Source organism: Astyanax mexicanus, chromosome 3 (assembly GCF_023375975.1).
Source record: "Astyanax mexicanus isolate ESR-SI-001 chromosome 3, AstMex3_surface, whole genome shotgun sequence".
Taxonomy (NCBI): Eukaryota; Metazoa; Chordata; class Actinopteri; order Characiformes; family Acestrorhamphidae; genus Astyanax; species Astyanax mexicanus.
In genome coordinates, this window is record NC_064410.1 from 42,964,893 (window position 1) to 43,109,071 (window position 144,179).

Consider the following 144,179-nt stretch of genomic DNA (forward strand, 5'->3'; position numbering starts at 1 on the left):
CGTGTGTGTGTGTGTGTGTGTGTGCATTATAAGAGGTTGTTTGGGAGGCAAATGCAAATACATGAGGCTGCTCTCTTGGATGGTGGGATGAAACACCTGTGCAAACTGCTGCGTCACCAGTGCAGTGTGTGGACTGGAGCTAGACAGTGGGCACACACACCCACACACACACTCACAAAGCACACTCACACACACAGATCAAACCCATCTACATTCTGTCTATATTCGTCTACACACAAAGCCTGGACCGAATGCCACCTGCTGTTTAAAGTTTCAGCCAGTCATATTTCATTGTTCCGGCTTGAAATCAGCACAACATATGCGGTTAACCCATACCTGTCAAGTTTTAGATTTAAAAATAAGGGATATTTTCCTCCGTCCGCTTAAAGTCGTCCCACCAGCCCAACGAAGGTTCAGTATCTCTTACATTTTAAGGCAGGTTTACAAAAAATCTAAAATAACCACATGTGAACCACTTACACACTACAATTAGATTATCAGAATCTGAAATGTTGTGGACATTCCTACATATGTCATTCTTTTAATACAGCCAAATTAAAAACCCTTTTCTAGATATTAAAAAAAAGTTAAGATTTCATGTCTTTTTTGCCTTTAAATGCACTCTTTTATATGATATATTTTTTTATTTATTTAATAGATTTAAAATTGAACAAAGGGTGCACAAATTCTGCAAAATGACTGTAGGTGACCTAAAAATAGTATTATGAGCTTTTACTAAAAGGCAATGGACCACACATATTCCATCAGTAAAAATTAGTCCTAAGTGGCCTACACAATTAATACTTTTTAAATAATACTTTTTTCTTTTGAACACTACTGATCAGTTCAGTTAATTTCGGTCCTCTCCACATTTCTAGTTAAACTGAGTCACAAGCTGTAATTTATTTATTTTAAAAGGTTTAATCTGTGTGTTTTATTTCGGAGACGAGTATTTTTAAGCAGCTATCAGAAAAATCTCATCACAGTTTATATGATTAGCCTACAATTACCTTTCTTTAAGAAAAATCGCTGTATATCCAGATCTGTTTTAACATCAGCTGCTCCGACTAGCTGCCTGAACTCACAGCGACGGGGGGCTTCCCCACGCTGACCCTCCTTTGCAAGCTGATTGGCTGTTTCTCCTGAAAGGCGGGACTTTCTCCTTGAACCGGCTCCACGATTGGTTAAGAGACACAGAGCGGTCAGTGCCCTGTCTCCTCAATAATATATATTTTTTAATCTTAATATTATACGGGAAATTTACGGGAAAATACTAATACGGGAGGACGGCGGGAAAGAGGAGTAAAATACGGTAGTTTCCCGGCCAAAACGGGAGACTTGACAGGTATGGGTTAACCCCTAGGATTCAAGGTGTTTTATTCCAGATATTGATGTAAAAGAAGATGAATTATTATGGTACAAGTGTGAAACTGGTGTAGGGGTAAAATGATCACTGGAAACGTACTGATAAATCTCTGATAAATTTACGATAATTAAATAAACTTATGTAAGTATGTAAGTATAGATGCATTTCACTGAAAAATCTACCATAAGATTTTTTTTTGTGAACAACTTTTTGTTTATTGAAAAGATGAGCAGCAGGACAGGTCAGTACAGTGGATAATGTGACACACACATATAGACCATATACAGTTGCAAGGAAAAGTATATGAACCCTTTTGAATTACATGGATTTCTGCATAAATTGGTTCTGCATTAAATGTTTTCATGTTAATGTTTGCATGGTTTTATTGAACACAACATGTTAATGATTTAATAACTGGTTGATGCCCCTTTGGCAGCAAAAACCACAACAAAACATTTCCTGTAGTTGCAGATCAGACCTGCACAACACTCCGGATCAATTTTGGATCATTTCTCTTCACAAAGCTTTTTCAGTTCAGCAATATTCGTGGGATATCTGGTGTGAATCGCTCTCTTGAGGTCATGATGCCACAGCATCTCAATTGGGTTGAGGTCAGGACTGGACCACTCCTGGTGGTAGACTATCTATCTATTTTCACATCTTCCACCTGCATCATTTAAATGGCAAATGTGCTTGTGAATATATCTATGCCGATGGGTGTGGTGGTCTGGAAGTGAGGTGTGTTCAGGTAAATTTCTGTCGTATTGCTATCTTGGCAACAGAAAACACAGGTGCACCACTGACTGAAATCAACGTTCATAGCTATCTTACCAGTGAATTTGCAACACAGCCACATGCCCAATGCATGTACACTGCCGCTTGTTATCCACACAAAGTCATACAGCAGTGGTAGCTATGCAAACTTTTACATCAGCAATAAACTGAATACAAAATAAAAAAGCATTATTCTACATTAACACAAGAATTCTACGTCAAAACTAAATATAGGCCATTGTTATATCACTTATAAGCAGTTTCCCCTGCTGAAAAGCGTCAGACACATCCAGATACTGTAGCTGCACCCCTAAAATAGCAATGCATAAAATAGCAAAGTTAGAGTGCTCCTGGCTCTTAAAGAGAATGGCAAGTGACACGCTCATTGTTTTATTGCATGTTCCGCACAAAACACACCCATGATTATTTAAGAGTTTTATTACTTAGTACAAGGTGTACTTTACCCGTTGTTACGATAGCAAAGACACACTGACACCCTCTAAATCAAGCTTTGATTGAAGATTGAAGGCTCACCTAAAGATCGCTAAAATAGAGCACTTTAATTTACAATTCTGTTCTTTCTCACATTGTTAACTCAAACAATGTCAACAAATTCAATATTTTATCATTTAAATGTCAGTTAAATGTATTTAAAGCATGTTCTTATTGAAAAAAAAAAAACTACAAATGTTTGTATGTTGCCTTATCCAGGTCCAGACCCAGATGCTATCCTGTTTGATCCTATTAATGATAATAATACCTATTTAAGAACTATTACATTTTGATTTAATGTTTTACTTTTCTAGCTCTCATGTTTCAGGTTTTGTGCTTCAGGAAGCTCACAGACAAGACTAAAGGGAAAGAATGAGAAACAGAGGACAGAGAAGAAAGTGAGTCAGAGGAAAGTTAACTCACATGGCATGTTTTAAAAAGATTAAAATTCACCACAATTGAACAAACAAGCTTTTAATCAAGAATGGACAGAATGTACATGTTTATTCTTCCCACGGGCAGCACTAAACCAGCACGTCTCATTCGCTTTGAGACCGTAGTGATTATTAAAAGCAGTAATGTCAAGCTCTGCTACAAGACGCAGGGCTCTCAAGTGAGATACACAAATTTTGAGCAATTTACACGCCACACCTTGTATCTCTTGCACAAACATTTCTCGGACAACATCCACCAGTGTGCATTGCTGTTTTTTAACTGTGAACGAAGAGCAGAATCAAGCTGTTTCCCACAGAGTTCTGAATAAGCTCGCCACACACCAGCCAATAAAATCGTAGCTGAAATGTAGCTAGACAACATCCATTAAAATATGTTGTATCAGGGCAGAATTTATGTGCTCCAAAGGAGACGATGAAGACCATCAGACAAATCATCTCATTGTTTTATTTTGTTTTTTGTCTTTTTCGGATTGAAATTAGTACTTGCATCATAAAAATAATAACATACTCACTCTACAGTTCATTGAAGCTCAGCTGTACTTGGAACGTTGATTTGTATGTCAGATTCCTTAGATGAATGAGCTAAGTGATTAGCATGCTGGCCAATTCGTTACAATAACTTTAATAGACATACAGGGGTTGGATAATCCGGGTTAGCACCTGAACATCCCTTTCAGACAGCTTCCTCTTGAGTCCACAGTTAATCCTGTTGGATGTGGTTCGTCCTTCTTGGTGGTATGCTGACATTACCCTGGATACCGTGGCTCTTGATACATCACAAAGACTTGCTGTTTTGGTCACAGATGCGGCAGCAATACATGCACCAACAATTTGTCCTCTTTTGAACTCTGGTATGTCACCCATAATGTTGTGTGCATTGCAATATTTTAAGTAAAACTGTGCTCTTACTCTGCTAATTGAACCTTCACACTCTGCTCTTACTGGTGCAATAATGTGCAATTAATGAAGATTGGCCACCAGGCTGCTCCAATTTAGCCATGAAAAGTTGAAAAATTGATGCAAAACTGGATTAAAATAAATCTTGTTACATTGCAGAAGCTTATTAGAACAATGCCACAGCTTATGCGTGCCACAATCAAAGCTAAAGGCGGTCCAACCAAATATAAGAGTGTGTGACCTTTTTTTCAGGTGATGACTTTTCTTTTGGCCAGGCAGTGTCTTGTGTTTTAACCTATTTTGTTCCCATGTGCTCCTGAGTCTTTGCATTTCCAGCCATGTGTGCTTTAAGCACATGGCCTTGTTTTATTATTATCCTGTCTGCGCCCTAGCCCCACCTGTCTCATTTGTAACCCCGCCTCCTCATTCCTTTCCCCAGGTGCCCCTTGTCTGTGCCTGTGCATAAACACCCCATGTGCTCCTTTGTTCTCTGTTGTGTATATTCTTTGACCCTGTCCTGTTAGACCCTGTCTGGATGTTTTTTTTTATCACTGTTTGTTGAGCCACTAACGTGCTGGGTTTTGGTTTGTTTTCTTTAGATTGCTTAGTTGATTGTTCATTTCACTTCTTTGTTTTTTAAGATTTGTTTAAAACCAACTTGCATTTGCATCCTGCCTCCAACATGTTACACAGTTTATTATCGCTTACAAAAAAAATCACAAAGAGAAATCTAGTGTAACAGTGGCTCAATTGGGTAAAAATAGAAAAAAAAGTTAAGTTAATTCAGTACTACAATTACTATGATTAAAAAATAAGCATAAAATGAAAATACAAAATTTGATTTGATTAAAAAAGCAAGTATTCGACTACTACGAGTAGCCCTAATTAACCCCCTTAGGGTTTAAGCTGTTCTAAAGTCGAAACTGATAAGATCAGAAGCATCAAGTTGACAATATAAGCAAATGTTGCACTACAGAGGGTCACAGAGTGATGACCTCAGAGCCGGACACTACAATTCCAACTGCTGCTCTCTATTCAGACCTGCGTCCTCTTTACATGAGCCTAATGAAAGGGTCCTCTCATACACACCCACACACAGCCTGCCTCTGTACATTACTGCCTTGACCTACACAGCTAGAATGACCAGTGAGAAGAAAAGAGCGGCAGAGAGCGGCAGGATGAAAAGCGCTCCTTTTATTCTTTGAATGTCCTTGAGAGAATATCTGTCCCTTTGACCTCCTCTGACCCGGGGGGCTCGCTGCTGGACCTGCTGAGACAGTGGCGTCTGTGTGCGAGAGCGCCGGTCACTCTCTCGTTCTCGCTTGGGCCTCGAGGGGATGGCAGGGGACGTGTTTAGCTCCATCAATTACACACTCCACTCTCGTCATGGGGCAGTGGCTTGCTTTCATGATGAGGGTCGTTCTCATGCCCCCCGCTCCTTTCTGCCTCTCTCCCCAGAGTCCACACAGAGCCCCCACTGTTAATGGACAAGAAGCACCCCTATAACCCAGGTGGAATGGACCTGTAGCTTCAGGGCAGAAGAGGGGAAACAGAGCGGATGGACACAGATCAGATCCTGCTGAAATCACATGCTGCTGAAATATATGACATATTGTTACATATTCTCAGAGTATATGTAAAAAAAACGATAGAGGATATAAAGCAAATTATATGAGAAGATAAAGCAAACACTTAGAGAGGTGGGCAGAATGAAGGTGATAGGTGATGTCCGTCCGAGTGTCTTGTGATAACCTTCTGTCCTCCCTCCATCCATCTCTGTCTCTCAGCACTGTTACCAAAATGATAAAAAAAACCCACTGATATTCCAGCAGCATTAACCAGAGGTTCTCAACCAGTCCTGCAAAGTTAAATTTACCCAGTTTAACTAGCAAGAACATGTTAATTTGCTTGGTAGCTTTGTAGCACAAAGATGAATCAAAGATAATTGAGGTATTAGGAGAAGCATTTAATTGTTTTTTAAAACACTTCAGTTAACAAAGAAAAGCCTTATAAGAAACTTCAGCATCATTTAAAAGGATTTTAGGAATATACAAACACTAACATCAAGGAAACAGTGAGGAAACGCTTAAAAAAATAAATAAATAAAATAAAATACAATATTCTAAAATACAGTCTGAGTGTAATGCATAAATTTAACCTAATTTTAAAATTTCTTCCTGACCTAACCTTTAACCACAGTAAAATGAAGAATCCTCTGCATCTTATCTTTATTTATAAACTTCAAAAAATTAAGCTTAAGAAAACAGTAGGAGTAAGTAGATTTCCTCAACATTGTCCCCCAGGACTGTTTTAATATTAATCCCAAATATTTTGTTTATTTTTTTTTTAAGTATTTTTTTTTCAACAGCACTCCAATAATAAAAGACCAAATGGATGAAATGTCATATTTTTGGAGGGGAATCTACCTTTTTATGTAGGCCTTCCTGTTCAAGCACGACAGACACTCGCAGATACCAAACACACAGTTTAGTAACAAAGCGGCTAGGCTTACAGGAGTAGTTTGGGCAGGCAGGGTCAGCAACATTATGGCAAGAAATATATAAACAACATACCAGAGCGTAATCAGGCAAAAAACGGATCATACAAGGTAAAATCAGCAAAAAAAGGCAAAAGAGTAGTCAAAAAATACAAAATATGGTTCGGCAATGGAAAAAAAAACAATATAGATGGCAAGGCAAAAATTTAAACAAAAACAGGTCGGTAACAAAAGGCAATAAACAAAGGAAACACGTTGTAGAAGAGCTACAAAATTAGATTTAATACTTGGCCAGGAACAAGGCAAAATTAGTGGTATTTATACGAGTAAGGAGAGGTGGAACCATTTAGTATCTGGGAGAGCAGAGCAGTCCAGAGCAGGCAGACTGACAGCATCAGGACTGATTCTGATAGTTTCTATGTAAGATCATATTAAAACATTGATACAGCTGATATATAATCACATTGAAGCATACCATTTTATGTATTTGACAAATATTTTCTAAGTAAAACATAGAAAAACTTATTTTATTTTTTCTGGTCTTAAAAAAAACAATTAAAATAACTTTCATTTTAATTTTGTGATTCAGAAAGTTTTCAATTCATGTTTAGGGAAGTGTTCCCATAGAATCTCAGACAGGTCTACACGCTCTCAGAGACTAAACACATGAGCATCAGTGCCAGAAAAAAAAAAAAAAAGTTTCCATCTTAAAACAAAACCTGCTTGGAAAAACCCAGAGCTGTGGATCCGGAAGGGCCTAAAATGTTCGGACTACCACTGAGTGAAAAACAGTAGGTAATCCAGCCTGTGATTTTCTGTAGAAAAGATGGAAAAGAACTCATGAGACATGAGGGATCCAGACTAACATAAATTCACTGAGGAGTTCCAGTGAAAGAGAGAATTACCCCATGACCCTGTGTAAATTTCAATTACAGTCCTGTCCGAACAGAGCTTAAGATGCTTTAGAGAAACTGGGACTTGAACAGTTGGATCAGGTGGGTCAGTGCTGGAAAATATTAGCAGTAATATTAAACCTGTTGAATCCATTAGAAAACACTAACTGATCATGTCAATGTCAGAACATTTTATGACAAAGAGACGAATAGAAAAAGGATTCTAGTCATTGTAAAGTAATTTAGAAGAGGGTATTTTACACCAAACCACATCAGTTGAGTTTGTTTACTGTTTTAACCATTTTACTCAATGTTCCTGGAGGCACCCTGTCCTGCATGATTTAGTGGTTTCGTGGTATTAACACCAAGAAACTGACCCTCTGAAAAAGCTTATTAAAGAGCTGATTAGTAAAATCAAGTGTGTTGAGAGAAGGACAAGCTAAAATTGTGAAGTTCAGGGTTCCTCCAGTACCAAGATTGTGAACACTTCCATATGCTTTCACTTCTACTGGGTAGGTCCTTTCTTCCTTCTAGATGATTTTTCAGGTGCACTTTTTGCAAATCTCAAAAGTGCTCTATTGGATTCAAAATCCATTGGGAAGGCCACTGACAAACACTGACTCATCATTTGCAACATGTGTGACATTGCCATGCGTTGTCATGCCGAATGTAGGCTTTTTAAAATGGTTAAATTTTAAAACAAGTTGGATGTATGGACTTAAACTGTGCCAAGCTCTCACCCTACCATCTGTGATTCACAAGACAAAGATCTACTGTGTGTTTATCCAGTCTTTAGCTGTACATATTTGTTGAGCCTCAGCTTTCTGTTCTTGGCTGAAAGAAGTGTAACCTGACACGGTCCTGTTAAACACGATTGCCTCAGGCTTTGAGTGGTCCAGCAGGCTAAGCACTGCCGCTATGATCAGGAGATCGCTGGTTCGAATCCTGTTCATGTAGCTTGCCATCGGCTACCGGAGCTCTGAGAGAGCACAATTTGTCTTGTTCTTTCTGGGTGGGTACATGGCGCTCTCTCCCCACATCACTCCAAAGGGTGATGTCGATCAGCACAAGGCGTCTGTGAGCTGATGTATCGGAACCGAGTCGTTGCGCTTTTCTCCGAGTGTGCTTTGATGCTGCATCAGCAGCAGTTGGAAAAGAGGTGGTGGCTGACTTCACATGTGTTGGAGGAGGCATGTGTTAGTCTTTACCCTCCAGGTGTTGGGGCATTACTAGTGATCGAAGTGGGTTGGGTAATTGGCTGTGTAAATTAGGGATAAAATCAGTGGATTTTGCGTTCTTAGATACTTTTCTGAGCAGCACAACTGTAAAAAGTGGTTATATGAGTTACCATACCTCTGTTTTCTGCTCCTTTTTTAGGGTTATTGTCGAGTGCTCAGGATATGAGCTGCCCCTGATCCACAGAGCAGAGTCTGGCTCTGTTTGTTTAGGGCAGTGTTACATGTCTGTGTCTTCTCCTCCTGAGGGCTAACTTCTGTCCTGACAGTTCATGTCTGAGTGCAGTGCTCTGTGGAGCATCATCATCACACACACACACACACACACACACACACACACACACACACTCGCACACACTGCATTCCTTTCAGAGTTTTATCTCTGCCCATGTCTCTGGCACTGTGCAGAAACACTGTTCAGCATGGCTCACACACTTTCCCCACAGCAGCACTGGGCTGGTGTCTGTCAGAGACAGTAGTGGTGGGTGGGTAATGTATGTATGTGTGTGTATACATTGTGTTGTGAGTTTGTGTGTGTGGATTTATATGGAATCCTGGCCTGTGTGTGTGTGTGTGTGTGTGTGTGTGTATGTGATCTGAGAATATCTGGGCATTGTATTTCTACAGTCATATGAAAAAGTTTGGGCACCCCTATTAATCTTAATCATTTTAGTTCTACATATTTGGGTGTTTGCAACAGCCATTTCAGTTTGATATATCTAATAACTGATGTAATATTTCATTATATGAGGAAATGTGCAATATGCATTAAACCAAAATTTGACCGGTGCAAAAGTATGGGCACCCTTATCATTTTATTGATTTGAATACTCCTAACTACTTTTTACTGACTTACTGAGGCACAAAATTGGTTTGGTAAGCTCATTGAGCTTTGAACTTCATAGCCAGGTGTATCCAATCATGAGAAAAGGTATTTAAGGTGGCCAATTGCAAGTTGTTCTCCTATTTGAATCTCCTCTGAAGAGTGGCATTATGGGCTCATCAAAACAACTCTCAAATGATCTAAAAACAAAGATTGTTCAACATAGTTGTTCAGGGGAAGGATACAAAACATTGTCTCAGAGATTTAACCTGTCAGTTTCCACTGTGAGGAACATAGTAAGGAAATAGAAGACCACAGGGACAGTTCTTGTTAAGTGTGTAATAACGAATGTATTGTTGTATACTGTATATGTTGGTAATCATATGTATTCTGTACCCACCTCTGAGGAGGCTCTGATTCATGGTATAGCAACCTAAATATATCCAGGGATACACCTGTGTTACTAATTTTGCGCTTAGTGATGCTGAAGAGCAAAGATTGCCGCCTAACCAGTAAATGCTGTTACATTCTGCAACATTTCTTGCTGTTATTGATTCATTTTTATTTCCAACACATTCTGGAAAATCTGGAAAAGCTGAAAATTTAGGCTATAACACAAAAAAAAATTGGCCCACATCTGATTTTCTGACCAAATCGGATATTTAGCTTAGGCCATTTTTAAAATCATTTTAAGGTGACCCAAATCTGACATCTACCTGAATGTTTAGCACTTTGTAAGTGTCACACATGTGCAACAGAGCAATGCTTCACATTAAGTTTCACTTTAATCCTTGTCAGAATCTCAAGAGCTATGAATAAGTTTGGCTACTTTCAGTTTTTTTTGTTTGTTTGTTTGTTTTTTCCTTTGATGCGGCAGCTACAATCTTTTAGGTCAGCCTGCTGAAGCAAACCCAGGTAACCCACTTCCCTGGAACATTGCATGAGTCTCCCAGTTCCATAGATTTCAGCTTTTCGCAAGCCAATTATACCAAAACATTGTACAATATGCCAAATATTGGAAGATTGTATACTGGGCTGACTCACACATTATTATTTTTTTTTGCATAAACAATGTCTGCAAACTGTTGATGAGTGCATCTAAAATCTTTAATGAAATACAATATGCTTACCTCGATATTGCCTGATTTGCTAGCCATATGAATCCATAAATGGATTTACCCAACAAATGAAAGACAAATCAAGTGAAATCAAGGAAAGAACATGGCTTTATAGTGCATAGAAATTATTATTTGTATAAATAAATGGAAAGTGTTTAAAAACAAGTAATGTGTTTTAAAAAAAAAAAGGTTTCAAAAAGGTTTCCTACTGAACTAAAACTGGGGCACAATAATGCTGGTCTTACTGTACTTGCATATGTATTAATATTGGCTTATATATAGATTTAACTACCTATTATAAATCATTACAATCATCATATCATTATAAATGTGTAGTGTTAAGTGGCATGTAGATAATATATCTATAAGAGTCCATCATGTCCATCTATGCAGGCAGTACTAGACCTGTGTGTGTGGAGTGTGGGTGTGTGTACAGTATTTTTGTGAGTGCTTTTGGTTTTGAGTTCAGGTGTCAGTGTCTGTGCGGTGTGTGTTTTTGTGTGCACTGGTGTGTGTTTTATAGAGAGGGAGCGAGAGAGAGAAAGTGTGTGTGTGTGTGGTGTGTGTGTGTGTGTGTGTGTGTGGTTCCTGGTCTGGACAGGAACTGGCAGTGTGCCATTATCTGACAGCCAGCAGACCCAGGTGCGCAGAGCCCAGGTGTGCGTCTATGAATAACACAATGAGCTAGTGCAAACAGATAGTGAGCGAGAGAGAGAGAGAACACAAATGCAAATGGAGCAGGCCTGGTGTCATGGCTCACCTGTTGAACACCTGCAATATTCAGCCGAGCACAAAACACAATGCACAGCCCCTAATCAAGCCTTTAAGGAGCGTGAACCCTTCGCTGTTTTCCCCTCCCTGTTTACATCCCATTTCACATTCACTGGAGCTCGCAGCGGAAACCAAAGGCCGCCCTTAAACAAACTTGCAGAAAGTTTTCTTCCGCTCGTATTAATCATCATGTATCACCGCGCGTCCTTTCTCTGGAGTGTTCCATCTCCATTTCACCTTCCAACCATTAAAAACACATCAGGGATTAAGGAGGCAATCAGAGTCTGTTATAGAGAGTGAAATCCTTTAAGTCAGGCATTACCACACACCTCACAAAGCACAGAGGTGTTCTAATCCACACACACACGCCAATCCTGCTAATGCATTCACAGCATATTCAAACGCGCCGCACACTCTCAGCTCGCATTTATATTCCAGATACTGAGGCAAGTTTTAATATTCCATAGGAAGCCTCGGTGGTTTGTTCCCTCCGAATAGCCTCATGCACACTCTCTGGGCTGTTGCTCGTGCGGGGTGCTATACTGAATGCTGTAGGTGTCTAATGCACCATCTATAATCCAATTTATCGCTAATTAAACACACTTATTTTTTTATTATTATAAATTCAGCTGTATATCCCCCATCACTAGTGATGCCACAACACAAGGGGAATAAAAGGTAAAGAAAACGCACATGCCTCCTCCAACACAAGTAAAGTCAGCCTCCACCTCTTTTCAAACTGCTGCTGCCGAGTAGCATCACAGGCACTTTTAATCAGTTCAGATACACTCAAAATAATCTTCATAATGGTGCATTAATAGGTTTTTGAGCACTGCAACAGAAGAACCACCCAAAAAGGTGTCATACAATTGTAATATATATATATATACAATTAAAAGAATATCTCATAGTTATGCAGAAACAGAAGGAATTTCAAAGTCTTTAATGACACAGATGCCTTGTTCTGACCGACATGAACTTAGGAGTGATGAGGGAAAAGAGCGTCATCCACCCACCTAAAGAGAGCAAGGCCTCAAGGCAATTTTTTTTTCTTTCAGGGCTCCGGCAGATGATGGCAAGCTGCATGACAGGGATTCGAACCAGCAATCTCCCACTCATAGTGGCAGCGCTTTAGACTGCTGGACCCTTCGGTGCCCCATCAAACACGTTTATATTATTCTGGGTCTAAACAGATTAGTCAGAGTAAACCTTAACATTTTTACATATACAACTAAAAGAATACTTCAGGAAAGTTGTAAAGTCCACTGGTATTACTGTTCTGCCAAATACACACAACCTGTCTGCCATGTACTGGAAGAAGAATTGAGAAAACACTGTCTCTACAGCTACATTCAAGCTACTTTTCTCAGTTATGACGCTTATAAAACATAATTAATGGACACAAAATCATGCAGGAGTAGTGCAAATTTTAAAGTCTACTATGGTTAGGTATTAGGTTAGGCTTAGGCTAATTTTTAAATTAGGTTTCAGTGTCTTGGTTGCACAAATCAATAATGAAAAAGTTTTTTAATCACTTACAGTATGTACAAATTCATCTTGAGACCATCATTTGATGTTTGTTTTATTTGTTTGTTTGTTTTTTTGCTTATTTAAAGGTTCTTCATATTTGCACGTCTCTAACATACACATTTTAAACACTCTCTTTATTAAACTAAAAATTGGCTCTTGTTTGACATCACTCAAAGAACCATTTGAAGCACATTTATAATTAACAGTGTAGTTTAAGGCAAAGCTTAAATAATCTCCCCTTAAAATAGATTGAGACACTGAAGAATCGCTGTACACCAACATGTAATATAGTACAAGGCCTTCCCAGAGTAGAGACTGTCACTGCAGCAAATGTGGATCAAACTCCCTCTTAATAGCCTTGATTCCAGAAGAAATGTTGGATGAGCTTGAATCGATAAGATTTCAGTAGTAGAGTGAATATGGCTTCAGCTGTCTTCACCTGTCATTAAATATGACCCTTTTAGATCACATTACACACGGAGAATGAATTCTATAGAAATCTGAGGTGATGAGACTGTACTCGTCATGTGCATTGAGGACCTGAGAGCTTTCGTACGCACCATTCCGCCAAAACGAGCTTTAATGATAATTGCTAATTGTGTACTATATGATGCATGGCTTCTTTTGATATGCAAATGATCTCCAGGCAGTGAGCCAGGATATTGTGTCATTCATAAGAATAAACTACAAAAGGAACATGGAACAAGAGAGGAATGGAAAGAGAGAGAGAGAGTGAGAGAGAGAGAGAGAGAGAGACAGTGGAAGAGTGCAACCTGAGTGGGCAGTGTAGCGTGAATCACCACCAGTTGTACAGCAGAGCTTTATACCTTTAATGACTGGGTTATACACTACTGTTACTGGCAAGCATATAGAGGATGTGTTATATAGAGGTCAGCTCTTATATCTCACACTGAAATAAGTCAGTCTATGGAGGGGAATACTGTAAAGATTGAAGAGAGATAGGAAGGTCCTTAGGAGAGATTGTGCATTTAGAAAATTGATGTAGATAGAAGGCAAAAGGGAAAGATCCAAAAAAAGGTCACTTTTCCAGTGACTTGTTGGGTTTTTCCTGAATATTGTAGCTCCCTGATGCCCGCAAATCCTATATAATATCTCTAAAATCAGGACATTGTGTACTGGGCTCCCTTACTCACATTTTGGAGTGATCAAGTGAAGAAATAACCAAGTAAGTGAGTCACTAATGTAGCAAGAATATAACACAGGACCAAACAGTAACACAGAAAAAAAAAGAGACGACTTAATGATGGTGTTTTTCCTTGATTTTACCAAATTGAAAACCTCTGGAATATAATCAAGAGGAAGATGGATGATCAAAAGCCATCAAACCAAACTGAACTGCTTGAATTTTTGCACCAGGAGTGGCATAAACTTATCCAAAAGCAGTGTGTAAAACTTTACAATATGAACTTGTTTTCTTTGCATTATTTAAGGTCTGAAAGCTCTGCATTCTTTCTGTTAATTCTCATTTTCTGCAAATAAATGCTCTAAATTACAATATTTTTATTTGGAATTTGGGAGACATGTTGCCTGTAGTTTACAGAATAAAACAACAACATTCATTTAACTCAAACATTTACCTAGACATTGCAAAATTTCTGCTCTATTGATTCAAATCTGTCGAAATACTGCAGTAGAGAGTGCTGTAACTGAGTCAACAAAGACATTTTCCTCAAATTCATTTTCTTATTTTGTTCATTTTCTTAAAAAACCCTGGTAGTTTATTGCTTATCTACGTAGGCATTCGAAGTCACTGTACCATTTTAGCTCATTATTAACACTTAAATTGCTTAAAAGCTAATAACAAATGTTGACAGTGTTTGACTGGTAGTATATGTATATGTAATATTGCAACTAAACTATTGTTTTTCTAGTTGATTTAGGACAAATGGGAATATGTGAAGACCTCATATACATTAACCAGTGTGATAAGGTGGTATGACTGGGATGGAGCATCTCTGGATCTTGATCAGCAGTGATGATTATACCATATACACTGGCTTAAGGGAGGGCCAAACCACAAATCAGCAACAAAGTATTGGAAACCAAGTCTTGCTGAAGTATCATGTGTGGTTGGAACCGACAGAATGGCTACTGTGGAAAAAGTCTAATAGATCTGTTTTGGTGCAGGTCAGTCAGATGTTCATGCTTACTCCTGTCCATTGTCAAAAGTTCTATATATGTTCTATATATGCTAGAACTTCAACCTTGTTCAACACAGTAAGTCCTGTTTTATTTTACGTAGAGTGGATGGGCAGGTCCATGTGTGCCATTTACTTGTGGTATTTGCTGGAACAACCAGTATTTATACCAGAAGAAAGGATGCACATGTTTTAAAATGGATCTAAATTGCTACAAAATAATAATGAAATGATCAATGTCTTTGTGGCAGATATCACAGGACCCCTTCCGAGGCATAATGTGGATGACATGCATATTTAGTGGCAGGTCAAAATGTGAGAGAGAGAAATAGAGAGAGTGAAAAAGAGAGAGAGAAGGAGGGAAGGTTGAGAGATAGATGGATAAAAATTGAAATTCGTAAATGAGCCTCTCCTGAGATTGAGCCCTGCTTCATCTCTCCTGCCAGTCAATGCTGCAGGTGCCTGTACACACATTTGGGGGAGAGTGTGCTTCACCGGAGCATGCAGTCGACACTCATTCTGAATACTGAACACACACTCACACACACCTAAACCATGCACTGAAAGCTTAAGAGCCCTTGGTCAGGCCTCTAACACTCCAATTCTAACCAGACTCTTCAATTCTCCTGTTTCCATCTTCAAATCTTCCTCCATAAATGATCATCTACTGACACAGGCTGGAAAAACCTATATCCAAAAGTCACGAGCTCTCAAAGAATAAAGAAGATGCTACAAACTGTATTAACCTACCAACCCACTCTGCTGTAATGGCGAACACAAAAGAAGAATATCGACCAGGGCTGTTTTTTTGGAGGCAGGAGAGAACAGAAAAACTGCAGGTGGCAGTAGCTGGTTGTTAGCACACTCTTGGAGCGAGCACCATGGAGAGTTCAAAGCCAGAGCCAAAACAGAACAAACAGTGCTTTTGTCCATAGGCTCTGAAACCCAGTGTACTGCAGAACCGCAGGCTCATGTATAAATGATATATAAGCAGATCAATATGCTGAAGCTGAAATTTCTTCAAAAATTCATCAAGATTAGACTCATATTCAGGGTGTTGAAGGAAACATTGTGTGCTTATGATTTCTGAATGTTTATGGGTTCACTTATGGTGCAACGAAAATAAATTAGAAATGCTTTGTATTTTTTTGAGAGGAGAGCTTTCTATATTTTTCTCATGCCAGGACACCAAGAGTGTTGCAACGTTTTCTCAAGTTACAATAGCAGCAGTATATTATGGTTTAAATCCATACATTATTAGATACTTAGTAAGGTTGTGGAATATACCCAGCTCTGTAAAAAAAAATTAGGAGATCACTTCAGTTTCTGAGTTTCTGAATCAGTTCCTTCAGTAGATTTTGCAATGTATAGGTATATGTTTGAGTAAAATGAATATTGTTGTTTTATTCTATAAACTATAAACAACATTTCTCCCAAATTCCAAATAAAATATTGTCATTTAGAGCATTTATTTGCAGAAAATGAGAAATGTTGAAATAAAAAAGATACAGAGCTTTCAGACCTCAAATAACGCAAAGAAAACAGGTTCATATTTATAAAGTTTTAAGATTTCAGAAACCAATATTTGATGGAATAACCCTGGTTTTTAATCACATTTTCATGCATCTTGGCATGTTCTGCTCCACCAGTCTTACACACTGCTTTTGGATAACTTTATACATTTACTCCTGCTGCAAAAATCTAAGCAGTTCAGTTTGGATTGATGGCTTGTGATCATCCATCTTCCTCTTGATTATATTCCAGAGGATTTCAATTTGGTAAAATCAAAGAAACTCGTAATTTTAAGTGGTCTCTTATTTTTTCCCAGAGTTTTTAACTGACTTCTATTAGTAAACCCTACCTAGCTTGTCTTTGTAGATGTAAAGCCAGAGAAGCTCTAAATCTGTTTCAGCACAATTTGTGTTGGTCATGCTCCTGTCCTTCCTCAGTGCTCACAGACAGCAGTGCACACATTGTACCTCCAAAACTGCATCTTAACAAAAGACGGGGAAAAAAAACTTTTGAATATTCATTGTTAGATTATTTTATTTGCCTTTAATTTATTCATTTCTATTTGACACAAAAACATTGAATGTCAGATTATTAGTAGTTATTGATATTTTAATGGATCAGCTTTATTATCATTGCTGTCCAATGAAAAACAAGTATCTCCAAAACAGCAACTTTACAGGAGCCTTTTTTTAACCTTTAATGGAAGTGAATGTAAAATGAGTTTATTACAGGTCATTTGAAGTATTTCTATTGGTCTATTCAATTTAATATAAAAATAATTTTGGCACAGTGTGAGGGACAGTTAGTGGGTTGGAATTATGTAGTAACTAAACTAAAACTAAAGTTTAGTTACTAAATAAGTAACTAAAAATCGACAAAAATGGAGATACTTGTTTTTCATTGGACAGCGATGTTATACACTGGTTATGTCGGCCACTGCACATGTACAGAATGTTATAAACTGCTTTGTATGTGTCTGTTTTGCAATATTTTCCATTTTTTATATTTTATGCCTTTTTAGTTACATGCAAATAAGTTATAAATTACTCATTTATAACTTATTTTAAGTTTGAATGCAATGCTGCGTTTAATCACAACTTTTTGGACATTGCCTATTATCTAATTATAAAAAAAAAAATGATAATCTATATTGTTAGCTAGTTTGGGAAGCTACAGCTCCATCACTTGTCCCAGCACTTATTTAAGTCAGGGGGTGCGTCCCTGTGTTTGGCGAGACGCTGGGGGCTGGCAGGGAGTAATGATATAATAAGTGGCCACCAAGGGCTCATTAAACCTGAGGTGTCTTCAGCGCAAAACAAAGAGCAAATGTACAGTCTCTTTTCCACTGAAATAATTATGTGCTGTCAATGGCACTGTTTCAGATACTTACTTCCTGCTAGACAGATAGAATTATTGGCAAGAGCTAGAATATCTAATGAATAAAATGCTGCCTATAGCAAAAACAGAACGCTCATTAACCTTTGGAATAACAGTGGATTGGAGTATTTGAGGGTTAGATGTGATAGAGATCAACTTTCTGGCTGAATATTTTGCTGTGTGCTGATTCAAATATAAGACATTTTTAAATGAGACAAACTCGTGTTATGGTAACAAACCTAAAAGAGAAGCAACTACAAATGTCCTCAGAGCTTTTTGTGTTCATTATGTAAATTATCATTTTAAAGACTTCCTTTTCCAGCAATTTTAGACCACAAAGTTTAGATCACTTTTTGTTCACACAAGTTATATATATATATAACTTACACCTCAGATATGTGGCTTTAAGCAATAATACAGCTATCCTTTCCTGTGCAAAACCCAGTAGACTTGACACCATCCCTTTAAGAGACTTTTACACTAAGCGCAAGCGCACTTACGTAGCTACGCTGAGAGTGTAGAGAACTAGAGCTTGTGTTGTACTGTACCAAGGAGACTGCTGGACTGAGCTCCTTGCTTTATTTATTTTATTTCTATTAGTAACACAATAAAAATGCTTTGGTGCTGAATTACTTCATGTATGGCTTAATAAGTAAGCAAGTGGAATTCTGCCAGAATGAGGGTGGGTGTCCTATCTGCTCCATGTGCTTCATGTTTCACCTGCCCCAAAGCTCTCTATCTGAACCAAGACCAGCTCCAGAGCATTACAACTGGTGATCCCTTGTAAAATAAAAGTATACTTAAGAACATTAAAAGTACGTTCAAATTATGTAAAGAAAACTGAAAGTGCATTTTCGATTTGATATACTCAATGAAAATACACATTAAAATGAATTATATATTGTGTTGGTTGAATAGAGTGGCATTAAATAGTGCACTTTAGTGTGTTTTTTTTTTCCAATAGCATTAATGTGTACACAATATGTGCATCAATATGCAAAGTAGTACATTTACAAAATACTTCAATTGTACTAAAAATGGTGTTTAAAATACATACTTTAATCGACAATCAGGTTCTCAGAAAAAAACACTCAAAAGCACAATCTAATGCTTTTATGTTGTGTTTAAATATAGCTTAATTACAAGTGAAATATAGTATCATACGTTGTCATAAGTTGTTCCAAAATAGTATGTAGTATGAATTTAACTACATATTTCAATTTTAAATAGTATTTACTTTTCCATGTCAAGTATACTTTAAAAAAATATACTTAAATGCACTTTTCTTTTACAAGGGATGTCTCCTCTGTGTTAATACTTTAACATTGCCAGCCTTGGTATTTATGTATTTTTGTTGAATTCACTTTACATTTACATGGCATTGCAGAACCATCCTTTTTTATTTTTTATTTCTTATTATTTGCTGACATTTAACATGATCCTTTTTTCCAGATATCTAAAAGTGCTATCGTTTCTTTGCCTGAGATCCCACAATTCCATGCACAGTCATTCCTCTCACATTGTTTTAATCCATAATAATTGTAGCTGTTTTTTTATTCTTCACTGATCTATGCACAAATAACATGGACAATGAAACAAACTACAGTTTTGGGGCCTATTTGGCTACATTCACACATCAGTTAAGGTGGCTCAAATTAAATTTTCTCTTAGGTTTTAGCCTGTCCAAATGATATTTTAAATGTGACCCATATCTGAGACATTTGTACATTTGAACAGATGCACTGGGCATCTGATGTGCATCAGTTTAATATGCATTGCTTCGTGTTAAGTTTCGGTTTCATCCTCACCAGAATCAAGGTATGAGATATGAAGGAGCACAGACTGACAGCTGTGGTTTTCATAGAGAATGTGATCAGGCCTGCTGTAAAATAGGGCAGTTTATTCAGACACTTGTAAATAGATACAATTTACACATGCATGATGTATTAGACATAATGTATCATTCAGTGTATGGATAGTCAGTGCAGTAGTTGGTGAGGTTGCTGTGTAATGTCATAAAGTTCAAATTACTGCACATCAGATCATCAATAACAGTGTTATCAGTAAGAAGAAATCTTACAAAAACACTAAGCCTATTTACTGTGCATTATGTGCTCTTATTTTAAAGCCTGACACCGTCATCTAAATCCTGTTAGTAGATAAGAGGAAGCTACTAGCCGTCTCCACACTGTAAATCTCCCCCATTTACAACCAATGCTAGAGTATGATTATGATTCATGGCTAGACAAACACTGGAGCATTTTTGTGGGAGGTGCATGGCTCCATGTGTGTGGGAAGGCCTCTCAGCGACACGGAGAGGAAGGTGGACCCAAGAAGGAGTAATTACTCTGCCTGACATACTTCACATGACTAATGAGACAATCGCAGGCCGCCACAACCGGTCCATTTGTCACCCAAAAGCTCGGGCGCCGTGCGACGTATCTCCTAGCGGTGCAGCTAAGGTTAAGCTAAACACTGCCTCGGTAGCAGCTGATTAATTCCCACGTAATAGACGTGGGAATAAAATTCAATAGATCATTTGCAATTAGCCGAGATCTCCAGTACAGAGCGGCCGCCAAGGTCACCCAACCTTTTGTAAGTTGCATTAATTACTGCACGCTGCTCAGGCGGCCTAGCAAAGAGCTGGATCTAATGGCGGGCAGGGTCGGTGAAATCGATTTCAGAGCTGCATTAAAGGTAGCATAGATCACTGGCTAAGTCAGCTGCTGTGCAGGCCTCATCAAGCAGCATCACAAAGGAGACAGAGGAGACGGAGTGAAGCTGAAAGGGTGAAGGTAGACAGTACATTAAAGATATCAGTTATATGGAGGGACACTAATGGAAATAAAATACAGTTACACAGTTTCTCACTTGAACCTAGACGTGTGTTTTGTAGGCACATGTTGCACAGGTTTAACATAAAATAGGCTCAAACTGTGCTGTCATTAGAGCAATATTTGATTGATATCAACAGACCCAAGGAACCTGGCCAAAAATCCTTAATTGTAAAACCCAAAACAACCTCCTTTACGTAGGTTGAGTCCATCAATGCATGCTGTTGCCACCAAATTCTGACTCAGTTGTTCCAGTCTCCAGCTCTCCAGTTATGGTGAGTCCACTGTGTTTACTGCAGCCTCAGCTTTCTGTTCTCTGTGGAACAAATTGGATCCCAGTTTGCTGTTCTGCTGTTCTGCTGCATTGTGAGACAATAGAAACCTGAAATTAGCTTTTATTTTATTTTTCTGTTCCATAAAAATAAATACTGCACTGTCTGCCACCTATTGCGCCATTTAAGGTGGAATGGGAAAGTTAGCTAGCTAGCTATATACTGAGACAAACTACTAGCAATTTTATTATATACAGATTGCCATAAAACAAAGAAACTGCACAGTAAACTATTGTAATATAGTGAGGAAAATATTAGAAATTGTAGGTTCCTTTGGTTGATTGTGCCATTCTCTTACCAGTGATATGTGCAAAACAGAGGGAAAGGGATACGTGGTAGAGCAAAGGGGTGAGATGATGAATAATGGTCAGATCAAGACAGGTGTAATATAGACCAATAACTTCATATTTTTCACATAGTACTGCATATTTAATGACCAACTGGTCAACTGAATGTTCATGGTTTTTAGACCAGTGCAGTGTCAGTGGCTTCATTTAGAAATGAAGAAACAAAATCCCAGATACTAATTAGTTACATTGTAATACAATATATAGCCACTGTCCAATTTGTATATTTGCCTCCACAGTGATAAATGAGTCATGTTATTTTTTTATATTGTTTTCTATAGATTGTAATAAATGTTTCCTGGGTTAATATTTGCAGATAATGCAGCACATGAACATGGCACATGTCCAGCTTGGCTACAACCTTCAACCTGTCAAGAAGTCTCTTTTTTAACCCTTTGAGTCTGGAAGGTTGTTTATGGACTGAGTGACATATCTGACATATCTCATTAACTGCAGTTATGCTGAATTTTGGGATACAGGTAATAGTTTAGATTAAAATTGACAACATGGCCATGCAAAACACAAACGTAGGCAAAACCAAAAGGTGATTTAAAGGTGAATTTCAGTGATAATTGGTGGCTGAATGTGAATTGTGCTCAGTAGTGGGTACATTACACAAACCATGTACTCGAACTGAAGTATAGATACTTTAAATAACAATCAAACAACAGTAAATCTTCTATTTTAGATCTACACTTCATGAAACAATGAAATACATGGGTTTGCATTTAATATCTTTTATTGACTTCACAACTGTCCACAACTGACCTTATTTAGTACTATTTATAAAAAAGGACTGTAAAAGAGGATGTTTAACAATAGTGAAACCCTATTTGCTGATAAATATACACACTATATAAACAAACATATTGAGATACTTGCTCGTTGGCTGTTCTTTCTGAAATCAGTCTTTTAAAAATAAAAGTTTATCCTACTTTTGTTGTCTCTACTGTCCAGGGAAGGTTTTCTACTAGATGTTGGAGCATTGTTCTGAGAATTTGATTGTATTCAGCAACAGAACCTCTCACCCAACTTCCCAACTCATCCCAAAATTATGGGATGGAGCACCATCATTACAGAGAACACAGTTCCACTGCTCCACAGAGTCTTTATACTGCTCTGACCCATAGTGTATAACTACAGTACAAAATAATGCTTTGAGCAAATAAAGAAACATTTATGCTTCCACTTGTTTTAAAATATGTAGAATCAATGGCTTTAGTAAAAAAACCCTTCAATTTTTTTTAATGTGTTGGACAGAAAAGCTTCTTGGCTATATTTTACAGTAAATGCCTTTGGTCAAGTGTGTACACTTGTTTCAGTGTTTAGCATGAGCTTATTTGTGTGAAGACTGTTATTACCGGCTTGTTCTTTTGAATAGAGCAGTTCTTAAGTTAACATTTCTGAAATCTTCCTGGAACAGCAAATGAACGTGGCCAGATTGGCCAAACCCTTCGCCATTGAGGGACTCAACAAGTCAATACGGCATTAATATTCAAGGAGCGACCTCAGTGCCATTGTGAGCGCAGCTCCAGCAAACCTCCTGACAAAGGCAGCATATTCATAAATGCATGCGCTGGCTTTAGCAGCTATAGAGATGATTAGCAATGGCGTGCCGCTTTCTTCTGATAAGTTCGGCTCCTACTGATTGCCCACTATTGGCCACCTGTTGTTCCTAATGAGCGTGGTGAGGTGTGAATTTGAATCATTCCCAGCTGTAGAGCCGGGTTCGTGAACTAACACGGCCCCGCTGGCTGGAGCTGACAGCAGTGGCTTGTGGGCATGGGCAGGCCAGGCTACCGCACTTTAGCTGCCAGAGGCCTAATGACCGAAGCTGACCGAAGCTTTTCCAGCACAGACGGTCCCTCACCCAGCTCACGCTAGCACAGGTGTCCTCCCGGGAGCTCTCCCACAGCCAGGCGACCACAGCAGCAGCTGAGTCTATAATACACACACACACACACAAACACACACTCACACAAACACAATACACAGCTCACATATACCTGTTAACTGAAGAAGGTAAACAGTCACAACATGAAGAAGCTGCAAGAAGACACACATGCACTGAGATACTGCCAATTTGGCCAATTACATAATTAGTAGACGGACTACGATCATTTTACACAGTCATTAGCTTTCATAATTAACTGTTTACATCGTTACAAACAGGGTGCAAATTAGCCATTTTGTCTCTCAGATTGAAACAAATAAACTATCTGAACAAAAGGAGCTTTGCTGTGTAATCTTTTTTTACTGTATATTGATACACAGTTGTATATGGCAACTACTGGCAAATATATATATATATATATATATATATATATATATATATATATATATATATATATATATATATATATATATATTTTTTTTTTTTTTTTTTTTTTTTATAGCTACAATACAGTTACTGCCAGAACAAAAGCCTCTCCAATCTCTAAACTTATCCAAACCATTAAAGACAAAATAAATTGAATGTACATATACAGCTCTGGAAAAAAAAATAAATCAAGAGACACTTCAGTTTCTGAATCAGTTTCTCTGATTTTGCTATTTATAGGTTTATGTTTGAGTAAAATGAACATTGTTGTTTTATTCAATAAACTACAGACAACATTCCTCTAAAATCCAAATAAAATTATTGTCATTTAGAGGATTTATTTGCAGAAAATAAGAAATGGCTGAAATAACAACAACAACAAAAGAAATGCAGGGCTTTCAGCTCTCAAATAATGCAAAGAAAACAAGTTCATATTTATAAAGTTTAAAAAAGAGTTTAGAAATCAATATTTGGTAGAATAACCCTGGTTTTAAATCACAGTTTTCATGCATCTTGGCGTGTTCTCCTCCACCAGTCTTACACACTGCTTTTGGATAACTTTATGCCACTCCTGGTGCAAAAATCCAAGCAGTTCAGCTTGGTTTGATGGCTTGTTATCAACCATCTTCCTCTTGATTATATTCCAGAGGATTTCAATTTGGTAAAAAAAAAAAAAATCATCCAGAGCTGCATTTTACTAATAATTAACACAGAAATCCAGGTATTTATATGTATATATAACAAAAGGTTCACTTACTGTTTCTTCAAAGGTTAGCTGTGAAGCTGTGATGTTTTACAGGACAAAACGTAGACAAAAGTCTTCATGCATAACAGTATGTTGTAAATAGGTATTTTTATACCTAGACCTGAATCCCATAGGCTGAATACAGTTGAGCATTCACTTACTTTTTCTATCCTGCACAGATGTTTACCCAAAGGTACTCAATAATAATGTGCTCAGTGTCCTCAATTCTAGAGTTTTTAAAGGGTTCACTGAGAGTGTCTTGAAACTATAGCTGTGAAATTGTTATATTTTACAGATCAATTCTGGACACAACTGGTCTTCATGCATAAGGATGTGTTGTAATTAGGTATTTTCAGAGCCATAAGTAAAAAAACAAATACAAAACAATTAGTCATAAAGCCATATACAAGGTTTTATTTTGATTGAACACAGTCTTGCCACAAAAGAAGATTTTGCCTTCATACCAGAAACAAAGTAGAAAAATGTTTTGTTCAATTGATTCTTCAATTAATGATAACAGAGGCCCTTCCTAGGAAAACAAGCATTAAGCAGCGAGGCACTAATCCTGAGCAGAGACGTGCACGTCATGCAGGGAATAATAAACCAACTCCCACTCTCTCTGGAATGAAATGAGTCGGTTCGGGATGTTTGCACGAGTTTTAATACACAATACAAAAAGGAGCGTAAATTAATCTTGAATGTCATCAACCTTCACACATTCCTCCCCCCCCCCCTTCGCTTTCTCTCTCTCTGTCTGATACGTATAAGGGAAGCGCTGCAGGTCAGCGAGCGGCGGAGGGCCGTGTTTTTCATCTTGTTCAGACTCCTCAAATGACACACGCACACACATTAGCGGAGAGCACGTCAAGGTCTTCATGACAAAGGGCTTTTATTGCTACTCATTCATAGAGGCTGACGGTATTTAAGATGCTAATAAGATGGGCTCTGACAGAGTGTGTGACAGAAAGAGCACTTCAGTATTCCGCACACACACACTCAATCAGCGGCTGGCTCTCCGTCTTTAATCTCCAGAGTTGAGATCCATAGATCCGCGGGCAGAAGATTTGTGGAGAGGAATGCGCATGCATGACTGCACTGAGAAACACACAGAAAAAAATTAAAAATAAAAATAACACGGTGAAAGCGTTCCATAATTCTTTCTGAAGATGGAATGCCACAGTAATGAGCCTTAAAGAATGTGAAGTGCACCTTGATACTGGCCATAAAGTACCAGGAGAACTAGGAGAGACACATGAGAGCCAGCTGGGGTTATAAAACAGGTGAAGGGAAAGATTTTATAACAATTTAATCTCAAAAGGACATAGAAAAGTAGGAAAATGAAAAAAAAAAACCAAGGGTTCACTCTTTGTATAACCTTTTGTTTGAAAGGACATTCCAGCATCTTACAAAATAAAAAAAGAGTGACCTTGGCACTTCCGCGTTCCGTTCTGTCACATGCACTGTATTGCCTTTGTTTGGTCTTTTCTTAAGCCTCCGCAGTCACAAAGGCCACTGAGATGTTCAGATGTAGTTTAGATGTAGAGAGTAGAGAGTCTTGTTCAGCCTCTGTAAACGAGGCAGGCTATGAAAAGGTTGCTGCTCCCAGCCTCCAAGAGTCCCCCACAGTGTCATTAAGTGCAGGTGATTAGTCCACTTCATTGTCCAGGTTAAGCTCTGTGCTCAGGTTGAGGTAGAAGAAAGCGTAAACACACAGGAGAAAGACCAGCACGGCCAAAACCACCAGGATGGTGTCCTAGAAGAGCGAAGAAAGAGGAAAAACAAACCAAAAGTCAATTAAAAATGCTGCAAATATGGTTAAAAGTAGAACTAGTTGGGTTCCAGATGGGCAACAAATGTACAACATTGTTATAGCCCACCTTAATGTTTTAACCCCTCCTGGTCCCATCATTGACCTCCATATTTGTGACCCACATGAAAAAAAAAACGTGCACAAAACATTCTGGTTCTCAATTACGATACCCATACAGGCCACACATGGGCGTGTTATCTGGGCAGCAGCTTCTCTGGACTGAATTTTTTTTTCTTACAACTAAATTCCTAAAATGTGCATTTTCTCACTTCCGACAACCCTGAAATGGTCATTAAGCTATATGTGCTAATGTTAGCATGCTATACATTTGTGGTAAACCAGCATAAAAGTTGGTATAGGGTACTGGGTAACAAAAGCAGCTTTTCTATTGCAAAACAAAAGTTTAATTCCTTGATAAGAAAAGAGTCCTTGGGTTTGATTTATATTCTTACATCATAACTTGCACACAAATCATGCTTCACAGAATATTTGATCTTGAGATGGTTTATATAAAACAGAGACAGTCATCCTGTCAAATGAGGAGCAATGGAGACGCGGAAGCAGACTCAATTGCGAATATTTATTTGAAAAACACAAGGAAATAAAACCAACAAACAATAAACTAAAGCAATAAGAAGTTAAGCAGTACATAGAGGAAAAAAAACAAAGAAGTAGGTAACCTGACTTGATGTAAAACACACAAGTACCGACAAGGGACACTAAAACCAAGGGATTATATACACACAAGAGAGGACAGGAAACAGGAAACATCTGGGAACAGGTAACGAGGGGGCGGAGCTACACATAAACATAGGTATGCGCACTGTAGACAGAGGCAGAGACACGGGAGGAACACACAGGGCCACGTGCAGGGGAAATGTAAATAAAAAATAAAATAAAAAAAACAGGAGGGAGGGAAAAACACAGAGACAAACAGAAGAGACACAGAACAGGACGAGAACATGATACATCAAACATCAGTAAAATGTTTGTTTTGTTTATTCATGACTGGAATTGTTTGTATTTACGTTCCTTTGATCACAATAACTAAAGTAAAGCAGCAGAACACCTCCACGAAACAACGCTCGCTCTCCCGCCACGGCATTTCACAGCAGGGGTGCCAAAGCCAAAACGCAATATAGACTAGACTACTGGTAGCAACACCTTGCAAAATCTGGACACTATTATTTTACTGTAACACTAGAGCATTAATAAGAATAAGCAGCAGGTTATAAATGTAACTAACTGATGGTTATCACAGCAGCCCTGTAACAGATCATGAGTGCACAATGCTCCTTTCCCTCTGAGCTTCTTAAACTAGCAGCCCAAGTAATCAATCTACTTTTTCCTTTTAAATCACAACTTTATTCTAGTGACTTTTCCTGGTAGGCTACTGTTTTTTTTTTGTTTTTTTTTTTAAACAGCCATGTCGCAGCACTGTTCACGTTACGTAACATTATTTGTGTACGCAGCTTATTTAATTAAACGTGCAGCTTATAATCACAAGTGGCTTATAGTCAGATATGTTTTAAAATAAGTGCGGCTTACATTCAGATGCGCTCAATAATCTGGAAGTTACGGTAGTTTGTGTAACTTGGTTCAAATGCAAGTTGAATGCTATGGTTAAAGGAGTCAGCAAAATGCCATAAATGTAAAAATATCATAATTTAAAGCATTTTTTAAAATAATAACATAGTTGGCTTCCTCTTTACTTGAAGGTCAAACTGCAGTGGGTTGGGCAAACTCACATCGTGACAAGAACGCACAGCAGGCTAGCTTACATTATTTACGTCATAAAACCGTCTCGCAGATCGGACAAAACTGGCTATTTGCTTGTAAAGCCGGATGAAAAAAAGCAGTGCAGTCATAACAAAATGAGTCTGAAAGAGCAAGTCCTGTTGATAAAATTCTTAAATTACCTAAAACACTCCAACCTGAACTATAGCCATTCAGAAGCTGTCAAAAACTTCTCCTTTATCCCTAAAGTAGGTTTGAGATGACAAACATGGGAGCCTTAAGTGCAACTAATGTGTTTTTAAAATGTGCTTCAGCAGATGCAGGTGTGTCATATGCCAAAATATAAATGCTTTTTGCACGAAGACCTCTGTGGCTTTTCACTGTTAACTGCACAGTTCAGCAAAGTTTACATCAAACACCAAACACTTTCCCTCACAGACTTTCACTGCTTTTAAAAAGCAGCAAAACTGATGTAGCTCAAGCAAAGGGCTTGTACAGTTCAAACTGAAGCATCGCCATTACTGATCTCCACAATGATTGCTAAAACTGCATGTGTAAAATGTTCAAATCTCAGGCATCCTAACTGTGCTCATCATTTGATCTTGCCTAAAAGGCAAATACACGCACAAAAAGCATCCAGTGAACACGTTAACTGAGTCATACACTCTACTCGTGGACACAATGGCCTTGAGAAAAGTTAATCTCCCAGAAATGTCTTTACTCTAATTAAGACTTCTACTTAATAGCAAAGTTAAACGGAAGATAGCTGCAGGACTGGAGCTCAAATCCGAGTTAAATTGTAAAAGTTAATCATTACATTTTGTGCTAAATTACAATCCTCATCAACCACTCTTTCATTAAGTGCAATTGTGCATTTAGCAAAGCAATTGTTCCTCATCGCGATAACTTATTATCAAACTTTCTAATCAAATCTTAAGTACTTTCGGAGACTTTCCCTCGGTGCAGCACTACGGGCAATGAGACGAGATTGCGCAGATATGCCGAACAATGAAAGAAAATTACACGACTGCACTCAATGAAAGACCCGGTGGCTTTTTGAGTGCATAAGCGCGTTCGCTCACTTTGACTGGGTTGATTTTGAACTGCTGGCGCTGCAGCTTTTATAGCATACGGTTGGATTTATAGTGCAACGTGACATTTGACGTCAAAACAATGCTACACTAAAAGCAACAACGTGAAGCATCAGTGATCTTCTTGTTGCTAGGTATTGCTTCTCAACGTTGAACATGTTGATCTGAGACTAGAGGGTTGTTTATACAAAGAATCTGTAATGATTATAAATAAATAAATAAATAAATAAATAAATAAATAATAATAAATGAGGCTTAACAATAAGCCAGATTAAGAAGAAAGGGAAACACTATAATGTAAAATAACTTTTACCTCCAAACTACGCCATTTTCACACCTGATCATAGGTGTGAAAGAGCACAATCTGAAGCATGGTTCATGTGTTTGATAGTGCATAGTGCTGAATACTGAATGGTCTGGTTAGTTTTAGTAGGTTTCACTCTATATATTAATTGAGTGCACTGATATATTTTGCTATATCATCACCAGTATACTTCACATTGCTTAGTGTGTAGAGGGCATGCATCTAACTTTGGCATGTTGCCAATTTAGCAAGTTAGCTTTTTATTAGGCGTTTTGTTAAATTTGCTTCAATACTTTGAGTGCACACACATCTTTCAGCAAAATAAATGTAACATTACTTTCTGTTTCCTTTTATTTCTGTTTATAAATAAGAATATTCATTCACAGTTACAGTAGATACAAGAATCATGAGCAAAATCTGTTGCACCCATACAGCTCAGTGACGCACATGCACACAGTTGGATTTTGGACCGAAACTGGTTTTCATTTTCTTTTGTTCAATGGGTGATAACAGTGTGCCTCAGCTTCCTGTAATTAATTCAGAAAGTCCAAACTATCTAAAAAAAAGTGTTTTTACACTGCAAACACACTGAGACTTTGGCACCTTTCCCACCTTCTATTTGGGTTTGGATATTTGGGTTGGTAGGTACTGTAAGTGCCTTACAGCCTTGTGTGATGTAATTTATTGATCCCTATACATGGTGTGTATATATATATATGTTCTGACCAACCAGCATTTAGCTATTCTGAACTTTAAAAAAATATATAATTAGTTGATAATTTAATTAAAGCATGACATATGTGAAATATGTGTAAAATAATAAAGTAATAATAGTAAATCATGGAGAATTTCAGTGCCCTGTGTTGCTTTGCTGGCAAACAAACCTCACCAAAAAAAAAAAAAAAAAAAAAAAAAAGGTTTTCAAAATGGAGAGAACTGATATAAAGAGGATGAAATTAGCTCTTCTAAAGTAAATATGACATAAATTAGCTAAATACATTAATTGAGAGATTCAGTAAAGTAAACATTTGGGTAAAGCTAAAAAAAATATAATACTGTTCAACTACAGCTAACAATGCCTTCAATATAACACAGGAAGTGACTGATATTTCTTTGTAATGAACTCAGTGAATACAGTAAACTATTCTCACAGCAGCAGATCATTACAAGACAAAATAAAACATCTGTTTATGAGTTTGTTACTTTACTATAAGCAAGCATGCCATATATGAAATGCTAACACCATCACCCTCTTAGACAGGACGTTTTATGATATGATGACAGGTTCACACAAAATTTTACTCATCTATAACACGTAGAATTGGTAGCGCACTTGGGGAACGTAATTAAATGAAAAAAGTCTTTCTTTTTAAAATAATTTTGTTCTAACCAATTTAGAAAAGCTATGTTGGCAATGTAATGCAAGAACGACACACACACATGCACACACACACTGCAGAGCAACACACAATTCCTCACAGAGACAAAGATAAGTCCTCCACCAAACAGACGGCTAATAATAATTCTACCAGATAAACTGAAGGACGGTTATTAAAAGTGGCCACAATGGCCATGACTATCTGTGTACAAGCTGCAGCAGCTGCCGTGGGTGTGTACGTCCTCATTAGCTCTCACTGGCCACTGCATTTATCTCATTCCAGCCAGACTCCAAACAGCTTAAGTCGTCCCTAATTGGAAAACTTTTAAATTTCATGCACTTTAGTTTCATTTATTACACTCGTGTTGATTCAGTTCTCAATTTAACTGGCTTGCGCCGAGGCATAATTGCTATCGCATCAAAGGGGGCTGTTTGGACTGTCTCATGTCTCTCTCTTGTGAAATGTTTCAGCAATATTTTCTTCACCTCCACACAAGCGTGGAATAGACGAGTGTGCCTGCGCACTGCTGCTTCTTAAACCTCTGAAATCTAATCAGGTTTAAGCCTTTAGCAAGATGACTAGGACTGTCATCATAACTCAATTTAAACTAAAGTTAAACACACAGACTTAAAAAAATATTAATCAAAAAGTGTGATTTTTCTTCTTGACTAGTGAGCAGTGATTCATTCACAATTTGTATGATAATGCAAATGATCATTTACTTACTAGTTTCTTATAGAACCTATTTACAGAATTTACTGTCAAAAGTTTAGACCACATGTTGTTGGTGTTCTAAACAACAGTGCATGAACACATCTTTTACAAACAACATACCATCATATATGATGAATATAAAAAAAAAATGATTTGACCAGAAATATATATACTTATCTGAAAGGGGTTCACCAAAAATTTTACCTATCTCTTAAAAGTAAGGTTACACTTGGGCAATACTTGGATGGTCCATGGTGGATGCCTTGTAGATGCTTAACTTACATTCAATTAAACATCTATTAAATTCAACTGAATTTTTTTGTTGAATTGATTAATTCTTTATTAAATGTAACCCTACACTAGCACAAACCCCAAACCTGGACCTTAATCTTAATCTTGTGGCTTTGAATTCAAATTTATTTTGAGGATCATTTACAAGGATCATTTACAATTAGCTAAGAGTTTATTTGCATTTAATAGATATTCAGTTAAACATCAGTTGAATGTTAGGTGAGCAGCTACTGTATAAAGCATCCACAGTGAACCATCCAAGTAAAAGTGATACCAAAAATAATAATAAAGATAAAAAATAGAGTACTTACGACATAATGTCCCAATTATTAATTGACCTGGTTAAGACACAATTAATCATTGTTCTTTTTTTTGCTAATGTTTCTTGACTTATTATTAGCAAATAGCAAATAGCATTCTTGAGCATTATAATTTAGTAATGTTTAATAATCTTAACTAGTCTTAACTAGTGTCAGTTAATAGTTATTTAAGACAATATTTAGTCATAAGTACTGTTATTTGTGACCTATATTTTACGTAAAGTGTTGCCAATGATTCCTTTTATTTTAATACAGTACAGTATGTTTAATGTGTTAACCTCTTGAGACCCTGCATCCTCCTATGGGGACAGATCATTTCTGCTGACCTACTTACTTTTTGTTTCAAATTAAATCTTTGACCTTTTGGCCTCATATGGAAACACTACCCATATTATTTAGTGGTCACATGACAACATTACACTCAATCGATTGGAAACAAGATGGTGGGAATCCCAGTCAAAAGTTTCTACAGCCAGTCATATAGAGAAATGTGGCCAAGGTAAACCTTTTTACTAAAAATTGTACTAATCCCAATATATATATATATATATATATATATATATATATATATATATATATATATATATATATATATATATATATATTTTTTTTTTTTTTTTTTTTTTTTTTTTTTAAATGTACACTATACAAAAGTCTGAGTCTCAGAAGGCTTTATAGGCTAATGACTGGTTATTATAGATTGATTATCATAGTTTGGCCTGTTTTTTAAAAACTGATAACTTCATTAAACAACAACAATAATTGGTGAACAACAAGGAAACTAATAGTTTCTACTAATGCTTAATTACAGTGTCTCAAATAATCAAATGATTTTCATAGCTAGTGTACAGCAGCTATTAGGACACTCCATAAACGACTGTATATTAATGCACAAGGGTTTCTCTGTTCTGTGTGAGATTATCGAGAACAGGATGGAAAACTCTGGGAAAAGACCAACAGCATCATGTGACAACCCTGCAACAGCTGTGGCCTGCTCACTGTGTCTTCCCAGGCATATGGCAACAGGCCACAAACTCTCCAATCGTTCCACTCTAACACACACACACACACACACACAGTGTACACACAGAGTACACACAGTACACAGATTTCCACATCTTTCCTCACTTTAGTTCTCATGGTCTCCCTATTTCACTGCACTTCCTCAAATGTCCTCGTATGACACTTCTCATGAAGCTCCTCCGTCCATAAACACACACGTTATCAGGAGTTCAGCTGCGCCGCTGTGAGCAGCTATAAAGCCCAGGCTGCCAAATGCCACTGGCCAACAGAAACAATGGATATAGGATTTATTCTCCTGTTAAGTGGCTGCCTACATCCCACAGCAAGCACTATTTGCCAGGCCCAGGTGTGTTGTATACTCAACCCCCCCTGCCCCCCACCCCACCCTTCTCCGCGAACAGTCGCTGGCAGGCGGGCTACAGTTTGCGAGTGTTTGTGTCTGTATGTGTGTGTGTGTATGTGTGTGTGTGTGTGCGAGTGCAGCATAACAGTGAGTTTCCACATACACAGCCTGTCAGCGCTCATAAAACACAGAGGTGTGAACAAGCCTCATAAACACAGTTCAGATAAGCGCTCCAACACCAGCAAGCAATACCGGTGCAGCTCTAGCGCCGGAAATGCCCTCCGTTTTACACCGGCGAAGCTGTACGAGGTGTTGATCCACCTCCACTTCAATCCTGTAAATACACTAGAAAGCGCCTATTCTGTAATGAGCTATCAGTTCATGATTATGTCAGAACTGGCACGTTTTGCTCTGTTGCTGCATTGTGATGACACAGTTACATAATGCAGTATACTGGAAAAGTGGAATAACTTACTAAAACAAAGACAGCACAAGTTTACTTGTTGTGTTGAATCTCTGCTGTGTTTCCTCTATTGGCTTAATTTAAAACGTGAAACATCCACGCAAAAGGTATCCATAGGTCTGCTCTTATCATTTTGTGGAAAGGCAACCAACACTAGAACATCCTTATGCAGAGAAATGGCTTAGTTATGGTGCTAAATGGTGCTTATGAGGCTCTTTCCATCCCGATAGCATCACAAGCACCAGACTCACACAATTCACAGAGCTCCAGGACAGAGCTGCTTCTTAACCCACAGGTTTACTCAGAGACTGTAAAAAAAGATGGACGCCGTGTCGCCGTTCCCATTCATTCAATTAAAAAAGAAAATGAAGCCAAAATCTTCCGCCATGTTGGCGATCCTGATACCCGATTCCCAGTCTGCGCAGTAAAGACCAGAGGAGGGAGAAAGACTGTGGAGAGACAGCCTACTCATTTAAATAACCCCGCCCCTGAGAGCTGCCTCGAGGTCACAGGCTGCAGAGTGGAGCTGACGATCTGTTATTGATCCCGCCCATAGCTAGCTCTTTTACAATAACCACACCTTTTTTTGAATAGAGCTGAATAACGTTTTAAAAAATGAATTCTGTGGGGATACAAAAATTTGACAATATAAGCAGAGGTTACACTAGCTGTTACATTTAAATAATGTTAGAATAAGAGTTAGAATTACAGTATATTAGAAAAAAACGTGATTGAGAGTTGTCTGTTTTGCCATTGAAACCTATGGGGATGGGTGGGGTTACACAGCTTTCTGCAACCGAACAGCAGGGGGTGCCCGACCTGTGGTGGCTTTACTTTTAAGAGACGATGTTCTGTCCAGCTACACACAGTCTATGGGTTTACTCCATGATGCTGGCCCACCCTTTGTATCTAAAACAACTTTAGCTCTTCTGGAAAGCTTTCCACAAGGTTTAGGAGCGTATTTATATAGGATTTATTTCATCATACTTATATAATTGCACATGTGAGGTCAGACACTGATGCTGGATAAGAAGTACTGACTCTTCATTCGAATTCACCCCAAAATTGCACTCTGTGCAAGCCAGTCAAGTTCTTCCACATCAAACTTGCTCATCTATGTCTTTATGGGTCTTGCTTTGTGCACGGGTGTGCATTCATGTTGGAACAGGAATGGACCATCCCTAAAGTGTTCCTGAGACGTTGGAAGCATGAAATAGTCCAAAATTTGACTGGAACTAAGGGGTTGAGCCCAACCGCTTGAAAACAACCCCACAACACAATCCCACATACACCAAACTTTACACTTGGTGCAATGCAGTTGCTCCAATGCACCATCAATGGGCCTATATTAAGGCCGATAGAGCCAAAACCTGTTGACAATAAACTCAAACCTGATTCTTACCAAGAGCTCTTTGAGTATAATAGGCTTGACCTACTATAGATTAAGAAGCATCACACACACACATGCTGTATGAACAGCTATGGCGTCTTTAAAAGCTGATAAACACAGATAATCTGATTTTACATTATAAACATTATACAGGTCCTTTATGTGACTTCTACAAAGCTGCATATCTTTGTCAGTAATACGTGTATTGGAATGTGAAGCCGGAGAGTGAAACAGTTAAAAACCACGGGCCTGTAGATGTTTAGTATTCAGTGCCAGGGGCAGTGTGCTGGCATCCCGTATTCCAGGCCAGTCGGTCTATGCTGAGGAGGCAGCCAGCTCCTCTCCTCTCTGCCAGGCTGTGCCATCCGCTGTGCCTGGCACCAGGGGGGCGAGTGGTGCCCACAGCAGGCGGCCTGGCGCCCGATGCCTCCCCACGCCGACAGGCAACATCCCAGCACACCAACTGGTCAGTGCATGGAGAACAGCAGCTCACAAAGGCTGCCAACACACTGTGGCCTGACACACACACACACACACACCCCTTCAGCCTGCATCACAGAGAAAACACAGCTGGAGAAAGAGAGAGACAGCAGCAGAGAGAGAAAAATGGAGGGACATTTAGAAATAGAGACAGAAAAAAAAGAGAAAAAGACATGTGAAAAGCACAAGATACATTTTATAAAAAAACAGAGAAAGAGAAAGAAGCGAAGGAATGAAATAAAGATGTAGAGACTAGTATGAGCAGAAACTGGAGAAACAGAAACCAAAGTAAAGAACAAAAAAAGCAAAGATCTACGAAAAATAATAAGAAGAGAGGGTCATAAGGGGAGAGACACAAATAAAGACAGAAAACATAGAGAGAACAAAGTACGCAAAGAAACAGAATCAGAGTAAAATGCAAAAATATGAGCGAGAAAGAGAAAGATGAAAGAGAAAGACACAAAAACATTATTTGACTGCAATAAAACAAAACAGAATATGAAAAAGAAAAAAGAGCTAGACAGCAAGAAAGAGCAGAAAAAGAATACAGGAGAAATAGATAATAAAAACAGAAAGAGTAATAAATACATAAATAAATAAATAAATAAATAAATAGACAGATAGAGTGTAAAAAAATCAATTGATTGAGAAAGCAAGAGAGAAACAGTGTGAGTGAGACAGACTTTGGAAGAAAAAGAGTGAGAATGAAAGAAGCAACAAAGTAGAAAGAGAGACTGAGAGGTATGAACAAAAGAAAATAGAGAGAGCAGTGAAAAATAAGAAACAAGAAAACAAGACAAAAAGAGAGGGGGGGGGGTAAATAAATTAAACAAATTAAATAAATGAATCAAATAAATAGAGAAAGGAAAAATGGGAAAATAAACATCTAGCCAATCAGAACAGCAATCAGAATGCAAGAGAAAGAGCAAGCAAGTGAGAGAGAGCTAGAATGATAGAGAGACAGAGTTAGTGAGAGAGTGAGAAAGAGAGAGAGAGAGAGCTAGAGTAAGAAAGAGAGAGACAGAGTTAGTGAGAGAAAGAGAGAGAGAGTGAAAAAGAGTGTAAAAGCGAGCAAGAGAGAGAGAGTTAATGAGAAATAAAGTGAGAGAGAGATAACTAGTGGGAGAGTGAGAAAGAGTGTGAGAGTATAAAAAGAAAGAGAGAGAGAGAGAGAGAGAGCTGCTGCACAGGCTGTGTCGGTGTGTTCCTCCAGCTTGACTGAGGAATGGTCGTGGATGAAGAGCCACCTGCCAAGCATGCATGACCAGAGGGAACGGCCAGTGGAAAAACATGCGGGGTAAAGTCTGAGTCAAGCGCTCGAGAGAGAGAGAAGCCAAGAGAGACATACCACAGCTCCCAGTACAGCTCACAGGTCCGGCCAACACACAACAAACCGTGCGGAGCTGAGAAGTCCTTTACTCAGCGCTACGGCCAATACAAACACGCTGCGGTCCATGTTCCTCCACCACTCTCCAACACAATGACCAACAGCTGACACTCACACGCAGTAAACAAACCCACTGACACACGTCCAGCCCAAACAAAAACAAATCACTCCATCTCCAACATTAATACAGTCTTGACTGCACACCGAGCTCATGATCCAGCGCTTTACAACCCCATCCCTACTGTACGCTTACGCCAGAGCCACCGTACGTGATTTTAAAAATCACATAGAGTAAGAGAGGCCTAATTCAGACCTTTTCTAGAATGCTGTTATAGAATACTAGAACTAGAACTGAATTAGGGTATGGTATTCTAAAACAGTGAACAGTGTGAAAGAGGGACTACCCTCTACACAAATCTGAAAGGGAAGATAACCTTCTAGAACACTGTTTCTTTTGTTGTTACTGTTCTAGAATGCATGTTTGGGTCCATTCTAGAACAGTGTGGATAACCTTCTGGATCAGCATTTTTGTTTTAACCGAACAGATTAAACATTCTACAACAAAAATGCTGTTCCAGAATATTCTCTCAAATCACACTGTTCTACAATGCATCCAAAATAAAAAATACTACAACTAGAACTGAATTAGGGTATGGTATTCTAGAACAGTGAACAATGTGAAAGGGGGACTGCCCTCTACACAATTTTGATCTAAAATGAAAATCTAGAACACTGGAATTAAAGGTAACATTCTAGAACAGCAAGTGTTGGTGTGTACATTCTAAAACAAATAACGATTTGGTGGAAACATTCTAGAACATCTTAACATTCTAGAGCACTTTGATTGGTAATAGGTGTAGTCGGGAATAGTGTGAACTGGGACATAACAGTGACATAAAAGTGTTGGTGGGTATTTTCTAGAACAGCATGATATTAGGGCATGATATTCTTGAACTGGGGGGGATTACCATCTGCAAAATCTGAAGCGGAAATAACATTCTAGTAAAGTGTTTCTTTGCTGTTGCTGTTCTAGAATGCATGAAAAAATAGCAATAACAATACTAATAGTAATAATATTAGACTAAAGCTTGTTGATGGGTAAATTCTAGACCTGCATGAACAAATAGGCTGTTTAAGAATGTTATTTCAATTTACATTGAACAATGTGAATTATGAAATAAGATTCTAGAACAGTATAATTTTTTGGTAAGTACATTCTAGAAAAATATGACTTGGTGGATACATTCTAAAACTTCATAACATTCTAAAGCAGTATAATTATTGTGAGTGCATTCAGGAGTAGTTTAAATTATAGGAGAGAACATTCTAGAAAAGTATAAACAGGAAAAGCTGTCCAGTAAAATGTGATATGGGAAATAACAAACTACAATTGTATGATTGTTGGTGGGTACATTCTGGAAAAGCATGAACAGAAAAAAATACAACAAATAACATTCTAGAACAGGTTGCATTCTAGAGCAAAATGATAGTCATTCAGTGTATTTTAGAACACTGTGAATGTGGTGATAACATTTTTAAACTAGTGTCAAATTTAGAATTCTTCTAGAAAGACGCAACCCAATTTACTGTTCCTGAAAACTAGGCCTAGAACTCAATTAGGCTCTAGTATTCTAGAACTGTGAATTGGGATACAACTTTCCCAAGAAAAAAGTCAGAATTAATGCATAATATTCTGGAACAGTGTGACCAGGGCTGGTTACCTTCTACTGAAATCTTGAAATAAAGATATCTAGAAAATAATTTTGTGTGTTATAATGTTCACTCTGTTTGGTTTAGAATGCATTTTGGGTGCATTCCAGACATTCTAGGACATTATAAGTTGATAGAATATAAATGTTGGTACATTCCTTAACAAACTGATTGTCAAAAAAAAAAGGGGAAATAACATGTTCTAAAATAAATTACTTTTAATCACATATAATAAGAGTAGCATTCAAAAAGTCACTGCTGTCGTATTACATCACAAATGCTTAACCTTCACAAAAAATCTATTTGGTCCAGTGCCAGTTTTTACAAACCACTCCAATCAAAACTCTACAGTTCACATATTTAACCTCCCAGTACTGCAGTACTGACATTAAAGCCTGCTCTAGAGTTACTACACAAATATACATAGCTCTGCAACACTGCTGCTGAAAGTGTGAGCAGAAACCTTTTCTAAGCTTCCGAGCAGAAACTGTCTCCAGAAGAGCTCCTTAGACTAATGTCCCGCACAGCCTGCACCCAGGCTCCACCTGCACTGCTCAGTGTTATGTTTTTGCACCTGAACCACATTATTAGCTCACAATGAATTCCAGCTTGAGCTGAATCAGGTGTGCTGGAGCAGGAAAAACTCAACACTGCACCGTGCACCTGCTCAACACTGCTTTAGACACAACACTCTGTTTTTATTCTAAAACCACACGAGTTTAAAATGTGCTCCATGTTATGATAGTAATGTTGAATCAGCTGTTGTAGGTTTAAGGACTTGTGTGTTTTACAGGAGTAAAAACATTGGGAGTGCAGATATGTTTTAGATAAATGTAGATATGCTGTAAATTGTAGATGTGTGTAGATATGTTAGAGGTCTAGATTTACAGAATCAGATAATCACACATTTAATTTATTCAGCACGTGTTCTATGGTGCACTATATTGGACAATTACATGTGAAACAATTTGACTACATGAGAGTATTTACTCCCACTTTATAATAAATGTCTCTAATAACTGTGAAGTTACACATTCACAATCCATGTATTGTATATGTTGTCCATCTTCCCATAGTAAAATATGAATAATGATTTTCACCCAGCCCTAATGAATTTAATATAAATATGAATTTATACGCAACTTTTTTCTACACATTGACACACAATATGCCCATTAGGGATGCAACGGTACAGTGTTGCCATGGTTTGGTTCCTATCGCGGTTCTTGAGCCACGGTATCGGTTCGAACCAAAAATAGTCTTTGACATTCACATCTGTTTTTTAATGCTATTTTTATTTTACATAAAGCTCTGGCATGGTAATCACAAGTAACCAAGTATTATCATTAAAAAAAAAAACGAACGAAATAATGAAAACTGAAAGTAAAAAAACATTTTCGTTAACTGAAACTAATAAAAGCGGCAATTAAAAGAAAAAAGGTAACAAACTGGAACTGTACTGAGAGTTTATAAAACTAACTAAAACGAAATGAAATTACTGATAGAATACCCTTCGTTTTTGTGTTTGCAGGAGGAGCACTCACTGCAACTACCAACCGCCGCATAACATAACCTGTACAACAAATCTGAAACAACATGTACTTCACCACTAGTTACACTGTTATTACACAGCTTGCTAATTTGCAACTTCACTGTTATTACAGTCACTTATTTTAAACTAGGACTGGGTATTTCAGGAAAAACAACTTTCTGGAACCGTGAAAACTGTGTGATAATCTGAGTGAATAATTAATATTTATTAGAACACAGACAGACAAACAGAGAGACAGACAGACACTTAATTCTGATAGAATTTCTTTTTCATTTTTTTCACCTGAAGGAGGTCATACCAATCTAGAACAGTGTGCACTGACATAACATTCTAGTGCATTCCTTTGCCTAATATACTGTATGCGTTTATAGTATAGAGCTCGTTCCTGTTTTTGTATATTTCTATATATTCGGTATATTTCCTGTTTTATGTAATATATTTAGGTATGTATATTAATGCTACAGTGCTGTACAGTGATTACCTGGTCCTCACCACGAGCATATCAATGCAAAAATGTCCTGGGATGCTCTACAAAGAACAATAAATACTAAAATACTCAAAAAATCTGAATTACGACATAGCATTCTAGAGCAGTGTGAATGCAGATAACTTTTACAAAGGTCTAAATGTTGGTGGGTGCATTCTTGGACAGTGTGAAATGGAAGATAACATTCTAGAACAGTGTGAATTGGGAAATATCATTCTAGAACTGTTTTTTGTTGGTGGGTACATTCTTAAACAGTGTGAATTGGGAGATAATATTCTAGAGCACAACTTTATTAGTGGTGGATTCTAGAACAGTGTAAATTAAATAACATTCTAGAACTGTGTGACTTGAGAAACAACTATCAAGAACTGTGAAATTACATTCTAGAGCAGTAATATGTTGGTGGGTACATTCTAGATTAGTGATAACTAAGAAATTCTACAACATTCTAGAACAGCGAGTACTGGAGGAAAACATTCTAGAATAGTATGATTGTAGATGAGTACATTCTAGAACAGTGTGAATTGGGAGATACCATTCTAGAACAGTAACATGTTGGTGGGTGCATTCTAGAATAGTGATAACTGAGAAATAACATTCTAGAACAGCGAGAACTGGGAAAAAACATTTTAGAATAGTATGATTGTAGATGAGCACATTTTAGAACAATGTGAATTGGTAGATAACTTTCTAGAACAGTATGTTGCTGTATTTTAGAACAGAGTGAATTAAAATCTATTTCACACTGTTCTAGAAAGCACGTACCAAATATTCTGTTGAAGACTGTTATCACATTGTTCTAAAATACAGCCAGCAACAATCATTTTAATAGATTTTCAAACAACATGACTGATTTTTGATTAGCACATTTTAGAGCAGTGTAAACATTCTAGCATAATTTGATGTTTTACAGGAATGTGCATGCCAAGAAAAGCAATTCAAACTGGGTAAATAAGCTGGGGATTCTAGAAAAAAGGTACTATTGCTTCTGGGGGTGTTGCAGAAGAGTTTGAATGAAAGAAGAACTTTGTAGACCAGTGCTGTCTGGAAATGAGAACAGGTGGGCGTTCTGGAACAATATTTGAGTTTGCTGGTGTCTGATGAAACCTCTGGGTCTGGCCTTAACACTAAAATCAATGCAGCTGAGTCACCACCTTTAGATCGATGTGCCATGATGCACGGATATATTTTTACACCCCTAATAGGCATCAGTTGGGGCAGATGGAGAGATAATAAGGACAGACAGTCAGCTCACCCTGATTCCTGGAGCGCTCTTCTTCGCTTCGGCCTTCAGACGCGTGGCTCTCAGAGCCGGCTTCGTTTTCTTATAATCCTGCTTACCTGGGAGGAAAAGAAGAAAACACACACACACACACACACACACTGGTGAAATATTTCAAAATGGTGAAATCTTTCATATTAGGCTTTCTAATTTCTTTAATAGCACTAAAATATAACATTGGTATGGTGCTGTTAATCTATTAAATATGAATTATTGATTGAATCATGTTTAGTAAATCTAAATTGTTTGTCTTTATTTGCTATATGGTAACAAAGCTTTGAACAACTTAATCATTATCTGATTTATATTATTTTTACATTTTTCTGTTGGATTTTGGTCATGCTACTAGTCCCACAGTCTGGGATACTGACACTATTTCCTATATCAGTCTGTTTTAACTAAACATTTTTTCATAAGAATAAATGCTATTTACCTCATTTAGTTTTGTCTAAATGAGGCAAAAACACTAGCAAAAAACCCACAAGCACCATCAACCACATGGGATACCACATTTACCACTTGGCAATACCCTCAGCAACCACCTTGAGATACCATAGCTACTGCCCAACAACTACGACGCAACAATATAGCAACTCTGTGAAACACCATATTGATCACTTTGGTTACTACTACTAGATAATATGATGTTACACGTTTTATTGACACTTCAACTTCCCAGGATACCATAATAACCACCTAGCAACATCACAGCAACTACCTTAGCAGCATCTTAGCAACACATGGGATACCATAGAAATGCCCTAGCCACATCAAATGGACCACACATTTTCTACCTTAGTAGCATTATAGATACCTCAGCAGCTCATTAGTAACACCATAGCAGCCACTCAACAATCACTTTAGCAACATCATAAAAATAATCTGAAAAAATCATCACAACCACATAAAACCCACCTAGAATATAGCAACCACTTAGCAACACCATAGCGATCACCTAGTAACACTAAAGCAACCACTCAACAACCACCATAGCAACCAGCTTGCAACACTACACAATACCTATTTAGCAACCAATTAGGAACACCATATAAACCATGTAACAACCAATTCATAGAAAGCAAAATCATAGAAAGCACATGTGATATCATAGACCATTATAACCAGATAGCAGTTCCACAGCAACCATGTGTAATATTGCAACCACGTAATCTAGTAATACAAAATCAACATAGCAAGAATCTGTAACACCCCCTGTGATACCAACTTAACACCAACAGTAACTTACAACCAATAACCACCCAGTAACAACCACATATCAATAGCCTTGAAGCTGAAACCACTTCAGCTGTGCAACCGTTATGAATAACCTCCAGGAATTTCACTTCTACACACGATTGTTATTAGTGAGGCAGGGTTGTGGTGTTTCCAGGAACGGCTTTGTTATAATGACGTGCAGCATTTCACAGAAGCTCACGCTATGAGTAAATATATAATGTAGTAAAGTAAATGCACTCGCAGATACATGCACTGTTTGCCCACATAAGTTCACATAAGCTGCAGTTATAGTAAATGCTGTTTTTACCCCATAGTGAACCCACAGGGCACAACAGCCACCTGGCACACTGTGTGAGTGTGAGGGTCTGTCAGTGTTCATTGCGTGTTTGTGCGGCTGCTGATGAAGGAAAGAATGAAACGAGTAAAGAATGAAAAATGTGAAAAGGCAACAGCTTGGAGAAGAGTGTGAGGGGGCGGCGTGTGTGTGTGTGTGTGTGTGTGTGTGTGTGTGTGTGCACGCGCAACAGCCGAGGGGTCAGGCTCAAGGTGCCCTGAGTGCTGTCCACACACTGGGGCAGTTCAAGTGCACCTTCTGCCTCATTAAGGCTTATTTACATGGAGGAGAGAGAGAGAGCGACAGGGAGGGGAGGGGAAGTGTGTGGTCTCTCTCTCTCTCTCTCTCTCTCTCTCTCTGTGAGCGACAGAGAGAGAGAGAGAGAGAGAGAGAGAGAGAGAGGGAAGGGGTGTGGTGGAGAGAGACCTCATCCATCTCCAGACATCTATGCAAGACAGTGACCTCTCCCAAGAGACTGGAGGGTCTCTCTCACCATAAGGTGTGCCTTCTGGCCCAACACAGGGGCAAGAGGAGGTAAATACCCCCACCCTGACTCTGTTCCTGAGAGTGACAGATACACTCCAGACTAGGAAATGGCACTATTTTGTTTTTATTGGTCCTTTTATTTTTGTCTTGCATTCATTTTGACATTCATTACAAGAAATTATTTAGTATATTGAATACATGTAAGTATATACAGTAGTTGCTGACATTAACTTTTTAAGTTAATTTACAGCTCTGAAAAAAATAAGAGACCACTAAAAATGATACATTTCTTTGATTTTTCCAAATTGAAAACCTCTAGAATATAATCAAAAGGAAAATGGATGATCACAAGCCATCAAACCAAGCTGGACTTATTTGCACCAGGAGTAGCATTAAGTTATCCAAAAGCTGTGTGTAAGACTGGTGGAGGAGAACATGCCAAGCATGAAAACTAAATCTATCCATCCATCCATCCATCCATCCATACATATATCTATCTGAATATGAACTTTGTTTTCTTTGCATTATTTGAGGTCTGAAAGCTCTGTATTTTTTTTTTTTTTGTTATTTCAGCCATTTCTCATTTTCTGCAAATAAATGCTCTAAATGACAATATTTTTATTTGGAATTTGGAAGAAATGCTGTCTGTAGTTTATAGAATAAAAAAATAATGTTCATTTTACTCAAACATATACCTGTAATTAGAAAAAATGGGTCAAAAATGGATCGGTAACAAGGGCAAAAACAAGGAAAACGTATCATAGAAGATCTAGAAAACTAGATTTAATATTTGGCAAAGAGCTAAGGCAACAGAGTGGTATTTATACTAAAACAGACCAGGTGTGTGCAATCAGAAGCTGGGAGAGCGTGAACGCCAAAGTGTCACATGATCAGCAGAGTCAGTAAGGTCTGGTGTGAGTGCATGCTGGGATTTGGAGCCTTTGTTGTGTGAATTAGAGTCCAGAGCAGGAAGACTATCAACGTTAGGACTGACAAAAATGTATTCTTACAAAGATTTTTTTTTTTTTTTTTCGCATCTACAGTCTGGGTTAAAGTTGATAAAACAATTAATTGTTAATTAATTTCCATGACTATTTAAACATCAAAATCTATATAATGTTACAGAAACAGCTCTTACTGCACAGACAAAATTGTGATCGTATTTGTTTGAAATTGCTGTTTACATATACTGAAATTTTACATTGTAGCAAGTTGTGGCTTTTTGTGATTTTTTGTTCACAGTGCAAAATGATGCAGTGATTGTAATTTGATAGTTTTATTCAACAGTGTTTCCAAAGCTAGACTAAAGCGGCTGAAAAACCGTCAACACAATGCAGCATTTTTTTCAGTTTTAACATTTTCAAACACTCTACACTGGTCACATTGGCAAAAGCTTTGAACGCATCCATCTCGTGAATCGCTCATTGCTGTACCACGGATCCATAAAAATGCAATTATTCCAGCTTCAAAGCACTTAGCCCACACCTTTAGAGATACGCGCTGCACATCATGTTCATCTCATTCTCAAAGTCTTCAACAATTCACTCCTGCACCTGCAGTAATTGTACATGGTGTGGAAAGCAAACCTCATTTTGTTCGCAGCCAACAGGGAGAGATTAGGTGTACGTCTTATTTTTGCAGAAACTTCCTGTTGTGGTGCAAATGCACACAACAAACACACTCCACCATCTGTTCCGAATGAATAGTTAATCGTAACCAAATCAAAGTAATTGCTCTGAGAATGTGAATAAATTGTTTATAAAGTGAGACTCTGTGGCTTTGCTCCTGCGCTGCTTCACGCGGTATTGACTTCTACACAGCCTTTCTCTGTGTATTTAGTGTGAAGAGCTATGACTGCTTTAGCCCTGTGGTTTCATCACGACTTTATTCAAACTGTTCTGCTGCATTACACCTTAGCATCCGTGCCATCGTTATCCAGGCATGCCAACATTTTATTCTGCATTCAAACAACAGGTTAATCTCAGGTGTCAATAGGGCCTAAAGTCTAAGGAACAGACTGACTTCCAATTCAGATTCAGATGTGGCCCCAATTAAGCATTTACCGTATTTTTCGCACTATAAGGCACACTAAAAATCCTTTACAGTGCGACTTATGTATGAATTTAGGTAAAGCCACTCTGCTGAAGATCAGTTAAGTTTCTCCAGCACCAAGGCTGAAGCAGTTTTAGCACTAGCCACTAACTGCAGCGCTAGCTCTTTCACCGTTCAGAGGTGAGTATATCAGACTGTAGCCTGCATGTTTATCGTGTTAAAATAAGCTACGTGGGACGAACCGCTAGCTGATAGCACCCTGGCTTATCGGAACACTCTTCACAGGGTTCCTCAGTGTAGCGCTGGCGGGTGGCGTTTACTAGCACTAAGCACTGCTGCTAACCATGGCTAGAGCTTCTGCTAACTGTGCTATAATACTGGAAATCAAAGTTTACTGTAAATAAACAGAAGCCCTAAAGCACCCAAATAAAAGTTTTTAGGAGGGAAATATGTGTAGATTAACATCCAGCACTCCATTGACTTTACTGAATTAGAAGCATGGTGAAACATGGTGATATCCTTGTTCCTTACTATTGTCGCTTAAAATATGCCTTATAATACAGTGTGCCTTATAGTCCATAAAATACAGTAATAGATTTCTAATCCAGCCTAAGATTGCAACAGTATGAGATTTTCCTGGTACGATAAACATCTGTGATGTTATGGTCATCACAGTTATATATTTTTTAACAAAATAATGATAATAAACAGAATTACACATATAATTAGAATAGCATATAATTATACAACATTATATAACTAAATCATGTTATTTTTTTGCATTTAGACATCAGATATGAAGTAAGTAATTATTACTGGTGTTTGGGTTGAACTGGGAGGGGTTTGTATTGTACTGGGAGGGGTTTGGGTTGTACTGGGAGGGGTTTGTGTTGTACTGGGAGGGGTTTATGTTGTACTAGGAGGAGTTTGTGTTGTACTGGGAGGAGTTCGTGTTGTACTAGGAGGAGTTTGTGCTGTACTGGGAGGAGTTTGGGTTATTAGGTTGTTGAATATGTTTTGGAGAGAAGTATGTGTTTAACACTGCTATAAAATGTGGCTCAAACGCATTTCAGACCACCCCCTGAAGTGGTTTGAGTGATCTGATTTATATCGGTTTTAAATGTGATTTTTACACTGGCCTTTTTATATGACATATACAATACTGAGACACAAAATATATGAATTTATAAGGTGTAAACATGTTTTTTAAGGTTCTAAACAAAACCTCCAGTCTAAATTAACATGGACCTCAAATAATGCCAGTTCATACTGTAGCTTTCCCTGAACTCTTCAAAACATTTGATTAACTGAGAAGAAAACCCCACTTTCAGTGAATAGTGGATAGATAAAAATACCATAGAAGTATTGCTCATTTTAGACACAAGTCCCCATGTTCTGGCAGCTGGAAAGAAGGATCGGGCGGGTGGCCGATTTGTGTGTAGCAGTGACCAATTACACGCTCAATGAAAGAGTGCAGGAGGGCAGGAGAGAAATAAGCAATCAAGATCTCAAAAAGCTGACCGGTTTGTCTCCGGAAATAAGGCAGGTGCACAAAGCGGGGAAGATGCTGCAGAACACACACATACACACACACACAATCACTTTTACACACACACACGGTCACTGCTCTCACACAGAGGAGTGCAGCACGGCTCAGCTGAACCTATGTGACAGGGCTAAAGGCAACGTTGTTCAAAATTAAAGTTAAAAGTGGTGTGATGCATGATTGGAGAGGACAGTCCAAAATCCTGACCGGGGGCTGGGGTGTGCTGGTTACACTGACAGCCCGGTGACAGGCCAGGTTCTCTCTGCAGCCTGTCTGAGAGCGAGAGAGCAAAAGAGAGAGAGAGAGAGAGAGAGAGAGAGAAAGAGAAAGAGAGAGAGAGGGAGGCAAAACACTGACAACATCCATCAGCAGGAAACAGCACTGCAGGCTGACTTCCACCACATGAGAGCCATTTGGCCCTTGTCTCTCACATCACATCACCAGCCCTTCACCACAGTGGAGGAAAAATACACACAAGCACACACACACACATACACACACACATAAACACAAAAGATGGGCCACCTCAAGAACACAGTAGTCCACAGGGTGACTGGAGACTGAAGACGTTTGCCTATGGGCCGGCTGTTGGACAAAGCCACAGAGAGCAGCGGGTATGAGCCATCATATCTCCAGCCGACTGACCGTGTCCCCACACACACACAATCCCAAATCACACACATAGGACACACACGTCCACACTCCGGCGATGGCTCCGCTGGGCGACAGCTCTCTACACTCCATTATGAGGAGTAATGATAGTATTTAAGGACAGTGTGTCAACATCAAGACGCTTGACATCACAAAAGCTCACCCGCTTTGCTGAAAAAAAAAAAAAAAAAAAAAGAGCTAAACCTGACAGGACATAAATTATCTTCCCATTGCGATTTCAAATTACGATGTGTATTCTTTCTTTTGTGTCGCTTTGTGCTATTTTGGGAGACTTTTCTTTTTGTTAAACAGCGATTCACTGAAATTGGCTGATAGAGGCTCTTTTCAAAGCAAACCGAGACAGAGAGCTTTGGGGGGGCTGGGGGTGGTAGAGGGGAACTCTTATCGTCTATAAAGCGCTGTTATGTCTCTGAATTGATGAGATTGAAAAAAGATAGAAAACAAAATAGAAGATGTCTGAGAGACACTGAGGATTCAGCAGGTGTTCAGCTTGTTATGTTGCCTCCACAGTCTTGCAGCAGAGCCACAATGAGGGAAGGTGACGGTGCGCAACAAGCTAAATAGCCCTACTAAAGGCTGCAAAATGAGATCACATCCAATCCCGGCGCATGAGACAGGCGCTTCCTGTGGAAGACCATAGACTTTGCAGACACACCGTTCCTGTGGCCACAATATCAGGAGCTCAATCCTGATCATGGTAGACCAAAGCAACGTGAAGGTACTGTTTTATACATGGTCACTTCATGTGACTTTTTATCTGGATCTCACACTTGGAAGTCAAATGCATCTTTGGTTAGTCTGTTAGACTGATTGTGTGGAGCATGCAAATTCACTTACTGAGCAGCGATGATAACTGGTGTTGGGTTGTATTGGGAGAGGTTTTGTGTTTGTATTGAATTGTGTCTTGAAGGAATGGGTGTGTTTACACTGCTATGATGTGGATCAAATATGTCTCAGACCACTTCTTAAAGGTGTCCTTCCGCTAAAATCCATATTTTCTTCATTTCTTTGTAAAATACTATAAAATACTAGGTCTGTCTGAGTTGTATATGATGCTGCATATGAAACTCATCCTCAACATTCATTGTCTGCAGTAGCTAGTAAAAGAAAATGTTCAGAAAAATAAGTTGATAAGGAAAAGCACCATGTCTACATCAACCCTCCAACCCTCGTGACCGCCCACAGGAAGCGCCGCCTTTTAGGAACAGCATGGCAAGTTCGTTCCTGTTATTTGTGCAAATATAACATCAGTGTTTTTATGCTTTGCCCAGTAATTCAGAGCTAAGGAACAAACGATTAGAATTTGTCTATGGAACACCACCAGCAAAGTACAATTGAGATAGGTAGGTAGGTGTGTATGTATAAAAAGTTCTGTTTACAGTAGTTAAGTGGACCTGGACTCCCCACCTCTGTGTGTTTACATAGGATCTCCGGTGGATTTTGCATTTTACAGAGACTCTAAGACTAGGTCAGTGGCTGAACATGTAATGTAATATATGACATTGCAAAGACTGTTATTAGTTTGTCCGTTTCGTTGTGTCACAGTGCTGTTAGCCAATTAGAGGCAATATGTATGCATTTATGAATATTCATGAGCAAAAGTGGTTTGAGTGACCCGGTGTAAACAGTTCTCACTGTTTTCAAATCGTACATTGTTTAGGTTTTTCAAGCACTTCACATTTTTTTTATGTGATCTATATATCCAAAGTTTGTCTCAGTAATTATTTTTTAATAGCATTGTATTTGTATTTTGATTTACTAAAATGGGGACATAACTATTAGGCTACTTAAATGTCCAGGACATATCAATACATCAAATCCCGAAATCAAGTTAGATTAAATTATGATGTTCCAGACCTTGGGTTGTGAATAAATCCGCTGTCTGGATCTTATATTATAATTTAATTAAAAACCACTGGTGTATACTGTAAGAGTAACACAAATGAAAATACTTTCCCACATGTCTGTGTGTTTTCCATAACTAAATCTTCCAATAAAATATGGAACACTTCTATTCCTAAATATACAATCAATTATGAATATGCTTTACAGACCAAAACACTGCATTAAAATTTGCATATAACATCCAACCCCTGTTTACATTCTCCCTTATGTCTTTGGCTACGTGTGTTTGTTTGCCTTCCATGTCTCTGCCTTCCCATGAACACATGTGTGTGGTTTATTACCTCTCCTTTTCAAGGTGTTTCCAGTCTAGTCTAGAGGTCCCATTGTTTCAGCATTGCACTGTCATGAATGGTCTTTTGTCCTGTCTACTTGTGTTTTTGTTTGTGCGGAGCCTTTTGTTTCGATAAAAAGCTGAATAGGTGCTTCTAAGCTTCCATCCTGTGACAGTGAGACTCTGTATAGGTGTGTGTGTGTGTACGTTATAAGAGACCAAATAAAAACTTCTTTTTTTTATCCTAATTTTTATTCCCTTTTCTCCTTAATTTACACTGCCAATTACCCAACCCACTCATTAGGACTGCCTCTATCACTAGTGATGCCCCAATACCAGGAGGGTAAAGACTAGCACATGCCTCCTCCGATACATGTGAAGTCAGCCACTGCCTCTTTTTTAACTGCTGCTGATGCAGCATTGCAGAGTAGCATCACAGTGCACTTGGAAGAAATGCAAAGACTCGGTTCTGATACATCAGCTCACAGATGCCTTGTGCTGAGCGACATCACCCTTTGGAGTGATGTGGGAAAAGAGCACTATCTACCCACTTAGAAAGAGCTAAGCCAATTGTGCTCTCTCAGGGCTCTGGCAGCTGATGGCAAGTTACATGAACAGGATTCGAACTAGCGATCTCCTGATCATAGTTGCAGCGCCCTATAAGAGCCCTATAATAACATGTCTTGAGACCCTTCAAAAGATTAGAGTGTAAATAGACTAGAATGAAAGAATACTACAGAAATACAAAAGATCCAAAGCACTGACATAACATGGCATTTTCTGCCATGATCAGAGCAACATTAACCTATGTAAAAATTCCTATATATGCTTAAAGTCTTATGATTTAAGAATATTATGAAGTTTATGTACTGTAGGCTAGAACTTTTATCAAAAAAGATTGAATCTGGCCTGTTTCCATTTTCAATTTATTATATTTAATACTTACATGGGAGTCGTGGGATAGCAATATGTAATCTGACTGTGAAGTGTTGCTTTAAAGTAAAGGTGTGGAAATGCCCACACCTTTGAAATTTGTGAGGTGTTATCTTTTACTTATCTGAAAACTGGGCAGCACCCTCATGGTAAAGCAGTGGGAATTATTGTGTTTGCGTTTGAGTGATGACTGATAGAGGGCATTCCATTTCTGAAGTTGTGTAGACATTTAAGATTTCTCAATCCACAGTGTCAGAGCAGTGAGTACACTGTAAAAAATGATTTTTTTGACTTATAAATAAAATTAAGTTTATTTGAGTACTATTTACAAGCATAATCAAGTACAATCTAGTTACTTAAGAATTTCACATAAAATTATACGCACTACTTGGTGTTTCTTTGTAATTGTTTGTCGTCAAATGCAAATGTAAAGTTTAGTCTAAAAGCCAAAGTAAAATTGACAACGTTTTTGTATTTTTTTTTTTCTCTTTTTGTAAGAAGTAAAACTTAAAACTGCAAGTAAAAGATCTCTTACAGGATTTACACATGCGCACTGACTTCAGCTTTTGTTCCAAGTAAACATTTTGCTCATGGAATGCAGTGGGCAACGGAGATTTGAAATTACTCTAAATATATATATATATATATATATATATATATATATATATATATATATATATATATATATATATATTTGCCATGATTTTCAAAGTGTACAAAATACAAAATATTTTTATTTATTTTATTTCCATCAAGCAAACTTTGTCCGACGATCTCCATTTTATAGAATATCGTGGTGCGACCATCAAGAAACTACTACTTTTATGCTGAAACCAATTTAAAAACACGTGTTTTGGGTGCAGCAAGTAAGACTTAATAACAAGCTTAAATATTTGGTTAAAAGACAGATCTCTCTTGTTTTGTCCTTGATCCCTAATCTTGTTAATTGTACTATGTTATTATTTTTGATTGGTAAACGAAGATGCGTTACTTTATTGGGGCAAAACAATAAAACATTTTTAAGTTGTTATAAAAACTTGTTGTAAAGTGTATTACTTCAAATCTGTGTTTTATGGAAATTATATGCCATGTATTATTAACACCTACAGAAATTAATACTACAATAAATAAAATATTTGGCAGGTAAGCATTACTAAAGAATTTCAAAATTACTACTGCTACTACTATTAAGTAAATAATAAAAGCCATGGGAGAATGTGGCGCTACATTGCTGTAGTAAAAACTACTAATAAGATACACTGAGTAAAATCGAATTGAGTAAACGTGTTGCAAAGTAACATTTACTGAAATTTTTGTAGTTAAATACACTGAGAATTATGAGTAAAAATATTACATGAATATAGGCTTTGTTAAATTTACTCGCTGTTTTTTCAGTGTAATAATGAACATGACCTGCAGCATCTGGCAAAAACTGTCCAAGCAAACAGAAAAAAGGCTGGCAGAGATCACATCAACATTCAAGGCATGAGGCCCCACCTGCATATTTCATAGGGCAGTGCACTGTTCTTTAGCTTACACAAAAGGCATAGGACAAGGTACCAGTTTCTGTTCCATGACATTTGGCATGCAAATGTATTTTTCTCTCATTTCACAAAGAAGGACGAACAAACAAAACTGCAGAAATATGGAAGAAAACAGAGCTGCTCTCTGAATTCTCTTTAATACAATGCTACATGAATATTTGACTTAAGATTACAAGCACACAAGCCCGTGTTTTTCAGCCGTAAGAAAAGCGTACAGCTCCACACAGGAGAAACTCACCGATCTGTTTGCGGTACTGATCGACCGGCAGCCTGGCAGCACTCGCATCCTTCTTCCCCATCCTTTCCTGAGAGAAGAGCAGTAGAAAAAAAAAAGAATATATGAGGAGAGAGAACTGCAAAAGCTAACCTTCTGTTCAAAATGTCAAATAACACTGCAGTCCTCAGGGATATTTTCTGAAAGATGCCAGATTTCAAGCTCTTCAAAACAGCCAAACTATTTCAGCAAAAAGTAAAGCTGCTGTATCTACCACAATATCATCTTTAAAATGAATTTGGGTGTGTTTATAAATTAGCAGAACAGAAGTATTTGGTTTGATCAAATGTAAGACACTCCCAAAGGTACTGACTGCAAAAAAACGCAGCCATGCAATTCAGTTTTACAGTGCTTTAAGCTGAATGGATGCCTACAGTAGCTCATGCATTCAATGGGTGGATAGTCAGTGGAATTTCATGAATCTGCTCATGTTTAGGACACAGGCAGATGATTAAATTCAGAAGTGGGCACTTCATTTAAGTGACCTTGGGTTGAGACAAAGCTGTATGAATTATGGATTTGACTCTATATCTTTCACCTTTCGTCTTGGCAGTCATATAGTATTTTGGGGGGGCGGGGGGGGGGGGGAGGGTGATTTGCCTTGTTTACCAACATATGAGCAGCACATTTTTGGACTTATCCTGACCTCCACAATTCCCCTTAACTGCCAATCCGTCTATTTCCAAAGATTCACTTTAGAGATTTCTAGTATTTGTTCACCTCAATTGTATGCTGTTAGTATTCATGGTATCTGTGGTGTTTTCTATGGTTGCACGTCATATTTGTCAAACTAAAATATTTGTCTAAAAATGATTTGTGGTGTTATTTTACATTCTACTTCACTGTTGCCAGTAAGGGAGGAACTGGGATTTTTAAGGCCAACGCTTGTTTCAATACAAACATTTAATTTTGTTCAGTTTCAGTTTTGGCCAAAAAACAAAATATATATATATATACATATATATTATTTTTTTGTATTATTATTTAACCTTTTAAATTAACCAGGATGTCCTTTGAGATCAAAATCTCTTTTTCGAGACAGCACATCATTTCAAGTTAAAGAAAACCACAAAATGTTTTCACACACAAAAAAAAATCGAATAAACATAAATCAACTTGAAAGTACAAAACAGACTGAGAACACATTTAGGAGTAGCAATTAATTGTTTCCATCACATAATCCTTTACCAAACTCATTAAGCTGTAATGCTTTTTGAAGGTTACTTCAAGACCATGGAGCGAACCATGGTTCTAAACTAATCCTGGAAACTCGTAGAGCAAAACTCTGGAAGGGCCCGAATCATAGCAACTGTTACGTTGTGAGAGCAGATTACAGAAATATAATGGGAGTTTTCCCAACAGAGCTCATAAATGAAAATGTACCAGTGCCGCTGTCTCCTTATGCTTAACAAAGGCCAAGAGGCTATCTTTAATTTTGTATTTATATATTTATGACAATACAGCTCAGAAAAAAAACAGTTCAAGTATTTCCTAAATGTGTAGAGTCTGCCCTTTTGATTGCATCTTATTTTAAGCTTGTACATTATTCACATCCAGAGGTATAAGGATATAAATGGACCCACCAATCGACCACTATCAGAACTAGGCTATATGCTATCCAGTGGGCTATATAATTGGAAAGATATTATTAGAAACATTAAGAAATAACGAATTTAACAAGCTAGCACATTCAGTGACCCCAGAGAATAAACAGACATTGATCTACAGATTTAAACAGAATCCTGAAAGTCAGTAAAAGTTTACTCTCCACGTTCCTCTCCCCTGCAGCTATTCTGATGGTCACGTTCACACGAAAGAAGCTTTTCAGTCTTTGTAATTGATTTCCATAGCAACTGAGAAAGAAGCACCAGAGATCATACAAACATCCTTACAAAGGTTACTTATTTACACACATGTGCTGGTTTGAATCGACTTCATTACCTTCTTTTCTCTCTTTTTCTATTAAACATGCATTAAGTGCAAGTGCAGGAACGTTCAGAGGAGCCACAGGTCTCGACTTCAGAGCAAGTCAGGCAAGGAAGCCTCTATTAAGATTCCATTCCTTCACCTCACAATACTATTTTCAATCAATAGCGCTTCCTTTGTTACAGATTGGGAAAAAGCAAGCATGAGCCAAAGGGCAGGCCTGTGTTTCTGATGATGTTTAAACCCCTCTGACCTATTCTCTCCCAGATAAATCAAGCAGCGGACCTCTGGCCTGCTCTGCTTTGACTCCACTGCTCCTCCAACGAGACGTGGGCAGGCTCGACAGACAGAGCACCATCAGACTGATTAGCATTAGAAAAAAAAAAGCAGTAGAGGTGCTACTGTGCATGAAACTACTATCTACTATATAACATCATCGACAGGTAGGCCTGTCATCACGGTTAGTATATTTTATTGGACGATATAGCAGCCCAAAATAAGCACAATAACCTATATAATTGTCATTTTAGGACCAATTTATGCTATTGATAATGTATCATTATGAAATAATAGCATAATAATGCAATCACACACTTTTTGAGGAAAAAAAACATTTGATAGCTAATTGGTTTTTAGCTAATATTCAGGCACTGCAGTTGGAACATAAATATGTCTAATATCTTACAAAAAAGCGAATGCACACAATATTCTGTAAGCAAAATAATAATTAAAATAGCAAGAAAAGGCACTATTGTTGTTCGCCTGAATAAGTGAAAAGACCAAATCATTTAAAAAGAACAATGTCAAATCAAATCAAATCAAATCATCAGAAGCTGGAAGGATAAAAATGACTTACTTAGAGTGATGCAAAATCTTGCTATATTTGTTAGCTACACATTATATTGAACAAATTTGTATTAATAATAATATTTATAATACTGTATATGTCATATTAGAATTTTTTTTCATTACTGTTTCAATGTTTTATGTTCAAAAAACAATCTACATCATATCTATCTGTCTATTAACATGTCTATTAAATAGATGTACAATAAATGTTTGCAATTTTAGTTACAGTTAGTAACTTTTTGTATTACAAATAAATCAGAAATTCTTCAGTTAACAAGTGCTGCTGTTTTTTTCAATTGTTTTGATCACTTATTTTGCTGCCAGACATCTTGTTGTGTAGTAAAGTTGAGCCAGATCAATCCACTTTTAACACCTGTAATTTTAGTTTTATCAAAAATATATATATATTTTGGTTATTTCATTGAACTGGCTTTTGTCAAATATTTCATTTTATTTGGTTTCGCCCCCCAAAATCTTTATTTCAGTGCATCTCTACTCATTAAATACACAAAAAGGGGGTAATGTTGAGTATTGCAAAAATAATTGAGGTCATAAAAAATTATTGTATGATAAGCTGATAACCTGATTATCATGACAGGTCTACCGACAGGTTTACCCTTGTTACCCTATCATGAAGGGCAGCTATAGGAGATGAACATCCCCCCTGACGGCCTGTGGGAAATACATCTGTAGGTATTGCAGTCATCCAGATCTGAGTGGTTTAAATCTCTGCCTTAAGGTGATGTAATTACAGCATGTCGGATGCAACAATGACTTTCCCAAAGACAACAGAGGAAGAGGACTATTAGAACGTTTACCCAACATGGAGCGAACCCTAAGGGCATCCCATCCCACGCCTATTCTCTAAAGGACTGTGACCACTGCAGGAAGTGGACATGGGGGTGCTCAATGTGACTGCACCTCCAGGCATTCTGCAGGCATTCTTCCTTTTGAAGCTTCAGCTACAAGCCAGGAAGCAAAGAGAGTCACAGACCATGAAACCCGACAATCGCTTCCCAAATCACCATGCGTGACCTTGTTCTTTACCTGAGAACAAATTAACTAATAGAGTTTCTTTGCAAACTCGAGCCATTTGATCATTACAGACATCTTCTCCCAATACCACACACCCATAAACCCTGCACACTCGGATGAATAAACGGATAAATAAATAAATGAGCGGATAAATAAATAACTAGACCTGCTCCGACCAGACTAACACGCGTACTTATGAGGGCGCGCACGCAGAGAGCTGGAAAAGATGTGGACGATCCATAAATAAGGCCAGAGCTAGCCAGAGGCTGTGTACGCTGCCGCTTTGAAGACTCAAATTGAGAGCAGAATCTCTTTAATGCTCCCTCACTACAAAGGTTTCAAAGTGAAAGAGATTCAAGATTAAAATTAGCACCTCAGGCACCTTTTGAAATAAAAAAAAAACTATATATACTTTTCTTACAAACAGATATTCACTACAAACTGTGAAAAAGTTATAATCAGGGTCAGACCAGCAGCATACTGAATGCTGGAAAAGGTGATTCAAATCATCGCTTTAAACCGAGCTAAAACTTTGTTTAAACGACCCATTCAGACTTTTCATACGGGTTATCTACTGATCTACAAACACAATTAAGAACATTAGTCCTGGTGCAGATGCTACAGGCTATGTGCGGGCCTGTCACAATTTTACCACCATTATTTCCCGCTGTTGTTAAACTTGAAGCAAAAAAAAACATAAAAAATTAAATAAATAAATAAACAAATTAGCAGTACGTACGTAATAACTAATAACAGAAGTAACAGCTTCTGATCTAGTATGATTACAGCTTCTGATATCTGATTCTGATTTGGTTTATTTCATGTTTAATGGCTAATGCAGAGTAATCAGTAGTTGTGACCTGGAGCAATTCGAAGGTGTAACTGATGTATCCTTCCCAGCCATCATTTACCCACAATTCTCTGTGAATGTACAACAAGGATAAAAAACAACACCATCATATATTTTTTTTTCTTCACCTGCTGCAGTCCACACTGTGTATGGAGTCGCAGTTATTGAAGCATTGGTCTGGTACTGCATGACTGGCTTAAACACTGCTCACTGATATATATGTAAACATACATTCAAATAAATTAGGGCTGTCAATGTGTCAAAGTTTGACCTCAACTTCTGCTGTAATCTTGCCCCACTAAACGCACATATATATATATATATATATATTTTTTTTTTTTCAGATGTTTTTTTTCTGGAGCGGTTCACTCATTGTAACTCAATCATGTGTCAAATATACTTCTTTTTATTGGGCTAAATCGCTGATTAGGTACAGTTTAATCTGATATATTAGCCAGTAGGGGTGGGCAATATTATATCGTATACAATATATCGTGACACAGAAATATCATGATATTAAAAATCCATATCGTGATAATAGGGCTGTTCTGTCTTAAAAGTAGTCTATTATTTACTGTAAAGCTTTAGGTGTATTTATTGTATAATTGTTTTAGTTTGCAGTTTATATGCATGCACTAAATATTCTGCAATATTTTTTGCTGCATTATATTATTTTATGCTATATTATTTATTTTGCCACATTATGATTATTCTGTTATACTATTATACTATATTCCTGAAATTAATTAATTATTTTAGTTTTCCTATATCGCTAAGTATATAGTTATCGCAAAAATACCCTGAAATATCGTGATTATTATTTTAGAGCCATATCGCCCATCCCTATTAGCCAGATAATATGCTGCTATTAACAAATGCTGCTTCGTGCTGTTTACACACTTTATACCACTCCTGGTGCAAAACATTTAGCAGTTCAGCTTGGTTTGATGGCTTGTGATCATCCAATTCTTTGGTAAATCGAAGAAACTAATCATTTTAAAGTGGTCTCTTATATTTTTTTCCCAGAGCTGTACTCCGTATATCTGCACATGTATATAGCATTGTATATTTATATATTCAGTCATATTTAACATATATCCGTGCAATACCATATGTCTATATGTCTTTAGTGTAAGTTATTGTGTGTATTGTGTATACTGTAAAGTTAACTGTATATTTCAATTTTATTTTATTATTCTACTCTGTTGTGAATATTGTTCTCTGCATACTAGTGGGAACCTGCACCAAAGTTTTTCACTCACATCTACACCTGTACTTGTGTAAAATGATATATATGTATAAATATCTTGAATATTGTAAAGCAACAGCCAAGAAAGAGGCAGCCTATAATATGGAAAGCACCCTGTGATTAGTGAGGAGTTTAGCTAGCTAGCTAATGTCTGTAACAGACATGGTGTGGGTTAGTGCCACGTATTGATAGTTTACTAAGACTTTGCACAGATTTTGGGGACTTAAGTTTTGTCACGGCGTTTGTTTTACACCCGAATTCCGACAAGCCCCGCCCCCTGTGATATGACAACCGATATATAGCAATTAGGATAGGTCAAAAATAATTGCAAGTCCCGCCTTTCTGTTTTGCGATTGGCTGATATTTGTCTAGGTAATACTCCAAGGCGCTCTGTCTACCGGGAGGTGGGATTTGACGGAATACAGGTGGGGAATAAACAACGCCCTGCCAAATGCCAACACATCAACACAAGCCAGCTCTTTTCTGTACTTCTGGACTGACTACATGAATATTGACAGAAAATTCGTCCAATCACAACGCAACTGAGCCGAACTGGACCAATGAACTGCTGCCAAACACGAAGGCACAGCGTTGCTAGGCAATCTTTACAGTAAAGTCCGTCCTGCGGCTGCCAGCGCTGTTTTGAAGAGACAGCAGGAAGCGAGCGGTTGCTTTTGTGCTAAAAATGAACACATATCTCCTATATAAGCGCTTCATTTAATTACAAATGTGTTTAATGTAGTAATTTTAAGAAGCAAAAGCTTACCAGACAGGGCAAAAAGGAAGAATTTACTCGCTACTTATTTCCTACTTCAGTCTCCACCGCCTCAGACGCTCCAGCCAATCAGCAGACAGTCCCCGCCCACCGTGCTCTTCAAGCTACAGTACTAAAAAAAAATAAAATAATAATATCACTACAAAAATGATTAGTGCTGATATAGTAGAGCAATTAACAGCTTTAAACATCACAAATGTGGATTTAAATGTGATCCATTATTCATTAAAGTAGCCTGGATAGATAATATAGCTAAAGTAATTATGAAGCCTAAGGTGGGGGAAATTACTGTATCATACCTGCAGCTACTGAAATGGTTTTAATCTGTGTTAGAGAGAGAGAGACAGAGAGAAATAGAGAGAAAGAGGGAGATAAAGGGAGAGAGAGAGAGAGAGAGAGAGAGAGAGAGAGAGAGAGAGAGAGAGAGAGAGAAAATACAGTTCTGGAAAAAAACAAGAGACCACTTCAGTTTTTGAATTATTTTCTCTGATTTTGCATTTCTCCTAAATTCCAAATTTGAGCATTAACTTTTGGCTGAAATAACAAAAATGATGCAGAGCTTTCAGACCTCAAATAATCCAAAAAAAAAGTAAGTTTATATTTAAAATATTTTAGAAATTCAGAAATATATTTGGTGGAATAAAACTGGTTTTAATCACAGTTTTTCATGCATCTTTGCATGTTCTCCTCCACCAGTCTTACACACTGCTTTTGGATTTTTATGCCATTCCTGGTTTAAAAATTCAAGCAGTTCAGCTTGGTTTGATGGCTTCTGATCATCCATCTTCCTCTTGATGATATTCCAGAGGTTTACAATTAGGTAAAATCAAAGAAACTCGTCATTTTTAAGTGGTCTCTTATTTTTTTTTCCAGAACTGCGTAGATAGACAGACATACAGACAGAGAGAGAAGGACCACACCACTTCTCTTTCTGTCCCTTCCCCTTCCCAGTTCCATCATTTAACAGCAATTTAAATTTCTTTTGTGCTGAATTTTGTCTGCGTAATTGCATCCAGTCTTATTGCTGCCTGGGGCAACATGGATTACAGAGAGGCTTTGCCACTGTTTGTAACTTATTGAAGTTAGGAAGAAAAAAAAAGGAAAAGATTTTCCGCTCTCCAACGGGCAGCTGATTTGCGAGTAGCACAGCAGTAACTAATAGATTTAATCGCCTTATAATGGGCCTGCATAATGCAGTATTTCCTCTGTGGAGAACATCGATATTGAGCACTTTAACACCATGTTTGATGTGAGGACATGAGCCCAGTGACATTTGTAGGCTGTCTTGTAACGTCCCTGGCTGCCCACTACAACACTGCCTGGAGCAATTTATCCCAGTGTGTTCTCAGTACGAGTGTTTGGTAAGATCAACACAGTGCAGAAGCAAATAACATTTGCCTAAAAAGCAAGAGACAGTAATTGTGCCTTTGTGCTAGAGTGGATCCTATTATAAGTAGCTAAAGGGTTTATTTTTTTTATATAGTCTGGTCATGAATACACAGCAGTGTTCCACCTAACACAAGGTCTCTGGGCGCCCCTCTCTTTCAAATGTTCAGATAAATCACGGCAAGTGTACAAAATTAAGAACAGCAATGCTTTGCTTATCATTTGTTTTGCATAATTAATTTCCTCTCATTTGCATGCAGAATCCAAATGCATTGTCAAACTGATAAATGCTGAGAGCTTAAGGCTCTATACATTCATTTGATGGGAAAAATCATCATTCACCAGTGCTTTTGGACATTAATGCAGTATTTGAATGCACTGTACCAAGGTGAAGCGCGATATAAAATAGAATATTTCCCACCAGACTATAATTACTAAATGAAAAACTGCACTTGTCAAAGAATCCATTATTTATGTCAAGTGACAAATGAATTCTCATCAGCGTTTATGATGTTGCGGTGTCTTCTAAATAGCATGAAAAAAACAGTAGTTTATATAGCTCGCATTCTTTTCAGCTCTAACAGCAGTTAATGAGGCCTTTAAATAGACAAGAACTTATTTATTCAACAAACTGACTTATATCAACTAAAATAAGTTTGATTTGTTTAGAGAATATTATATGTTACAATGCTACAATTTTTACATTAATCTCAAACTTACTGTCAGGTTTGGAAAATTAGAGTGAGAATTAGAGTACAGCAGATATACTGTATAGCTTCTTCTTTACAGCTTTGTTCTGAATTTGTGGATGGCACAGTTCTGGTGATGTTCAGTGATCTCCAGTACAGGATCAGTACAGATTGATTTTAAGGACCCAAAGATTGCAAAGATTAAGACTGTTTGGCTTCCATTCTACAGTAGCCCCACAACCTCTATAGACTCATTTCCCACAATCCACATCCCTTTAAATCTTCTGTTATATTTTCACCTCCAGCCAATCATAGGCAGTTTCCACAGTTCCAATCACCTGACTTTTAAATTGCATTGGGCAATGTAAAATTATTTGTCCTTACCTGTTTTGATCCTAAATATATTTTCTGGGGATGTTTTTTTTCTATAGATTTCTATATTCTAAATCAGTTTCTCTGATTTTGCTGTTTATAGGTATATGTTTGAGTACAATTATAATAAAATTATTAAAAATTATTTCTAGAACATTTCTCCCAAGTTGCATATACAAATATTGTCATTTAGAGCATTTCTTTGCAGAAAATGAGAAATGGCAGAAATAACAAAAAAGATGCAGAGCTTTCAGACCTCAAATAATGCAAAGGAAACAAGTTTATATTCATAAAGATTTAAGAGTTTAGAAATTTAAGTTTTTTAATCACAGTTTTCATGCATCTTGGCATGTTCTCCTCCACTAGTCTCACACACTGCTTTTGGATAACTTTATGCCTTTACTCCTGGTGCCAAAAAAATAAGCAGGTTAGCTTGATTAGGTGGCTTGTGATCATCCATCTTCCTCTTGATTATATTCTAAAGTTTTTCAATTCGGAAAAATCAAAGAAACTTCATTCAATGTTTAGAGCATTTTGCCTTCTCCTGTAAAGTCACTGTTTTGAAGATACTTGTTTTTCATTGAACACTGTGGAGCAATGTGGAGCAGGGGGCTGTGTTCTATGGAATGGTGATGCTTTATCAAGTATCTTAGTGATAATCATGATAATCAACCAACATCCTGAACTCAACATTTTTGCCATTGAATGCAACCAGGTCCTCAAAGCAATTGCCCAAAAATGTAATGACATTATCATGTTATCGTTATTAAAGCAAGGGCTTTTTATACTCTTACTGACCTTGTAAGAAAATGCTACTTTCTTTTCTTTAAAGAAGAATCCGACACTGTACAGCAGCAGCTCACTGCTGTGCTATTTTCTCGTTCAATACTTGCAGCAACTTGTAACAGCACTGAAGTGTTTTTCTGTGTCTTCCCTCTGTCTGGAGAATTCGATGCTTCATCTTCCACACTAATGTGCTCCGTTCCTATTCCCACCCCAAAGTTATTGGTTTAATATTCTTATCTCCCCCCCTCATGACATGCCTTAAGTCTGTAGTGAATTCCCCAGCTCTATCGCAGCGCTACAGGGGTCCCTCGCCGACTAAACCGCGTAAGCACAGATAGCTGCGAAATGAATTTGGGCTCATGAGATGCACTGGCTTATAAACCGCCTCTCCGCTGATAATGGCTTATCTGACCATAAAAATTGTCTATTTCACTTTAGTCATTATCAGCGCACTGGGATGAAATGCATGGCTCTGAGCGCATCTGTAGCATAAACCAGCCAGCTGCGTGGCTGACTTCATCCCGCTATGCTTCTCTGCCTGAAGCCCCCTTTCTCACGTAACATTATCAAAGGGGATCATCGTTCCTGATGAGCAGTTGTGATTTTATTTCATCATTAAAATTGTAACTGCAAACAGTGGTGCCACAAAAGGAAAACTTCTGGTTCCTCAAGAAGCTTTACATAGATGTCTTTTTTTTTTTTAACAGAGACGTACATTCTGCTACGTTCTGCTAGAACTCTTTAGGAACCTTTAGGCCTATACTGTCTGAAAAAAGATACTAGTTCAAACTGTAAAAATGTACCATCAAAAAGGTACAGCATGGATCTTCAGCTCCAACTACAACCTAACTAAAGGTACTGAAGACATACCACCGACCCAGTGACAAGATCGGGAACCACCCAAGTATTATATCATTTTATAGCAGGGGTCGGCTATTAAGTTTGGCTGGGGACCAAATATTTTCTAAGCCATTACTTTTAGATTGTTTTGGAAAATGATGTGTAATGGGATGGAGTGCTACAGACTAGTAGCTCTCCAGCCCAGAGGGTTGTTGAACCCAATTGCAGAATAGTTAAATAAATAAATTAATAAATAAATAATAAATAAATTATTAAATACGCTCCTCACACTGGATCGAACCTGTGTCATCGGGGTCGCGGTCCAATACACTACCACTACCCCGGCTAGTGAATTGGGACATGGCTGGAACAAAAAAAAAGCCCTTATAAGGAAATGGGGAGCCCAAGAACAGGCTGAAAGTCACACCGAGTGCAACAGAGGGACAGGCGAGGAATGTACACACAAGCTCGCCGGAGAAGCATTTAATTATTTATTTTTTTCATTATAGTTAAAACAACCTCACGGGCCAGATGTTTCATGCTTACAGGCCACATCTGGGCCACGGGCGGCCTATTGCCGACCCTTATTTTATAGTATACAAATTTATTCCATATACCACAGAATTATACAATTTATAAGAATGTAGCTTCACGAAATGATATAACCCTTAGATTGTGGAGTTTTTTTTTTATCTTTAAAGTTCTTCACACTCATAAATTTTATTTTACAACAGTGAAACGCACGGAACAGAGAAAACAAGCCCTGGTGTGTGTATAAGCATGCTAGAGGTTTTTAGTTCTCCCAGCATCTGGATATTTCAAGCTTTTTAAGTGACCTAACCCTGACACTGACTCTAGCTAACTCTGTGAAACTTCAAGCCTGAACCCCAGGTCAATGAAATGCGAGAGCTCCTACTAAGGCCTTTCTCAAGTGAAGAAAATTATTCATGGTTCAGAGAACTTTCCATGACCTGGGAAACTGGCTAATTCAATTAAGCAAATAAAGGGTGCATGTTTCAGCAACTAGTTTAATGCACTTTGACACAAATACCATATCTCACAGTAGGGCGTTGCTTTACAACAATGTTTGATTAGGTATTGTTTTCTGTTTAATTGACTTACATTTAATTATATTTTAGCTTCATTCCAAAATTCCTTGTTTTAAACAGTCTTGTTATTGGTTATTAAAAACAAACTGCAACAAAAGCACAGTTTTATTTTCTGTTATGAAAAAAAAAAACGAATCATCTGATGCTAAAGATTTAAAATAATAACAATAGCTTTAACATATTTTTCAACCTTTTTCATATTCAATTAGGAAATTAATTGCATGGTTATTTATGTGATAATTGAATTTACATTCAGAAGGTTCAAGTCAGAGCTTCTGACATTTCTATTTAAAGGTGCCCTAGAATAAACAATTGCATTTTATTTGCCACAGTTGCCGCAATTTGACACATGGAATTGTCATACTGTGAACCTCAAATAATGTTGTGTTTAAAAATCCATTATAACCTAAACAATGCTGTAATACAGCCCAATTCCTAAACTTAAATGACCACAAATGTGCATTTACATTTAGGCCAATTAGCAGATGCTCTTATAAAAAGTGGCTTACAAATTAATTTACAATATTTAAAGCTAGTGCCAATATATTTAACATATTGAACATATTTTCAAGCTCTGCCAAACATAATCCACAATAGAATTTAGAATTCTGAATATGGAGACTACAAAACTATGCAAATCCTGAGAAGAAGAATACGATATAGCAAATACCATTTAAAGGATTAAATATATATTAGTGGTTTATTAAGTGCCCTTCACAAAAGTGCATCTTCAACTGATGGTTAAAGATAGCATATGAATCAAACAAATAAAGCCCTACTAAAAGATGGATTAAAAGTAAAATGTAATGGTTATTTGGAGGAATATGATGTTGTTGATACTGGAGAGCAGCACATCACCACCACACACTGTTAAATATTGGAGTATGGGGTGCTATGCAAACAGCGTTTCCTGTATCAGTGTCCAAAAACAGGAAGCTTAAATGCAGCACACAATAATCATCTAAAGCAAGTGGGAGCAAGCAAGTATCCACACAATGCTAGATGCTAATGTAAGCCAAAACTAGCTCTTACTGCTTTCTTAAAAAAAAAACAAAAAAAAAAACAGACTGGGCTTACTGTATACTGGCTAGACTGGGCCTAAACATGACAGAAAAGAATTTATTTTGAAGTCTCTTTATAGAATCGAAAAACAGAAGTCTAGGCTAAAAGCTAACCGGTTACAATCAGCATACACTTCAGCAGCAACCAACATAATCCGGTAGAGATTCAGGAATTATTAATGTTTTCTAATAGGCAATTTCTGTGTGCTGGTGTCGTTTATGGAAACCAGCCAATAGATTTGGCAAAATAACAAGGTTGTAATTAGGCTTAACTAAACGACATCTGAGCATTTGTCCCCCAAAGCAAAGCTTTTTGACATGCTTACTAAATTGTATTTAATCAAAATCAACTTAAAATAATACTTAGTAAATGAATTATTTGGCACATGCAATATGTTAGAAGTGAGGTTGTAAAAAAGAAGAGAGACTTATCTGTGCCAATAAGGCTTTCATATAATAGTGTAATATTCTTTCATTAGTGTTTCACAAGAATGAAAGGTTCCACTTTATTATAAGTGTCTCTACACTTCACACATCAACAATCCATGTAATATCTTTGTAACTAGCAGTGATGTTCACATTGTTACAGATTAATTACAGTTGTACAGGTTATGTGATTACACTTGTGTATTAGTGTCAGTTAGACAGAGCAGAATATTTGTAATGATTTTTAGAGTTTAAAAAATCACAGCCCTAATTACATATTAAGTGAGAGCTATTGAAGAAATACAGCTCTGAAAACAAAAATAAGAGACCACTTAAAAATGGTAAGTTTCTTTGATTTTACCAAATTGAAAACCTCCGGGATAAAATCAAGAAGAAGATGGATGATCACAAGCCATCAAACCAAGTTGAACTGTTTGAATTTTTGCACCAGGAGCAGGGGCGTAGCAGCAAATTCTGGGCCCTGTACACCCTCTATGTTAATGGGCCCCTATCCATGCCAGTAAACAAAGGAAAGTGAGCGAAAAAAAAAATCAGGATTTTCATGGGCCCCTCTCCCTACTCGGGCCCTGGGTAGTCAGGTCCACTTTTCCCCCCACTACCACGCCCATGACCAGGAGTGGCATAAAGTTATTAAAAATCAGTGTGTAAGACTGGTGGAGAAGAAGATGCCAAGATGCATAAAAAACTGTGATTAAAAACCAGGGGTATTCCACCAAATATTGATTTCTGAACTCCTAAAACTTTATGGATATGAACTTTGGTTTTTTTTTGCATTATTTGAGGTCTGAAAGCTCTGCATCCTTTTTTTTATTTCAGCCATTTCTCGTTTTCTGCAAATAAATGCTCTAAAATGACAATATTTGTATTTGCAATTTGGAGAAATGTTGTCCGTAGGTTATAAAATAAAACAGCAATGTTCATTTTAATCAAACAGATACCTATAAATAACAAAATGTATGTAACATAACTTATTCCACACAAAATATTATATGTGAAAAACATACCATGTGAAATACTTAAAGTTAAAACATTAACATACATGCAATTAGAGAACCTGATTTAAATCTGTACCAATAATACCTCACCAGTAGTTACACTGGTATAATAAGGATTGTTAATGTGTAACTATACAGTTATTACAGACACATATGATGAAGTGAGACAGAATAAAAGTATTTTTCTCAGTATTCCACATATATAGCTGTAAATAGCGGAAGTGGAAGTTTACTCACTCTGTTTTTACCAGTAGTGTAAAATCTCAAATATAATGACAAGTACAATAGAATGCCTCTATAATGAAGTGAGACTTTATTTGTGGGAGTAATGTAGTGCATGAGCGAGTGCTGGCTGCCCTCTCCTGCAGCTGTGGAGGCTGGCTCTCAGAAAACCAGCGTGTGTTTATCCAGGTGCAGCTGCTGGCCTCCCGGCACTAACGGCTCAACACACTGAACACATCAGTTTTACTACGCTGAGAAAGACTGTTATAAAGCAGCAGCGCTTTTATTCTCCGTACACATTCACTGCCCATTAAATGTTAGAGGACACCTTTTATCTGTTTTTTAAATGTTATGCTAATGTTAACATATTAAAAACTAACCAGGTTCATTTGGAGAAAAAACAATATTACACATGTAAACTACTGTCTTCAGCAGTCAATAAATTAGTTTAATAGTTTAGCAGTAAAAGCACAATGTAACAAAGATTCTCATATACAAACAGCATAAGTGTTTGTTTGTCTAAAGCTTTTAATATGTTAATTAAACTGAGGTTGTGTTCATGAACACTTTGTGGAATCTGGTCAGTATAGTGTATACTGAATGAAATATTACATATTGACTTTAAATACTGGCTTCACTCACACACAAGTAATTATTGTAAATAAAACCAATGACTAAAATCTTGCCTTTAAAAAAGCACCTTTTGTAGTTAGAAAAAAAAGATTATACATTGAATTACACTAAAATGAAAAACTAGGTTTACTCACAGTAAAATAAAAAAGAGGCAATGAAGTAAAGGACAGTTTTTAGGAAAAAAAAGCTATTTTTTACTGTGTTCCTGTTGCTCTTGTAAAATGACACAAAATAAATCATCAGATGCTACAGAGATATAATTTAGTAAAGGAATAAAAATAACAATAGCTTTAACATTGTCCATATTCAATTAGGAAATTAATGACATAGTTATTTGTGTAATGATTGAATTTACATTCAGAAGGTTCAAGTCAGTCATCACACTAAAATAAAAAAGGGGACATTGGAGTAAATCTTTACAGTATTGGGGGTTAAATGTTATATGGATAAGCACATAAAACTGAAATCTGCAAAATGCATCTTAAAAAAACGGAAGAAAAAAGATAAGACATACTTTTTCCTAATAACTAGTATTCCTCTTTGACTGAAACAACATGTCATAACTTTCTATTAGTCTCTGATATCAACTGTAATTAAGGTTTTCTCACTCCTCCATGCAGAATTCTTTCACCTGGATAATGCTACAGCTTCCGATTCTGCTACAGATGGTTTTCTAAAAACCCCTCTGATTCAGTAAAGAATTCATAACAGATTGTTTCATACAAAGCTTGCTAGATCCTACACATATACACTGCTTTAAAGAGCTTATTAGATCTCGCCAGGGTCAATAATCAATAGCAAAACCAATTAAATAAAGGACCTTAGCATATTAGTTAACAGTTAACCTAAATACAGAATACAGCAAAATAACAAAAAAATAAAATCTGGCCATATCTAAATTTCTGACCACCTAAAAAGTAAAAAGTAATTATTAAATGTAATTTGTACCTATAAAAATATGGCATGAGCCCACGGCTGCTCTCATCCTCCTGCCTTTATTTCCTTCTGTATTAAATAAATAAAAGTCACCACCAAAGCTCTCCTTTTATCACCAATTTTCAGCGGTAGCTGTCACCATGGTAACGGCCATGCCGCTATCAGCTGTGTAACGGTGCGGGTTTAAACCAGGCCTGTAATAACGCACAGAGCAGCGAGCGCTTCCTTTCTTCACCAACACTTCATAACACCACAGTGCTGTACTGGCTTCTAGCATTAGCTACTCATTTTAGTCTGTATGTGCACTATACTCTAATAAACTCTAATAAGCCAATGCAACAGTAAAAAAAAAATACCTGGAAAAGAAATTAAAGTTAAATACAGCAGTCTCTAGTCATCCAGTAATAGCTTGTAAGCCTGGTGGTGTTAATGGTAGGCCTCTCGTTAATTAGCCTTTACCTGCTGTGTTGTCTGAACTATAGTACCTTTAGTAATGTGCTGCACTACTGGTCTGCAAAGATGCAATTGTGAAACATTATCCTACATTACCTAGACTCGTTCCTACGTGTGTGGGAGGTGACAGACCATCCATTATGTGTGTGTGAACCCAGCAAATGCCCTTGACACTCCGATTTCTGCCGTGACTTGACCCTTATGGCAATTATTATCAACCTCTATAAACAGTAGTAGCACAAATTATCACCAACACAGGCTGTAATTATTGCCAGGTGTTGGGTTTTCCACCTATGCATTTATATATATATATATATATATATATATATATATATATATATATATATATATATATATATATATATATATATATAGGTAAGTAAGGCTCATAAAACGTAAGCCTACTCTTAAAAAAATAAAGGTGTGTAAATAGTTATTTGAGCAGTGCCATTGAAGAACCATTAAAACAGGGCCTTAGTTGGCTGGAAAACATAGAGCCCAGATTCCTCATTGTATTTGCATTTTAGATTTGTTTAATTAATCAGGATAATGGGATCCATAATTGTAAGACCATAGCTGTGAACAGTTATGCATTTTAAAAACACATCATGCATCAGATAAAGACTTTTTGTTGTAAGAACAATTTTAACTCTCCAGTTGTGTTAAAATACCCAAAGTAAACATATTGTGCTATTTATCACAGACTACTAAGTGTCAAATATAAGATTATTTGTTTTGCAAATTGACTACAATCGACCAGTATGATTGCATGACTACATAAAAGAGATATGACCGAACTTAAAAACATAAAAAATATATAAATAAAAAAAACAACATTTCCAACGTGAATAGTAGAGAATAGTAGTGCATGGGCTAAAAGAAAAGCAGAAGAAGTGTAGCTTAAGTGGAGTGGTGGTTGATAGGCAGTTGATATGGAGACCAAGGGGGTTGCTAAGGTGTATTTGTATTTTCTGCACACAAGAAGGGTGCACATGTATTTGCACCCCATTCATTTACAGTGAATATTCTGTAATAATACTAAATCTCCCAGTTTAACTGAATAATCTGGAAATGGAACAGTGCCATTATCTGCAAAAACTGCAGAAAAAGACATTCTTCAGAAACAGATACATTAAATCTAACTCTAACCGTAAAATGTAAAATGACATTGCAATAAGGGTACATTAATTAATGTTACTTATGACCGAATGTCTCAACAAATTATTAATTGACCTTAGTTTAAACATTACTGATCATTAAATTTTTTTAAACTAATGTTTTAATTCATTTTTATTTACGACATCTTGAAGCACAAAAATTAAGTAATATTTAATCATCTCTGAACTAGTGTCAGTTAATAATAAGTCATTTAACAATGTTTAAAAATGTTTATTAATGTCATAAATAATACAAAAAAATATTTGTGACCCTTATTGTATTATAAAAGTTACCAGATAGTTTTTAGGTAGACATTACTGAATGAAGCCCAGTGATTGTAATAGAGATACTGATACTGAGAAACAGGGTGCTTTATGGAAACAAAACCAAAACGTTTCTTCTGTAGAATCACTCTGACTCTAAATTAACAACTGAACCTAAATTAGTGCAACAAAAAAAAAAAGTGGAAATACCTTCCAAAAAACGAGACTTCCATTTTTTTTCATTTGTAATTGCTTTGACAGAGCATGAGTGTACAATGCATTACTACTCATCTACTTTCTAGTTGTTTATAGTGATTCGCTGTGTATGCATGTGTCTGCATGTGTGTGTTTGTGTGTGTGAATGTGTGTATGGGTGTGCATGTGTGTGTTTACGTGCGTGCGTTCACAGCGCTCTCTCTGCCAACTGTTCATTTGCCAATGCGGGCGAGAAGTGAAGCGGGTGAGCTGCGGGCCAATCAGCAGCTGTGTCGCATATGCCTCCGATCGATATAAACAAACACGGCTGCCCCCGCACGAGAACACGATTGACAGGTATGATTCATCTCTTGCCACCGGAGGGCACGGGAATAATAAGCACAGATAGATCATTTCCCATTGTGGAGAGAAGCATGGAGGTTAGCGGGGGATGCGGGCAAGATCATTGGCCTCCCATGGCAGCGTGCGCGGCTCCCCACCCGGCCCAGTGCGGCGGGGGAAGATTAAAGCTGCGTGATCCCGTCACTTCTTTAATTCCCCCCGAAAAAAAGAATAAACGAGAAAAGAAAGAAGTTCCGCGCCGCCCGACTCAGCCGAGATGAACTGATGCACCAGGCTCATCAGTGCACCGGGGCCTGTACCGCTGAGAATATTCAACACTGTCAGTGGGGAGGATTCCCCCAGTGTCGAGAGGCAGCAGCGGCGCCGCACAGTTTTTTTTCTGCTTGTCTAAATAGCAGTTCATTTCTATAAATTCGGGGAAAAGAAGCCTCTCATTGGCGCGGATGCATGGGCTCTGACAGTGGCGCAGCAATGCAACAGGGAGAGCGCATTCCCAGCCATGATGAGGAGTAATGGCTCGAAACAATATTCCCCCGGGGCCTCAAATTGAAATCCGAAACTGTGATATTGTTTCATTGTGGCTCAATTTGAAATGTCAAAACGGCTCCGGTGAGGTCAACCCGCCGTGAATCCGCTGCAGACCGAGGAAAGAGACGCCACGGAGCGGGAGTCTTCCGTGGCACACTTCATTTGCACAAGCGGCTTCCCAGAGATGACTGAATGACAGCTCTGTCTTCACTATTCTGTGCGAGGAGACAGAGGCGTGCTCCCCACTGACTCTATTGTAGTGGGTGTGCTGCATGTGAAAGTTCCTCGCTAGCAGAAGAAGCTCAGGCTGTCGAGCAGTGAGTCGTCTGCTGAAGCAAAACCTCAAGGCCTTTTGTAAAGAAATGTGCACTAAATGTGAAATATTGGGATTCTGGCTCTTTTTTTCAAAATCATGTGCCCGATCTTGCATCTTGTGCAAGGCACAGCATGATGCTTAGTGTTATGTTACACCCTGTCAACAGTCTATTTTACGCCTTGCACCTGCCTGTGCCATTTAAATTGCAAAGACGCCTACAAATACATCTACACCGATGGGCCTGGTGGTCTGGAAGTGAGGTGTGTTCAGGTAAATTTCTTGTGTATTGCTATCTTGGCAATGGAAAATACAGTTGCGCCACTGACTGATTAGAACCTGGGCAACAGTTGACAGTCAAAAGTTCATTGCTACCTTGGCAACAAAGGCACATCACACACACTCAGTGCACGTACACCCCCGCTTGTTACATTACAACTTTTATATCAAGGCTAAACAAAATAGCAAATGAAATAACATTTGATGTTCATGTAAATGACCTGCTCGTGCACCTGGCCAGAAGCACTGCACCGATAAAATACCAATCTGCCAAAGTCGGAGCACGCTTGGCTCTTAAAGGGAATGACAAGTGAAGCGCTGATTGGTTTATTGTACATTACACCCAAAACACACCCCTGATTGATTAAGAGAATTAGTAAATGCCTTTTGCACATTTCAAGCCACACAGGGTGTAATTTTGTAATTTTTTGCAATACCAAAGATACCCTGACACTGACATGCCCTAAATCCAGCTGTGTGATTAATGGCTTACCTCGCTAAATTAGGGTCGCAAGGGTTTAAAAAAAAAAAAGATTTGTCCTGATTTAGTTGGAGTAATGCATTTGTTGTCCAAAGAAAGCTTTCTCCTAGATATTGGAGCATTGTTGTGAGGATTTAAAACAAGGATGTTTGATGATCACCATATCCCCAAGTCATACAAGAAGTATTGGATGAAGCACCATAATTCCACAGAACACATGTCCACTGTTCCACAGCCCAATGCTGGGGAGAGTCCTACTTTATCGGCAGTACTTCTCTGCAGAGACTAGACAAGCTATGTGTGTGTGTGTATGTGTGTGTGTGTCAGCAATGGGTGTGACTTAAAATAGCTGGTTGAATTTATTAGAAGGGGTGTATACAAACATTTGGGCAAATAATGTAGAGTTTTTGCAACTCTTTATAGTAAAGGTATATTAATTAACAGTGCTTACTACAGAAAGTCTCAACTAATTATTATTTGACATTATTAACCATTATAAAATAGCTAATGCCTCAATGTATTATTATTTATAACATTATGAAGCATTTAAATGTATTGATGTTTAATAATGTCTAGTAGTATTAATTTGTAAATAATTTAGACATTACTTAACCATTTAACAGTGTTTATTACTGTCATAAGTACTGTTATTTGTTACCCTTATTGTAAAGGGTTACTAGATCATCTATGCAATATATATATATATATATATATATATATATATATATATATATATATATATATATATATTATTATTTATTTATTTATTTATTTTTCAAATCTGAAAGTCTGTACTTCTACAATCCAGGCTGGCATTTTTCATTTCCTGTCCAGGCATGCATAATATGTACAACATTATGCATATATAACACAACAATAATAGGACTAGAATCAGACTCTTAATATCCCATTATCCTGAATAGCCTGCATGTTTTCATTAATGGGTAAATTATTGTGCAAAACTATATTTGCAATGCATTTGTTTAATGTAACAATGCCATAATTGTTCATAAATAGAAGCATAAATATTCATGTCATAAACACGAATGGGTTTTTGTGTCCATGAAGAATGGTTCTGCTACCACCACCATGCTTAACTGTTGTTCTATAGGAAGCCTTGCCCTTAGCAAGTTTTCAGCTTGACTGAATTAATAATCTACTGAATTGTATGTTTGACTACCTGTGTCGATTTAAAATGTACAAAATTACATTTAATTGCAAACAAACTTTATACACAAAATTCTTGTTTTTTTTTGTTTTTTTTTTTTAAGAAAATTAAAAGCCCAATATTGCCTCATTCCTTCATGTCTATGATGAGTAAATTTAACACTATACTTGCAGACCCCTTCTGTGAAGGACACAAGGTTGGGTCAGACATATTTAGGTCATGAAAGTGTTTTATTCTAGAGCGATGTCTTATGTCAACAAAGTTCCAGCTAACCTTAATGACAAATCTTATTCATACACAGTTAATATTGCATCTGCATTTCATCTGCAATTTAAATACAGTCACCATCTCCTTCAGTGAAGATCATTGGTTAAATTAAGCGAACGTGCCACTTAATCACGGCCTGCATTTAGATACATCTGATTAGAGGGCTGGATTTAGATCCATTCTGTAGAGCTTTTCTTTGTTCAGCTTGTCTCTGGGAGGCTGCAGATACTGTATGAAGGTTTGCGAGAAGAATAGTGAGTTTAAGTGAGTTTATGTGTTATTCCTGCAGGATGAAGCTGAGAGTACACTCAGGATTGTGCAACACACCTGCTGCGTTGCAGTAGCACAACGTAGAAGCATAGATTTAAAATGGGTGAGTCCAAACAAATGAACGAGTGCAGCACACTTGGGCAAGCTAGCGATCGATTCTTCTAAAGTCCTGGGTGATGATTTCATCATAATCCATAAAGCTATGGAAGCATTGTGCTGCAATGTATACACGTTTTTGCAATTTCTATCATCACTTCTGGTCTTGAATCGGGTTTTTCACATCCTAGAGGAGCAAAGGAAGAATTGTAAGATGTGGAAAGTGAAGGATTCTGCATTTCTTTGGCAAGTAGCCACAAATCAAACCTACATGCATCCCAGAGCTCAGAAGTAAACATCTACTGCTGGGATCTCTCTCTCTTACTCTATCTTTCTTTCTCTCTCTCTCTCTCTCTCTCTCTTACTCATTCGCATCTCACAAATGAATAAGTAAGATCACACTCGATCTAAATCTTTCAATATAGCACTGCTTTGCTGAACATCTGTATGATGCATATATTCCAGGCAGATTTGTTCTGGGAGATTCCGACAGTGAACATGGTTTATGCGTTTGAAACATGATGCATCTTGCATAATTGCTTTAAAAATGAATTTGTTGCTGCCTACTTAATGTTGTTAGCGAATCGCTCGCTAATGTGAACACATTATAAATAAAAAACGAATATATTATTTCATTGTAAATCACTGTTAACTCATGCATAATCAGATCACTTACCAACATCTATATGGACCAACAGTAGTTCCCCCTTTTCTACCCCCGCCTCCCCCTTTCAAGTTTCTTTCTGTTCTGCGGAAGCTTCGGATGCAAAACCGTAATTTATTTGTTTACTTTATTTACCAGTCATTGTCTAATGAAACCAGTCCAATTACGGTTTAATGGGACTTAATGCACACATTCTGTCTTGAAATCAGCATCTGTAATGGGTGCAATATACATATTAGACAGTTTAATTAGATGGCAGTTTAATTGTCTACATGCAGTCCTCCATTAGCAGGCCTTGGCTCCGGCGCTCAGCCAGAGAGAGGGAAGGGCTCTTGCTCACTCGTTCACTCGCTCGCTCGCTCCGTCTCCGATGGAAAAATTGGTCAGAGTCCAATTAAAAGCTTGAGAAATGCGACCTGTAGGGAAATATATAATGGAACAATAGGTCCTGGAGGCTGTACTTACAGTTGCCCTGTGCTGCTATGGTCAATTTATAGTGAGTTTTCTTTTTTTCTTCTTCTTCTTTTTTTCTCTCGCTTCACTTTTTTCACACTCAGGAACAAAAATAGGGCCGTTGGATTGTCTTTGTATAATTGTACACCCGGGCTGAGAAGGTCTGTTCCACGCTGTTCCACTTCTTGGGAAAGTGTGGAATTATCTGCACTTCTGTGATTTAAAAGAGTAAATTTATAATATCTTTATTAAAATGAATGCATTGAGTTTCATCATTTACAATTACATCAGCTACAATTGCAAGAAAAAGTATGAAAACCGTTTGGAATTACTTGGATTTCCGCATAAATTGGTCATTAAATGTGTTCTGATCTTCATCTAAGTCACAACAATAGACAAACACAGTCTGCTTAAACTAATACCACAAAAAATATATGTTTGCATGGTTTTATTGAACAGAACATGTTAACATTCACAGTGCAGGGTGGAAGATATGATTTAGTATATAATAGGTTTTTTGTGTTTATTCCTTGAAACTGAATTCTTGAACTAGTTTTACTTGCGTCTCTTATGTCATGGAGTTGCCCTGGTAGCTTACTCAAAACTTAGTGGAAAAAAAATCACTGTGCTGCACAGTTAGAACAACATATGCTCCCATCAAGACAATGGCCCATATTGTACACCCTGTGAAAGGCGCATTGCGATGCTTGTTGCTATCTCACACCCTGTCAACAGTCTACAGCACCGTTAAAGTAGCTTCTGAGTTTAGGAAAATATCTACACTGATGGGTGTGGTGGTTTGGAAGTGAGGTGGGTGTGTTCAGGTAAATATCTGGCATGTTTCTTTCTTGGTGGCAGGAAAATACAGGTGCGCCACTGTCTGATTAAAACCCTGACAACAGTCAACAGTCAGCCACCCAATCCTATATTAGACATTCAGGAACGCTGTGAGCACTGTGCACTCTCACTATGTGTACACTCCCATTTGTTAAACACAAAAAAGGATGCAATAGAGAGCGCAAACCTGACTTTTAACTCAACAATAAACAGAATAAAGGATAAAATAGCATTGCTGTTCCCTTAATTAAGCTGGGGGTGTACCTTCACAGCATGTACGCACAGGTGAGTATCCTCTGCTGAGATGCTTAAAAGTGCACACTGTTGAGATATATATATAAACGTGCCAAAGTCAGAGCGCACCTGCCTCTTAAAGGGAATGGTTACACCCAAAACACACTCATGATTAATTATAAGAAATTATTGTAAATTTCAAGCCGGGCAAATCATACTTTTTTTGCCCTCAGGATATGAAAGACACACCAACATGCCCTAAATCCTAAATACAGTATTTTAGCAAGATAATGCTAAACCACATACCGCATTTATAAAAGCAGTACATATTTGCAGAAGAAAAGTCTGAGTGCTGAACAATCTCTCACCAACATAAATCATTAAACAAACACTGAACGTAGGAAAATGTTTAACAAAACAACAGATTTATGAGGATGTTCTTACTGTTTTTTTTCTTTAGTCTTTTCTGCCTCTCACTCTTCACACGTTTCATTTCTTTGGAAAGTGTGGAATTATCTGCACTTCTCTACTTAGAGTAGAGTAAATTTATAATACCTTCATTTACATTCATCTATTCAGGTTCATCATTAAACTGTATTACAATAAGATATGAATCAGTGTAAGATATATTGTTTATCTGCTGTAAGCGGAAAAACAAAGCACTTTATTTTCCTAAAATGGATTTTTAAAAAGCTGAGACAGAAAGAAGAAGTGTGGGTCATTAATTGCGGGAACGTAAACAGGGGAAGGAGTCGTCAGGCTGTAACACTGCACAGAGGTGTTAAACAGAGCCGGTGAGTGCAATGGCTTTGGACACACATCACAGCGAGCTGGACGCGGCCGGACGGCTTGCAGAAAAAGGCCGCGCTGCATTCTCACCTTCAGAGTCAGCTTCTCCATTGCGCCATTGCATTAAATCAGAGTCTGCACGGACACGGTTCGACAGCACTGCCTCACAACCATCACAACACACGCTAAACACACCACCGCCATTAACACTGACACAGCAACTGAACTTCACAGCTCATAGAAACTGACACTACATAAATAACACTTGCTGCCACTGGTTACAGTAACTATACACTTATATTTCAGCAAGACAATGCAAAACCAAAAGATTTAACAAAAGTCTGACAAAGAAGTTCCAAGACTGTTGAGCAGCAAGAACTCTACATTAGAAAAGAATAGGACAGGATTCCTTTCAAAAATCTCTAGAACTTGATCTCCCATTAACATAAGTGGGGATGCAACACAATGGTAGACATGTCCCAGTTCCAACTTTTTCAAAAGTGTTGCGGCTATTAAGTTCGACATTCAAAACAAAAACCCTGCAACTAGTTTAGAAAGCAAGGTGGTGAAATCATAGACTGTGTGTAGCTGGACAGAGCATCGTCTCTCAAAAGTGAAGCCACCACAGGTCAGGCGCCCCCTGCTGTTCGGTTTCAGAAAGCTGTGTAACCCCACCCATCACCAAAGGTTTCAATGGCAAAACAGACAACTTTCAATCACGTTTTTTTTCTAATATACTGTAATTCTACCTCCATTATTTAAATGCAACAGCTAGTGTAACCTCTACTTTTTTTTGTAAAAGGGCTGGTTATGGGCGGGACCAATAACAGACCGTCAGCTCTGCTCCGCTCTGCAGCCTGTGACCTCAAGGCAGCCCTCAGGGGCGGAGTTATTCAAATAAGTAGACTGGTCTCCACAGTCTTTCTCTCTCCTCTGGTCTCTACTGCGCAGACTCGGGTATCAGGATCGACAACATGGCGGAAGATTTTGGCTTCATTTTCCTAGAATGAACGGGAATGGCGACACGGCGTCCATCTTTTTCTACAGTCTCTGGGTTAAATGATCTTCTACTGGGTGTCAGAACCATAGAGTCCCTCACTGTCTTCAAACGTCAACTAAAGACTCATCTTTTCAAGATGAGCTCCAAAACTGAAAGCTCCGCGTAGGTTATAGCGGGGAACTCGAAATCACGCCACTTTTCTCAGCCAATCACCAACTCCCACCTGTCCTTAAAAGACCTCCCTCATACCTGTTCTCCCCTGCTTGCAGACGCTGACATACGTTTTCACCCTCCTCCTTCCCCACCGCCTCCAGTTCGGTCCCGCCGGTTGCCCAGGGGATAGGCTCCGCCCCCGCCGTACAAGTACGGCAGGATCTGCGAGGTTCCGGACGCTGCGGACCTGGGCTTCGACGGGGCTTTCGCCAAAGACTCTATATACACTATATTCACTATTACTAATTGTCATACGTGTTTATTGGAATTAAATCTTTCTTGCTGCACTTTGTTTCTAGAGTTTTCCTGCTAGAACTAATCTTTAAAAAAAACATCAAAACATTCTAAACATTATCAAGTTTTGTGTGTCTCTTAATCCTAGTCTCTACAAACTAGCTATGTGGACATTTTAAAGTAAACAACAAAGCACTGTTGTAAGTCGCTCTGGATAAGGGCGTCTGCTAAATAGCTTAATGTAAATGTAAATGTAAATTAGTTATTGTTTTCCATGAAATGTTAACATGCCATACATACAAGATCTGAAATGTGTTCTATGTCTGATCGTGACTAAAATATGGGTCTATGAAATGTATTTATTAGCGTATATTAACATTTTACACAGATTCCCAACTTTTTTTGGTATTGAGGTTGTAGTTCACAAGTACACAAATGAAGCAATGCTACATATATCCAAATATATATTTTTAGACATTATACACACTTGAGGCCGTGCCGCACACTACTGAAATGCTTTTTTAAAGCCATAATACACTACTGGTACACAACTGGGTTACACAATCATAATACACTACTGGAAATGTTACACAATCATAATACACTAATTAGTCAATGCTACTCTCGCTACTAAAGTGCTTTCATAGTTTTAATATAATGCACAGTACCAGAACTGTGTTTATAATCATAACACACATTGTATTAGTATACTTTTATAGTTATGATACACACCTGAGACAGTGCTACACATTATAGTACCATACTTTTACATTCGTAATACACACTTGAGGCCATGCTGCCCACTACTAAAGTATTTATTCAGTCATTATACACACCTGAGGCAGTACTACACACTTCCAAAGTAGTTGTACAGTTATAATACACTAATTAGTTACACTACTACTTTAGCTACACTCACTATTGAAGTGCATTCACCGTTTTATAATATACTGTAATACACACGACCAGAAGAGTGTTTCTAATTGTAACACATACAGTACAGGCCAAAAGTTTGGACACACCTTCTCATTCAATGCGTTTTCTTTATTTTCATGACTATTTACATTGTAGATTCTCACTGAAGGCATCAAAAAACTATGAATGAACACATGTGGAGTTTTATGTACTTAACAAAAAATGACCTGGCCAGGATGGTTTGGGGTGAGCTGGACCATAGAGTGAAGGCAAAGGGGCCAACAAGAGCTAAACATCCTCTGGGAACTCCTTCAAGACTGTTGGAAAATCATTTCAGGTAACTACCTCTTGAAGCTCATTGAGAGAATGATGCCAAGAGTGTGCAAAGCAGCAATCAGAGCAAAGGGTGGCTATTTTGAAGAAACTAGAACATATTTTGTTTATATATATAAATATTTTTTGTTAAGTACGTAACTCCACATGTGTTCATTCATAGTTTTGATGCCTTCAGTGAGAATCTACAATGTAAATAGTCATGAAAATAAAGAGGCCTGTACTGTACATTGTATTAAGGTGCTTTTACAGTTATGATACACACCTGAGGCAGTGCTACACACACCCCTAGAGTGTTTTTACAGTCGTAATACACACTACTACAAGGGTGTTTGAAACGCACACATTATACTAAAGTACTTTTACAGTCAAAATACACACCTGAGGCAGTGCTACACATTATACTAAAGTACATTTACAGTCAAAATACACACCTGAGGCAGTGCTACACACACCCCTAGAGTGTTTTTACACTCATAATTAAAACTCCTTAAGTGAATTTACAGTCATTATACAAATCTAAGGCAATGCTACACACTATCAAACAATAATAATACCGCTATCATACATTCTTCAGGCAGTACTACACTGCACACTACAGCAATGTCTTGTGTACACCCATAACCAAATCTGTTATATACATCTGAATGTAAAGTTACATCACCGTTACTATTTCTATCAGAATTATTTCAGTTACACTTATAAGAGAGCTCGAACTCATCCAATCTTTTTTTTACTGGTTGCCAAGGCCTTCTTGTCTCGGAATGATTTAATTTATTATTCCAGTGTCAGAGATGTCACGATTCAGGCTCGGAGACTAATTAAGCTGACATTTCCATGCACACACACACACTATCATTAATTACTGTAGCGATGTAGAAGCGGGCCAGAGACTCTCGCACACTCGGGCTGCCATCACTTACTCTTGTGGCCAGTGATGTCAGGCACAAATTGACTTTCCATGTGCACCGTGGTCAGCCGTCGTTTTCCAGAACAATCCGCAGGGATCCATACAGACTCGACGCTTCTGTGCCCAGTCTTAAACCGGCCTGCTGCATGCCCTGAGATAAAAGACATAACCAGGCTGGATTCACATGGACGAATTCGCTTTTCTTCGCTGTCTAAGTCGACGGAAGGACGTGGAATTAATCCACGCTGAATGGAAATGTTAGAATCACTATATTTGGTTTTGTCATCAGGCTTCTTTTTTTTCCAAGCCGTAAAGCTTGTGGGCAAAAAACATATTTCCATGGTAAGATGAACACCGCCAGCCTGTTATTATAATCAGAAACAGCAAAGAATGAAAGACACCTTTATGAACTTATGCAATGCAGCGTCGTGCTAAAAAATCAGCTCGTGCTAATGACTCAATCTTTTTCATGTAAAAAGAGGAGGTTAGTGGTTTTATGTCGACTCTTCTATTCTGGCACCAGTTAAAAGGCCCACGGTGCTGCTTTTGGTTTATCTCAGCATGATATAAGGTACCGCACGCTGCGTCCTGGGTTTGTTTTTGAAAACGTGGGCCAGAATCCTCCAGCTCTTTGATTAAATCCACTTGTCCTCAAAACCTGGGAGATATTCCACGTAAAAAAAAAAAAAAAAAAACGTTCTCGACATCAGAGACAGCTAATTGGCCCTGAGCTGGAAGGATTGGTTCAATCATCCTCCGACCGTATAATTAGTAATTAGATTGGGATTAAAGTCAACTCGTAGAGGAAGAGTGTGGCCAATTCAAATCAGCATATGAAATGTGATTAAATTAATGGGAAAAAAATTGAAATATTAATGTTCAGATTTGCAGCCGGGTCCCAGGTCATGGCCATCAGTCGTGAGCTGTTTGAACTCTTCTTAATTGCCGACTCGGAGGGAATCAGGGAGGAGAGGGGTGTGGGATGCCTCTCCTGTGCAGAGACTCCTTTTGGTGCACACACACACACACACACACACACATTCTTTCTCTGTTTGGCAGAAACGGTCTGTAATTGTGCCAATGTTGACCACAATAGCTTTCCTTGGCTTGGCTTTTCCACAGCTTAACAAATCCAACACCTCACACCTGATTACAGCATTTAGACAGCGCTGTTCTCGCCGCTCGTTTGGCCAAGATCGAGCTCTGTCCTTTCTAATGACAAAGCAGAGAAAGCCCCAAGGAACTGCAGATTAGCTCTGAAGATTGGAACATATTCAGATGAAAGATTTCAAATCTAGAGTTCACCTTGGTCCCCAACAGACAGCCATTTCAAAGGGCTGGCAAGGTCAGAACACACCACTCTCTGAAACGGCCAGAGGCTATTTAGCAGAGACTGATACTGAGTCTGTGTGGGGGACGAGGTACCGAGTCCCTTTGATTGAAACAGTAGGGGAGCTTGTCAATGTACAATCAGCCTCTCTTTGACTATTTCACTCTCATATCAAGTTCCTGTCAAACACTGGCTCCGGCTCAGGCTGAAAGTTTAATTTTCCATGAAATGAAAATGTGCTATTGGTGCTCGGAAAGGATTAATTCTTAACTTTATAACTATCATTAACATATGCAGCCTGAATTGAATTAATACGTGGCTTTGATATGTGAAACTCTTCAAAGTTCAGCTGACAACCATAAATTTCAGAATTGCTGAAAGGTATTGCTTATAGCATATTAAGGATATTAGGATATTAAAATAACATTTTTTATTTCATTAAGGCACTGAAATAAAACCTTGTTTTTTTTATACCATTAAGAATACAGAGCTAAAAGATCAACACCAGAGCCACGAAACACCGGGCAATACTCTAGCCGGCTGTGGATTTTGAATGTTTCATTAATCCGCAGTATGTAGTTATCTAATATAATCTCTAAGACACAGAAATCTGAAGAGTAGATTCAGTAAGATTCCCTGGATATTCTTTATACTGAGGGATGGATGATATACATTGATCAAAAAACCCAAACCAGTGGACCCAGAAGGAAGTGTCTGATTGTAATGCTATTCGGAAAGAAGCTAAAGGTAACCAGGAACTTATAAATAAAAAAACAAAATGTAATCAGAAGTGGGTGATGTTAATTGAGCTACACAAACAGAAGTACAGTAGTGTGTAATGCATGACCTGCTGCCATTCTGTTTTGTCTGGGTATGTCACATATCCAGAGAGCCTGGTGTCATGGTGTGGGGTGTAATTGATCTTCATCACAGGCAGTTTGAGAGCCCAATGTTAAGATCCTACAAATAGTGTCTCAACGTCTTCTGAACACACTCTGTTCCAGTGTATTCTAGTTTTCTTTCCCCCATTTTTCCGAGCTGGGAATAACATCACAACTGAGTTAACCAACAGACAATTGTACACTATTTTAAAACATTAGTAAAAATAAAAGTTAGTTATAGACTTTATTGATTACCTCAGTTAGTTTCACAATCATTTTATGGTGTTTTATGATGCATCCAACCAAGATATATCTTATTTTATTTGGTCTTGTTTTAGGTTAGCATTGTTAGCGATACTTGTTGATAACAGTGCTTTACACGTATCTTGTCTGTCCATGAAAACATGTCCAAAGATAGAAGTTGGCTGTACAGTGTATACTGTACAGTTAATAACACACAAATAGATGAGAGTATTTAAAAAATGCTGTATAAAAATACTGCTTTTAGTACTGTTAGTGTCTGGTGCAGCCATTTTGGATTGTGAACGCAGGGTTGGTGAGGCTCTTCTGACATTCCAAACAGGAAATTAGAGTTGTGGAGATGTTTCCAGGTCAAACAGAACCCAGCAGCTTTAGGAACTTTGCTGTATATGCTGCTGTAACTACAGTGCAGTGCAGGCTAAAAACTTTTTTGTTCAGTCTTGATCACTCACTCACTCATGTTTAGCAGGCCGGAGATTATCCACAGTGTGCTATTAGCTAGGGCAGAGCGATTTATGAAAAATTAATAAATAAATTATATTTAGAATCTCTCAATGATGTTTCTTTGTCTTATTCTGTTAATACTTTTTAAAAAATCCTGTTCATATTTTTTTGTACAGTGTATGTTCTCTCGGGTGTTTCGTCACATGACTGTGCCTTATTTATTTTTCAATGCAAACATTTGCCTTCATTTCTCAAAAAAAGAAATAATAATATATTTCTCCTAAAAAAGAGAGAAATGGTTGATATAGAAAGTTTTTCTTTGGAAGGGCCCAATAATTAAGGTAAAATGTTGAATTAATCTTAATATAAATCTGAGGACATGCCACCAAGCACTACTACTAGTATTTAATATGTTACTGTTGCACATTTTTACTTGTTCATTTTAAATATCGTTTTCATAATAGGCTTTTTTATTTGTTTGTTTCGGTCTCTCTCACTCCGACATTATTAATTAGCTTATTGATGTATTGCATGAATGAAAAGAGCCTCTGCGTAACTCTGTACGTTGTAATGTTACTGGTGAGGTTCACAGCACTTTCAGCTGATACGCTGATAGTTTCAGTGCACGCTTGTCTGAAGCTGACTGCCTAAATGGTCTCAGTGGGGAGCGTAATGTGTGCACTCTGGGTTAGCATGGCTACATCCACTGCATCCTGATCACTACATCCAGCCACTTCCCTTCTACTCTTCCTTTGTTTGGCCTCAGTGTGCATCACAGCAACAACTCACTCAGCACCCTGCCCAGCCGGGAGAACACAGCTAACACAAAACAACATGCTAACTGCATTCACCCTGAAAAAAGGGCTGGCAGTGAGGGTACATCTATATCTGCTGAGAAAATCTGAATTGAGGATTACCAGATGACTATATATGATCGCCACAGAGCACAGCATGATAAATTGTTGAAGAAATAGTAGACATTTAATTTAAATGTTATTTCAAATGTATTTTATTTGTAAATTGTAAGTTGTCAGTATTACTACATATCCAGTTTACCATTTCCAGACTATTGGTGCAACATAATCCACTGTTAAAAAGGCTGTTAGCTATCTGCAAGCTATTGTTGTCAATAATTCCTCTACTGGACCCTGATTCCTAACAAAAGTAGTTTGATGAAATGCTAAAAAGTGTTCTCTGTACTTTGGCAAAGACAATCATCTATAACATAATCTCCATCATAGGAAAAACAGGCTACAAACCGTGTAGACATTTGTGGGCTTTCTTCTCTACGTATACCGCTCTGGGAAAAAAGAGACCACTTAAAAATTATGAGTTTCTTTGATTTTACCAAATTGAAAACCTCTGGAATATAATCAGGAGGAAGATGGATGATCACAAGCCATCAAACCAAGCTATACTGCTTGAATTTTTGCACCAGGAGTGGCATAAAGTTATCCAAAAGTAGTGTGTAAGACTGGTGGAGGAGAACATGGTAGGATGCATGAAAACTGTGATTTTAAACCAGGGTTATTCCACCAAATATTGAATATTGAACTCTTAAAACTTTATGAATATGAACTTTTCATTGCATTATTCGAGGTCTCAGAGCTCTGCATCTTTTTTGTTATTTCAGCCATTTCTCATTTTCTGCAAATAAATGCTCTAAATGACAATATTTTCTTTTTTGGAATTTGGGAGAAATGTTGTCTGTAGTTTATAGAATAAAACAACAATGTTTATTTTACTTAAACATATACCTTTATATAGCAAAATCAGAGAAACTGAAGTAATCTCTTAATTTCTTTCCCGAGCTGTATTTAACCAACATTTTAAAGGGCTCTCAAAACCCATTCTAAAATCATTAATGCTTTATCATCCACAAACTTGCAAGCTATCTAGATGTTTGTATTTGTATATCTTTTCAACAAAACAGCAAAAAAAAATGTTTTTTATAATTATTTAATCTGCTGATTGAAAGGCTATATTTAAAGTAACTACTCTACAATTCCATAATGAAGTAGATCCTTAGTGATTTCCTGTGTGTCCATTGGTCAGTTTCACACAAAACATAGCCTAACATAAGAATCCACCAATAACAGACGAGAGGCAGTTGATTGACACAAAATCCACCAGTTAGACACAGCAAGAGACAGAAACAGCTCACCACTTTTGACATAAAAAAAAAAATACACCACGTCCCTTCAGGGGCTCCATAACCAGGAGTTTTCAGGAAGGAAGATTTTTTATGGTACAGTCTATAATACAGTGCTTATTTTTGCTAAAGTTTCAGACGAAACCTCACACTGAAATATACTGTAGTTAACATTAACTAACATGGCTAGCTAACAACATTATTTTACTGTGGAACATATGCCAGTTTAAACTATACCTTGCTAGCTATTATTATCTGGTGCTCACCACTTACTCTCTGGTGCTCACCACTTAGTAATTGGTGAGTACCACTTACTATCTGATGCTCACCACTTAGTATGTGGTGCTCACCACTTTTGATGTAAAAAAAACAAATACACCACGTCCCTTCAGAGGCTTCGTAACCAGGAGTTTTCAGAAGGGAAGCTTTTTTATGGTACAGTCTATAATATAGTGTTTATTTTTGCCAAAATTTCAGACTAAACCTTGTAAGTTTCACACTGAAATATACTGTAGTTAACATTAGCTAACCTGGCTAGCTAACGGCATTATTTCACTGTGAAACATATGCCAGTTTAAACTATAGCTTGCTAGCTACTATTATCTGGTGCTCACCACTTAGTAATTAGTGAGCACTGCTTACTATCTGGTGCTTACGACTAAGTATGTGGTGCTCATCGCTTTTGAAGTTAAAAAAATAATATACCATATTCCTTTAGGGGCTCCGTAACCAGGAGTTTTCAGGAAGGAAGATTTTTTATGGTACAGTCTATAATACAGTGTTTATTTTTGCCAAAATTTCAGGCGAAACCATGTAATTTAAATTTCACAAGATCACAGCTGAGACATTTATTTACAAAATATGCAGTTTTGGTAATTCGGTCATTCTGCAGCTGTGCAAATTCTGTATCTGGAGCTCCGTAAGAAGCCCACAGTTTCCCATAAGCACTTACTCTCTGGTGCTTATGACTTAGTAATTGGTGAGCACCAGATAGTAAAGTGTTCACCACTTTTGATGTAAAAAAATATATATACACCACGTATATATATATATATATATACACCACCAAGTTTTCTGGAAGGAATCTTTTTTTTATTGTACAGTCTATAATATATTGTTTATTTTTGCCAAATTTTCAGACTAAACCTTTGAACCTTGAATTTCACAAGATCTCAGCTGAGACATTTATTTACAAAATATGCAGTTTTGGAAATTTGGTAATTCTGCAGCTGTGTGAATTCTGTATCTGGAGCTCCGTAAGAAGCCCACAGATCCCCATAGCTCATGCGCTGGTTGTCCGAGGGGCCACGGAGAGAGAGCGGGATGCACTTGGCACAGGCAGTGCTGATGTTTAATTAATGAGGGAGAGTGATGGTGAAGAAAACTGGAGGGACCTGATCACTCAGCACATTAAAATGCATGATTCCGGGGAGTTATGTGCAGACAAAGACGAGGTAAATAAATATAGAAACCAGCTTTATGAAATATTAAAGTCAAAACAAACAATGAATGGAACGGAGGGATTTGGCAGTGGCCAAGTCTGCCCGGGGGGTACGTTTTCAAAGGCGATGAGAGCTGCATCGAGTGCCGTCTCGGAGCCATTACTTAGTACCGAGAATGAGAGCAATTTCAGGCATTGGAGAGGGCCTACTGCGCAGCGTGTGAGAATAAACATTTCTCTTAGATCACAGGTTTTCCTCCTGCGTGGAGAGAGCCATGTGTTTTATTCTTTACTCGCTGCCTGCTATGCCACGGATGAACAGCATGCGTATTAAATTTGATCTCACTGCTCGAGCTTAATTTATGAATGGAAGCCTTGCAGCGTGATGCTGAATGCAGGTTGAAGAGAAGAAAACATTTCTCCAAATTGGCCTGTGATTGATATGCGACGAACTGGGCCATTAGCTTCCTTCTTGTTGTGTACAAGGAAAATAAAACATGTAATTTTATGTTGCGTGTGTACACTGTATGTTTAGACCTATTGAGCAGCCATAGTTTGATTCTTTACTGTGTAAATTAACCCCTGGGGTCCTCTCCTGTTCAGTCTTAGTGGATAGTGGCAGAGTAAGTCAGTGACCTGTTTATTGCTGTAGTTCCCTAGAATCTAACCCAGTAACTAGCAGACTCGAAATGGCACTGTGTGCCTAATATGTCAATAAAAAGCATGTAAATAAATGTGTAAAAGTTTTTTTTTTAGTGTTGTTTAAAGCAGGGGTCCCTAACCTTTTGCAACTTACTGTGCATTTATCCCACCACAAAAAAATCAGCCCATGCAAAATTAAATCTACAGTTTCAAATATAAATATTTATATAACAGTTGATGTAGCTTATAGAATTTATTCGCTTGAATTTCCTCAGGATCTCTTGTTGGGTTACAGCTTGTTTTTAAACACTTATCTAAGATAGGTAAAACTCATACAATAGGAAATACACATAAAAATATTTCACTCAGACTCAGACATTAATATTGATGTAACTAGCTTGCTAATGTGACTGTACTATGCCAGACAAATTAAAGAGCTTGACCTAAATATAATGTTTTTTTTTATATTACAAATAACTTACATAATATCTCTCACATCCTAAAATTATTTTTTTCAATATATATGTATATTGAATGGACCTTATTTTGGTTTTGGCCAATGGACCCCTAGCATTGCCACTAGGGGTTCGATGCTGCAGCCCAAAGGTTGAAAACCACTAGTTAGTTTTGACCACATACGTGGTCTCATTCGAGACTGATTTTCCACAGATAATGCTAGGACATCACTTCCACTAACGTCACTAACAATCACTGGGCAGACAACAGAAATAATATTTGGAAATATAGTGCAAAATATATGTTATAATCGTAAGCGTATATGGGTGGAGTTTGCCAAGCGGTACTGGGATTTTAACTGGGACCGTGTGCTTTGGTCAGATGAAACTAAGATAGAGCTTTTTGGCAACAAACACTCTAAGTGAGTCTGAAGTAACATTAAGGATGAGTACGCAGAAAAACACCTCATCACGACTATTAAGTATGGGCCAGGATTGGTGATGCTGTGGACCTGTTTCTCCTCTAAAGGAACTGGGAACCTTGTAAGGATACATGGGATCATTATCATGAAATCATGAAAAGGACATTATGAATCAGAATCTGGTGATCTCTGCCCGAAAGCTGAAGATTGGTTATCACTGGGTCTTTCAGCAAGATAATGACCCTAAACATGTGGCCAAATCTATTTAAAAAAGGCACAAAATCAAGCTCCTCTCATGACCAGCTCAGTCCCCAGACCTCAAACCACAATAGAAAACCTGTATAGTGAGCTAAAGAGAAAAGTGCATAGGAGAAGACCCAGGACTCTAGATGATTTAGAGAGGTTGTGCAAAGAGAAATAGTCAAACATCCCTCTTTCTATATTCTTCCATCTTATGAAAGTTATGGGAGCAGATTAAGTGTTGTCTTCTTGGCAAAAGGAGGTGCCAATAATTGTGGCACACATGATTTAGTTTTTCCTTGGACTTCTAGGTCCTCTATTGCTTATGTACCTCATTATTGTAAGTCGCTTTGGATAAAAGCATCCATTAAATGGTATGTAATGTAATATAATGTGATGTAAAAACAATATTAAATTTGTTAATTTATTTATTAAGCCTTTGTGTTGGCCTCTATGTGAAGTACATTATTTTTACTCAACCTGGACTATATCTAAGCACTTAAAAGCCATCAAACTTAACACTACTCCACTAATGTTTATCACTGCTTGTGGGAGAGATAGATTTTGTCAAACTTATAGTAAATACAGCTGTGGAAAAATGCAGAGCTTTTAGACCTCAAATAATGCAAAGAAAACAAGTTCAGAGTTCAGAAATCAATATTTGGTGGAATAACCCTGGTTTTTAATCACAGTTTTATGCATCTTGGCATGTTCTCCTCCACCAATCTGACACACTGCTTTTGGACAACTTTAACTTTGATAAATTAATTTAACAATTTAACAATTTGATAAAATAATTAAAAAAAAAAATCATAATTTTTAAGTAGTCTCTTATTTTTTTGGTCATCCAGTAAAGGCTAGCTTGGTCAGCTTGAACATGCTTGTAGGCCAGCTATCAAACTATCAAACATAAATATACAAAGTTACAAATCTTAAACAGCTGTCCAGACCTTTTTCAAATGTAATAAAATCCAATAAATCCAAAGTATCTAAAGAGGCTTTCCTCTCAGTGCAGGTAAGAGAACATTTGCAGTGAACTATGGTTCATACCTGTTACAGTTCTTCTGCAGTGTTTGATGTGGCTCTGGTCTGGATCAAGAGGAGCCAGAGGGTGTGAGATGAAGAGGAATGAAACAGGAACAGACTGGCAAAATAAGCTTCACTCAGAGGGGGAAGGTGAAACACTAGAATTCTGATTGGTTTGTATGTGCAGGCAGGTCTCTCTGACCTGCACAATGTCAAAACACAGTGATATCAGACCACTAAACAAACAATTCCTGACTCGATTCATGTGACCCAGCTGATGAGACTTTACCCCTCGCAATGTGTGAGCAACACTAGGTCAAACCATACAAACACTGGTCAGAGAATATAGGTAAAGAAAGCTCACCTTTTTGTTCCCACAGCTTATGATGGGTAAACTTGGGCATTTGTTGGCTTTTACTATATATATTTTCCTATCACACCAGCCATATGTTGCTGCCCAGCTCTTTAATGCTTTGTGTGTTCTAAGAAAGCACAATCAAAATATAGATATATAGATATATATATATAGATATATATATATAGATATATAGATATATATAGATTACTATAATTATCCCTAAAACAATCCAGAAGAGTTCTGTTTTTCCAGACATCCCATCACATGATCTCACTTTCAGATTTGTATTACTAACCCTTGTGTGGTGTTCGGGTCTGTGGGACCCGTTTTCATTTTTCATCAAATGATACAAAAAAATATATTTTTTCTAACTCAAACTGATTGGCATTGGCTCATTTTTTTGTGAAAAACATACATCAAAACACATTTTCGATAAACACATACTGTACAACCACCCCCCCCCCCCACACACACACACACACATTTATATTACATACAGTATGTTTGGCCAAGGGCTAATAAACATTGCTTCATTTGTAAATTTGAAACTAAATAAATTTTCTACACATATCTTGAGTTTAATTCATTTTCTTTTACATTTTATAAAAAAAGAGTAGCACTTTTTAAAAGAAATGTAACATAAGAAAGGTAAAGGGCAAATATTAACCATGTAAGTCGTTTATATTGCTTGCAATTTAGGTGAAGCAAGCATGTGTAAAGCATTTTAATGTAAAATTGCTTAATTTTGCTGAATTAAATACAAGTAACAAAGTAAACGAGTAACAAAAATATGAACACCACACAAGGGTTAAATATAGAATGGAGTAATTTATACAATTTTAAACAAGCATGACTGAAACCATGGTATCATATCAGCTTATTGTTGAAATTTTCTGTTCAACCTAAAATTACAAGCAAAGCAATTCTAAGGACCAATATATTTTATATTGAACATATTTTCAGGAAATATGCTTAAGCACTGGCAAGTTTCTGCACTAGCATCTTCTGACAGCAGTGCTTCAACTAAAGTGTTCTTATTTTAATTGTCTGTTACAGACAAGTTTTATACGTATATAAGTCCCTAGTCCTATTTTCACATGTCGGGTTGCCAGTTAGGGAACACAGTAGCAGGTAAACCTCAGCTACAGCCTTCTTCAAAAACGCTCCACGACCATGGCTAATGCTGTCATGCTACAACATACACCATGCAGTCACAATAGCAAAAACAAAAGTCTACCTCTGCAGCAGACAGCATGGCAGAAATATTAGATTTAGCACTGATTATGGGCATTATATGATATGATGATGCAAAAGTTCTTAAAAATCGATTTGTGCTCATTCGTGTAGTTTCAAGGTACCTGGCAACCAATTTAATCTTTGAAACTGGGGATGATAGACAGGGCCAGACAGCTTTCTACCGTGTTTTCAAATATGACAGCATTTTAAAACACTGTAGCTGTCAGGCTGGGGTGCAGGGTAGACGAGGAGGCGGACGCAAATTGCAAACAACAGGGGATTTAATAACAAAAATACAAAATAAACATGGAATTGACTGAAAACAGGACTGGGAAAACTCGGGAAAACATGGAACACTGACAGACGAAAAACGTACAAGGATCGACACCGGGGAAATGAAACACGGACCTTAAATAGAGGTGCACACACACAGGAAACATGAAACACCTGGGACGAAGGGGCGGAGTTACAGAAGAACACAGGTGAGTGGAAAAACACAGGTAGAACACAGGGTCACGGGTCACGTGGGACAACACAGGCACGAGGACAGACAGGAAACAGGGCCAGGACCTTACAGTAGCCATTTTACACTAATTTAAAACAAATGCCTATATTTAGTACTTATTGTTCATTTGCATATTAATATCGAATTTCATCTATGTATCTGTCTGAATCATTCTGGGGAACTGTGTCAAATGTGAAGTAAATTTTTAGGCTATTATACAATATAATATCTGGTTGTGCATAATATCTGCCTGTTCCAAGAAAGCAATGAACATCTGACTGTTAATGTCTGTCTGTTTTTTTTTTTTTTTCAATCCATAGCGCACTTGTTTTTCATTGCCAAGATAGCAATAAACCAGAAACGTAGCTGCACACACCTTATTTTGATACCATCACGCCCATTAGTGTACATTTATTCACAATAAAACATTGGCCCCAAAAAATCCAGCCCGAGCCCGTGCACAATCTGCTTGAGCATATATATATATATATATATATATATATATATATATATATATATATATATATATATATATAAAATCAACATTTGCGTTAAAATTGAGCTTTTAAAAAACATTTTCAGGCTGTTTAAATAAGTGAAATCTGTTCAGAATTATTTAAATGAACATTGCAACACTGAAGAAGCATAGACCTATTATTTAATAAAAACGCTTACTAAGAAGCGATCTCCCCATCTACTCTAATATAATTAACATTGTCTAAGAAAATAAAATACTTTCTAAACAAACTAATTCATTTACTTATATATAGCCTAAGTGCAAAACATAAAACAACAATACGACTATGCACTGCACAGTTATTAAACCGAAATAGACCAAGAACAAAAGCATAATTTGCAATTGCTTTTGTCTACGCTAATATAATTAACAATGTTTGAGAATATAAAACACTTTTTGAACAAAAGATTATTATTTTTTATTTTAAGCATACAGCCTAAGCACAGAACACAAAAACAGCATTAAGGCTATGTGGCGTCTTTTTGCTGTGGAATGCTATAGGAGCATGTTGAATTAACACACTCTACAAAGCCAACACACATGTTTTTACTATCAACAACTAACTTAAAGTAGCTCCATACCTCTGACTTTCCTTCGCATTGGGCCAAAGTTAGCTCCATTTTATTGACCTAGCTACATTGGCGTAGTGCAAACACAGTTTGATTTGTTACTTTACTATATTGTGATTATCATGCCATAGCTTTATATAAAATAAATATAGCATTAAAAAAACAGAGCCTCGGGTAGGGTCGGGTTTGGGCAGAGAATCTAAGCTCTAATTCACAAGCATCATTGCTATTTAAACGGCGCAGGCACAGGGTGTGAAAATAGACTGTTGGCAGGGTGTAAGATAGTAATCACACCACAATGTTCCTTGCACAGGATGCAAGATAGGGCCCATAGTATGTCATACTTACTATCTAGGAATCAGATACGAGTGGCAGTATAAATGTGCGGCAGACAGGTTAATATGAAAGGTTTCAGAAGAAAAGGAAAAACTCTCCTCCCTCAGTCTGTCTGAGACCGGAACACCTGCGAAACTCTGAGAGAAGTAAGTAGTGTCTCCTCCACATCACAGTAACAGCACGCCTGGCAGGTATCTGGCAGACGAGTGTGCTACAAAGATCAGAGCTCGACCTTGAGCTAATGCTTCTGCAAGACGTTCCCCCGCTGCATAGGGACATCATCAAGAGGAGCTGTGACCTCGCCAGTCATTCAGTGTATTTAATCTCCTCCAGCACTCCAGTCTCCAGTGCTACTTGTTACTTGCTCCTCATCGTTCCTTTAATGACCAGAGAACTGCATTTTACATCCATCACGGGGAGACTGAGCTGGAGACAGTCTGCAGAGGAAAAAAAAGAGATAGAAGTAGATCTGGCAACATTCCACGAAGCACAAAAGCACCAGAGACAGACCAAGGCTGTATAAACTGTGGATGGATATAAATGACATAAATACTGTACTATATTTTTCACATCATTTATTTTCTCGTCTGCTTCTTTCTGGTCAGGGCCATGGTGGGTCTGTACTGCAGCCTACCACTGGGAGCAAAGTAGCAATACCCCCTAAAGAGGGTACCATCCATCATAGGGTACCATAGACAACCATTCACTAACACCTGAACTCTTTAAACATAAAAAAAAACATTAAAAAAACTTCAGAGAATGCTGCAGTATTTAGAAAAGTATATATAAAAGTAGATTTAAATCAACATACTGACAAGTTAATTAACATGACAAGTATACTGATTATAAAGTTAATGTTATAAAACATTAAAAAGCTTAGAAGTGCAATACTTTGTTTAGTACTAGTCAACTGAAATTAAGTGTCAATACCAAATAAATATCCAAATATGCCAAAATATTTACATTTGTCAGACGTGTTCAAGCTATTGTGTAATGTGATTTTCTTAATAGATAATAATTTTTAAATACTCTGTATTTTTTAGTGTACAGAACCCTGAGCATAGCCCATCCTATCCAGAGGCGCAAAAAGGGGGTATGCAGCCTATGCGACGCATAGGGGCACTGCACTAGAGGGGGCGCCAAATAAATTTCCTCTCCGGAGAAACAGCCAATCAGCTTGCTGGTTTGCGGAGCGCGGTGGGAAAGTAATGACAGGACGCTGACGATTATAAATCAATCTGTATACTGTACATATCAATCTAGCTAGCTAGCTCAATTAATATTATTAAATGATATTGATATAATCTAAATATTTTCTCTTTTTTATGTTCCGCAAATGATATAAAATTTTTTTTTGCCCGCAACAAATCTTATTTATAGTAGAGATGTGTACATATAAAGAACCTTTTAATTTATATCAAGGCTTCAATTTAAAGGTTCCTCATACCCATATATCTATATTACAAATGACAGTGCTGCATGTAGATCATAGACATGTTTTATATCTTTCTTTATTCTTCATCTCTCACTGTTCTCACTTTTGGATTTGAAAATAAAACAATAATGCAGTAATGTCTAATAAAATCATGGTGGATTAAAAAAAAGAATGATGTGTCAGTGATGTAAGGTGTGTGTGTGTGTGTGTCTGTGTTTGAGGAAATATTCAGTGTGCTATGCAAATTGAATATTCAACATTTACACTTTACTCCTACATTAAAGGAGAAATTTGGCGTGAAATGGACTTAGGTGTAGTAAAACATGATAATGAGTACAAACATTTGTTGAATAGCCATATTTAGTTTTTCTCCAGAATTCTGAAATACAGCACTTTAAGGCGATGCTCCCAACAGACTTACTATGCAAGAGATAGGGGCATAGCTTTACCTATGCAAAGAAATCACTAATCTTACACCATTAACAAGCCCAAAGTAGCTCAAAACTTCATAGGTAGATTTCCAAAGGCCCTGTGCACTACCTGTGCACTTTAAAGGTCTCAGTGGCTTGTTTAAAATATCAGGGCCCTCAGAATTTGACAAAAATTTGACTTATTATTTTCACTATAAGTTTTCATTCTTTTTACACCATGTTTCTCCTCTAACACACAACAGTACATGTAACAAACTGTAACTAGCATTTCTGTTCTAATTAAACAACCATTTTTGCTACTTTCTTTGGTTTTCAACCCTCTGTACTGTACTCATACCGTCCGTTTAGCTCAGACTGTGGTTCGAGCCAAACCATGACTCTTCGTGTATCGTGATAAAATCCACTTAAAAAAGACTGTGTACCATTACAAAAAGAAAAACTTTAGTCTAGTTCTGATTTAATATTTTTGATCTTTAATTGAAGTATTTTTTTTTATCATAAAACAGCTTTCTCTGAATGTGTTTCTGAAAGATGGGCTGTCAAGTTCATTTTTCTAATGTGCAATAAAAAAGGGTATTTGGAAGAATCTGACAGATGCAGTTTGGGTTATTAATTGGCCTCCTTTTTGCATGATTTCTTAATCGCCTCAACTTTTTGGGAGGTTTCTTTTTAGTTAACAAATAGAGAAATAATTGGTTTTGACTGAGAAATTCTGTCTGAAGAAGTGTCTCATCGAGAAACATGAGGTCAGATTGAAGTCTTCTGACCAGCAGACATCATAAAAACGGATCTGGCACCGAACACCACCTTTGCTATCTGTCTTTTTCCAGTAGTTCTGCTGCAGAGAGGAAAGGTTCAAAACGTCTATCGGTTCCAGCAGTGTCTTTATTGCTTTTTCTTTTTGCTATAAAAGCGTCTTTGTGGATCTGCTGCCGTGTGCTAGCCTGTGAAGGCGGGTGGAAAAGCACGCGTTCGCTGGGTTGTATGACAGAGAGCAAAGGTCTTACTTACTTCCAACAGCTGAATGGGAAATAAGCTCAGAATATGAAGGCTAAAGAGAGAAACTTGGACAAAAGTCAGATAGCCTTGGCATGTGAACACAAGTTCTGTGTACCCCGTGGACGTAATGAGGGAGAGATGGAGATGGAAAAAAGAGAGAGAGAGAGTGGCGAGAGAGCGAGAGATGCACTTAAGCACTTCACTTTCAGTGCAACAAAGCTCCTGACCTGTAGCTCGGCTGTTGCTGGCAGCCGGTTTGCCCCTGCTCTGTCCTTGCCAGAAGAATCGACCTGTTGAGTTCAAAAGGAGCTAGAGGCCTCTGAGTGTATGGAGATAAGAGGCTCCCCCGGCCTCCCTTTTTTCTTTTTCTCCTCCTTTACCTCTCTCTTCCCTTGTGGCGGCTTAGGAGCGACCTCTCTGCATTTAATCACAAGGCTCTTTTAAGCACCTGTCTTAAAAAGTTTGACTTTTAACCTGTGTGTTGTGAATACAGGTCAAATGGAGCTCTAATTGCCTCTATAATAGTGTAATCCTCTGGCCTTAACATAGTACTGAATGTATTATCTGTATTCATAAAGGAATAGCTTGGTCAAAATTCAAGATGAAAGATTTTTTTTATTATTATTATTTTTCTAAATGTATCAGATCAGATAAAACATGTTTGGTGCCTGGAGCAAGCTTTTGCATTTTTATGCTGGAGCTGCTGTTAATATTAATATGTTAATATGTTTAACTTTATGGAGGAACCAATGATTTGAGGAACCTTCAAAAAAGCTTTGGCACTTTAAAAGGCAAAAGGCACTTTAGCGAACATTTTCTTCTAATAATTTTTTCCTTAAGGTTCTTCAAAATCCCTAAAGGTACTTTGAGGTTCCCCTACAGCTTAAAATTGAAGAGTCCTAAAAGTTCCTTAGAGAAGTTATGCTTTTAACAGAGTTCAAGGCTACTGTGAGATAAACTTTAGGGAGGAAAACAAGGGCAAACCTATACATATACTGCTTTTCAAATATCGTACAATTTTTACATAAACTAATTAATGTTACTTGATATGCTTGTCACTGTCCAAAAATATATTCCCACAATAGTAATTTTGCAAAAGAAATCCAAAATGTTTATAATTAAGCAATATAATTATATAATTAAGCAAGCGTGCCAATATTACACATTATAGCACAAACCTTAAGTGTAATAATTGCGATTATATACCACAGTTCCATTATTGATGTTTATTGAAAGATTTTGAGTTAAAGAGGACGAGAAAATACGATCTGTTTGGTCATAAAAACTCAGCGAGTTCAAATAGTTAAAATAGTAATAGAAATAACAAAAAAGATGCAGAGCTTTATAGACCTCAAATAATGCAAACCAAAATAAGTTCATATTCATATCATATATTTGGTGGAATAACCCTGGTTTTTAATCACAGTTTCCATGCATCTTGGATTGTTCTCCTCCACCAGTCTTACACACTGCATTTGGATTACTTTATGCCACTCCTTTTGCAAACATTCAAGCAGTTCAGTTTGGTTTGATGGCTTGTGATCATCCATCTTCCTCTTGATTATATTCTAGATGTTTTCAAGTTGATAAAATCAAAGAAACTCACATTTTTTAAGTGGTCTTTATTTTTTTCCAGAGCTGTTTATGTTTTAAATAAAAGTCTTTTTTTTAGTTCATTTTTGATTTTCCATGGTGATACATACATCCAGTCTATATAATAAACAATAACCACAATGCCTTTTTTTACAATAACACCAGTCAAGTCAAACCAAAACACCCAAGTTAAAAGGAATAAAATAAAATAAAATATAGGATTAGTCGAGTGCACAATGAAGTCTCTGATAAATTATGATAAAAACAACATTTAGACCATCTTAGTGGTTCTAGGCAGAGCACATTTTTACATAATCCAAAAAAGGGTCCCAAATTCTACAAAAGTTCGTATTAGAGCCATTTCCAATATCCAGAAGCCTTTCTAACCCTGCTAAATAAGTGTCTTTTAACTAATATATTTTGGATCATTGTTGTGAGAATTTGAGTGCATTCAGTGGCAAAAGCATTAGTAGGGTCAGGATGTTGGATTATCACCATGCCATCTTATCTCCTCAACTCCTTAACTCATCCCAAATGTATTGGAGGCAACATCATTACTCAGTCCAGAAAACACAGTTCCACCACTGCTTCACAACTCCTTTATCGCATGCCTGGCTTTAGACAAGGTGCCAATAGATTTGTGTGTTTTTTTTTTTCTAGAAAGTCCTACTCTGGTGCAGTACTTCTGTACTAGACAGGTTTTTTGTGTGCATTTGCACATCTGTGCCAGCAATTACTGCAACACAAAGCAAAACAGCTGAATGCATTTTTTTTAAATATGTATCCACTGTCTGAAATAACCAAAACTGTGGTAAACATTGAAATAATCTTACCAGAGGTTCCACAACATCACCCACACTCCACTGAAACCCGCTGTGGCGTCTGAGTTTAAGCTGCTTGACTGCGCTGACAGTGACGCAGCAGCAGCAGGTTCCCCGCAGGGTCATGTGTCTTCACGTAGAGATGTTTATTCATTTCCGTCGAGAGCTGCAGAGAGAAAAGACACCTGCCCCCCACCCCCTGCCTCCTCTAGGAGACATCTGCTCCCTCCAACACTCCAGAGCTTCTGCAGCTTCCAGAGACTTCCGCAGGCTGAGGCACATCTTCACGTAGAGCTCAGTAGGGCTGGGACTCGTTCCGTCCACAGCTCATACCTGTCAAGTTTTAGATTTAAAAATAAGGGACATTTTCCTCTGTCCACTCCCACCAGCCCACCAGCCCAACGAAGGTTCAGTATCCCTTACATTTTAAGACAGGTTTTAAAAAAATCTAAAATAACCACATGTGAAACACTTACAGACTACAATTAGATTATCAGAATCTGAAATGTTGTGGACATTCCTACATATGTCATTCTTTTAATACAGCCAAATTAAAACCCCTTTTCTAGATATTTAAAAAAAGGTTAAGATTTCATGTCTTTTTTGGCATAATGCACTCTTTTATATGATATTTTTTATTTATTTAATGGATTTAAAATTGAACAAAAGGTGCACAAATTCTGCAAAATGACTGTTGGTGACCTAAAAATAGTATCATGAGCTTTTACTAAAAGGACATGGACCAGATATATTCTATCAGTAAAAATTAGTCCTAATGGGCCTACTAAATTAATAATTTTTAATTAATACTTCTTTCTTTTGATCACTCCTGATCAGTTCAGTTCATTTCGGTCCTCTACACATTTCTAGTTAAACTGAGTCACAAACTTTATATATATATATATTTTTAAGAGGTTTAATCTGTGTGTTTTATTTCGGAGACGAGTATTTTTAAGCAGCTATCAGAAAAATCTCATCATAGTTTCCATTAACCTACCGTTACCTTTCTTTAAGAAAAATCGCTGTAGTATATCCAGATCTGTTTTAACATCAGCTGCTCCGACAAGCTGCCTGAACTCACAGCGACGGGGGGGCTACACTGACCCTCCTTTGCAAGCTGATTGGCTGTTTCTCCTGAAAGGCGGGACTTTCTCCTTGAACCGGCTCCACGATTGGTTAAGAGACACAGAGCGGTCAGTGCCCTGTCTCCTCAATAATATATGTTTTTTATTTTAATATAATACGGGACATTTACGGGAAAATACTAATACGGGAGGACGGCGGGAAAAAGGAGTAAAATACGGTAGTTTCCCGGCCAAAACGGGAGACTTGACAGGTATGCCACAGCTGCATGGCTCATCTGTCTCCCCTCAACCACAAAACACACACACACACACACACACACACACACACACACACACACACACACACACACACACACACACACACACACACACACCATGCCGAAGCTTCAGAAGCTGAAGAGTGTCTAAGTAACACAGGCGTTTTATAGGCAGCCTGCTACTGTAATGTGCAGGCAAGGCCAAAGTGCTGTCAGTGAGAAAACTGCTGGAAAAAGTTCACAGCTGTGGAGATTCCATTAACACCACAGATTTGCTTCATTTAGTAAGTTTTAGTGGAAAAGCCTCCAAGTAAATAAAGAAAAGTCAGGTCTTATGACTCAATGCATTCATCTTCCACGTACTGTTAAAGTAAATTTGACTAATTAGGTTTTATAGTCGTCTCTAAATCAGATTTGTTCAAAATATTCTAGCATTGCTGAGCTAATATACTACAACTAGTTCAAATGAGAATGTAAATTTTAAACAGTCAAGATAGAAAATTTTGTTATGTTCTCACCCAGAACACTGCACTGACCATGTGCATATCACCCTTCAGTGTGGATATGATTTCTGCTAGAGTTGGTTGTTTGTTTTGGATGGATAATTCTGACCAGATGCTGCCAGTCACAATCAATTAGAACATTTAGAAATGTACTACTGTACTAGGACTAAGTTAAGTAAAGCTAAGCTAAGTAAACAAAACTGTAATGCGTAAGAAAGTCAAACGAGCACTGAATGTTAATCTACACAGATTTCTCTGCTGTAAACTGTTTATTTGGGTGAGTAAAGTGTTTCTGCTTACTTACAGTGAGCTTAGATTTCCAGATTTCTACTAAGGCTGGGTGCAGCAGCATTATCATTAGCATCAGCGGCTAATGCTAATACTGCTCTAGCCTCTGTGCCTCAGTCTAAACTGAAACTCTTGTATATCACTGCACTTCAGTGGAGTGGCTTTTCTGCTCCTTACAACCTCACTGGTCAAATTCATACATAAAGCGCACCAGATTATAAGGTGCACTAATGATGTTTGGGAAAATGAAATAATTTTATGTGCACCTTGTAGTGTGAAAAAATATTGTACAGTTTTGTGTAAAACATGCCACAGAAAAAGGCAGCATGATGACATTATTTCACCAAAATAACATAAAAAAAAAACATTTTTTGGTGATATAAATGAATACTCAAACTCTTTCCATTAGAATTTTACATGCCAAGGCTTTCATTATCTCATATTGCTACAATTCTTAAAGAATTCCTAAAGCATATGAGATATGAGTTTTCAGTGATATTGCCCAGCCCTAGTAATTCTTTATGTATTTCTGATACACATATGACACTGTGAATTCAAGAATGTTATCTGTCAGGCTAGTCTATCAGGCCTCACCCAAACTCTGAAAATTCACACTGTTTTGCCCTGAGCTATCCAGTATTCAGCTTCACTCACAAGATAACACCTCACAAATTATACAGTTGTGGGCTTTCCCAAGCTGTCCCCTGTGGTAACACTTTATGATGAGCAAACATACTGCTATCCTAAGACTTCATTGTAAATTCACACACTGTTGTTGTTGTAACTCTGCATTGCAAAAGAGTTCTTTACATCCCTGTAAAAAAAAGTCAATTGTTGTGTCAATCAATTGTTAGTTCATTAAAACACTACAGCTCTGGAAAATAAATAAGAGACCACTTATTGCTAATGAGTTTCTTTAATTTTACCAAATTGAAAACCTCTGGAATATAATCAAAAGGAAGGTGGATGATCACAAGCCATCAAACCAAGCTAAACTGCTTGATTTTTTGCACCAGGAGTGGCATAAAGTTATAAAACACAAAAACAGTGTGTAAGATTGGTGAGAAAACTGTGGTTAAAAACCAGGGTTATTCCACCACTCTTAAAACTTTATAAATAAGAATTTGTTTTCTATGGATTATTTAAGGTCTGAAAGCTCTGCAATTTTTTTTTGTTGTTGTTGTTATTTCAGTCATTTCTCATTTTCTGCAAATAAATGCTCTAAATGACAATATTTTTATTTGGAATTTGGGAGAAATGTCCGTAGTTTATAGAATAAAACAACCATGTTAATTTTACTCAAACATTTACCTATAAATATCAAAATCAGAGAAACTGATTCAGAAACTGAAGTGGTCTCTTAATTTTTTTTCAGTACTGTATGTCTGAGAAAGAAACTAAAACTGAAGATTCCACAGCAATTAAAGTTTTAATCCTAGAATAACACATCCAAGCCAGGAACCGTTTAAGAACCTTTACTTTTTAGGAGGAGACATGATGACACGCAAAGACACGGCGCTGTAAAAGTGAAGAAAACGATGTCATAAAACTGGAGGAGAGAAGTCTAGCTCCACAGACAGAGAGAGGAAACGCCCTCCACTCATTCACAGACTCCTCCAGCAGGGCCAATCTGCTGCCAGGGTCGATTGCAATTCCAGAGGCGCCACAACACACGCTCCTGACGGCTGATACACACTGTCTGATTGCTGCAAATTGAAGCACAAATAACACCTGTCGACCCACAGAGCCTCAGACTCTCTTTCAGCGCCGAGCGGTTCAGGGTATTGTTGATGAAGAGCAACACTGAAAACATGATCAAGTATTCTTCCATTTTCTTTCTAGGTAATAATTTTTTTCCTCTGCTCTTGAGATGAACGTATTCATCACATGCACACTTACGGCTTAGGTTGGAGGGTCATTAAAATAATTGTGATATATGTATGTATAGGATGGCCTGTGTGAATGGCAGCGTGATTAAATAACACAAATATCCATAATGCACACATTCTGAATAAAAATTAAATACACATATCAATGATGTTAGGCAAGGGCAAGGTATGTGTGCATGTGTGGAATGAGTATCAGAACCTGATTGTGTTGAATTTCACTATTATTTTCATGAAAGGTAGGCGAGGAGGAGAAAACCCTTGCTGAGGAAAAAAAAAAAAGCTATAGGTGTTAAATACCACTGTTGATTGTCACTGCTGAACTGAGAATAGCCAATTAACTGTGGTATGCGGGCAACATCCTCTGAGCACTGATGAAGAAGTAGAGAAGTAGAGCTTCTGACTCTGAATTTACATCTATCTACAAGGTGGATGAACTAGCTTGGAGTCTCTAATAGAGAATACTGAGAGAAGAGTGTGTGTTTAGACACAGTGTTTAAAAACTCCAGCAGCACTGCTGCCAGTGATCAACTCATACCAGAACAACACATACAATCACTTCTCCACCATGTCAGTGTCACTGCAATACTGACAAATCAAATCAGGTTAGATGTATTGTGACATCACAGAGTACAGATGTACAGGTTAGTGAAAAACTTGAGTACAGTCACTTACCACTTAAATGATAGCTGCTCCCTGGTGGTCCTTTGGGGTCCTGACTATTGCAGACCTGAGTGAAAGGAGCAACATTAGGTATACACAGAAACAGAAGGACTGCAGTGTGTTATTGCAGAACTATGAAGTGTAGAAACAGGAAGTTGGTCCTAATTTTATAATTGATCAGTGTATTTCTCCATTAATGAAGGCACTTGAAAATAATGAAAATAACTTACAGTAGTAAAGAAATTAACTGATTTTCCCTAAAAGTCAGAAATTGTCCATATATGGTTAATCATTGGAATAGCTTAATTGTTGGAGAAGCTACCTGCAGGTAGGATTTTTAAGGATTGGACATTTTGGAGACTTCTTTACTCATCTTGTGGTCTGCTCTTGGACTAAACTTGAGGTTGAACAGCCTCATATAGTAATTAAGTTGTTTAAAATGTTCTTCATTTGTAAATTATATGATTTCTAAACACTAGAACAGCTGATTTATTATTGTTCAAAAAGATTGCATATTGTTGCTGTCCAATGAAAAACAAGTATTTCCATTTTTGTCCCTTACACAGTGTCAAAATTTCTTGATTAATGGTCCAATAGAAGTTTTTCAAAATAACCAAGAATAAACCACTTTTACACCAACTTCCTTTCAACATAAAAAAAAGGTTTTATCTCTCTTCTGTATCTTTGCTGTTTGGAGACACACATTTTACATTGGACAGCGATTATATACTCTTTTTCTTCCCATACTCATCTGAGTCCAAAATCATCTCTAACCATGTTCTAATCTTCTGCAGCTGATGTCTTGCACCTGATTCTAATTTTAAACATTTTAAATAGTGATTAATATTGCTGTTCTAACAGCACTGTATATCAATTACATTTAACAAATATTTGTCAAATGATATTCCTCAGTTTTTTGAGTGTTTAGTTATATTATCACTAGCTCTCAATATTGTTCAAATAATGACCAAATTAGCAAATATGTGTAAATATGTAAAAAAAAAATAAATACTATGCAACTCCTTAGCTAATCATTAGTGAGGTCTGTGAGAGCAAGCAAAACAAAACAAACAAGATGCCAAGTCTAGAATAGGAAACCACTGCTTGAGTTCCAGGAAGAATTAATTATTGTAATGAAGGAGAAAACAAGGCAGACGAGTTGGCTGGACACACTTGCAAGCTTTGCTTATTAGTCCATGAATCCAAGACTGTAAAGACTGAAAAAAATCACAGACAGCAAATGGAGATCCATTCATTTGTCCATTTATCATTTGTCTATCCATCCATATGTTCATAAATCCACCCATCCTTCTTCTTATCTGCTTCTTCCAGGACAAGGTCATGGTGGACCTCCATAAAAAAAACAAAAACAAATAAAGACGATAAAATAAAGAACAACTTAAAATGATGTTACTATATAAACAGTTTAACTCAGTATATTTAATCATGCTAACTTTAAATGTTTTTTTTTCTAACAACTTCTAAAAACTAGGAAGTTGGTATGTCAAAAGTCCAAAGCAAACTCTGGTTAGTTAGTCAGTTTAAGATATCATTAAGATATGTCATCAGGTGACCTATCATGTTTTAAAGTGTTGATTGTTAGAGACAACAGCTATTGATTATATGGAACATTGGGCTAAAGTTTCCTTCACTACAGTTCTCTACAACATTAGTGCATAGAAGGGATTACAGACACATAGTTGAAGAGAATTAGAAAGTGGTGGAATAAGATTACTCAAGTTTTAGTTCTGCTTCTCAGTTTGGTAACAAAACATGCTAAATTGAGTAATCAAAATTCATTATGTATATGAGTCTGCATTGCTTGCCTCTCAACTTGTTTACTTTTTATTCCACCTACATGAAATAACTTCTTACACTGCACAGGGTGAGACCTTTCAAATCTTAGACTCCTGAAATTCTGGTGCTGTGGTGATGAGATTTGATTTGAGATGATTTGGTTGAGATTAATTCCTGGCTCTGCAGAAGCAGGCAGTTAGACGGTTGCGCCACTTGAGAGATGTGAAATTTAAAATCTGTGTTCAAGAAAATAAAGAAAAGTAAATTTGCTTAAAATAATGTGTTTTGCAGTGTATATTCACAAGTGACAAAGTGATAAAACAGTCTATCACAAGCTGAATAGAAAAAAAACACTTTGAAAAATGTAAAAAATGTTAAACTACAGATTTTTTACCAATGCTTTTTTTTTCAAGTTACTCAACTTGTTTTGTTGTTGGGCACAACTAACGTTGTTGACATAAAATTTTTCAATTCAAATTAAGTTTTAGCTTAATTTTCACTGTTTTTTTGTATGAATCTTATCTTCTTTTGATCTTAATTTCTTATTAATTAAACAAGTTTTTTTTATTCTTATTCTATTTTTTATTTTTATCTATTTATATATTTTATTTATTGTTATTTGAAAAGGATTAAATGTAGTTATTATTTTCTTTGTCATGTCAATCCCTGTATTTGTAAATGCTCAGCTACATTGAAAATGAGGGTTGCCAAAAGTCAAAATAAAGGTTCATTGATTGATTGATTGATTGATTGATTAAATTATCATCTGTAATCAGCTGAGACAGTCATGGGCGGAGCCTACCCAAGGTAGCTGTGACATTTGAATCGTGCTGAATCCTGCATTGACTCTTTGTAAAGCTTTTAATAGAATCATTTTACATGGTCCATCATAATACTAGTGCACCTCGCATTTTGTCGTTATTATTATGGAATATATTCATTTGTTTACCCATTTAAATTTCAGGTTTAGTGGTGGAATCTTCCAATGGAAATTTAAAGTATATAAAGTGTGAACATAGAAGCTACATGTTAAACTAAAGAACTCTGGAGCCCTTTAAAGAATCTCACTCAAAGTAATAACAGTTCACAGGGAGTAAAATTGAGGGAAGAAATAGTGTGAGTACCTGTGCAATAACTTTCCAGTCTTCTATTTGAGTTGTCACTGATTGACACTGACATGCATGGTGTTTATCTCAAATATCAGCCCTCACTGCAGATATAACAAGTGCTGGTAATATATGGCATCCTTAACATAAAGCACTGCAGCGCAGTTCATTCATTCAGATTAAACTCTCATTTAGGTGCGCAAGAGAGAGAGAGAGAAAGAAAGAGGAACGAGCAAAGAGAGCTCATGGCACGCCGAGCTATTACCATAAAGTGTAATATATATAAGATGAAAGAATGATGAAGGATTGCCATTCAAATGGAGTGTGATATCTCATCTACGAATCCCTCCACCTCTGGAGTTTCGGCGTGCAAATTCTTTTCTTCCGAGCTCATCAATCTGGCTTATGCAAATGATGCTCCTTTAATTGGGTTGGGCATAGTCATGTGGGAGAATATTGATTATCTTAGTGGAGGATGTGTTCAGCACAGTTAACCAATGGAGGAAGCCCATTAAGCCGCGTGTTACATGGAGTCTGACGCTGCTGCTGCTGTTGCTGCTTCTTCAGGGTTTGCTGTTCTGTAGGGAGCAGCAGATAAGCCGGTCCTGACCTGCCTGGGGGCCCATAAGCAAAATTCTGCTAAGGGGCCTTCCTACCTGACCCGCAAGTCATGGAAACCATTTGTAATTGCGGTCACACCTGACACCCCAGTGCTCCCAGTACAATTCTCCCTGCTTTAAAACAGTTTGCTCCATCTGTCAATCTAAGAGGAATAATAAGTCAACCTACACACAACAGAATAAGGTACCACAAACATAAACAGAGCTCCTGCAAAAATGACAGACACTACTACTACTATTACTACTGTTACTTACTGTTATGTCTTGGGTGAACTCTTATTATTTAATTTATTGAGAGCTGTGCTTCCATATGCCCCAGCACATCCAGAAAACCAATATTTTAAATTCTATATTTGCAGTATTTAATAGTCAATGTCAGTCCATTGATGTGAAAGTGCACCTGGCTCCCACTTCTTCCTACGATCTTCAGTCCCTGGACTACGCTACCCAGAACGCACCACACATGGACTACACTCGCTCACATGATCACATGACTCTGCACAGGGCACTTCCAGGAATTAATCATTGTGATTAGTCTCACCTGTGTTCCCCTGTATACTGATCCGCAGTAATTCAACAAAGTTCAAAGAGTAATCCAAAAATCTAAGTCAAAAATGAAAGAAGGTCAAAAACACGGCAAAAACAGAGATATAGAAAGGAGAAGCGCTTTGTGCGCACGGGAAGCAATACACGGCGAGGAACAAAGCAAAATAGTGTCCTTAAATAGTGTGTTTTCCGGGTGTTCCAAATTACCACTCTGGTGATGTATCGCAGTGCTGCGGCATGTGATCTATGACGTCACTGCGTTTATGCTACATAGAGTTCTGGGGTTTGTAGTCTTTAGCTACAAAACCGCTTCCAGGCTCACCCGGAGCGATTGGAGGGGCAGAATGAGACGTGGCTGGCGTGACAAGTTGACAGAAATATTTTAAACCCTAGTATCTATACTATTCTACCTAAATAATGAATGTGAACACTATTGACATATTTCGTTAAGTGTTACATTAATTGATTTAAGCAGTGTAGAACTATCTATCATTTAAAAAAAAGAGATAGAAATGACTGGCGAAAGAATGTCTTAATAATTTAATATGTTCATAGAGCCGTCGTGATTCTATTTAGGATAATTGTCTTTAGTAAATTATCTTTTTTTTTTTTTTTCATTTAAAGCATGTTCCCTTGACTATTCACACATATTATATCTCTTACAGAAGCATGGAAATACATTATGCACTTTGACAGAGAATATAACCTTCGTGCTCGTACTGTAAACATGCTTGAGAGGTGGTATGAACAGCTGTTACTGCAGCAGCTCCTATTCTGCTGAACAGAACTGGTTCAGTGAGCATAAATGATCGCATAGGTAAAACGCAGCATTACTGGGGGTGTAAGTCGCGGGGACAAATTGCAGGTGGGGGTTTTGCTGGGAAGGCCATAAAGTAACACTTAACCTCCTAAAAATGGCAGCAGAGCTAAAGGTTTGAGTTACGTGGCAATTAGAGTGGCCAGTGCCCTTATTGCCCACCCCCCTCCAGCTGCCCCAGCGTGAGCTAAATCATTACTGCACACTGCCCTGCAATTAATGGGTGCATTACACCATGTTATGTGCCTCGCGTCTCTGCTCTGTCCATTTTTCCCCTTCGTCTCATTTCTTTCCATTTTCTTTCCACTGTGTAGCGTTGTCCAGCGAGCAGCGACAAGCATTTTTCCTTATGGCAGGGCCACACACATACACCTACACACACAGAGACACACATATACTTGGTTTTATATATATTGTGTCAGGCTGTGAGGTCACACATATGTTCCATTTGTTCAATATAAGTCTTTATATGTAATGTTAACTGTTACGTCTCAGTGTGGTTTGTACTGTGAGGTTGTTGATAGTTGGTATTGGCCTATATTGGCTGAATGTTTCCTTTCTGAATGTCAATGTCGTCCAGGTGATTTCCCATGGAGTCAGGTGATCTTTGGGGGTGGAGTCCTGGAGCTGATCCTGGCAGAGATTTGCAAAGCATGTTAACCATTGTGTTCCCCGTCACCATGCGGCCCATGACAGACTGAGCTTTGTTTTCTTTAGTTAATGGATTTTTGTTGGTTATTTTCTCTGATATTTTTATTCTGTCCAGTCCAGTGTTAACGAGACGAAATTAACTGACATTTTCATCAACGAATAAAAACAAGACGAAAATGTTTCGCAGGGACGAAATCCAATCAGAACTGATTTTGTTCTGTAAAAGGTAGGGACCAGTTAGGAAGAGATCCAATCACTTCTACTTTAGCGAAAGGTGGAGTGCAGTTTTTTATAAGTGTATGGTTAATAATTCAAGGGAACTGATGAAAAAGTATTTACATTTACACCCTTTACATTTTAGTCGACTAAATTGACTGTAATTTTAGTCAACTATATTCTTATGGTAGTTAGTCAACTAAAACTAGACTAAAACTAAAAACATTTTAGATGACTAAATTATGACACTTTCGTCACTAGACTATGACTAAAACTAAATCAAAATTTGTTGTCAAAATGAACACTGGTCCAGTTTTTATATGACCTTGAGACATAGGCCAGCAGACCAATGGCAAATGTGGCTTGTTAAAGCTTTTAAGCGTAACTGTTATGACATTTCCACTAGTCTAGTGCTCTATTCTTAACTTCACACATGTAGAAGTAAGTTTTATATTTTGTCGGCTGCAGGAATGACAAACCTGGCAGGCTGGATATTGTCAGCAACCTGTGGGAGGCGCCCACTTTGAGTACGATTCTAATAACAGCGACATTGCACTTTCTTTCACTGAACACAGCACAGACCGCACGTGCATGGTCACAGCGTTTGTTCATGGCTGTGGTACTTAGTGTTATCTGGCTAATATATCAGATTAAACTGTGCCTAATAGTTCGTTTGGGACTGGACCGCGACCACCTACTCTAGGTGCGATTGTGCGAGTGCGATTACTGTTTTCATACTTTCTCAATTGAACCGCAATAAAGTTACAAACAGACCAGAGTTCGTTTTAACCAGACCAAGTAGTGCTGGTCATTGCATTAAATTTATAACCTGTCGTTTTCTGGGGGCCCCAGGCCAGCTCGGGGCCCTAGGCAATTGATTGGTTTGCTTGCCTTGTTGCAACGGGCCTGGGGGTGAGTGCCATTAATTTTTTACTTCTTTTCTCCTATTTTCTCATTTTTCCTGGGAGGAAGGTTATTTCTCTGTCCTTTCGTTCCTTTTTTACTGGTTTTAGATAAGATAACTGGACAAAACATAAGCTTTATGTTTTTATTTTGAGATTAAGCTCAGCCTGAAGTCATTGTGTGATTCTTTGCATTTTTTTTTTTCAGTATATGTTGTTGGCCATGTTCTTAACACGCGTTTACTAAAACATATCTGTGTTGTCTTTGATTTATGTCATTGCCATCTCAAACCCTAGACGTTTCTTAAGACGTTTCTTAGACTCTTCCTTAAGTTTGAAAGATGCACTATAAACACTCCACCCCTATCATCCAAAAAAAAATGGAATGGATTATAACAGGACATCATTAAGAACCTCTACAACTCAGCCATGCATAACAGACTACTTCTGTAGGTGTTGCTCAGTAAATAAAGCTCATTTGAACTTTCATTTTATCTGGTTACCTTTATCTGTCTTCCAAATAGCATTATTGCAATCCAATAATTCTTTCTGGATGCAAACATTATTTTGATATGAAGTGTTTTTCTCAGATTTACCAGCAGTCCAAAAGTACCAAAAGTCAGGAGACTTTTTTCCTGACAATGTACAAAAACGCAAATGCGCACACACACACACACACACACACACACTTATGACTCTGACAGGGTCCTGAGACAAGGTCTGCGGTGGCCTCACTGAGCCTGACACATTCACACTTCACTTGTCAAACCTGCAGAGAGAGGCGGGGCCTATTATTATCTGTCCCTGAAAGTCCGCGGCCCGGAAGACCCTCCATTACGAGCCCGGCCGACTGCTCCTCTCCTCCCGCCTGTCTGACAGGTATCGTCTTTTATGGTGATTCATCATCCATAGGATGGGCTTCATCCCTCATTGGAGCCGCAGTGTGCGCATGGCTGACCAGTGTGAAAGGCAGCCGGTGTGTGTGTGTGTGGGGGGGGGGGGGGCGGCAGGTGAAGGGACAGCAGGGTGACCACTCCAGGTGTCCGAGGCAGGCTGTGCTGCAGGGCTACATCTGGCCAGAGGGAGATGAACTCTCAATCATGCACACAGGAGAGAATTCTGTTCAGAGTAAATGTACAGAAGAATCAACTGCTGCTTAGTTGCTTTTAGTGCTTCTTGGTTCAAAGTCAATGGATTATATTTTCTGAAAGACATTCAGACTCTAAAGCAGGGGTGTCAAACTCAATGGGCCAGATGTAACAAAAATGCAACCAAACGTAATACAAAATGAATGTAACTACTCTTTAATGTTAAATAATTTTGAATGTATTACTTATTCAATTAAAACATTACAGTTGCATGGAAAAATGTGTTTATGTTTGCTTGTTACACTATTATAACATACAATAAATCCTTTTTAATTTGTCATGTTAAGAAATCCACAAACTCCATCAATCAAGGATCAAACTACTCAAGTGAATAGAAAATAACATCAAAGTTTTTTAAAGTTATTCTATAAACTTTGATCAAAATGTTTGACATCCTGAAAAGAGGCTTAATTAGTATAAAATCAAAAGCTGTGAGCTGCTAAGAACATGTGTGACATGTGATGTAGCATTTCACAAATAAATGTTTACTGCAACAGTCTTGCATCAAACTAATGGGATGATTAGATTACAATAAGAATTTGTCTGCAAAATTATGGCAACGTTTCCACATCAATGACTTCAATGCTGTGTAGTGGCGGTAAGCTGTAACTTCAACATGTATTGTGGGAAATGTAGTTTTTGTCCATGCGTGTAACGTGTAATTGTGTTGTCACTACTGGAACGCACAGTGCACACACACACACTCATTGCTGTTATACAAAACATACAAAAACCTTTGCAGAATTGTAATGGTCATCAATTAAAAAGATTTCATTCCAGGTCATGCTGGACCATTTATATTAATCTTTTTATTCAAGTCAAATTAGGTCAAAACAATCAAACACAAATTCAAAAATTAAGCTTCAGAGTTTTTTTATGTATTAGTGACTATACGATAGATATGAATGAGACGAGTATATAGACTTGTTCATCTCCAGAATCTCTTAAAAAGTAATTAAGACTCTTAATTAAAGTAATTAAAAGGTAAATAAGAAGTAAAATTATAATTATTTCACAGTCAGTATAAATTAAAGCAAGATCTAGATTGGCTCTAGGAAAATGTGTAAACCACAGCAAACATTTTCAATAAAGAGCAAATTTAATGGCCATATTTCATGAGCAGGGTGTACTGCAATAAAGCAGTGTGTAAGAAAAACACTAAGCGTGATGATTCTGTCTAAAGGAGATTATCCTGACCACTGAGGCATGACTGCAGGTCCATATGAGCTCAGTCTCATCTATCAAAGTCAAACTGGAGCATTACAGAATGGACTTAGTGCTATAAAACATCTTCATATGTAAACATACAGTAGATTTGAATTGGGTGTAAGATCTGAGTGCAGTCCAATTTCATATCAGCACACATTCAGTATGAGTCACACAAACCTTTAGAACATTGGAATTGTATTACATGGGCAACTGACTCAGCAGAGAACAGGACAGACCTTAAGACACCATCATCATTTATTAAATAATCTCTAAGCTATTTTAACAGATTTAAACAATTAATTTAGGAAACACACTTGGATTATCTAAAACCGAGACTTTTAACTTTTACTTTTACTTTGGCTACCAAACTCTTTAATTTAGTAAACTTAACTTTCATCATTCATCATTTTCTTGCTCTGACCTTTGTTGTGTTATCTGGTGTTAAGCAGATAAAAATAGGTTAATTTTTTTTTTATTCGTTTTAATTCATTTAGTTACGGTGGCCGAGAAAGCCCAGCGCAGTGCAAATTGAAAAGCTCTGCAAAAGCACAAAACACATCCATCAAAAATACAACACAGGCGCAGCAAATAGAAAAACGCGCTGCAAAAAGAAAAACACGCTGCAAATAGAACCACAACACAACGGAAGTGAGTCACAACACAACGGAATTTTCCCGGGGGACCTTAAAAGATGCTGTACCAGCTGTATACAAAGGACAATAAGTGGCAAACAAGCTTCTGAAAAGTAAGTTATGTTTATTATCTGTGATTACCACGGTTGTGTGCATATTATTAAAAGTTCTGCTTCACAAAACGCCTTGTTTGCCACTTATTGTCCTTTGTACACATAGTGAAGTCCGAGACGTTACTGAAGACGCAGCTTAGCTGGTACAGCATCTTTTAAGGTCCCCCGGGAAAAATCCGTTGTGTTGTGACTCACTTCCGTTGTGTTGTGGTTCTATTTGCAGCGCGTTTTTCTATTTGCAGCGCATTTTTCTATTTGCTGCACCTGTGTTGTAATTTTGATGGATGTGTTTTGTGCTTTTGCAGCGCTTTTCAATTTGCACTGCGTTGGGCTTTCTCGGCCACCGTATTTAGTTCATTTTTTGGTGTAGAATCTTTTTTAATGACCTGTATTCATTTAATGCTCTATTAGTTGGAGCAAAGGCAAAAGTATTGTCTGAGTATGTAAAAATCCAGGGTTAAGCCCAGCTAAGTATATTATTTTTAAAAAATGTATTTTTTATTTTATGGATTTACAAATTAACAAAGCATTTAAGATTTTAGAACTGTTGATTTTTACTGTCTTAAAAATCATTAAAACATTCAACAAATTGAATTTGTTGAATAACTGTTCTGCTAACTGGCTCTAAAATCTGATACAACAGACATCAGTACAACATAGAGTGCAGCTCTAATAGTATAAATACTGCTATGGTTCTGAAATTACAGACACCTGAAACAGCACTGTGGCTGATCATGGGGATTAACATTTTCTGTCTTTTTTCCCAAATGTCTCGGTTTGTCCATATTATTGTTGGCAGGGAACAGCCGTGATGAACAGCTGTAAATGGGCTGTGTCCCAAAAAACATGCATGTTAATTACAACAAGCCTTTAAAGGCTCTTAGCCTATAGCGCTGCAGAGTGTTGATATCACCCCAGAGTAGACTTTAGGGTGGAAGTGCAGGGTGCAGGGAGTGATTTGGGACAGGTCTGAGTCCTCACTCAATGCTGATGTGTGAATAGCATTGAGTGAGGCGTGGCCAATGAACTTACCGTGACAGAAAATAAGAAATTTTGATACAAACATTACGCTCAAGGCTCATTAAAAGATATTGGGGGGGTATAGCCTTGAAAGCCCAGGCCAGGACACGCCCCTGGACGAAGCTGCAGTTGAAGTTGAAGCTGGAGACAACTTGCTGCCCAGTGTGCTGAAAGAAAAGTTTTTTTTTTCCTTTTCCTGTAAATGTGCAATGTTGGAAATACAAGATTTTTGCTAGACAGTCACAATCTGCTGTAAAACATTTATATTGACAAACGATAACTCAATTTTCAGAGTGAGGGAATTACTCCAGAGTCAAGCAAATACAAATTTGTGTTTTGTCTCCTAACATTGTACAGGGAACGCCAGCTCTGTTCAGTAATTACCTCGTTACATGGTTGAAAAGACTTGTGTGTATGTGTGTGCTTGTGTGTGTGTAAAAAACAGTGAGAGAGAGAGAAACAGAGAGAGAGGGAGAAAGAGCGAGCGAGTGAAAGAGAGAGAGAGAGAGAGTGAGTCAGTATGGGTCTTTATTGTCTCTGTGTGATTGGGTTAGATCTTATTGGCTGAGCACAGCCTCAGACGTGTGAAATAAGCTGGTGCTAGCTGAGAGCTAGCCGCAGGGCAGCCTCGCTCTCATCACTTCCAGCACCCCGCTGGGGCCGCCAACATTAACTTCCCTAAACACTGGGGGTAATCAGACACCCAAGAGAGGGGAAAAAAGGAATAATTATCACGGGTGATTTCCATAACTGTTGTCAGCAACAAACATCTACTCTGAATCTAATCAAAAGTTAATCTGGTAAGAGATAGTCAACAGCGCAGTCAACACTGAACATGCAGCTTTGTGTGTTCAGTGCATTTCAGTGCTTTGTTTTATGCAATTTTAAGGCTGGACACCTTTTCGACCCTTTTTTGGTTATTTTTATACAATGGCTTTTTAGGAATACTTAATATTTTTAATATAGTTCATTATTTGTTTTCATATTACACACTAATCTGTCATTTTTATGTGCTCTTGTCATCAACATCGAACAAAAAATACCACATGAAGTTTTCTGACAGTACTTTTCTAGATATAAAATGTAAAAATGATCAGTGAGTAACTATAACAGTTGTGGAACAGTTGAGTAGATTCTTGAATATAAAACTGAAACAGCAGTTTATTAACAATGGGGCAATCAAATCCATTAGTCTAACAGCAAGTAGAGTAAAAAAAAAACTAGTAAGTAACATTAAGGTAGCTATTGGAAAATCAAAGATGCAAAACTGAAAAACGTAAAAAACTGAAATAACTACTAATAGCATGATCCAAAGACAGGTAAACCTAAAAAGAAAAACAGGACTGACACCAAAAACAACAAAAAAAAAAACACTGTCACTAAGAATGTTGGCAATACTTTGCAAAGAAAGACAGACATTATCTAGTATTTCTTCAAACCTACAAAATGCAAACAGTTGGAATATTATTAAAATTCTGGTGGCATGGACCAGATTAACTGTCCATGGCTGAATGACTACAGACATGTGATCATGTCGTGAGAATCTTTGGCATTATGGGAAGCTGAGTTCTCAGTAGTAACGTCAGTGGGTTGAGAGTGCAGAACCCTTTAGAGTAACTCAACTGCACAGCTCAAAAATCCACAGTCATGCAGTTTGTTAAAAGCATTTAGACTGACTGTATATCTGGATGCTTGTTCTTTTTTTTTATTTTCTATTGTCTTGCTGCTGCCTTTGACTGATGATGGAAGTTATAAAAGTTCTTAAAATATTTTTAGTTTATATTTTGCAATTGTTTTACCAGTGTATACTTTAAGCACTGATGTGTTTTTAATTAGAATGTACATAAAAAAAATGTAGTGATAAGGAGAGAGTGATACACTGAACAAAATGACTGCACTCATTCCTGTTTTAAAGGTGCTTAGATGTCCCTTATAATTAGTAAATGAAAAAAATAAACTTTAAGGTGCACTCACTGTTGATTAAAGATTAAGAGGCAGTTACTGCAACAAAGCACTACTGCAGTGGGTATCTACAAAATTGTGGACATGATTAGGCAGTTTTACAGACAGGGATTAGGCCTAGTTTTAGACTATATAACATTTTTTTTTTTTTAAGATTTTGCATTGAAATAAAAAAAACATAGTCTACAACTCGGCTTCATCCCTGTGTGGTAAAACTGACCCATTGTATTATGTATTGTATTGATAATACATTTAAACACTAGACAAATAAAAAGTATACACATTTCTTGATTTGTGAGTCTACTGTTGGGACGAGCCAGAAGAGCTGCTGAAATGCAATAAGAACAAACACGCTATAATGAACTCTCAATCATACACACATAAAACATACAAAAATGCACAGAAGAAATAACGGCAGTGCTTATTGTATCCAAAAATGGATTAAATTATCTGAAAGACATTTCTCTGAAACCCTTGTTGTGTGTGGGTGAGCATTATCCTGCTGAAAAATGCCAGTTTGAAGCCCTGAAATGAGAAGCAACACAAATGTCCACAGAATATCCTGCGCATACTGTATTACTAACCTGTTATTATCCCTCTAGTAGTGTAGGCCTATCATATCCCAGATCATCACATCACAATAGCAGTTGTGTCATTGTGTGTCACTCCACAGGAAAGTCACCACTTTGGATTTAATGATGGGGATGATATAATTCCAATACAAACAAATCCATGGTTTCATATTCATATATTATATAAACCACTAAATATAAGTTACGCAGTAAATAATTGTATTCCTACTATCAGAACCACAGTTGTATATTATTGCTCTTATACAAAAAACACAAAAACCTGGTATCTCCACTATACTAACCTTGCAAACTTGTCATTTTGGACTAAACATTACATTTTGACACAATAAAAAGAACTAAAAGATTGAAATTAGGTAAAAAATATATATATATGTAAAAAACATCAGAAACAGGGTTTTTACATGACAGTAGAAATTTATAAGAAATGACTTAGCTGAGCGGTTGAATGAGCAATAGGATCAAACACTCCGTACACACACACACACACACACACATTCACACCAAAGCCGTCAAGCTTTTGTTGCAGAGAGTTTCGAGAGGCGTTTTCCCCCCGCAGCACAAGTGTATTTGCTGAAGTCAGTAACACAATAGCGGGACGAGAGTGAGTTAGCAGAAAAGAGGAGCATGAATGCATTTGCTCCATTTGTCAGAGTAAGTGCTGCTGCTGCTGGAGACAAAAGCGGGAGTCAAAGTGAGTGGTGTTTTGGGTGACCAGGTAATGGCGGTAATAACTCCATTCTCCAACAGCTCATGCATTTCTGGCCTCAGAGAAAACAAGCGGCAGGCTTTCAGTAAGGGCCACCCTCGGACTCGGAGCGGCCGGCGTCTCCGACTGACGGCAGAAACACATCAGCCCGGGTACCGCGCTCATAATACGAAAGCAAACACACACGAGCGTCAGCGTGTTCCTTATTTCTTCCCACATCCAGCTCATCTGCACCAGCAGATAAGACAAACAGAGTCATCTGCAAACTAGTGAGGTGAGTGTAATTTGTTTGCCCGGCTGTAATATTCTATTTCTCTCCAGGTTAAAACACAATTACTTCCTTGCAATCACTAGCAGATTAAATAAGCCCTGTTTGTCCCTCCTGCCATCTGCTCCTTGCTTGCTCAGTGTGCAGCTGCATGGCAAAATGTGTGATTCCTAGCTTTGTTTTAGCATCATGCAGCACAGGCTTCATTGGGCCAATATTTTTTTAGAATAAATGTACTCTCAAAAGGATGGCTTGTGTATTTCTAGAACTGCCATTGTAAACAAGAAGGTGTTCTTAATGACTTGCCTGGTTAAATAAAGAATCAATAAAAAATATTAAAAACTATTCTAGAACTGCTGATCTCTAAGGATTTTGAGACACATCAGTATCTAGAGTTTACTAAGCATAAAGAAATCATCCAAGAAAAAACTTCCTGTAACAAAAGTTCTGCAGATAAAAAGGCAAAAAGAGATCAATGCAAAGTTGTCAGATAGGTTCAAGCTGACAAAAAGGCTACAGTATCTCACCAAACCAATCTGAACAATTGAACAAGTGTGGTGAAAAGCATCTCAAAATAAACGACACCTCTAATCTTAAGGTTACGAAAAAAGGCTAAAAAAAACATATTTCAGCTAAAAACAGTGGAGCATTTGAAGTTCTATAGTTAGAGAATTTAGATTCTGTTTCTCTACATACTTTCGTATTACTATTATTCTCCTTTTACCCTGTTCCTTAATGATCTGGACCCCTCAGGACCACCACAAGGCAATTATTATGTGGATGGTGGGTCGTTCATTCGTTCTCGGCACTGTAGTCACACTGACATGGTGGTAGATCTGACACAGCAGTTCTGCTGGAGTTTTTAAACATTCAGCTGATTGAAAACAAATGGCGGGAAGTCCACTCACTGCCCACTCTATAATTACACACTTCTAACTTTCTGGTCTATCTTTTAGATGTAAAGAACAAAATCGGGACAGAATCTCTAAATCTGTTGCTGCACATTTTGTGTTGGTCATATCCTAGTCATTAATCAGTGCTCACAGGATGCTGTCCAGAAGGGTGTTGACCACAGAACTCTGTTGAGCTGGATATTTCGTGTTGGTGAATTATTCTCAGTCAAGCTGTGATACTGATGTGTTTAAAAACTCCAGCAGCATTGCTGTGTGTGTCTGATCCACTCATATCAGCAAAAAATAAAATAACACATACTAACACACCACCACCATGTCAGTGTCAAATTGAATAGATGACCACTACCCAAAAAATGATCTGCTCTATGGTGGTCCCTCCTCTGGGATACTAAATATTAAAAACAGGGTGTAAGGAGGATAATAAAGTATGCAGAGAAACACGAGGTCTGTACAGTACAGTCACATGACCAGCAAAACTTTGCACTCGAAAAATAGATATGCAAGAACATTTCCCCATTAGAAAATGATGGAACAATCCAACTGACTGAATACACATGGAACATTTTATTATTTACTCATGCACTCACGCCAAACATGCAGATAGTGTTTAGCTGAGGTGCTTTTGTGTCCGTGCAGTGACTGCATTTGCTTATTGGAGCACCAGTTCTGACTTTCTGAGTCCTTTGTGTTAATGCGGGCAAAAAATCGTACCCTTTCACTTCTCAATTTATGCATCCATTTGCCTCCGCACATGATGAAATTAAATAAATACGATATGCAAAAGCATGCCTAAGCTAATTAAAGCAGGCAGAATCACAATGAGCAAGGCACACAATTAATCAGCGGCTGGAGGTGGGGGCAGTGTTAGGGGGTGGGGGTGTGGGGGGGGGGTGTGCTGTTCTTCATTTGCCTCTTTGTGCTTACCATCAAGCCCCCTCCTCATTTATTTTAATGCTTTAAAAAATAACAGGCCTGTCTCGTTCAGGCTGTACTAATTATAACCATTGTCTAATATTTTTAATTGTCATTTTTAAAAGTTACAAAGGTTTGCAGTGGGGCATCTACAGAGATTATTATTATTATAACTTTAACACAGACAGGACTCTAACTCTGATTAGCAATGAAAAAAACAGACTATACTACGCAGCTTTGCTCTTCTCATACAGTATGTGCCTTTTCTGATCATTCATAAATAGGCATAGACAGATATAGAAACTATAGTTTGCTTTATACTTGTAGGCCTATAGTAAACATACTGCACATATTGTAACAGTAAAAGAGTGGATTTATTAGATTTTTCACTGAATAATCTTGAATTAAGCAACACAAGCAAAGCAGTCTTTGACACTGACTCAATAACACAGTCAATTGATTAAACCCAATCGGACTCGTTGGCAGGAGCTGAAGGCTGGTTAATTACACAACCTTGCCAAGGTTTAGCACTGAGCTAAGTCAGCATGGCAGAGAATATTCAGTAATTGTGGTTCCAAAGGGGCTCTTTTAAACAACAATTATGATAAACAGCTTTTTATTTTCTTTCAATAAAAGATTTAAATGCATTATGTAAGCATTCACTATGGTGCACTTTAAATATACTGTATTGTTTTTGTGATGTCAGCAATAAATACACATACATGTTTGGTATTCATTTGATCAAACTAGGTCTAATAGGTGTGTAAATGAAAAGCGATATATTTGGACAAAGGAAAATTCTGCCAAGCATTTAACCATTAAAACCATCTGTGAAGCACAGCAGTGTTAGTATCATAGTTTTTTGGCCTGTGTTGCTGCATCTAGACCATCATTGTTGGAGAAATAACTTCTGAATTCTACAAAAAGATTCTAAAAAAATGTTTAAAAAAGTCTCAAGAGAAAATGGGTCATCCAACAAGACAATGACCCTTAAGCAAGTTGTTTTACCAAGAAATGCTTAAGAAGAATGAAGTCAATGTTTTGCAATGGTCATTATAATTAATTGTCCTGACCTTAATTCAATACGTATTACAGCACTGCCTGATTTTTATCACATTATGCGCACATGGCCAAGCACTTCATTACAGTTTTTCTTATGTTGTTCTATTTAATATAAAAATGTATATTTTTTTACACTTTGTTCTATCATTTGTTAGTATAAATACAAAACTTTCATACTTGCAGTTCCTAGTGTACAGACACTACTATAAATAAATAACTGGATAAAGCTGGATGAAACACAGACATGCTCTCAGGCTAAACCAAACTGAAAACTGCACAGAGTAGGTTTTTCTGTGCGTGTCTAGCCTTCTTTTCTGCCTGCACTACAAATAAAATACAATTTAAGACTTTTTTTTTTTACTCACTCTTTTACAACAGAAATGCTACGATTTGAGAATATGAATGTTAGCCTCTTCCTGAGCTAATATGATGCAACATTTTAAAAGAAATAACATATAGGAATGCACCATAATAGTGCACAGGCGGTGCTAATCAGGCCACGGTAACGACAAGGTTAAACAGTTTCTCCACAGGCAAGCTTCAGGCTAGCATTTGCATTATTAAACTATACTCACTATAAGTGCTACGCTTTATGTATGTGCACACTTTCTGAGAAAAATCACTGTCTGATGCAGGTTCAAGAAAAACTAATGAACAATTCAATCCCTGGAGGTTATGCTTACAGTCTAACTAGCAGACTGCTTACGGCTATGTGCTACTAGCTGCTAATGCTAGTGTAGAAATGCTTGTCTGCTCACGAGTTGGGATGTTAAATCTCAGTGCTGTTCTAGGTTTTAGCGCCTCCTTCGGCGCCTCCTGTGGGCCACTCCCTCTCTCCTCTCTCTTTCTCTGCCTTTGTCCTCCTTTCCTTATTGTGCTCATCCTCTTCTGAGACTTGTACAACATAATACACAGCTCTGAGGATACTCAGAAGCACAGCAAGGTCAAAAATGTCCAATGAAAAACACTTATCTCCCAAACAGCAACTTTACAGGAAAGAGATAAAACCTTGTAAAGTTTCAATGGAAGTCAATGTAAAAAGAGTTTATTTCAGGTAATTTTGAAGAGTTTCTATTGGTCCGTTCGTCATGAAGTTTTGGCACAGAGTAAGAAACAGTTTCTCTGTTTAAATTATGTAGGAAACTAAAAACCGGCAAAAATGGAGATAAGTGTTTTTCATAGGACAGCGACGATATGAATTGCTTTGATAATGAACTAGATTATCTTGCAGGAAGAAAGCATTTTACTAAAATATAGCTGCAAAACATACGCCAGTTCAAAAAAGAATTACAGTAAGTTGAAATAATTTACATTAACACAATACTTATGGCAAAGTACACAATACGTCCAATTTGTTTGTAAACACTCATTCTGTTGAATGCATTCCTTGACTTTATGACTTTAAGTTTAAGGGCCCATTGTTGACACTCAGCTAATCTTGTCCCTGTAGCGAAGTATTACCAACAGAAATAAAGCAACTCTCTGGAGCAGTTTAACAAAGTTTTAATACGCTTTGGAGCAGTGGAACTGAGTTTAAACTGAGCAATAATGCTGCTCCATCCAAAACCTTTGGGATGTTGGAAAGTTAGGGAGTAGTGGGTGAGGTGGGGTAGTGATCATCCAACATCTGGACCACAGTAATGAAGTAAACCCTGAATTCACTCAAATAATCTTGTCAATACCTCCAAAATATAGTAGAAAACCTTCTCTGGACAGTTGAGACTAGAGTAGTTACTAGGGGTGTGACAAAATTTTGTGGATCCAGATCTCGCAGGATAAAAATGTGACGATATTCCTCGTCAAGCTTAAACCTGTCTCATGGAAAGAAAATAATTGTTTAGTATGGACTTTTTAAGTGGGATCTTGCAACACAGTAGCAGCTCTCAGCAAAAGAGGAAAATTCAGGTATTCGCATATATGCTCCCGATACTTCATTTTGGCTTCCCAGTGGAAACAATAAACAGTAACAGAGTGACCGAAAAGACATGAATCATAAGTAAATACTGTAGAAAAATTGTGCCGTTTACCACAACTAATACAAGCATAATCCAAAACCACTCTGACCCAAGTGAGCGTGTCTTTTTTTAACTGCAGGAGACATAGAGGACTGTGAGGTCATGAGTGTGTCATAAGCAGTCGTACTAATCCCTGTTTGCACTTCAAGCATAGTCTTAATACAACTGGTTATGGTTATACTTAGGTTACAAGAGACTCAGAAGTTGTGGTTGTGGTTTGCAGTTATTTTTGTTTATTATATAGGATACAAAAAAGTATTTAAATTTTTAATTTTTTGTTTATATTGTTTCTATATTTTATAGACTCAATTTGTGAGAGAAACCAGTTGTGTTTGCGTTATATGATTTTGTCAAGTTTTCTTTAAAATATTTAAAATATCGTCTCGTCTCATTCTCATGAACCCAATATCGTGTCTCGTCTCGTCTCGTCTCGTCTCGTGAAATGAGATGATATGAGATGAGAGTCTTGTCACATTAACCATTACTCCAAAAAAAATGGTATAAACTTTTTTTTAAACCTTTGGTAACAGTCTAAACAATAAATAAGCAGGTATCCCATGCTTTTTGTTCATGTAGTTTATCTAAACTACATCAATCACGCAGAATAACAGGAATGCTATAATTCATTAATATTATATACTGTAAATCAGGTTGCAATTTGGAAAAAATGTGCACTTTTTAGCAGGACCTCACCACATCATTTGCATTGATGCTCCATTCATTTGTGATAAAACGAGCACCTCTGTGTTGCAGAAGATGGACCAGGGGAAGCAGATATACTGAAAACTTAATGGCCACTTAACCCCCAATCAATGTGTCACGGTGTGCAGTAAAGCAGAAAATATATGGAGAGCTTAAAGAGTTACTGTTTCACTGATCTCCATCATTTTGTTATGGGCAGAGCTGTGAATGGGCCTGCATCGGGCTAATGGTCAAATAAAGATCCAGTTGCATTGTTTGGCTGGATGCTACAAATTGAATAAATCATGGGTGACTGCACATATTAACCTCTCCTCTCCCGCTGAAACATGCGATACGAGCCACATAATGGGCTGTGAAAGAAAAAGAGAAAACACTGCCTGCGCCAACACCTTCCACGCCAAACCTGACGGTGCATTTCATTTTCACATACAACGCGCTTATGAAATGATTACATTCGGTGATAAACGGACGCCTCCTGTACAGACCTGAGCAAACTACCTGCCCTTTTAATGAAAAACGGCACATTATTGCAGAAATTCTTTACTACACACTACAAACACTGAAAAGCTTAAGCCAGAGACCACCCTTTATATTCATTATTTGTAGTTGAAATGGTCATTAAATACAAATTATTTTTTTAAATATAAGATTGCATTGCTTAAGGAACAAGAAGGTCCAAGGGGAACAAGTGAAAAAATATATAATATATATTCAGATAAAATCTATTGTAGTTAAACTAATTATTCTAAATGTCTGTTAATTGCAACTAAACTCTAAGCTGAAATGACTCAACCTTTAAACGTTACTGGTATGTTTCAGGTTCGAATTACTGTAAAATAAATGCTCCCTAGACATAACTCTCAAAAGTTAGGCATAATCATTTCCATCATATTTATCATATTTGTATCATGTATCATATTTTCTATACTAACTTATTTATTAAAATGATATGTCATCAGAGCATATGTCATCAGACTTGAGAAAACTTTTTTTGTTTTGTTTAAGCCCTGACCCCTTTTGACGGAAGTGCTTCAGTTACATACCAAAAAAATCTTTTTATATTTTAGCATCTGAACTCATTGCCCACTGCCCATTCCCCAGTCCTATTTCCGCACCCCAGGTTGCCAGGTATGAAACACATGTAGCAAACACAGCAAGCTGCAGCCTCAGCGCTTCTCCATAAAGCTCTATGACCAGAGACAAAGTGAAACATCAGTACTTTTACTTAATAAGTAATTTTAGCTTATTTTTATATAAACATTTTAGTGCTTGCTTTCATATTCAGGGGTCTACATGGAGCTGGGGTAACAAGTGGGAAGACAGCTTGACACTGTGAATCTGAAGTAGTGGATCTGGATGTAGAGCTGATTAGGAAGCCCTTAAAACAAATAAAAACATCTTTTGATGATGCTGAAGTTTTCTGAATGTTAAACTAACCAACCAGGGTACCTGGTACCTACCCTAATATGTTTTGTATTCCCAATGTAAAAGAAAAACCCTATAACTTCACATACTTAATAGTCATTTCTGATCATAAATGAAATAAATGAAGAGTGATCTCTGATTGTCCAGTACTATGAGTTATAGCTGTTTGCTTTTTAAACTCATTTAATTCCTTTTTGACTTCATTACTAATTGCCTGTTTTGTTGTTTATATATAAAACCTCCTTTGAGGGCGCTCGCCAGTCAAATGAGAAGCCCTCTTTAGTCTCATTTCATAGAGATGCAGCACAAATCTGTCAGCTGGAAAAGCCTGGCTTTCTTCCTAATGTTACAAAATTAATTGCTACAGAATGTCCCTTTGGTTTACTCACGTTTAGCTGGAATAAAAGGGCAGTTTGTAAGGATTATATACATCCTTCTGGGGTAAATGAGACAGGAGACAGCTCACAGGCTAACTGTGTGTTTTTGTTTTGTTTTTTTAAGCATGCATAAACCGATTGTAATGTTGTAGTGCTCACAAACCACATTTAATTTGTCATAGTGAAGTGGCAAATGCTATAAGACAGAAGAGAAAGACAGAAGAGAAAGAAAGAAAGAAAGAAAGAAAGAAAGAAAGAAAGAAAGAAAGAAAGAAAGAAAGAAAGAAAGAAAGAAAGAAAGAAAAAAGGACTCAGCAAATTTAGTTCCTCTGAAAAAGCTGCTGGGAAAGCAGTGAATAGAGGCATTAGACAAAACGCCTCTTAATGGGCTTTTTATTCTGGAGCTCTCATAATAGCTACTGAATTTCATTGGCATTGTCAATTAGCAAAACTTTCTTTTCTCCTCTTAAGCCCTCAAAAGACCAAGTGAAATTGCAACCGGTAGCACAAAAGCAAAGTCTCCCATTTAAGATGAGCTCTCTACTTGCCAGTTTGAGTTAAAGCAGAAAAAGCCAAGAGATGCTCACATAACGTCTCAAAAGGGGCTGAAGTTGAACAAGTCTGGCTCCTCTCCTGAACTCCATTGTTCAGTAAACACAAGGCTTTTCTGCTCCAGGAATTAATCCATTTGGTGAGGAATAAAACGGCCCTCAAACTGACAGAATGGCCATCATTATATCTTGCTTCTTCTCCTTTAACTGCTGAAAATGATTCAATTAACTCAGACGAGGCAATTGTTGGCCACTACGGCCAGCACTTTGCTTTTTATGTGCAATTGTTTCTTTATTCCTTTTGCCCTTCGCTGGCAAGTCCCGTTATTGCTACTTAACAGATTAAGCCTCGCGCGTGGCTTCACATATCAGTGCACCAGGTTTTACTTACTGACTCACGAGTAAGCAGAAATTAAGTTGTTGCTTTGGTTAACTCTGCAGATAAAGTTTGCATCTCCTAGAACACACTCAGCCTTCAGCAGTCTAAAACCAGAACAGAGGTGATCAGGGATCCACTGCACACACTCCACACACTCACTTTTTCTTCCCGAGCTCCGTCTCTGTCTCACACTCCCAAAGGGATGGCCTGTTCTCCCATCTGCACCACCAGCAGCTGACACATTGTCTGCACCATATGTCCAGCACAGCTCCGATAATCCAGCCTGCATCAACAAAACAAACCTCAGCCTGGTCAAGGGCTTGCATAGGAGCTAGTCAAATGCTAAAAAGATTCAAAACAGATAAAAAAAAAATGAATAAGCATGCATTAATGGGTTCCTTTAAAAGAAGAAAAAAAAATTCAGCTTATTAAAAAAAAACATAGTAAATACAGTAAGTTAGGTTTTAAAACACATATATCACACCCTGCACATATATCACATTCCACACAGTCTATTTATGGAAAATAAAGTGCAAAAACAGTGCATTTTCAAATCTTTTGTATCTTTGATGTCACAAAAACGTGTTTACAATTCTTCACTTATTCAGTCTGCCACAGTTTAGCCCCACCTATTCATTTTGCTTTCTGAATGCATAAAAAAATGCATAAATGCATTTTTATGTTTCAGTCATATTAATTCAGATTAATAACAGGTTGGGAAAAAAATTAAAGATTAATTATGACACATAAATGTTTTATAAAATCACAAAATACTATAACATGCCAAAATTGAAAGGATAATGCTCTGTAAATAGATTGTGAAGTGTTACCTCAGAACATGGTTTGGAAACACCCACACCTATCACACCTAAGTTGTGAGGTGTTATCTTGTGACTGAGTATCAACACTGGCCAGATCAGTGCAGTGTTCTTTAGATTTCATGGGACATGACAAATGTCATGCAATGTGATTTTAGTTCCAATTCCAATGACAGTTGGCATGTCAGTGTAGTTTAATTTTTTTAGATTAAGTACTGAATAATAAGCCAATAGGTTTTGGAAATAAACATAAAAAGGGTACTCAAAATGGTTTTGAGTAGATGTTAGTTTTACTTAAAGACATTATGTTTTGCATCTAAACATGAATGCATAGTGTTTCTTGACCCAAATAAATAACTTTCCACAATATTGTATTATTTACAGTGTATAACTAATGTAATAATAATGTAATAATAAGTAATAACTTGGCATGGCCCTGCCCACAACAGATGTTACTGGCCACTGACAGTTTGGGACTTGATAGTGCATTTATGGGTGTGGTGATGAACTTACTGCCTTTGGGCAGTGCTATCTTCATAAGTACCTTTCCTAATTACTCTTGGCAACATCGATTTATATACTGGGTGTATCTTTCACACTCATTCATAATCAGTTAGTGGTCATTCCCATCTGGCTACTTTTCTATAGCCTGGAGTTTTAATATATATATATATATATATATATATATATATATATATATATATATATATATATTGCGTTGAACTTGTGGCCTTGATGTTAAAGGCTGTAGGAGCAAGGTACCACTTGTTCTGCTACTGCTAAGTGTAGCGGTGACGACTCATGTACTAACAGATTTATGTCGTATGCCTTTATGAAGATTGTTAAAGTTAATATGGTGTATATGTTAATTTAATTTAATTGGTTAAGGTCAACATTATATCTCTTAGTTGAACTGGGCAAATGCTGTTGTGTTTTTCTCACACAAGGATTTGGTGTGGTTCCATTAAGATATTTTTCTGTTGAAAAAAAAAATAAATAAATCTACAATATTTAGCTAATACTCTTGTTTCACAGCGACTTACAAGGTCATTCCTATTACAGAGTGTGGACCAAAGTAGTATTAGGAGTCTTGCCCAAGGACTCTCTTTGATATTGGACAGCATAGTCACCCAGACCCTGTATTGAACCCAAGTCTACCACATGATGTGGTATGAAAGAAACATTCTTGTAACATAGTGATGTTATTTTCAGAACATTCTTGCTTTGTAATTCATGCTTTGAAACACGTTTTTCACATGCATTTCTGGACAAGCTGAGGGACACAGAACTGGCCGTAAGTAAGAAAAGAACTCAGAACTCAGGTTATACAGCATTATGCAGTCCTCACAAAGTTATTTGGTGCAGTTGGCAGTGTGCCAATCCTGGAACTAGAATGAAATGGATACTGTTCTTCCTATTACAGGTCAGTGTAGCATCACATTGGCTCAGAAGTTGTTACTTTGAGGTGGATTTTTCACGTAATTACGTAATCTTGCTTTAAAATATTTGTCTGTTACAACTGTAATAAATATAGGCCTACTGTCTTCCAGGGCAGAATCTTAGGAGCTACCACATCATGTGGCAGGTAGTGGTGTTATCCTCTGCACCACACCAACCACTACAAATAGACTCTAGTTATTATGTATGTGGAACCACTGTACATGATAAAGTTAAGTTTATTTAAAGAGTTACTTTTATTAGTGAGTTCACCTCAATCTCAAGTTCCTGCACACACAGACACTGTTGTATTGACTCTGTATGCCCCGTGCATTACTGTAGCATTAGACAAAACGGAGCAGCGATTTGAGAGGTAATGGCAACTTGAAAAGATTATAATGGCTTTGAGTCGCCCATTCTACTCAGCAACACTAAGAAAGGAGTGAAAGCCGTGAAATTTTCACAAACATGCGGGCAAATCTCCCAGTCAATGCACGCCTTCTGTTCACGGACCTCATACCATCACATTCTAATTCTGATAATCTGTACAAAGCCAATGCCTTTCCTTTCCCATATCTCACAAATCCCCACAGCTAGACTCTGCACAGCTGTCTCTCTCTCTGTCTCTCCCTCTCTCTCTTTCTCTCTCTCTATCCCTACTGCCTGTCCTCACCAGCTGAAGGCAACACTGGAGTCCCAACCACTGCTTAATACCAAGCAGGTGCGGTTTTGTGTGTGTTTATGTGTGTGTTAGTGCCTGTGTGTGTGTTAGTGCCCGTGTGTTTGTGTGTGTGTGTGATGGGTAAAAACCCAGCTGGCCACCAGCTCCCGGGCCGTAGCCCAGCCTTAGGCCGGTGATGAAAGGGCCGTTTGAGCTCCTGGGAGTGCTAAGTGTCTTGTCAGCCATTGAGGCTGTAATGGGCTCCCACCATCGCACTCAGCATTCATGGCCAGCCATTATGGCAGAGCGAAACCAATCGCTTCATTGCGCCTGTTGCAGTAAAGAAAGCAGGAGAGGCCTGTTGAAAGTCAGTCACGGGCAGCTTTGCACATTCTGAGCCGTCGTCTGGACGGAGGAACCACCTGGTCTCTGTCTCTCTCTCTCTGTCTTTCTTTCTCTCTCTCTGTATCTCTCTCTCTTCCTTTCTCTTCACCCTCTCTGTTTAATACCCAAAGCCTCAGACAGGTTCAGCGCTGCATGTGGAGAGACTAACTCCAGGCTGGCACAGCAGTCAGCTGTCAGACTCAGACAGTACTGACAGTCTCCTAACTCCACACTAGTAACTTTACAGGAGAAGTGAAAAATAAAAAGTATGTACAAAAAATAGTAATTTATAAGCCTTTTTATTGGACTAGTAATTACAGAATGTTGTATACCGGTTGCCAGACTCAAACTTGAGAAGAAGTGTATGATGTATTCAAAGGAGAAAAGAATGAAAAAAAAAAACAGAGCAAAAAAGGCCACTGATCCATCTAACAGAGATCGTTATAAGAACATATACTTGGCAACATATTTTCAATAAGTTTAGCCTGTAACGTTACAAATATATTATTCCAGGAATGTTCTGAAAGTAACATCACAATGTTATTACAATGTTTCTTACATCATATTCCCAACTAGACAAAACTAAGTAACATTGACAAAAAAACACTAATATTGACACCATTTATGTTGACAGCTATAATACCAAAATGTTTAAAACATTGAAAGAACATCCAGAAAACTTGACAAAAGCCCTGTCCAGTCGGGATTAGTTTCTCAAGGGGAGGTCTGTGAAAAATATTTCACACTGTTTAAAAAAAGTGATAAAACACTCGCATTTGGACTGAAATTGAAAAAAAAAAAAAAACAGGAGGACCAGTGAGTTTTTTGGCTTTCTCGGTCACATGACATCACGTTATCACATGATATCAGGTTTTGCACAAGGAGCACGATGCGTGTTTACGTGGATTTCCGTGGAAACGCACATCCAAAGTCCAAATTACGTTGGGTAGTATTGGACAAATAGCTACATTATTAAATACGAGGTGACAAAACCTCGAGATGTGAGTCCGGACAGGACTAAAACTACCAGAGGACCACGGAAGTCAGAGAAAACAGTAGATAATTCATTCTCAGAGGACTTTTAGTATTATTAGTATTTCTTGGTCTTGGCCTCCCTTTAGTCGAGATGTGTAATTCGTGCTTTGAAACACGTTTTTTTACATGCATTTCTGGGCAAGCTGAGGTAAACAGAACTGGCAGAAATTTAAAAAAAGAAAACACGGGTTATACAGCATTACACAGCATTTCAAAGTTATTTGGTGCAGTTGGCAGTGTGCCAGTCCTGGAGCTAAAATGATTTGGATTAAGGTGGGCTTTTCACATAATCTTGCTTTAAAATGTTTAAATGTCTGTCACAATTGTAATAAATATACTGCATTCCAGGGCAGAATCTTGAAAGTTTTTTTCCTTTGTTCATTATCAAGTAAGGTAGAAATCCCTAAACTCTAGCTCTAAATTGGGGTTCACTTGCTTCCCTTCTGTTTGCCATCCATCTTAATAAGACAAAAGAGGTGAGTCAACTTGTCGTGAGTGAAGATCCTTTTCCTCTTCCTCTAAATCCCCTTCAGTTTCTAGAAGTCTCTATTTAAGCCTCTTCCCAATTAAGGCAAATCTCTCTGTGGAGAAGTTTAATTCACTAACCTGCCCCTCAGTAACAACGTCAACTTAAAAACCCCACTGTGTCGAACGCATTACTGAAGAGAAGCTCTGAGCAGCAAACCTGCACATGCTCTCAAGCTAGATTGAACAGGTCCTATCTAATTCAGTTCCAATCAGCTGAGGCATTCCCTAACATATGGAAGAGCAATGGACAGAACGAATGTGGAGTAAGAAATAACCTTAATTTATTGTTTTTTGATTGATTATGTAGCTAAAGGTATAGGTTTATTCTAGGTTTAAGTTCAGGTGTAGTTTAAGTTTAGCTTTAGGTTGAGGTGTACAATAAGTTTATGTTTTGGTTAAGGTGTGGGTTTTGTCTAGGTTTAAGTTGAGGCATTGGTTAAGTTCAGCTTTAGGTTGAGGTGTAGGTTAAGTTGAGGTCTATATTAAGTTTATGTTTAAGTTGAGGTTTAGGTTAAGTTTAGCTTTAGGTTAAGGTGTAGATTAAATTTATGTTTGGGTTGAGGTGTAGGTTAAGTTGAGATGTAGGTTAAATTTAGGTTTAGGATGAGATGTGTGTTAGGTTTAGGTTGAGATTTAGGTTAAATTAAGGTTAGGTTTGGGTTGTGGTTTAGGTTTAGTCTAGGTTTAAGTTAAGGTGAAGGTTAAGTTCACCTTTAGGTTGAGGTGTAGATTAATTGTAGGTTTACACTGTGGTGTAGGTTTAGTCTAGGTTTAGGTTGAGGTTTAGGCTAAATTTATGTAAAGTTGAGGTGTAGGTTAAGTTTAGTTTTGGGTGAGGTGTAGGTTAAGTTTGGGTTTAGGTTAAAGTGTAGGTTAAGTTTAGTTTTGGGTGAGGTGTAGGTTAAGTTTGGGTTTAGGTTGAGGTGTCGGTTAAATTTAGTTTTGGGTAAGGTGTAGGTTAAGTTTGGGTTTAGGTTAAAGCGTAGGTTAAGTTTAGTTTAGGGTGAGGTGTAGGTTAAGTTTGGGTTTAGGTTGAGGTGTAGGTTAAATTTAGTTTTGGGTGAGGTGTGGGTTAAGTTTGGGTTTAGGTTAAAGTGTAGGTTAAGTTTAGTTCTGGGTGAGGTGTAGGTTAAGTTTGGGTTTAGGTTGAGGTGTAGATTAAGTTTGGGTTAAGTTTAAGTTAAGTTGAGGTGTAGGTTAAGTTTAGTTTTGGTTGATGGGTAGGTTTAGGTTGAGGTGTAGGTTAAGTTTAGGCTTAGGTTAAAGTGTAGGTTAAGTTAAGGGTTAGGTTAAAGTGTAGGTTAAGTTTAAGTTAGGTTAAAGTGTAGGTCAAGTTTAGGTTTAAGTTGAGGTGAGGGTTAAGTTTCGATTTAGGTTAAAGTGTAAGTTATGTATGGGTTAAGTTTAGCTTAAGGTTGACGAATAGGTTAAGTTTATAGGTTTAGGTTACTGTTAAGTTTAAGGTGTAGGTTTATAGTATAGGTTTAAGTTGAGGTAGTTGAGCTATTGAAACTGTTTGATTTCTGCAGGCATGTACAATATATTGGCAGAAAATATGCATATAGATGAGGATCAAACTATATTGAGTACATGCTGTGTAAATTCTGAAATGGTCTTTTAGACGCATGAGTACAAATTCCTATTGAACCCAGACCCAGCTAAATTCATTTGCATTGGTTTGCATTGGTTGCATTGCTTACAGATGTTTGGTGCTAGAAACAAGGCTGATGTCTTTATTTATAGCAGGGATATGTCTGTTTCTGTTCAATATTAATCTATTAAAATTTTAATTTTGCTCAAATAATTAAATTAATATTAATAAACACTAAAATATGCTGATAAATCACCACATTCAGATGCATCCCTGATTCCTGCCATTGCCAAGTTTGTGTGGATTTGTACTGCAAGCAAAGGATGTGTGTAGAAATATGACTTGGATGAAGTCTAAATCATAACCTCTTGTTCTTTTTTTTTAAGCAAACAACTGGTAAATCCAGGGGGAATAAAGGATGTGTGTGGACACGTATGTGTGTCCATCAAACTGTATCAGAATGGACTCATTAAACTCCAACCGCAGAGATGTACCGAGGGCCAAAGGTGAGCACACGTAGTGCCCTCTGTGTCTGAATCCTCCTAACAGCCTCGGCTGCCTATTACCACACAGCGCTTTACCTGCAGCACTGTCAGAGTCCCCATTAAAATTCAGCAGGCTCACACTCCTCCACCGCAACCAGCCTCGGCTAACTAGCACACCCGCCACGCACTGGCTCCAATCTCACCGCCAGCGAGCTCCCGTTTTAAAGCCTATATGAGCTGCACATACCATGTGGCTCGTTCCCACACAGCTAATTGGATATACGTGCTGCGTATACAAGGCTTTACACACCGGCAGTGTCACAGTCTGCAGTGCTTGTAATGACGCACGGTTTATTTAGGCTCTGGGTGGACCACTGAAGGCACAGTGCGGGTGTGTGCGAGCTTTTTTTTTTCTTTTTTTTTCTAAAGGGAGAAAGAAAACAAGCAGAGTTAATAGTTTAATGCACAGCAAAGCTCCAATAATTCAGCACATGCAACTGCTGGCAGACTAACACATGACATATGATAATTAACAGAATTTGCACAAAGATATGTTTTCCATATACTATGCGAATAATTTATTTTTAAAAAAGGATATAGAGGTATGTTTAAAGGATAGCACCTACCTGTGGTAGGTGGTACCACTAGTGGTGCTGTTTTGCCAAATACGAACAACCTGACTGCCATGCACTTGAAGAAGAACTGAGAAAACAGCAGAACCACAGCATGCTGCTTTTCTCCTTATGTATTAGATGGAGACGCATGCAGAAATGTTAAAGGTAAGGGTTAGATTGAGTTATGATTATTTTTTTTAGCTTTAACTTGCAAGTTGATTTCAAAAAATGTTTAGTCACATATGTTCCTCTTGAAGTGAAACTGTCTTAACAATCCCCTTCATTTATTTTTCCAAGAAGAAAAGAAAACAAGGCAGAGTTAATAGTTTAATGCACAGCAAAGCTCCAATAATTCAGCACATGCAACTGCTGGCAGACTAACACATGACATATGATAATTAACAGAATTTGCACAAAGATATGTTTTCCATATACTATGCGAATAATTTATTTTTAAAAAAGGATATAGAGGTATGTTTAAAGGATAGCACCTACCTGTGGTAGGTGGTACCACTAGTGGTGCTGTTTTGCCAAATACGAACAACCTGACTGCCATGCACTTGAAGAAGAACTGAGAAAACAGCAGAACCACAGCATGCTGCTTTTCTCCTTATGTATTAGATGGAGACTCATGCAGAAACGTAAAAAGTAAGGTTTAGATTGAGTTAGGATTAGGTTTTAGCTTTAACTTGCAAGTTGAATCCAAAAAATGGTAGTTTAGTCACATTTGAATGACTTCCTTTTGAAGACAACTGTCTTAACAATCCCCTCCATTTATTTTTCCAAGGAGGAAGGAAAACAAGGCAGAGTTAATAGTTTAATGCACAGCAAAGGTCCAATAATTCAGCACATGCAACTGCTGGCAGACTAACAGATGACATATGATAATGAACAACATTTGCACAGATATTTTCACCATATACTGTGTGAAGAATTTATTTGCGAAAAACAGATAAAGGTATATTTAAAGGATAGCACCTAACAGTTTGTTCAAAATACTTACATATACTGTTTTTTTTTTTGTTTTTTTTTTTTCAAATACGCACAGCCTGACTGCCATGTACTTGAAGTAGAACTAAGAAAACAGCAGGACCAAGCATGTTGCTTTTCTCCCTATATAATAGTTAGAGACTCATGCAGAAACTGTAAAACTAAGGGTTAGATCGAGTTTGTTGTAGTTGAGTTGTAGTTAGGTTTAGGGTTTAGCTGGGGTGAAAGTTCAGGTAATAAAGTTTTACTGATTGTTTTATTTAAAAAAAGCAAAAAAAAAAAATTAATCCAAAAACGGTTGTTTAGTCACATGTGTATGAATTCCTCTCAAAAACAAACCAGCTGGTCACCAATAATATTCATTTTGATGCAGATGACATAGGACTGTTTTAACAATCCCCTCCATCTATTTTTCAAAGGAATGAAAGCAAGGCAGAGTCCATAGATTATTGCACAGCAAAACTCCAATAATTCAGCACATGTGACTTCTGGCAGACGACAGATGACATAAGATAATTAACGACATTTGCACAAAGTTAAATTCTCCATATACTCTGTAAAGTATTCATTTGCAAAAACAGATAAAGGTGTGTTTAAAGGATAGCACCTACCCGAGTTTGTGCAAATTACTTTCATATTTATACTTAGATATATTGTGATTTTCCAGCACATCCACTGGTGGTGCTGTTTTGCCAAATACGCACAACCTGACTGCCAAGTGCAGGTGCATCTTAAAAAAATTGTATATCATTAAAAAGTTACTTTATTTCAGTAATTCAGTTTAGAATGTAAAGATCATATATTATATAGATTGTTTAAGCATGTATTTATTTTACTGTTGTTTATTATGGCTTACAGCCAATGAAAACCTTAAAAGTCAGCATCTCAGAAAATTTGCATATTATATAAGACCAACTGGAACGTTTGGCAGTGTTGGCAGTGTGCCAAGTCCTGCTGGAAAATGAAATCCACATCTCTATTAAAGTTGTCAGCAGAGGGAATCATGAAGTGCTGTAGGAAAACATTGCAGTTACTTGAGACTTGATAGAACGCAGTGGATCAACACCAGCAGATGACATGTCTCTCCAAACCATCACTGACCATCAGTAAATTTTGCATTTCCTTTAGAAGAGGTCTTGTGAGAAGTTTCCACAATCAGTGATGGTGATAATTCAATGATATTTTAAGTTTTTGAAATGCACCTGTACTTGAAGAAGAACTGAGAAAACAGCAGAACTAAAGCATGATGGAGACTCATGCAAAAACTGTAAAAGTAAAGTGGGCTATTTTTATAGATAGGTTAATATTTCAGCAGTGGTGCAGGTGAACCAACTATATCAATCTTGATGCACATGACATACGACTGTTTTAACAATCTCCTCAGCCTATTTTTCCAAGGAGGAAGCAAAACAAGGCAGACTTTAATAGTTTAATGCACGCAATGTTCCAATAACTCAGCATATGCAACTGCTGACAGACTGACAGATGACATGAGATAGAAGACACAGAGGACATGGAGAGATGTCAGCACTGTCAGAGAGAGAGAGAGAGAGAGAGGGGGAGACTGAATTATTGGCATGCGCTAGGTATCCTTCCCCCGTCCGTATTAATATTTCACACACACTAGATTACAGCCCTGAACCCTGTCATTTTGTAACGTTCAAAGACGCACTATCCTCAACGTCCTCCAGATCAAACACTGCACACAGTTCATCCACACAGCTAATGACATCCCTGTAAATCCTGCTTCTGATTGTAAATTAGTCAAGTGCATCACCCCTCTAAACACACACACACACACACACACACAAACATTCCGAACAAACAAGTTATTAAAGGAAAGTGTGTGGGGAGCTAATTAAGGTAAACACAGGCCATAAATGTATAGTGACTGAGTGTTGTGGGGTGGGCAGGTGGCTGCGTCCCATATGAATAATGCAATTGGCCTATGGCTGTTTTATAGACAGAAAATGTGATCCATCTTGGGGCTCATCATCAGCATATGTAATATTTATGACATTATCCTCACCAGCACACAAACATCCACCCCGTGGCATGTGGGCTGGACGGCTGACAGACAGCACAATAAACCGTTAGTGCTCACAGATAAAAGAGCATTAATACAACAGTAGGGATTGATATGAGGCTAATTTATGAACCTTCACTCACATGAAGATACTACAAAGGGTTATTTGAATGATACCATGGAGTAGATGAAAAAAAAAGATGATAGAAGGTGTCCAAAATGTACAAAACAAAAAAAATGTAAAAATATCTTAAATATGTCTAGAATGATGTATAAATCACACTTATGTTTAAACATGTTCAGAATGCTTTACAAAGCTGTAGAATATGTTAGAATTAGTGGTGTCAATCAATAAAAAAATTAATTCGCTTAATCACAACAATATTCTGTAATTCTGTAAATAAACTGGGATTAATCACACTTGTTTTTCTTAAGGCTAAAGCTTTTATAGTGGATACTTAAATGTAAATAAAAGAATGAATAGAATAATTTGTTAATACAATTATATTTATATTAGTGGTGTCAATTAAATAATTAGTATATACTTGCATGTTTGAGGGGAGATAAAGCGAACATGGTGAGCTGAATTAAAGAATGCATGATAAAGGAATAAAGGATAGAGGATTTTTTTTTTACCTTATTGTGATCATCCCAGCTTGGTTGTAAAAAAAACTGAATTAGAACAAATTTTCTGAGTATAAAAGAGCCTTTTCACTATGGTGAAATGGTTCGGATCAGTTAATGAGTTTATTTACTTAGAGCATTTTTCTCTTTTTTCGGTTTGTTTTCACACAAGCATGAACCAAAATGCACCAATTGCGCACCAATAAACTACGCAAGAACATTGTCTTCTCTGATTGGTCAGAGCTGTCTAGTTGGATTGAAACCAGATCAAATTCTCACCACCAACAAACTGCTTCAGAAAAAAACTGCACATTTGGTGGGGCGGGGCAGATTGAGGCGGAAGTTGAGGTTGTAATTAATTGCGTTAAAAAAATAATAAAGCATTAAAGATTCCAAAATAATTGCTTGCGTTAACATTTTAATGTTGACAACCCAAGTTAAAATGTGTTATAATGATGAAGAAAACTGTAGGAAAACATAAAAAAAATGTGCCCAGAAAGACTTTGAAGAAATTGTAGCAGATGAATGAAAATCATGTAATAATGTTTTCCAATGCATTTATCGGACCTTTATCTCACTCTACCTCCAACCTTGTTATATCATGTGATCCCCGTCTGCAGCACGTTCCCTCCATTGCTGCATGCGAGTAATACAATGTGAGATTGCTATTATTAATGATTATAGTTGCAGCTCTATTAAAGTATGGGTAAAAACCCATAGTGCTTGAATGATATACAAAGTTGTAGAATATGTAAATGATCAAAAAATGTATAAACATAATTAACAAAACTAGAGGAATCTATGCAGCAAAAATGAATATGCCAAAATTCCAAAATGTGTCCGAAACAATAAAAAAGGTGAATATGAATAAATTTAAATCTCCCCTTCTGCTAGTCATTTGAGATCTCAAGTTTTATTTACTGCAATGCTGCATTGACTGGCAGCCAGAAACAGCACATTATTTGATTCTTTTTAAGATACTGGCTATCTGCAGTAACAACACTGCTTATCACTTCATTTGGAGTGGATGGGCCGTGAACCAACCCGAATGGTAGTAACATCATAGTCATCATGAATTAGATTTTACATCTTTAGAAATGCAGAGAAGAGTGAAGAGTAAGGTTTACAGTTTTAATAATGCACATTAAGTGCATCAAAATAGTTAAGAAAAAAAAAAAAAATATATATATATATATATATATATATATATATATATATATATATATATATATATATATATATATATATAAAACAGACCCTTTAAATATTCTGTATTGCCATGAACTGAAGCAGGTCAGTGCAGCCGTTACTACACAGGAGATCTGAAACCTGGAGCTTCTGCTTCCCTGCTGGTTGGTATGGGGTTTGGTTTGAAACAGTCTGTGAGAGAGAGAGAGAGAGAGAGAGAGAGAGAGAGAGAGAGAGAGAGAGAGAGGGGAGTAAGAGAGCCAACATGGAGATAACACAGCAGGTAACCTGACAGAGAGAAGGGGGAGATCCAACAAGTCTCTGATGACAAAGAAGACAGGACAAAAAGCGCTCTCCCTCTTTCTCTTATGCTGTCTCTCTCTCTCTCTCTCTCTCTGCTCTTCTCTACTGTCCTCCACACTCTTCCACCGCCCATCAGCAGCGCTCTTTATCAAAAGCCAAGGGCACTGTATTCTATTTGAGCCATCAGTGGCATTTTATGAAGTATGAATGCCGAGGGCTGGACGCAAAAAAGAAATGGAAGAAATAAATAAAAACGCCTTCAGCATGCTGACTCCTGCACTGAACACACTCTTCCATCTTTACTCCAGCACACAAGAGAAAGAGTAAGGAGAAGAGCAGAGGGGGATTCTGGGAGAGGAGTGTTCAGAGGGATGGAGGGCTGAATAGAGGAAACAAGGGAGAAAGGGATATAAGGAAAGATGAACCAAGGGAGAGAGAGAAACAAGTCACAGAAGAATTACTATATAGTAAATACATATAACTATGAATTCAATTTATATACTAAACATACATAAAGTACAAAAAAAATCATGCATTTTTCAGACATATTTGATAGATCAACCATATGTCAATAAGGTTCTGCAACCAGTGGAACTTTCTGAATTCCAATAGGACAGATCTATTCCAGATTGAAAATGTGTGAGATGCTATTGGATGAACTATCAACACTCTACTTCTAACATAAAATCTGAAAATGTCCACATATCAGTCTGTTTTTTATAATTTATTGTTTCTGGCAACCTTTATCTCCCTTCTGAAAAAAAACAGTGTGCAGCCCGCACTTACTTCTGCAACTAACATCAAAAAAACGAAAAAGATGCAATTCAAAAACGCAAAGAACACAAGTTTTACAGCTTTTATGCTCTCCACCAGCCTTTCATACTGCTTTTGGGTGACATTATGCCAATCCTAGCTCATAAATTCATAAATTCTTCTTTACTTCTCATTTACGAAGGGCTTTTTTTTAGCTCTACATAGCCTGCTTTAAACTGTTCTTTCCATGCACTTTACCCCAGCTGCCATTTGCCATTCTTTTTGTAGGTCACTTGATGTCATCCTGTGAGTGACATTTAAATACATTGACGATCAATTTCTAGACCTGAATCCCATTAAAAAGCTAATTTAATGTAAATGTAAAAGTAATGTAATCAAGGGGAAGAGAGATAAAAATTGAACTGATTGAATTTTTGCACCAGGAGTGGCATAAGTTCACCAAAAAGCAGTGTGAAAGACTGGTGGAGAGCATGGTTAAAAATCATGATTAAAAATCATGGTTATTCCACTATTGGATTAAGTTGATTTCTGAACTGTTTTTCAGTTATAATATTGATATTGTGGTTGTTTCTAGATGAATATGAACTTGTTTTCTTTACATAACTTAAAGGTGTGAAAGCACTGCATTTTTATATATATGTATATATTTATATATATATATATTGACCATTTCAGATTTTCGTCAAAAAAAAAATGCTCTAGATGGCAATATTTTTATTTGGTAGGAATGTTGTCAGTAGTTTATAGAATAAAACCACAATATTCATTTCACTCAAACTGATTATTTTAAAGCGGTGTCTTCTTTATTTATTTATTATTTTTCCGGAGCTGTGTGTGTGTGTGTGTGTGTGTGTTTTGGACTTTAATTTTACTCCACTTGAATCTGACAACTTAAAACATCCTATTTCGTTTTTATTTTTATAAAAGGGTGGGGAAGAGGGATGCAAAGAGAAAGAGAGAGGGAAAGTGGTAAGTGGGGGGAAAAGGGGGGGGCAAACACTAGGGCCTCCGCAGCAAAATCAGTCCCAAGTGGGCAATTATTCATGTGCAGGCAGCGTGTGGGTGCTTTCTGTGGGTGGCAGAGAGCACTGGGTAAATGCTTGCTCCTCTGAGAGAAACACCACTCCATTAGGACTGAATCCATCACCTGCAGTGGCCGCTTTACAAAAGAGCACGAGCAGAACTATCGCTGTCAGTGTCAAACACACACACACACACACACACACACACCTCAGCCCACCCCCGACAAGGACAGCAGCAGACGCCCACTCTCTGGGGGGTTCCTGTTTGGTGCTCTTCTCCTTTTTTCTGTCGTTTTTTTTTTTTGTAGGGACAGAGTGGGAGAAAGAGAGAGAGAGAGAGAGAGTAAAGGGCGTTCAGCTATTGTTCCCTGCTGGAGTCCATCTGAAAAGAGGAGAAAGCAAACGTGGAGGATACGCCACTTGAAATACGCTAAGTGGGAAAAAAGTGTCAAGTGTCGAGTGGCTGGTGCCATCTTTGGTGGACAAACAAAACAAGTGGGCCTGCTGTGATCCAGGTCAGAAGCTGGAATAGAAGCTGTTCTGTTTCGTACAAATATATTTGACATGTTTCAGCATGCAGACAAATCCACCTGTTACAAATGACGGTGAATATAACTGTTACAACATGATAAATCATTTAAATTAGTGTATAATGCTGTAAAGGTATAAGTTTTCTTACAAATTTAGAAATTCAGTTTAAATGGACAATTAAACTGATAATTGATTGTCCCGACAGACAGTTCTGGTGGAAACAGGAGAGTTGAGGTGCACATTAAATTCTGCCGTGATTTGGGCAGCCGTGGTTTTATGTTTGTTTGGATACAATTCAGGCTAGCACCCTTTTCAGACAGCTTCGTCTTACATCCACAGTTAATCCTACTGGATGTGGTTGGTCCTTCTTGGTGGTATGCTGACATTACCCTGGATACCGTGGCTCTTGATGCATCACAAAGACTTGCTGTCTTGGTCACAGATGGACCAGCAAGACGTGCACCAACAATTTGTCCTCTTTTAAACTCAGGTATGTCACCCATAATGTTGTGTGCATTGCAATATTTTGAGCAAAACTGTGCTCTTACCCTGCTAATTGAACCTTCACACTCTGCTCCTACTGGTGCAATGTGCAATCAATGAAGATTGCCCACCAGGCTGCTCCAATTTAGCCATGAAACCGAAAATGATAGTTGTTTCAGTTTTATTGTCCAACCCCTGTATTTCGAGTGTTAATAAAAACCCATGACAAATAAAAAAATATATATAAGATCAATTGGTATTTTAGGCAGTGTGGGCAGTGTGCCTGCTGGAAAATGAAACCCACATCTCCATCCAGCTCATCAACGGAGGAAAGCATGAAGTGCTCCACAATTTCTTGGTGGACACTGCACTGACTTTGGATTTGATACAAGACAGTGGACCAACACCCCCAGCAGATGACACGGCTCTCCAAACCAAATCTGATTATTGAAATTTTACACTAGACCTCAAGCAGCTTGGACTGTGGGTCTCTCCACTCATCCTCCAGACTCTGCTCCTTGATTTTCAAATAAAATGTGAAATGTACTGATGATTTAGAGGTGGTTTGGAGTCTAGATGGTATCTGCTGGTGCTGTTGATGATATTTCTATGGTATTCTATTTTTTGAGAAGAAAAGACTCCTTTAAAATACTTTATTTTAATTCTTTTTGAGTCAAGTTGAGATTCTTTTGCTTTAAAAAGTGAAAATAGTGAAGATACATATTTTTGTCTATGATGAAAAAAATTATGTTACCAAAAGATAATCAGTTCTCAGTACAGTATGATGATAAAACTACATGTTGCAGTGTGATGATCAATTTTCATTTTAGCAAGATAAATTATATATAATATACATTATAGTATTATAAATCTACATATTTTAAAAATGATGTTACATTATGATGACATATTGCAGATGGTATTGTATGATGATAAACCTTCATTACAGTATAATACAGTAACTGCATAGTATGACAATGATGTGCTTGTTACAATATGATAAGAAACACATATGCTACAGTCTTATGATACACCTACAGTATATTACTACACCTACTACTATCATGCTACTACATATAAACCTAAATATGCTGATAACCCTACATACTACAATACAATATGTTAATGAATGTACATTAAGATATGGTGACACATCTATTTTATCTATTCCTGATAGATTAGGTTAAATCGACCAAT

General features: G+C 37.5%; 1 protein-coding gene across 4 annotated transcripts; it reads right to left on the minus strand.

Moving 5' to 3' along the window:
* Positions 1–24,864: 24,864 nt before the first annotated feature.
* triqk (triple QxxK/R motif containing) lies at positions 24,865–91,490 on the minus strand. Of its 4 annotated transcripts, XM_007249362.4 has the most exons (6): positions 91,388–91,482; positions 76,617–76,817; positions 60,169–60,289; positions 53,458–53,524; positions 42,214–42,299; positions 24,865–26,230 (listed from the first exon to the last, which is right to left on the minus strand). In XM_007249362.4, the coding sequence occupies exons 4-6, from the start codon at positions 53,516–53,518 to the stop codon at positions 26,123–26,125; spliced, it is 255 nt and encodes an 84-aa protein (XP_007249424.1). In that variant the 5' UTR covers positions 53,519–53,524; positions 60,169–60,289; positions 76,617–76,817; positions 91,388–91,482; the 3' UTR covers positions 24,865–26,122. The 4 variants fall into 4 exon arrangements, with proteins under 4 accessions (XP_007249424.1, XP_007249423.1, XP_007249426.1 ...); XM_007249361.4 differs by lacking the exon at positions 76,617–76,817 and having other exon boundaries at positions 91,388–91,490; XM_007249364.4 differs by lacking the exon at positions 60,169–60,289 and having other exon boundaries at positions 91,388–91,483.
* Positions 91,491–144,179: the final 52,689 nt, after the last annotated feature.

What these genes read in the sequence shown, in the direction of transcription:
- triqk (XM_007249361.4), bottom strand. Translation starts at nt 53,518, where the DNA reads ATGGGGAAGAAGGATGCGAGTGCTGCCAGGCTGCCGGTCGATCAGTAC. An exon ending in TCAGTACCGCAAACAGATCG is followed by an intron (nt 42,300 to 53,457) that starts GTGAGTTTCTCC and finishes TTTTCCTCCCAG; the next exon opens with GTAAGCAGGATTATAAGAAA. An exon ending in AGAGCGCTCCAGGAATCAGG is followed by an intron (nt 26,231 to 42,213) that starts GTGAGCTGACTG and finishes TCGCTCTTCTAG; the next exon opens with GACACCATCCTGGTGGTTTT.